Below are 144,179 nucleotides of genomic sequence, written 5' to 3'. Positions count from 1 at the left end.
GTCACAGAAAAGTAATAAGCTACAAATTATGGTCATCAGTGACATCAGGTAAGAGGTGGATGGTTTCGGCTTCAAGCTGAAAAGGCAGGATGATAAGGAAGGAACGACAGGAATTCGGCGGAGCCCTCTCCTAAGAGCAGAAGCAGGGTTGTGGGGGCAGGGGAGCAGGGCAGAGGGAGGAGAGAGGCTGGTGTCAGCTGCTGACAGTGGTCCGGGGGGAGGGCAGAGGAGAGTCAGGGCCTGCTCTGGAGAGCCTGGCAGGGAGGACACGGGGTATGTAGGGCAGGGAGTGGAATGGAGGGGCCCCACGGTCACTGCAGTGTGCAAAAGTCAGCAACAGGAGACAACTGTAGATGCTTTGCTGTATGCCCCACACCCACCTGTAAGGAGCCCATAAGAATTTCAGGTGCTGGCTCCGGGACTGGGGCTTCTGTGGACTCCACGCTCCGGGAAACTGGTACAGGGGCTGAGCTGTGAACAGAGGCGCACTCAGGCCTGAGACACCAACATGCACTGTGCAGGCAATGATTTTCACATCACAGGTTTGCGAACAGGAAGGACACCTTGACCAATATTTCCCAAAATATACCCCCCACCACCACCATCACCACAAAAAGGGGGTTTTGTGGTCAAAAGGTGAGGGAAATGCTCACTGAACATCCTAACCAGTTTTCTTCCTGTAGGTATTTGCAGATCCTGTCATGTGCTGATGAGTCTTGTAACTGAAAGAATGTGGAGAGGCAGTGTTTTCCAGACACGCTGGACCAAGGAACCTTCCCAGTGAGACATCTTCAAGCATCCGGAATACATTTCACTGTGCCTCATTTTAAACAAGAAGAAAGAGAAGGTAGAAGGTTGAAGGACTTGCCCTAGATCACATGACCAACTCGCCATGAAATCAGAGGCAGCTCCAGACCTTCTGTCTGCTCCCTTCATATGTACCTGGTCTGGGACACCTGCCCATCCAGGTAACCTCCCAACACTCCACCAAGTTCGCCTCGTGCAACCTTCTTTCCATATCACCCCAAAATGCAATGCTATGAAGGTAAATTAGGTAACTGAACCTTAAACCACGTGTCCCAATGCCAAATATACATACTGATCACATATTGTTTGGAATTACACTGCAGCTCACTTCAGCATTGACTTACGTGTAGTTCAATCCAAGAGGAACTGACAGAACAAGAGAATCTAACCAAAACAGCAGACTTTTAAAACCATTGTGGAATCACCCCCTCAGGAAACCCTGCCTCGCTCACCTTCAATGGTTCACAGTAAGGTTACAGCAGATGAACACCCTCCTCTGTGGTCCAGGACCAAGGGCGAGCCCTGGAAGAAAGTGTTTCATTATCACCCTCACAGAAGGCTGGTTGCTGTGAATTTTTTTTTCCAAACTTGTCTGGGAGTCGTCTGGTGATTTAGTCAGTTAAGCACTTGACTCTTGTTTCAGCCCAGGTCATGATCTCACGTTTTGTGAGATAACGCCCTGTGTCAGGTTCTGTGCTGACAGTGCAGAACCTGCTTGGGTTTCTGTCTCCCTCTCTCCCTGCACCTCCCCCCATGTGTGCACACGCTCTCTGTCTCAAAATAAATAAATAAACTTTAATAAAATAACATAAAAAATAAAACTCATCTGGTTATAATTAAAGTACCATGTAACCTGTCCCCTCCCCAGGACCAGAAAACAAAAGGATCATGGTCTTTTCTTGTTGGGAAGAAATAAACTTCTGAGCTTGTTGTTGCTTCCATGGTGACCCTCGGAGTTAGAATCACCAGCCACTGAGATGAAGGGCACAAAGGAGGAAAAAGGAAAGGATTTGTAAGATTGCAGGACTGAAGTCAAGAAGAGATAAGGGAAGAGGCGCCAGGCTGACTCAGGTGGTAGAGTACGGTGACTCTTGATATTGGGACTGTGAGTTTGAGCCCCATGTTGGGTGTAGACATTACTTAAATAAAATCTTTAGAAGGAGAAAGAGGAGGAGGAGGAGGAGGAGGAAGGGAAGGGGAAGGGGAAAAAGGAGAAGGAGAAGAAGAAGGAAGAAAAAAGAAGAAGAAGAAAGAAGAAAGAAGAAGGGGAGGAAGAGGAGGAGGAAGGGAAGGGGAAAGGGAAGAAGAAGAAGAAAGAAGAAAGAAGAAAGAAGAAGAAGAAGAAGAAGAAGAAGGGGAGGAGGAGGAGGGGGAGGAGGAAGAACAGGGCCAAGAAGAGCTCACTACCCAAGATGCTCAGGTACAACATACACCATCAGCACCCCTTGCCTAGCACACATGCCCCAACCCACCCCAGTGAAAGCAATGAAGGGCAAGATTAGGATGCCTAGAGAAGGCCATCCAGCTGTCACCTGCAGCCAAGAATAGCCTCTCCCACAAATGCCCCATTGTATGTGGTACAAATGCTCTTTTATTTATGGACCAGGAATAACGGAGGTTGGTGCAGCCTTACAAGGAGAATGCTCTCCACCCCCTGCCATATTGGGCTAAATGCCCTTCTTCAGTATCACCATGGATAGAAATCTTGAGCTGACTCCTACCCAACAGCCTTTACTGTGCTGCTGTGTATGTTTGCATGAGTAAGAGCTGCTGGAACCTTTATTCCCCACATTCCCAGGGCTTACACATTAATATACAGTCAATATAACTCTCATTAAGTGTTTGCCACATGCCAGGCACTGCTGAAAACACAATCGAGGAGGCAGTTCAAGATGGCAGCATAAAAATGTCTTGAACCTGCCTCCTCCCATAGACACACCAAATCTATAGCTATTGATGAAACAATTCCCTCTAAAAAAAAGACCTGAAAAACAGGGGAACATATCTCCCACAACAGAGGATAATAGGGCCACATAGAGACAGAAGAGGAAGAGACGCGGTCTCACCCAAAGCCCTGCCACCGGCTCTGTGACCCACAGTTGGTTCTCACAGTTGGAAGGAATCTCGTGAGGAATCTTGGTGCATCACGTCAGGCACCCCAACCCTCGGGGCCTGCACTAGGAAGATGAGCCCCCAAAACAGCTGGCTTTGAAAACCAACGGCGCTTACTTCCAGGAGACCCAATTCTGTAGGGAACTGAGATTCTGCTCTTAAAGGGCTCATGTGCAGACTCACCCACCACAAAGGCTGCAGTTTGGAAAGAGCCAGACCACGTGTGAAGGAGATTCATTTGCTAATCTTTCAGTGCCCACTGGAGGAGCAGGGGCCTTTAGGACTCTCTCCAGGGGTGGAGGCACTAGCAGGCACCATTTTTTACCCCTTCCTCTACCTTGCCAGTGCCAATAGGCACAACATCCCTCCATGTTCTCCCACGCCCTGCTAAAGCCCCCATGCATGGGGTGCATCTGCCCCCATGCACTTCCAGAGTTCCATGACAGCCAGCAGTGCAGAGTCCACAGAGGGGCCACCCCTGGATCGCCTGGCTCTGGTGGCCAGGGCACTCGCTTTTCTGAGTCCCTCAGGACTTATCCCATCAGAGAGACAGAGGTTGGCAAGCTATTACTGCCAGGGCACAGCACAGACCGCAGACTGAAACACACCCAACTCTTCCTGTGAAAAAAGGCCTATTTCCTTGTCTGGAGCTTTAGCCTAAGGGGCACACTTCAGGTTCACCACACATGGAGAGGCTACGGAGGCTCTCTGGGAATATGGGCTGCTATCTTTGTTCGCTCACTTGCCTCACTCCAGCTCACTGGTACCTTCTACAAAGAAGCTATCAGTTCAGCTGGAGCTCTGATTTTTGCAACTTTAATTTGGGGGATACCTCTAGATCGCCTGGTTGGGAGGCCAGCAGGGTTTACAAGCATGGTCCCACAGGAGTAGGTCTGCATACCTGGAGGTTCGGCTTCCAATCAGGCTGAAACTAGGGGCAGACTGAGACCCCTCCCTTTGGAGCACCCACAGGCCTCGGCATTGGTACCTTTCAAGGATAAATCAGCCCGCTTAGAGCATCACAAAGGTTCGAGAGACAATCAAGCCCCAGGGCGATGTTATACAACAAGGTTCATCTCCTACACAAAGCCACTCCTTCAAGACTGGCAGAGGTAGTTATTTAACCTAATACATAGACACAAACACAGAGAGCCAAGCAACATGAGGAAGCAGAGAAATATATTCCAAATGAAAGAACAAGATAAGACCCCAGGAAAGAAACCTTAATGAAACAGAGTCAAGTAAAACTCCTAGAAGAAAACATAGGGAGTCAGCTCTTTGACATTAGTCTTGGCAATGATTTTTTGGATCCAATTCTAAAGGCAAAGGTGACAAAAGCAAAAATAAACAAGTGGGATCACATCAAACTAAAAAGCTTCTGCACAGCAAAAGAAACCATCAACAAAACAAAAAGGCAGCCTACTGAATGAGAGAAGATATTTGCAAATCATATATCTGATAAGGGGTTAACATCCAAAATACATAAAGGACTCAAAAAACTCAATAACAACAACAGTAAAAAAAAAAAAAAAGAATCTGATTAAAATATGGGCAGAGGATCTAAGTAAACATTTATCCAGAGAAGACATACGGATGGCCAACAAGCACACGAAAAGATGTCCAACATGACTCATTATCAGGGAAATGTAAATCAAAACCATGAGGAGATATCACCTCACACCTGCCAGAATGGCTAAAATCAAAACAAGAAACAACAAGTGTGGGTGAGGATGTGGAGAAAAGGAAACCCTTGTGTACTGTTGGTGGGAATGCAAACTGGTGTAGCCACTATGGAAAACAGTATGGAGTTTTCTAAAAAAAAATTAAAAATAGAAAATAGAAAAAATTAAAAATTAAAAATAGAAATACCATATGATCCAGTAATGCCACCGCTGGGTATTTATCTAAAGAAAACATAAACACTAATTCATAAAGATATATGCACCCTATGTTATTGCAGATAATGCAGTATTATCTTGGCCAAGAGCCAAGATGTGGAAACAACCTCTTTATGGGTAAGTAGATAAAGAAGATGTGCCATATATATATATATATATATATATATATACACACACATATATGTGTATGTATGGCACACACATGTATATACACATGTATATATATATATACACACATACATACATACATACACACACACACACACACACACACACACACACACACACACTACTCAACCATAAAAAGAATAAAAGAATGAGGTCTTGCTATTTGGGACAGCATGAATAGACCTTGAGAGTATTATGCTAAGTGAAATAAGTCAGAGAAAGACAAATATCATATGATTTCACTCATATGTAGAATTTAAGAAACAAAACAAAGAAACAAAAGAGAGAAGCAAAAAAAACCAGACCCTTGGGGCGCCTGGGTGGCGCAGTCGGTTAAGCGTCTGACTTCAGCCAGGTCACGATCTCCCGGTCCGTGAGTTCGAGCCCCGCGTCGGGCTCTGGGCTGATGGCTCAGAGCCTGGAGCCTGTTTCCGAATCTGTGTCTCCCTCTCTCTCTGCCCCTCCCCCGTTCATGCTCTGTCTCTCTCTGTCCCAAAAATAAATAAACGTTGAAAAAAAAAAAAAAAAAAAAAAAAAAACAGACCCTTAAATACAGAGAACAACCTGGTGGTTGTCAGAGGGGAGATGGGTGGGGGATGAGTGAAACAGGTGAAGGGGTGAAGAGCACATTTATCCTGATGAGCACTGAGAAATGTATAGAATTATCGGATCACTGTATTGTCCACCTGAAACTAATGTAGCACTGTATGTGAATTATTCTTGAATGTAAAGAAACAAACCAACAAAATAAAACTAACAGACACAGAGAACAGACTGGTGGCTGCCAGAGGTGAGTGAAGGTTGGGGAGGGACAGGGTAGGCAAAATGGGAAGGGGGTCAAGAGGTACAAGCTTCCAGTTATAAAAGAAGCACATCATGAGAATGTGCTATACAGCATGATGACTACAGTAATAATATTGTAGTGTGTATCTGAAGGTTGCTAAGAGAGCAAAATCCTGAATAAGAAAAAAAATGTGTAACTTTAGTGAAAAATGGTAACCAGACTTACTGTGATGACCATTTCACAGTATATACAAATATCGAATCATGTTGTACATCTGAAACTAGTATAATGCCATGTATCGGTTATACCTCAATTTAAAAAAATAATAATAAAAAAACATAATCAAGCACCAACACAAATGTATGAGGTAGGCACTATTATTCATCCCCATTATAGAGATGAGGGAACTGAGGCACAGAGAGTTTATATGACTTGTCCAGGGGCAGGCAGGTATACTCAGGGTCCAAACCCTGGCAGTTTAGCTACGGAGTGTGTTCCTAACCACTCACCCATTCTGCCTCTCATGAAAAGCGTGTTGAACAATCAGCCCCGGCCATCAATTAAGACCCTTTAGAAACCAACTTCTTACAAAACATTAGAGTAGATGTTGGGTCAGGAGGAGGAAGAAGTAGGAAAGCAATGGTAAAGAAGTGTGGTGCTGGCTGGTTTCCACACCAGCAATGGCTAGTGTGAGCCCATTTGTGTAACACCATGCAAACACCAGCTGGAACCAGTATAGAGAGAACTAACCAGAAGGATGTTACAGCAAATACAGTCAGTGGTTGTCTCTAGGTAGCTGGATCTCAACCCAAATTGACTTTCTCCCTTGCACTTTCCTGTGTTTGAATTATTTTCATTTACAGTGACTACAATTTGCTTTTACAGCAATTTTTTAAAAATTTTTTAAATGTTTATTTATCTGAGAGAGAGTGAGAGAGAGCGGAGGAGGGGCAGAGAGAGAGGGGGATACACAGAATCCGAAGCAGGCTCCAGGCTCTGAGCTGTCAGCACAGAGCCCGACGTGGGGCTCAAACTCACAAACCGTGAGATCATGACCTGAGCCGAAGTCGGACACTCAACCGACTGAGCCACCCAGGTGCCCCGACAGGAATTTTTTTGGAAAGGTCAGGGTATAACCCCTGTCATCAGGGGTTCACCATCAAGTTGGGGCAATCTGCTGTAAACTAATAAAGAGGAAAGGGTAAAATGCCCACGCTGAGCAGTGGGAAAGAAAGCGCCGTGGCAGGGCAGCCTGGGGAGGAGTCAGAGAGCAGGCAAGAATGTCCGAGAAGGGTGTGAGCAGGGTTTGCGCTGGCAGAGGCCAGAAGTGGGACGGTGACCGCTGAGTTCAAGAGGGCAGGAGGCATTTCTAAAAGGTGAGTTAAGTGGAAGGTTGGTTTTGGCGTGTTGTTTTTACTGAACTAAAAACGTTCAAAATGATGCAGAACAGCATATCACTCTCCATTTCTTTTCTCGGCCACTCAAAAACTGCTCACCGCACACCCAGAAGCTTTCCTTGGAAGGTCGTGGTGTGGGAAGGGGTGAGGCAGGGCTCGGCTCAGCTGTGGGAGAAGCAAGGCACACACACGGCTCCCCCCAAACCGAAACACAGCAGAACAAGTTCTGGGAACGAAAACCACAGGTGACTCAGCAAGGGGGGGAAATGTGTAAACAGTCTTCATTCCACTTCTAAGACTTGAACTTTCCAGGGAAAGGAAGAGCTCCCCCCCCCCCCCCCCAGCAAGGGTGACGGCTCAGATCACACGAGTCCTAAACGAGTCAGAACACCGCCCTACCTCAGGTGGCCACCTCCCAGCCCCTGCCCAGGGCCCATGAGGTCAAGCGCCCCTCCCCGCTGGAAGGAGCTACAGCCTCAGGCCGGCTGCACCGAGGGCTCTTCGTAGGGCCTGGTCCCCCACGTGCCAAGCGTGGAGACAGAGGGCCAGCCAGCAGTGTGCAGTTGCTGGGGAAGGGATCGGCGAATGAACGAATAGCCACCACACCGTTGCTGTCATCGCTCTGCTTAGTAAAGAATTGTTGATTCATCAGACTGATTTCCTAACGGCACAAAACAGACTTGAGAGTTTTAGAGGAAAACTATGTGTAGAGCCACGTGAGAAGCGAGCAGAGGTAGAGATGTGGGTGAGAAATGCAGCCGTCCCCATCCCGCACCACAGCTGATGACGCCTAGTCCTTCCGTGTGCCCAGTGCTGAGCTCGACTCTATAAACATGATCTCATTTCATGCTGCGACTCCACAAGGCAATTACATAATTATTACCCCTAATGTATTATGTCATTACCCCCACTTAACCAACAAGGAACCCGAGTGCCAGGGAGGATGGGAAATCGCCCGCAGTCGTCCTGCAGGTAAATGGCAGGACTGGAACTTGAGCGCAGGCCAGGCTGACTCCAAAACCAGGCTCTTGGCGGCCCCACTGCCCTGAGACATCGCGGCGACGGCCTCACCCTCGGTGGAGTGAATACGGGAATGGGCCAGACGCACAGGCTCAGCACAGAGTGAAGCCAAGCCGAGTGGCAGCTCACCGAAGGGTTTTGTCACTCCAGAATGCTGGGGGCGGGGCCAGGAATGGAGGTCCACCTGACCGTGCAAGGTGTATTCCAGGCCCTTTTTGCTAAAACCCTTGCAGACTTTGTTAAGTGCAAATCCAGTGGTTCCTACAACTCCTGTAAGGCAAAAGCAACCTAGAGGGGAGGGAGAGAAAGGAGGAGAAGAGGCAGGGTGACCATGCTGGGGCAGACAGTCTCCGGGAGTCCGGTCCCACCTGTAAAGTGTCCTCCACAAGCTCGCTAGTTGCCATAGACAGGCTGTGACTAGTGTATGGTAGGAAGGGCCTTGGGTCCTTCATCAGTCTTGGCTGGGACTCTGCAGTCTCCTGGAGCAACCCCACTGCAGCCCAAGCCACTTTTGGGGACCAAGACCGTCCCCACCTCCACCCTGAGCATAACCACCACCCGCCCCCTTTCTCTGGCTGGCTCGCAGCTCCAAGTCCCTGGGTGAAGGAGGGCAGAGGGCAGACCTCATGGCTCAAGGGGCAGACACTTCACTATGACACAAGCTCTTAACCCAGGCCGCGGGCTCTAAGATGTCACGCAAGCTGTGCTGTACCAGCGCATTTAAGCTCACTTATTTTTCCCTTAAGTTTACTTATTTACTTTGAGAGAAAGAGAGAGAAAGAGGGACAGAGAGAGAGAGAGAATTTCAAGCAGGCTCCGTGCTGTCCATGCAGAGCCCCACGCAGGGCTCAATCCCACCAACTGTGAGATTGAGCTGAAATCAAGGGTCGGATGCCCAACTGACTGAGCCACCCAGGCGCCCCATGTACCAGTGCATTTTCATGGACGGCAGGTCCAGCCTTCCCTTGGGTCCTCAGAGGGGCCACCCTGGTTGGGTGGATGAGTCTGAGAAGTGAGGAAGAATGCCTTAGGGAGCAGCCCCTCTCTGCTCCTCAGCCAGGCTCCGGGGGACCCTGGACAACAGCTGGCACAGCAGACAGTGAGCACCAGATTCTCAGCAGCTGCGGGCCCCGTGTCTCCAGCAGTGAGCTGAGGTAGAGAGGCCTCCCCAGATGGGAGAAGGCCAGGCTCTGGAAGGGGACTCGCCCCGGGGGAACACAACCTTCTGATGGCCCTGCCACGTGCTCTCTCTCTCTTCATTCTTGTGCTATTGTTTTCGTCCTATGTAGTCGATAAATATTCAAGTAATACCCAAGTCCTTACTTGGGCAAACCCTACCAAGTCTGTGCTAAGGCACATGCACACCCACAATTCACACCGCCCTCTTATTCCAGTTATTCTGGGAGAGGCCAGGCACACCCTGAGGTCCAAACTGCCTGCAGACCGCGATGTCCAGCAGGCACAAGGAGGCAGAGGGAGGTGGGAGTCTGCACAAAGCAGCCTGAGGGGGGCCAATGGCAGAGGCAGGGAAGGCCTGATGGCCAGAGGAAGAGGGTACCGAGAACATACCCAGGCCCGGGCCCCTGAACTGCCCAGACCTGGCTGCATGCTGGATCTTAGCCTCCATCACCCACTTAGCATCTTAGGAATTAATTACCTGATTGCTCCGGGCAGAAGCCAGAAGCTGGAAGGAGGCCGCAGGCGATCTGCAGAGGCCTGGAGAGAGGGGGAAGCAGCGTTTGATGCCAAATATCAGCAGAATCCTCAGAAGACGGATTGTGATATTGTAACATTTCCTACAGCTCTGACTGCATCTGAACTCACCAACCCTCTGATAGAAGCAAACTTGGTTGTGATAAGTTTATCAACAGAGCATAGTGAAGAGATGTCAAGAGAGCACTCGGGACACCCTTCCGTCAGCCTGGTAGCTTGATTTCTTAAAGAAATCAAAGGGTAGGAGAATAAGGCAGAGCACAGTTGAAAACAAAGGAGGCTTATCATGAAAAAGCATCAGGGAAGAAATGGAAGAAAAAATCGAAAGCATTGCGAGGCTCTTCTAACAGTAACTAAGTATGTATTGATCCAGATTCTTTTCCCCTGAGCGGTGGAAAATGTTTCCCAAAAATTGCTTCCCTAACATGTAAAGGATGGTTTTGTGAACTTGAATCCTGATGAAGAAAAACTGCCAATGATAAAAGCCCATGATTACCAAGGAAATCAGCAGATGACGGTAGCAACAAGGACTCATAGCTGAGTTATTGGGACCTGGGTCACTAGGACTGGAAGCGCTCGGAGAGAACTAGAAGTCGCAGAATGTGTGCAGAGGAGACGGAAGGTTTTCCACGGAAGCTTTTAAGGTAGAACTGGTTTTCTGTTTCCTGCGGGATTTCAGGTGTCAAGGAAAGCATACAGTGTATGTATTATATGATAAGTCATGCTTTCAAGAATATCTGAAATTTCTGGGGGAAGAAAAAAAAAAGGCCTCTAATGTAAAAAACCTAAAGTTCTTTTCTCTCAATCTTAGCCAGTGGTTTGGGGCACAGCCTCCTAGAACTTTTATAGTCACATACATTTGTAATAAAAACTTGCTGCATGTATCCTTCGACCACTTGCATTCTTTATTTAACAATTTGTCATAAAGGTCTTTGCATCTGCTTTTTTAATAGTATATCACAAATTAAGCCATGTCGGTGGCTTCATTTAACTGCCGGCCACCTCTACGGTACTGCTTACCCAGAACCCTAGGAGGAAATCACCATTTGCAGATGTACGGGACTGGGGGGTGGGGGGTCACACCTGAGGGCTGGGGCCAGGTTTTAGTTCAGAAATGACCAGGGGAAGATGAGAGGAAGCCAGATCACCCAGCCACCCCTTTTCTTGCCAGATTCTCTGTAACTCCCTTCAGGGCTGAGTTACAGGCAGAGGTTTCCAGTAAGAATGCAGGCATCTCAGCTTTGTGTATCCCACAGGGACACCAGAGTGGGCAAGTCTGAGAGCATGGCTATGGGCCAGAGCCCATCCAGAACTAAAATCTCTCACCCCTTACCTCTTGCCCTGCTCCGAATACTGAATGAGGCTTCGTAATGAGTCTGAGGTAGACTTCAGATGTGTTTTGTTAGAAGACTGTGACACTCACAAAATCTAAGAGTCGGTTGAGGCGAGAGAGGCAGGGCTGGCTTTCTAAGACCACCATGTAGGCCTATAGAGTCAAATGACACATCTCAAAATAAGTAGTTCACCCACTGATTTCAAAACCCAGTCCTTCGCATGAGGATCTGTGTTTTCCTCTTGCTCCTTTTGTCATTCCTGGCAATGGGGGCCCATTGTGTCTGCCTGGGGCCACTCCCCAAGTCCTCATCTGCCGCTGAGTCCTCGCTCAATCGGGGGTAGATAACCAATCCGGAATAAGGAGGCAGAGCTCCCAGGATGCCCCAGTCCCACAATCTTCCTGGTTTAGCCAGTGGGGGGCTCACTCCTGCTCTCACGTAGAGGCTGAGATTGGGGACATTCTTTTCTCCATTAAGGCTCCATCCAGGTCCTCCTCCAATGGTGCACTGTTCCATCTCAGCCCGCCTACGACAGTACATTCCCCAACAGCAGTGATAATAATGACCCTCAGTTACTAGGACTCCCACCCAGGAGCCGGACGCAGGCTCAGTGCTTTCCACATAATCCCTACGACAGCCTTGTGGAGCAGACACAGTCATTTCCAATTTCCAAAGGAGGCAACTGAGGGCCACAGGCACAGCCACCATCCCAGCCCATGCCTATCCAATGTCCATGCCTGGCGCTCAGCCATGTGGCTGTGAAGGCCTCCCTAAAATCTACGGCTTTGACCACAGAAGTTACAAGTCCCACTAGCTCCCATCGGACGATTATTTCATCCCTTCTAAAAAGTGAGAAAGATCACCAAAACACAGGCCTCTGCCTTATTCACTGAATCCACAGTTTCCAAAACAGAGCCTCATGGGACTCATGTATCAAATGTCTAATTTAATGAATTGCTAGATGGCGAGTAGGTGGTAGCAGACAGGAAACTAGGTAGGGGAGGAGAAATGTGTTAGAGTAAGGTCAGAGAAATGCTTCCTGTCCACGATGCTATTTGGTAGAAGTGTATCCAGCTGGCAAGCAATGTCACCAAGCACCCTGCCTTCGACGGTAGGTGGGGGTGCGTAACAGTCCATTTCCAAATGGTTTGCTGATAGCTGGCCAGACACACTCGGAGTCCAGATGGATGAGCAGAACCGTCCTCTACTTCCCCCACAGAATCCACAGGGACAGGGGCTGGGAACAGTCACCCCCCTCCTAAGACTTTCAAGCGAGGCTCCCGTGGTCACCGTCTCATGGGGGATGGGGAAAAGTTCTTGTGTTCCCCATGGCCCCTTCCCCCACTCTGGTGTGGTTGGGTGGGGACAGGGGAGGCCCTCACTGTGGTCTGGCCTCAGGGTAGAGTAACCACAAGACAATCAGACTGCCAAATTGAACTCACCATAGCAGAGTTCCTGTGTGCTCTTATGCTAAAAGGTCCTCTTTGTAGTGTTGAGTCGTATTTCAAACAATCCTCAGTGTGCATGCACGTGTGTGTGGATGTGTGTTACGGATACATACATACAAGCCTGAGGAAAGAGTGGAGAACGCGAGAGAAATCAGCCCCACTGTATATATCACACTATGTGTAAAATTTCAAGATCAATTTGTGCTTAATATGAGAAGCTGCCTCCTACCTGAATAGGTGAACCTATGTAGGTATTTCAAAATGGCAGCCTCAGTCTCCATCCCCACCAGGGTGATACTTTCCACCCAGCTGAGTCGGTAATGTAAAGCAAGCCATTTTCCCTTGAGGTAAACAACAACACATCGGATTAGAAATACAACATCCGGGGCGCCTGGGTGGCGCAGTCAGTTAAGCGTCCGACTTCAGCCAGGTCACGATCTCGCGGCCCCTGAGTTCGAGCCCCGCATCAGGCTCTGGGCTGATGGCTCAGAGCCTGGAGCCTGTTTCCGATTCTGTGTCTCCCTCTCTCTCTGCCCCTCCCCCGTTCATGCTCTGTCTCTCTCTGTCCCAAAAATAAATAAACGTTGAAAAAAAAAATTAAAAAAAAAAAAAAAAGAAATACAACATCCATGGACATCACTCCTAGTAAAGCCATCTTGTAAAAAGAAGCATTTTTTTTAAACCTTTATTTATTTTTGAGACAGAGAGAGACAGAGCATGAATGGGGGAGGGTCAGAGAGAGGGAGACACAGAATCTGAAACAGGCTCCAGGCTCTGAGCTGTCAGCACAGAGCCCGACGCGGGGCTCGAACTCACGGACCGTGAGATCGTGACCTGAGCCGAAGTCAGACGCTTAACCGACTGAGCCACCCAGATGCCCCAAAAAGAAGCATTTTAAATGAGACCCAGGAGGCAAGTACCTTTAAGTATCACAATACTGAGAAAAAGAAGGCATCTAACACATAGCATGTTCCCCAATTCTCCCTAGTTTCAGGACAGACCGGCTCTCAGATCAGAACCTGTCTGTGAACTCACAGAGTAACTTGAACCCACCCCCTGGTCCAGCTCTGTCAGCACTCAGTGGCAGGCCTTCCCCACCAGGAAAATCGACCTCCGGCTACACGTGGAACACCAACCCCACCTACCCCGAACCACTTTCAGGCATAGCGGCTCACTCTGGAGCCATTGAAACAGGCTCACTGACCTGGAATATAGCCTGATACCCTCAGTTTAGTTTTTCTCACCAGTGATTTTTTTGTTTAATTTATGGTTATTGTTTTCAGAAAAATAAGAGCCACTTTCTGGGGTGCATGGGTGGCTCAGTCGGTTGAGCATCAGACTTTCAGCTCAGGTCATAACCTCGTGGTTTGTGGGTTCAAGCCCCACATCAGGCTCTGTGCTGACAGCTCGGAGCCTGGAACCAGCTTCTGAATCTGTGTCTCCCTCTCTCTCTGCTCCTCCCCCACTCCTACTCTGTCTCCCTCTCAAAAATAAATAAGCACTTTTTTTTTAATTTTAAAGAAAAATAAGAACCACTTTCAAAGATTCTTAGAGCAGAAAGCTGTTTCAAGTTTGGACCTGAGGAAATGCAAAATGAGGCAATTTCTGGAATGCTGTAACCCCCTGTCCTCCCCACTCCCACCCACCTCAAAGATAAAAAGGATGGCATTAAGTGATGTGGACCCCACGCCCAAAGCACTCACAATTTCTGCTGTTCGGAAAAACGATAGTGCACAAAGCAGTGTTTTCTGGGGTGACATTGAAAGGCCAGGGGGTCATCTTTTACCCACTTTCCCAACTTTGGGGTAACGCTTTTCCATTTTTTTCCACACAGGTTTTCTTTCTCTCATTTGTCTCCACACCTCCAGGAGGTGGATTGGGAGGTGAGCTTCCCATACAGGCCCCCAAGCCCCAAAGGGCAACCTCAGTGTGAATTATACACACAGCTAGAGCTGGGGCAGAACCGGGACGCCTCCAGGGGTGCCAATGCCAGAAGAGGCAAGGCCGTGGGGAATCTAGGGTCAACCCAGCCTCTGCACCGCCTGGCACAGCAGCTCTGCTGAGGCCTTCCATCTCCTAATGCACAGAAGATGCAAGACCATACATCTAACCCCCAGTCCAACCCCCTGCCCCACAAGCAAACTGCAAGGCCTAGTTTAGAGCCCCTCAGATGATGGTGGAGAAGGTGCTTTGCAGAGCATACCCCTTGATCTTAATTATAGACTTGGCAGTAACAGGCCAGGACTTGTTGCTGGATCATGTTCTTTACGAGGATTTTTTTAGTTTTTGGGTTTTGCGGTTTTTTGAGGCAGGGGAGGGGCAGAGAGAGAGAGAGAGAGAAAAAAAACATCTTAAGCCCACACAGGGCTCGATCCCATGATCCTGGGATCATGACCTGAGCCAAAATCAAGAGTTGGACACTCAACCAACTGAGCCACCCGGGTGCCCCTCTTTATGTTTTTAAAGACAATTTATTAAAAGAAAACAGGAAGTGAATGAGCAGAGAAAAATGGCTGGTCTAGCTTGAACTAACAGAGTTACGTTCTCTCCCTACCTTTTGACCAGTGCTCCGTGAGAAACTCATGCTCAGAAGTAGAAATAAGATGGGAGGGGGTGGGGGGCAGTGGAAAGTAGGTTAAGTCCTTCGTATTCTGAAACACTGACATCATTTTCTAGGTTTGGGTTTTTACAGCTAGCACATGAGACATTTTACCTCCTCTGTCAAAGCGTCATTTTCAAAATATTAGAAAGGTGTCCTCATACTGTCAAATATATATTAAGCAATTTCTGGAATGCTGTAGCCCCCTGTTCATCTATGCAGCTCATCAGTGAGGGAGCCAAGGGGACGGTAAAGCTGGTTCACAGCATTAGAGAAAAGACATGGGCAGTCAGGGGGGATAACACTGCAATAAATAGTGTCTTTGTCCAGTTGCGTTGCTGTAACAGAATCCCATAGACTGAGTAGCTTATAAGCAAGAAAAATTCATTTCTTACAGTTCTGGAGTCTGGGAAATCCAAGATCAAGGTGCCAGCAGATGAGGTGCCTGGTGAGGACCCGCTTCCCAGATGTTAGCTACCCAGCTCCTCACTGTGTCCTCACGTGGCAAAAGGGGACAGGGGATCTCCCTGGGGTCCCTTTCATAAAAACACCAGTCCCATTCGTCCCCTAGTCATCTCTCAAGGGCCCCACCCCCTAAAACCATCACTTTGGGAACTAGGATTTCAACACGAATTTGAGGGGGACACAAACATTCAGTTCATGGCACTAAGTTACATATAAAACTAGTTCATATTCGATGGTACAATAAACCTGTAACATCTGTGGTTATCTTTTCAACCAGACAGAAATCGTTTGCATTTTTATCAGGTTGAAAACTATATGTGACTTACCCTCTGTAAGTTAACGTGTAACTTCACAGAGTCTGAGTCCTAATAACTAGTAAATAGTACATAATTCCGTGTCTCCTTCTCTCTCTCTGCCCATCCCCTGCTCCTGCTCTCTCTCTCTCAAAAATAAATAAACACTTTGGGGCTCCTGAGTGGCTCAGTCGGTTGGGCGTCTGACTTTGGCTCAGGTCACAGTCTCATGGTTCGTGAGTTTGAGCCCTGCGTTGGGCTCTGTGCTGTAGCTCAGAGCCTGGAGCCTGATTCGGATTCTGTGTCTCTCTCTCTCTCTCTGCCCCTCCCCCACTCACACGCTGTCTTTCTCAAAAATAAACATTAAAAAAAATTAGAAAATAAATACATAAATGTTTTTTAAAAAGTGTTATGGGTGGGGGGATGGGCTAAATGTGCAAAGGGCATTAAGGAAGACACTTGTTGGGATGAACACTGGGTGTTATACATAGGGGATGAATCACTGGAATCTACTCCTGAAATCATTATTGCACTATGTGCTAACTTGAATGTAAATTAAATAATTAATTAATTAATTAATTAATTAAAAAGAAAGAAAAGTGTTATTAGTAAATAGTACATGAAACAAAGATACATCCCCCTAGAGATTGAATAACCCTTCAGTGGACCTATTAGACATGCTCAGGTACAACACCGAAAACGCACGACGAAGGGATCCTTTTTCCTCATCTCCAAGTTTGGGGTAATTTTTCTTAACACCTCCTAGGCCCCTTGCCAGCCATTTGGGCAGCTTCCAGCAAGTCAGTGATGATGGCTGAGTGACAGCCTCATGACCAAAGCAGGGTCTTAGGCAGCTCCACTCCTCTCTGAAAATGAACTGCATGCTAAAAATGAAGCATAATATTAAATAACACATTTCAAATGGCCATGTACAAAATTTTTTTAAAGGTTTTATTTTTAAGTAATCTCTACACCCAGTATGGAGCTGGAACTCAGATCAAGAGCCGGGTGCCCCAAATGGCCATATACAAAATTCAGGGAAATTCAAGCACACAGGGATAACCTGGTACCTTTACACATCTTTACATTTTCTCATCACAGATCAACTTATTTTAACCTTTCCCATTTAGCTTGGAAGAGACACTTGAACTTGTCCTCTAAATGTCAGTCTGCAACCTCAGGCTTAGCCACTTGGGTTACGGTTATGGAGTAAGAGCTGAGGGATTGGGGAGGGGCAGGGCCCAGGATCACAGAACAAGGGGCTGGCAGGAGGGTAGACCAGACACCAGGGAGCATCTAAAAACCAATGGTTAACTCATATCTTGAGTCAGATACACAGCCCTTATAGTCATCCGGGTGATTCAGTCAGTTGAGAATCCGACTTGAGCTCAGGTCATGATCTCACAGTTCATGAGTTCGAGACTCACATCAGGCTCTGTGCTGGCAGCTCCGGGCCTGGAGCCTGCTTCAGATTCTGTGTCTCCCTCTCTCTCTGCCCCTCCCTTGTTAGCACTCTGTCTCTCTCGCTCGCTCTCTCAAAAATCAATAAACATTAAAAAAAAATTTTTTTAAGTAAATTAATACCAAGTGGCGATAAGCAACACAGAAACAAGCAGGGTTAGTTAAAGGATAAAAAGAATGAAGGAGGGTTATTTTATTGCAGGTGCTCGTGAAATTTCTTGGGTCACACCTGGCCTCTTAACATCCTCACCACAACCAGTGTATCCACAAAAGCAGATGAAATCCTTCTGTAAACTCAAGTGAACTAGAAAAACTATTTTTAATACTTGGGCAAGTCCCTGGAATAGAAACGTTTTGTTAAAAGTTTTCCGATGTTTTGGTATTTTAATAAAGACCACATGATATGAGGCTTATTTCCTGGTTATTAAAAAAAAGAAGAAGAAGAAAAAGAATGATGACAAGGGGAAGCCTCTAAGATAGGGGACCTGAAGGGAATGGAAGAGCTGGCCATGTGCATATCAGAAGGAAACTATTCCAGGCAGAGAAAACAGCTAGCGCAAATGTCCTGGGGCAGGTGCACACTTGCATATTAAGCGACTTCAAGGAGTCTGGTAAAGAGAATTTGAAGTGAAGAGAACTGAGTCAGAGGTAAAGATACAGAGGTACCACACCCCAAACCATGGAGAGCTTTGTGGGCCGAGAAAAGGCCTTAGAATGTTTTTCTGAGGGAAATGGAACTGAGCCGGAGAGTGGAATGATATGACTTGTTTTCACAGGCTGCAGAGAATAGCCTGCAGTGAGGCAAGGGGAGAAAGGAGTCTAGCCGGGCAGCACCATCAGTGTCAGATGGGGCATGATGGCAGCTGTGAGTGCCGGCGTCGGGAGAAGTCAATGGATTCTGGACATATTTCCGAGGAGAACGGACAGGATCCCTCATGGCTCAGGCATCAGGTGTGAGAGAAAAAAAAAGAAGTCAAAGACGACTCCAGGGTTTTTGCCCTGTGTAGCTGGGAGAAAGGAGTGGACCTTTGCAGAGACTGGGAGGGTGGGGACCTGGAGAAAGGACAGGCTAGAAAGGGAGTGCAGATAAGGGGTTCAGTTCAGGATGTGCCAAGTTCAAGACCCCTACGAGACATCCAGGTGGAGACATGAAGTGGGCGGTTGGCTGTACACGTCTGGGGTTCAAGGAAAATTGAGACCCGAGACTTACACTGAACGGCAGGGACCGTGTGGTTGGTATGTGACATGTTTGTACGTGCACACGCACCCACGCACCCACTGCAGGTAGTAGTGCGTGTGGCTGACATCAGTTTGGTCATAGATGTTTGGTGGCAGATACACAAAAATCCAAAGCCAGACACAGCTACTCACTTGGAGAGTGTGGAGAGAAGGCGAGAAAACCCCGCAAATGAGCCTGGGGCCCTCTAGCATGTTTGTCTGAAACAGGCTTCATGTGGTCACCCTCCAGAAGCATCCAAGACACCCACCGTCCAAACACTTTGGGCTCATCTCCTCGGGGACAGGGTCTGCATCCCAAACCCACTTCCGTTCCTCCTCCACCTGAGCCTTCCCTACGGCCTCCCGCCTCACTGGCCATACACACACCACACCCACTCCCTGGAAACCCAAGTTCACACCACTGGCCTTTGTAGGGCAGTCTCCCCAGCCGCTCCCTTCTCTGATTCGTTCCTACTATGCCATCCAAGACCATTCGACCCCCGTCTTTCCCACAAGCCCTGCTCCGTGCCCCATGGAGGGAGCTCCCCATGAAATCCCCTCCCTGGCCAGGCCTAGGCTCCTGATCTTTACCATTAACCTGGCACCAATCATTGTCGTCCTGTACCAGGGCGCTTTCTCTCTCCTGGTGAGGGAGACGCCTCCATATCTAGTGTCCTAACTTCCCGAGTGCTTGGCATTGTACCCATCACAGAGATGCATTCAGCAGACGTCCGTTCATAACGCTGATGCAAATGTGTGGGCAGAGAAGTGCAACTATCCTGGCACCCTATGTGACCGGTGCCCCTGCATGGCCCCCAGCCAGGCCCACGGGCAGGCTTTCACCTGTGCCATCAGGGTGAGCTTTGTCCTTCTGATCATCCGTGCTCAGCCCAGCACCCTCCTGCTTCTTATGAGAGAAAAAACACAGGGCTTTTTCCTCCCACACTATGACTTTCCACTCTGGCCGCACTGAAGCTGGAAGAGAACAGGACGGGGGTCCCCTGGGACCCCTTGCCACAGCCCCCGTGACCACCCTCTCCAACCAAGTGCCCCCCCTCAGATGAAAGAGCCCTCCTCCATGTGTAAATTATTTCTAAATTGAATATACTGTTTAATGTGTTTCAAAACTGAAAGAAAATACTTCTCCCAAAATTATAGCCGTTTTGTAACTAAACCCCACAGTTTCCCAGCTCCTTCCAAACCTACCTATTTTAAAACAGAAAAATGCTGCTGTTTCCCAACGTGTTCTTTATTGAGTAAGCCAGGGTGTGTTCAACAGAGCACTTTCCCCTCCAGGATCCTCCTAGGACTATCAGATTAAAAACAAATTAGGTAACAGGGCATGCTGCTCTCTTCCAGAGAGATTTTGAAAGCCTGGTTTTAAGGGAGGTGAGGGAACACCAGAGCACGCACCGAGGGGAGGCAGGGAGGTCCCTGTCACCGAGACCGGCCACAAGGAGAAGCGGACCCCCAGGGAAGACACGGTGTCTGGACGTCAGAGGGCTGTGGGCCAGAGACGGTCTCCCACCGCCCACCGGGCTGGCGGGGTGGGCCTCCCAGAGTCTCCCAACACTGAAACAGGACCCCTACACCTGTTGAAAAAAACAAGCTATGGTCCAGAAGTTCATGGCGTGACATTTTCTAGTGCGTAGTCACTGCTCTCAGTGAAAAGATCAAGACACACACCCTCCTTAACCAAGGCTTTAGATGGAGTGAACTTCAGCCAGGTTTGACCCTGGGCCTTAACCTCCATGTGTGTCATCAACTGATGCCTGGACTCCCACCACTGAACCATACATAAACCAGGGTTTATGCAGTAACCACAGCCTCAGAAACTGGTAATTAATCAACCAATCAATACATACATACATACATACATACATAAATGAGAGAGAGAGAGAGAGTCTTCTTTTCCAGAAGCCAAATTTTACTTTGTAATAAATAAATGACCCTGTCTAAATGCCACAGATCACATGATCTGGAGCTACAACGGGGCCCACAGACAGCGGCAGGTGTCTGCCGTGAAATATGCAGGCTCACACTGACAAAACCCACTCCCTGGGAGAGGGTCGAAGGACTCTGAGCGAAGCAGCCATTTTGCACTCAGAAGGTTCAGAGGCACCGTGAGCAAGGAGCCTTCTAAAGGAAAACACTGTCACTCAGGTGCTGTCAGAAACCAGGATGCCTCCAACAGATGCAAAGGGCACGTCAGTCGTGAAAACCGTGCACAAAGTTCCAGCCCAAAGCTGAGTCGACATGTGCTTCAGCCCCCATAACTCTTTTTTCAATTGGGAGTCAGTTTTCACCAGGTGTGAGACACAGCGCCACTGACCCCAAGCCAAGCATGCGGCAGCAACCTTCCTTAATCCAGACACTTGTCATCTTGGATTTAAACTTGACCCTGCCTGCCCCTGCTGCACGTGGGATAAAGGTCAATCCAGCGTGCCATAAAAGTCTCCATGATTAATCACTTCCCACCAGATTTGACAGCCGCAGATATTTTTTCCTCTCGCCTTCAGGCACTCTCCCAACTCAGGATGAATTTGGAACTGCCACTTGAGGCACGCACGCAAAATGGACACATGAGGCTCAAAGGACACTCAGGAAATGCGACTCATACCTGTATGGGGTCAGGGTATACCTAGTTTCGTCAGGAGGACAATGCAAGGCTTTCTACGGCACCAGTTCAAACTGGGGTCATCGCATCCATAGATATGGAATCATCTTTTGCCTAAAAGCTACGTACCTTAATTACATGTCCAACAAACTTCTTGAAAATCGTTGCACAGATAGATACCACACGGATGTCAGGAAGGCCAGTTATATGTCCTGGACTAAAAGTGCCCCTTTTGGAAACAAACTGGTGTGGTCACCTTGGAAAACAGGCAGTATCTTACAAAGCGTCCATCCATCCCACGATCCAGCAAACCAGCTCCTGGGTATTTACCCGAGAGAAATGAAAACAGACATCCACACAAAGACCTGCACAAAGCAGCTTTCTTCATAATCACCAAAAGCTAGAAACGGCTCAAATGCCCATCAGCTGGTGAAGTCCAATATGGTGCATCCATGCAGTGCAAAAAACCACTCAGCAATAAAAAGGAACCAACCACGGACATATACAAGGGCATGGACAGGTCTCAAATCGATTATGCTGAGTGAAAGAAGCCAGATACAAATACCAAATGCTGTTTGGTTGCATTTACATGAAATTCTAGAAAAGGCAAAATTATTGTGATAGAAAACAGGTCACCCATTGCTGGGGCCAAAGGGAGGGGGTTATTCCAAAGAAGTTAAAGGGAACTTCTTAGGGTGCTAGAATGTTCTATATATCACTTGTGGTGGTGGTTACATGACTATATATAATTATCAAAATTCATTAAAGGTGCAACAGATTAATCACAATAGACTATTTTTATAATGTAAATTATATCTCAATTTTTTAAGTTTATTTATTTATTTTGAGAGAGCATGAGTGGGAGAGGGGCAGAGAGAGAATCCCAAGCAGGCTCCGTACCGCCAACACAGAGCCTAATGTGGGGCTTGATCTCACAAAACCGTAAGATCATGACCTGAGCCAAAAGCAAGAGTTGGATGATTAACCAACTGAGCCACCCAGGTGCCCCATATCTCAATATTTTTAAAAGATCCCACCTATTGACTCCAAAAAAAAAAAAAAAATCAGTCTACAGGTTCTGTTGCTGTCCTTCTTTACCTTACTTGTTGTCTCAGCCTCTGTTCCTACAGAAAGAAAAGCTGTGGTTACAGTAAAAAAAAGAGGCTGGGAGGGATCCTTTGCGTCCTGTCCCTTTTAAAACAGCGTGGTCTATGTCAGGACAGTGACACACCTTCAGAAAGCCAGAATGGAGTCCACAGCCTGGCCACCAAACGTCCCAGGAAAAGCAGACATGAAGCGTTCCACCCCAGAGATGATGCATTCTGTCACCCCACAAAAGAGGGGTCTCCACCAAGGAGGGTGGTGTCCAAGGTGATTACCCATGCAGGACCAACTGGAGAACAGGCAAGATCGAAGAAGGGTGTTCCAGGTGCCCAGAAAGGAACCCTGGCCTCAAGGATCAACCCTGTGAGCTCCTGGACCACGAGAGAAAGGCCAGCATCATCTTTAGAAATTCGCCAGGAGACAATGTGAAGAATCCCACGGAGTACGTGCCATGAGCATCTGTATAAGACAAGTCTGTAACAGTCAGAGGGAAGGAACACAGCAATGTAAGTACTGAAACATGTCACCCCTGTAAGATCTGGCCAGACTCTAGGGAACCAAAATGCTTCCTTCCTCACTAGGAAAAAACAAAAACAAAAACATGAAGCATCTTCATATTTAGGGGGCAAATGATAAAGGGCAACTAAATTATTTTTGCAAATTTACACATACACCAAGCCTGGGCAAATTCTTGAGCAAGAGTATGAGGCACCCACGGTCAATGTTAGCAGATCAGCAAACTGACCGCATTCCCTTCCCACTGTCTTGCTCTTCTGGAAAGGTGTTGGGCAAAAGCACAGAGAACCAAGGCTACCACATTACATGCCAACCACTGGTACCAATTTCTGTGAAATAACAAAGAAATCATCACAGATTCTATTGAAACCAAAACCCCGAATAACACCAACAATACCACAATAGTCCTCAAATGAAAGGTTGCAGCTGCCAGGCCTGGAAGGACCGTGGGGGCTCCCCCAGCTGTGGACCTCAGTCTCTGTTGAATGCTGCCCCCACATTCCAGATTTCAAAAGCCACAGGAAGGTGCCGGGCCCTTTGCAACCAAACTCCAGGGAATCTGCAAAAACAGAGGAGGCTAGCTAATGCTCTGACTCAGCAAGGAACACACAACCTTCACATTTCCCAGGGCGCCTTGTCGAATGAGCTGGCCCCACTCTCTGCCTCCCCTTCCTCCCAGCGGCTGTGCTCCTCACCATTCTCTGTGTTCTTTAGCCTCCCCAGGAGAAGGAAGGGCTGGGCCTATCCAGTCCTTTTTTAGTTAACAGAAGAAGAGCCAGTGATAAGGGGAAAGATTGAAACCACGAGTGAAACGTCCAGGATCTGGGAGCACGTGAGTGGCCAAGCAGGATCTGCATTCGATCAGCCTTCTCCCCATGTCCACACCCCAGACATAACTAGGTGGTGTTTTAAATCACCTGCCTAAAGCTGAGATACAAACTAAGCTTCTCTCTTGAAAAGGGAGCTTCTCGAATGCCAGCAGATGCATCCCAGAACCATGGCCAAAGAAAAAGGTCAACTGACCGGGGATGCGGGTGCCGTGGGAAGCCATGACCAAGATGAGCACGTCCTGAGATGCCCCAGGTCTGCTCCAGCCACCCCCTCACAGTCTACCTGGGCCCTCAGCCTCGGCCTCTGTTTCCCCTTCTGTAAATGGGGAACTGTGTTGTCACATGAATGTGTCATAAGGAAAGAATGAGATGAAATCTGTGAAAAGCAAACTATAAACTGTTAAGCGAGATGATTACAGGAGCCAGCTCCCAGAAGTTATTAACGTCCATTTAATAAAAAGCCCTTACCCACGAAGAGCCCTTTAATTACCAGCCAACAAATATCTCAAAGCATAAGTTCACTGCTCAGTGGATGATGTGATTTTTTTTTAAAACAATAAAACTAGAGGGGCGCCTGGGTGGCTCAGTCGGTTAAGTGTTCGACTTCACTCAGGTCATGATCTTGCGGTTTGTCAGTTGGAGCCCCACGTGGGGCTCTGTGCTGACCACGGGGAGCCTGGAGCCTGCTTCAGATTCTGTGTCTCTCTCTCTTTCCCTCTCTCCCTCTCTCTCAAAACTAAACAACAACAGTAAGACTGGAATTCTGCACTTCAGTGAGTTGTACCTGCCTCTGGGCAGCTGGGCCCATTGGCTGCAGGGATAAAGCAGAAATCTAGGCCAAGCCTTCACTTGGAAAGCTGATCCCTTCCAAACACGGAACCCCAGTTTAACCGGAAAGTGCTAGCTACTGTGCAAGACCTGATCCCTGGCCACAGTGGGTCAAGGAGTCTCTGAGCTAGAGCTCTTCTCCCTCCAGCTTCCTCTCCCCACTACAGGGACCACGTCTGTCTGTCCATCTGCTGGGCAGCTGTCTACCAAAAAGATTCCTGCTTTCACTCCCTGAACTTCCTCCCCTTTCTGCCTAGACTTGGGCTCAACAACACTCTCCTCTTGTGCTGAGTAGACAGTGACAAGGAAAAGAGTGAGAACACTCACAGTACCACCTCATTCCAGATGCTTCTAAATGCACCATTAGTTCATTTTAAACCTCCGGGCAACTCCAACAGTAGCTATCATTAAGCTCGTATTTTACCAAAGACACAGAACAAAGAAATGCCAATATAGGATTCAGGTACAGGCCCGCCTGCGGGCATCCCACCGGCCCCCCAAAGACCTCAGCCTTCGGACATTCACCCTGAGGCACGGCCAGCCCTCCTCCCGAGTCTGAGCTCTGTGGGGGAAAACTGCCTTTTACTGACTTATATCTACCACAGAACACATCTCTCACCAGATGTACTAGAAAGTTTCATTTTATCAAGTTTCACTTTATTTTTGGAAGGTTTTTAAAATAAAGTGAATCTGTAATTAAGAGGCTGACCCACAACAATATATAGCAGTTGGCCCCAAGAGGATGGTTCAGGCAACTGAAGGGTAGGTGGGCAGACACTTCCTGTGACTCCTGCCCACTTTGGGTCAATGTGCCTGTGGCCTATCTGTGGCAATGCTGTGGGACATTTCACAGGCCATAAAGTCCAGTGGCCAGGATGAGGACTTCAAGCTTCCCAGCCTCCCCAGGCTCATTCCAGGGAGAGTCTTGCTGAGGGAGAGACTCCTGGGACCTTCCACCTGTGGGGCAGGAGAGTGAAACAGTATGGTTAGAAAGTCAGCCTGCCTTGCTCCTGTCCTCAGAGGATCTGAAGCTGTGACCTGGTAACATCTCAGGAAATTCTGGTGACCTAAGATTGGTCCAAATGAAGCTGTCCTCAAGGGAGTCCCTGAGGTGGAGGGGCAAGTCCTAGATGTAGCCACACATGAAGGGGTCTGTGGGCAGGGGTTCTGAGGAGAGGATGGGGGTGAGGAAAACATCTTCTTTCTCATAAGACCACTGTCATAAGAAGATATCATGTTGCCTAGCCCACTCAAGAGAAAGTCCTAGAAAAAACAAACTTAGTGTCCACACACCATCTCATACCCATTAGGATGGCTGCTATCCCAAAACAAACCCAAACAGAAATTACAAGTGCTGACAAGGATGTGGAGAAATTAGAACCCTTGCACTGTTGGTAGGATTATAAAAGCTTCTGTGGAAAACAAGATAGCAGTTCCTCAAAAAATTGAAAATAGAATGACCACACAACCCAGCCATCCACTTCTGGGTACATGCTCAAAAGAGCTGAAAGCAGGTCTCAAAGCAATATTTGCACACCCATGTTTATAGCTGCATTATTCACAATAACTAAATTGTGAAGGCAACCCGAGTGTCTATGGATGGATGAATGATAAACAAAATCGGTACGTGCTCATAATGGAATATCATTCGGCCTTAAAAAGGAAGGAAAATCTGACACGTGCCGCAACATGGATGAATCTTAAGGACATGACGCTCAGTGAAAGAGAGTTGTCAGATTCATAGAGACAGAGAGTCAAATGGCAGTTGCCATTTGTGGGGAGAAGGCAATAGGGAGTTAGTGCTTAATGGGGGCAGTTTCAGTTTCACAAGGGCAGAACTTAGGAGATGGGTGGTGATGATGGTTACACAACATGAATGTGTTAAACACCACGGAACTATATACTTAACAACGGTTAAGGTGGCAGGGTGCCTGGGTGGTTCAGTCAGTTAAGCATCGACTTCGGCTCAGGTCATGATCTCGCGGTTCGTGAGTTCGAGCCCCACGTCAGGCTCTGTGCTGACAGCTCAGAGCCTGGAGCCTGCTTTGGATTCTGTGTCTCCTCTCTCTCTGCCCCTCCTTTGCTCACATTATCTCTCTCTCTCTCTCTTAAAAATAGATGAACATTAAAAAAAATTTTTTTTTAATGGTTAAGATGGCAATTTTTTTATTCTCAAGTTAGTTAACATACAGTGCAGTCTTGGCTTCAGGGGTAGAAGCCAGTGATTCATCTCTTAGATATGACACCCAGGGCTCATCCCAACAAGTACCCTCCGAAATGCCAAGATGGCAATTTTTATGTTATATGTATTTTAGTGCAATTTTTTTAAGTGTCCACATACATTAAAATTAGAAGTGCCCACCCAGTCCTTACTGACCAGATTGCACTTCTTGTTTTGCTGGGATGTGTCTCCTCTTCAGCTTCATATCAAGCCGATGCCAGTTTTATTAACGGTAGGGTGCGATTCAGATCGACTTTCCTCCAGAGAATCTAGGATGGACGCAAGAAGCTGGCAACTTGTCAGTACCAAAGAACAGGAAACTAAGTCACCGACGGTTCAGAAGGTGTTGGCTCTGCCCCTCAGCTAGGCCCCGCAGGACTCTGGGAGGGGGCACCCCTGCCCTCTGGGAGGGGCCTGGGGTCTCTCCTTCTGAAACTGGCCATTTTGGGAAAAGAGGAAAGGGCAGACTAGACCAAGGACCAGGTGGCAGTCCACAAAATGTGTTATCATTGTCCTTCCAGGTTCTAAATGTTTCTTTCTATGACTCACAAAGGTTAACCGGGAGGCTCGTGAATTAAAAACCCGCAGGGTTTTCCTTTTATAGACTGTCCTCAGGAGACCTCTCACTGAGTGTTCCCTCTGTCCTCATCCCCAACTGGCAGCTGCACTTAGCATGTGTGTTTACAGAAATACCAGTAGTTATTGCATGTTCCTCTCCATGTGATTAAGCATTGCCATAAAGCCCAGGCTGGATTAGAAATAGATCTTTTCCTTCTGAGGAAGGCTGAAAAGAGCATAGCTGGCGGCGGTGGCGGCAGTGTGCATCTTGCGCCACCTACTGGCCACTGTTGGGATCGCACAGCAAAAGCCGAAGGCCTGGTCAGGGCTTTGGCACCTGCCAATGAACCGACCAGAAACACTGCCCCACCCACCCTGCAGGGTGGAGGGTGACTGGGAAATCCCACCAATCAACTGCCCCACACCGGAACCTATCTCCAGACTTGTGCTCCCTACTTTGGTAGCTCCAATCACCTGATCTATTATAGAAGGAAACAGTCCGTTGAGTCTCTTGCTCCCAGGAGAGGGCACTTCAGGACAAGACAAGGGGAACTTCTATCGTGGAATTATTATACACGTGTTCAGACTTGAAGATGAGGGGACTACACCTCACTATGGCTTGCAACTTTGTAGTATTTGCCAGGTAGCGTTTGACAGAATGTTTTGATCCTTTGATCCTCGTAACAGCTGTATGAGAGCCATTCTATTATTCTTATTTTAGAGGTGAGGAAACCAAGAGGTTCAATCGCTGGATTAAACAGCTTCCTAACACAGAGGGAAAGGTCAGGGTACCTGTTGGGAAGAGGAACTATAACATAACGGTTCTTTTTTTTTTTTTTTCCTTTGTCTGTCTTCCAAAGCCAACACACCAATATACAGACATCCAAGTACTGCGTTAACAGTGTGGAAGATCCTGTTTGAAAGTTCCACAGGCAAATGAACATCCCCAGTTTGGCACCCACTGCTTCATTTCTTGGTTCATTTCAACAAATATGAATTGACCACCTTCTGGGGCCCAGACTGAGCAGCTGGTGGAAACTACCTCATCACCTAGCTTACGGTAGGGGCCCTCTGGATGCCAGAAAACTAATTTTAACTAATGGAGACCTGCCATCACTGGAGATATTCACGTTCTGAAGCCCATTCACAAAGCGTCTGGAGCCATTATGAGGCCACATACGTAAAATCTCCGAGAGTGACCACTTCAAACAGGATGACATCCATGGAAGTGTGTGGCCTAATGTGTTCATTAAAAAAAATAATAATACTGTCCTGTTTAGAGTCACACATGACATTTTAGGAAAAGAACTCATTGTCAGGACAACCTTCCTAGAAACAGCAGGAGATCCAGCCCTTTAGAAACAGGATTCTAGAAACTGTCTCCCCACCAACCCTAAACCCCACTCCGCTCCCTCCTTCCTATATGGTCCCAGATAACCATCCTGCAACATGCCTAGTCTGTCCTGAAAAGAAAGAAGGAAAATGCAGTATGATCCCACTGCTAACCACTGGCATTTTTAAGAGTATGTCTTACTCTAAAGAAGGAAGGAAGCCTCCAGTTTAATATGAGGTAGAGTGACAATGCCTCCATGTCTTGTAATCCACCTGACTGAGGAAGGGAAGCCTGCTGTACAGTCGCCCTGCAAAAAGAGCCCAGATGACATCAGCAAACAGGACCCAACTTTTAAGAGAAAATCCAGATTACTTGTTTGGGAGCTCCTTACACTCAGTTTTTTAATATCAATTACAAAAAACATGAAAACAAATATTTTTAAACCCTCGTCTATACTTCTCTGTGGTTTTAATTTTTTTTTTTTTTTTTATCTATTTATTTGGAGAGAGACAGAGACAGCATGACCAGGGGAGGCGGGGAGAGAGAATCCCAAGCAGGCTCCGTGATACCAGCACAGAGCCCAGTGTGGGGCTTGAACCCACAAAAGCATGAGATCATGACCTGAGCCAAAACCAAGAGTCAGACACTTAACTGACTGAGCTACACAGGCACCCCCTCTCTGTGGTTTTAGAAAGGACTATTCCTAACTGAGATGACCACACTCTGAAGAAACTGAGCAGTGAATTTTTTCGGCTGGCTTCATATAGTGAAGTCGCCTGAGAATTCAGTCACTCATTTACTAGGCACCTACTATGTGCCAGTAATTGTTCTAGGCAATTAGGATACTTCAATGAATAAAAGAGATAAAGACACTTGCCATTGAGGAGGTTATATTCTAAGAGAGGGAGACAGATCATAAGCTCTAATCAGAAGTTATATCGCATATAGTAAAAGCTGGTACGTGCCACGGAGAAGGAAAGAACGGAGTAAGGACAATCAGGAGAGGAGGGCCAGTCAAGATGGAGGGAGTTATAATTAAATTTCACATAGAGCGGTCAGGGTCGGCCGTTGAGGAAGTGACGTTTGAGCAGAGACTAGGCCTATTTAATGTTGGACCAGGCACTATGCAGACGAAGCATGAGAACAGACGAGTCTGGGAGCAGCCAGAAGATTCCAACAATGCGATTTGCTGAGGATCCACCAACAGGGTTAGGCACAAAATTTAGGAAGAGCGACCGGAAAGCTCTAAGATTGGAGACTTTGCAACAGACCTGATGGTGATGAAATAGGGAACCTGCCCAGAAAGTCCCTAAGGGTCGGGCCTTTGAGTGGCCTTAACCAAAGCTGCAACACGCCGCACATGACCCAGTGACACACTGCAGGTGGCGTCAACACTCACCCCTGTATCCTTTGCGACAATGGAGGAAAACACGTTTGGTGTTAGAAAAATCAGAAAAAACCGTTGCTGCTCACCAGTAAAATCTTTTCCGCGAAGAGACTCCACATGTGCAGCACCATGTCTGGAAGCTCTCCAGGCAATAATCTGGGGCCATCACAGGCCTCACTTCATCTGTTTCCCTTCTCTCAGAGACCACTCATCTGCACTGCCTCACATCCGATGTCTTGAAGTCTGACTTGGTTTTTTCTATTTAGTTATCTCAGGGGGGAGGGTAAATTCTGTCCCTATTACTTCACTTATGTGAAAGCCCAAGTGCGGAGAGCAGTGACTCTTGAAGTTTGAGAACTGGATTCGAGCTGTAGACCCTCTGGTTGTCAACCACTGAGGAGACACTCCCCAGTCAGGAGAGCTCTCGAGCTCCCCAGCGCATGGTTATTCTTCATGTGTGTCATAGATCGATGGTGGGCCCGTTCCTTCCTGCCCGTCGTTACACATCCATGTCCTTGTCATGGCCTCATGGTGGGCGGAGTATATTTCCCCACGCTGGAAATATGGAGCTGGGCTCTGACTTGCAGCCCGACAAAAGCTGAGGTTTGCCATGTGCTCCCCGGCTGGTCTTGAACAATCACAGCAGCCGGAACACCCATCTCCCTGGACTCTGCAGAGTGAGTTTCTCCACTCAGCCCTGAGGGGTGTTTCCTGCAGAAAGTTGTGAGGACTGTCAGCTGGACGAACGGGGGAAATGTCGTTCAGAGCAAGTCTGGGTTAAGATACTGAGTGTGGCTTGGTCTCAAATGCACTGCACTAAGTAGAAGAATTAAAAATAATTTGGTACTTGTCTGAAAGCTCTGGTCACTAGTAGGATTCAACTTGTCTCCCCTAACAAGATAAACTCCCTAAAGCAAAAATAAGGTGCCCCTCGCCAGGAGGATGGGCAGCCTTGATGTAAAGACTCTGTTAAGAGGATGAAAAGACAAACTACAGACTGGTAGAAAACATAGTAAAACCTTGGATTGCGAGTAACTCGTTCTGTGAGTGTTCCTTAAGACGAGCAAACATTTCTAGTAAATTTTAATTTGATAAACGAGAGTGATGTCTTGCAATATGAATAGTACGTGACAGCGAATGTCACATGATCACAACTGAGCCAAAGGTTCTTTTCTCTCTCTCTCTCTTTCTCTCTCTCTCTGCAGGATTGCGGGTGATCATCTCCCATGCTCAGATGCTCCGTCTCAGGCCACAGTGTTCAGCAGAAATCAGTGATTTTTCAGAACGTTGGAAGGTGCCCACAGCTGGCACTAGTGTATTTTTTGTCACTCCAAAGCACCTATGGACAGGCCTTTGCTTTTCCATACAAGAGTGAGCTTAGCAATGCTCTGCTTCATTCTAGGCCATTAGATAGGTTCCTTGTTAAAGTTGCACAAAAAGAAAAAGATTCCATTGAGTCAATAGATAGTAATGATTCTGTTAGTGATAGTGAAAGTCGTCCAACACAATAACCCTCCTCTCTCTTGTCTCCCAGCCACGAAAGTTTTCAAAGGTTTTCAAAGGTGAGTGCAGGTTAATTTGTTTATTTTTCTTTATATTTTGTACTTTCTTTCTTATTTTGTATTATATTACAGTATGTAATCATTTTTATATGAATATTTTTGGGTGCTAGAACGAATCATCTGAGTTTCCATTATTTCTTATGGGGAAATTCACTTTGATATGCAAGTGCTTTGGATTACAAGTATGTTTCCAGAATGAACCATGCTCACAAACCAAGGTTTTACTATATTTGCAAACCATGGATCTTACAAAGGACTTGTATCCAGAATACATAAAAAGCTCTCAAAATGCAATAGTAAAGAAGGAAACAATTCAATTTCACCAGAGGATATACAGATGGCAAATACATGTGAAAAAGATGTTCAAAATGATGCGTGACTATGTGAATTACTTTTATTATGGATGAGGAACTAATCAGCTTTCAAGTTTGTGCTTTCTCAGTTTTTAATATGTGGATGCATTGCTTTCATTGGGAATCATTAATCGATTTGATTAAACACAAGATGAGTTTCAAAGCAGAGAGAATGTTGGGATAAGAGGAGGTTGAGTCCAGTCCTCTGGCTTGGATACTAACTCCCCTCCCCTTGAGGCCCATTGCCTTTTCCTCGAGCACCTTTTATAGACCAAAGAGCAGCTCCTAGTGGAATGGTGTGATGTCATCAGTGACTTGGGGCAAGGGCTCTGGAATCTTAGAAGCCATTTGATCTCAAACACCTGGCTACAGTCAGTGTTCTCACACTGTTCTGAGGCTGTGCTCTGAGTAAGTGTGAGGGGCCTAGATCCTGAGAGAGCCAGGACGTGTGTTCTGGGTGAGTGTTGCTCGTTCCTGTACTAGACTGGTGTGTAAGACCATCCAGCTTGGCCCTCATGGAAAGGTAACTGAGACTCAACTATCACTGCCCCTGGCCATTCTTCCCTTGAGCACTGGTCAGACCACAAGTTCTAATCCCAAATCCAAAGTGCTCTAGCCACGGTCAAGGAACACATCCTAGACAAGTTAAGTCACCATTTTCTCATCTGTAAATCAGGTAAGCTATACATCTCACCTTACAGATCATTATAAGGATTGAATGAGGTCATTCTCTATGTATTATTGATCAATATTGGAAGTTCAACAAGCAATCAATAACTGTTAGCTATTTTTACCATTCTAATTATTATCAGGTTTCACAAGGAGCAGGTTAAGCAAACAGAAATGGCCAGTCAGAATCAGGTTGATCCCTTCCCTCTTTTTGTATGCAGAGAAGACAGGACCCCTCTGGGCTCCACATCGGCTGCCTCAGAGACTGCTCCAAGCCAACAGGACGCAGCAAAGAAGAGTCAGAAGAAAAGGGTGTGCATGGAAGGGAAGGCAGGTGTGCGTGGTCGTCTGGCCTCTAACCCTGGTTTCTGAATGAGTGAAACTGATAGAAGACCATAGCTCCTTTCTCCTTCCTCCTCTCTACTCTCATGTGTTTGGATCTGCATGGGCAGGAGAAAGGGTGTTCAGGGTAAGACAGGGAGGTCACTATCATGTTCACTTTTATACCTATTAAAGACAGCTAGGACTAGAGAACTTCACATCTGTCTCTATAGAGGTATCCCCCAGGCAGAATGATCCATGGAAAGAGGCACAGGAGAGTAGATTTTGCCTGGCAAAGAAAGGGAAATAATAGCTCAATTCCTACCCTCCTTTATAGACAAGGGCAAAGGGGTGATGGTCATTCTCTTATCCCTTCAGATGTCACATGCAAAATTCTCAAGGTGAGTGGGCAAGGAAGGGCCTAGCATTTCCCGAGTGGGCCCCCTATGATGACACAGGGTCCTTCCTTTCTCTCTGCAGCTCCACAGAATAGGAGCCCTCTGGCCTCCAGTTCTGCGTCTTCAGAGGTTGTCCCTGAGCAGAGAGCCAGGACAATGAGAGGCCAGAAGAAGAGGAGATGGACGGATGTGAAGGCAGGTATGTGTCCCTAGGCATCCCTCAGCTTCCCTGCACCAAGTATCAACTAATGCCGAGTAAATCACTTGTTATCTTATCTTCACAAGGCTGGGTCCAGTCTTCAGAGTGAGCTGCAAGGAAAGGACCCCACTTCTCAGGCGGGTCACATCCACACACTCCGAGTGACCGAGTCTGTTGTTCCCGCAGGGACCCAGGAGAGAAGTGCCCCGCCCTCCAATTCCACCCCCTCTGAAGCTCTCTCTGAGCTGAAGTCCTGGAAGAAGAGGGGGCAGAAGAACATATGGACTGTCAATCATGTTGAGGGGACAAAACTCAGGATGAACAAGAGGAGAAGACCCAGTTACCGTCCTGAAGACCAAGAAGCATTCTACCGACTTCTGGGTGTGTGCTCTGGGCTGACGGAGCATTCAGGGCCCTGCTGAGCTGAAAATCATGTGGGAGGCAGTGGCTCTGGGATCGTGCTCAAACCTCCCCCAGGTGCTAAGCTCTAAGGTGTCCAGGTGGTGTGGACACAGAGCGACCCTGCTTCTTCTGTGGAGGTGGCAGGTTCTTCCTCTCTGAGACAAGTTCTTGGAGGGAGAGGATGAAGTGTCACACTAGGGAGTCCTCAACTGTCAAGACATTTCACAACCAACCAAGGGGTCCCTCCTCTACCCACAGAGATAGAGTCATGTATTCCCTGCAAGTAAGATTTTAGAGATTAGTGATGAAAAGGCAACCTAGATCTTGCTGCCTTTGTGTTCAAGGTCGGGGAGACAAAAAACAACCTCATACAGAAATAGGCTGCTCTCAGCCAATGACAAACGCGAAGACATAAATTTTTTCAAAGGCAATGATGCCTGGAGATGGGGCCTGAGCAAGGATAGGGGAGCTTTATGAAATGGAGTACTCAGGGAAGGTCTGTCTGAGAAGGTGGCATCAGGACCAGAGGCAGGACTGAGTGTCACATATTTAGGGACAACACTGAGATCACATTGTCCAATACAGCATTCATTAGCCGCATGGAGCTATTTAAATGTCATTTTAAGTGAATTCAATAAGCTTTTAAAATTCAGTTTCTCGATCTCATGAGCCACATTTCAAGAGTGTGGTAGCCACCCATGCCTAATGGCTGCCATATTGAACAATACAGATATAGAACATTGTCATCATCACAGAACATTCTACTGAAGAGATCCAGACTGACTGGAGAGGGGTCAAGGAGCACGAAATGATCCATGACTCCTCCATCCCCACTGTGCAAATATCATTGTCCCAGGCAAGGAATGAGGGATACACAGCACTGGACATTCTCGGGTCTTCACTGGAAAATGGGGCCTCCAGGGGACACCTCTAATCCCCAACAAGCCTTCTGGGAGCAGGGGAAGCCATATCATTATCTTTGGGAAGCAGGCAGATCCAGGAGAGAAGGGGCAGGTGCCTAGTGCCTCGGGTTGGAGGGTGGGGAGGCTGCAAACTCACCACCACAGGCTCAGGGTGCTCAGTTAATCAGGTGGGGCAGGGAAACTCTGGACAGTCACAGCATGATAAAGTGACAAGGATGTGGTGTCACAGAGACCCATGGCCACATGCAAGCTTCTGGCTTGAGGCAAATTTGTTAAGCTTTGAGAGCCGGGTCACATCTCTGTGATAAAAAAAAAAAAAAAAAAAAAAAAAAAAAGTGCCCCCTGCCATCACATGGAAGATTAAATTATAATAGCAAACTCCATGCCCCACATTTGAAACTCACAATACAGGTGCCAGTGGAAGGAATAGCAGCTATTACTAATGTTAAGGCTCGTAAGCCTCCTGGAAGAAAGGAGGCTGCCCCCACTTCCATGAGACAAAGGAACTTGGAGAGGCTCCGGTTTTCCTCCTTCCCTCTGGGATGTCCCACAGCCCTTCACTCACATCTCCCAGAAGGGTTGCCCCAAGGCCCTCATCACCTTCCCTTCCTTTGCAGAGGATCCTGTTATCCAGAGCTTCTTGGAAGCTGACATTTTCCTCAAAGTGTCTGATAAGGTATCTGCTGCATAATGATGAGGGACCGAGGGGTCTACAGAGTTCCCACCCCATGAGGGCAAGAACAGAGAGCCAGATTTCTGCCCGGGCAGGAGAAGGCCTGGAGAGACCTGCTTTCAGTGCCAGAGAAGGAAAGGACACACTGCCCATGGCCTGCCCTGCCCACTGGAATCTTCTGCTGGCCTTCCCGTCGGCTCCCCTCCACATGCCAAAGGGCCTCAGCACAGCCTCCCTCCTCCACCTCTGCTGAGGGTTTCCCACTATGGCCATTGGATGGGGCAGGACCCATGGCCTGTGCAGGACACTCTCACCCTTCTATTCACCCCTCACCGGCCTTCTACTCCACACAGTACCTGCTTTCCATGGTGGTGGAATATTTTGGCCGTGTCGGGCTGCCTGGACACCTCTACAACAGGATCCACTTCTTCCTGGCCCTGTGAGTGCCTCCCTGGGGGCGTGTTCTCAGTTCTGCCCAAACCCCCCATTCCCACAGCCTCACCAGCCCACCTGGGTGCGTGGCCATGCTATGAGCCAGAGAGTCCCCACTGGTAGTCCCTCTTGGCCGCAGAGCAGACAAAAGATCTTCAGGGGTCAGACGTTCTTGGGGGAGAGGAAGGCAATGAGCAAGGTCCTGTGATAAAGAAGAGTCAGGAAACACCACTGGCTGCTCAGAGACTGCGTGACCCAAGAGAGGAGGCCACAGGGAAATGGCAGACAGCCAGAACCTTGACTCAGGCCAGGCACAGCATGGGTCCTGTAGGCTTAGTGTTGAGGATAGTCCTGCTGTCCCTCTGGACCCAGGCGCCCTGCAGAGAGGGCTTCCCGGACCCTCCCTCCTGGATAGACCGACCCAGGCACCAGGTCCTCTGGTGTGGCCTCCGCAGACTCTCCCCACTGTGCTGCCTGAGGCTGGCTGTGGGCACTGGGGCCTGCCAAGCTTCCCTGCTTTTCCCATGGCAGCTACATTGCCTCCGACATGGAGGAGGACAACCCCACATCCAAACGGAGCATCTTCCAGTTCCTGCTGGGCAGGGAGCACTGGCCAGAACTCTACAAGGAGTTCCTGAAGCTGAAGGTGGAGTTCTTCCATGCAATGGGGCACCAAGCCTGGGTCACCCTGGAGTTGTGTGAGGAGGTCTGTGGGGGACGAGGGCCAGGAGGCACAGCCCAGAGGCGGTGGGGCTGGGCCCTTTCTCCAAGTGCTTACATTGCTGTTTCCCTTTCAGATCCAGGCCCAGAACCCACATCACTGGGTCTGGAGTCGGGCACGCCAGTGCGCCCCCTAGGTCCCCAGGGAACAGAACGGGGGCTGCAGGTGGTCCCGGTGAGTGCCCCGGGGCTCTGCAGGGTTGGACAACCCCACCCTCCATGCCCCTGCGGTCACCTCCTAGGCTGGCGTGAAGAGGAAGCAGTATAGCATCCCTTAATGCATATTAGCATAGTAAGGGCTCTGAGAACTCCTGTGGTAAAGAAAGTAATTACCTGTGCTTATATCAAAATTCTCCAAATGATTTTCATTATGGAATCATGGAAGCAACACAAGATCCAAATTTGCATATCAAAAAAATTTTTTGGAAAGCTCCTGGAAATGCTGATCTAAGTAACGAAAACTTCTGCAGGGTTTTCGATCTGAGTTGAAAATTTTTAAACATAAATAAATGGAAGACACTGAAGTCATCCTTTCTGGAAAAGGGGCTGTTACCCTGGTGGCTCTTGGGAGGAAAGACAGATTATTTTCAGCATGTGATCAAAAGTGGTATTTGTTTTGCTCCCACATGAAGCAAGCCTAGTAGCTGGGTCCCTGAAGGATATGTCAGGGTCTCACCATGTCAAGGACAGAAGGAGTTCCCGGGGCTCCTGGTCTCTGCAGAAATAAAATTGCGGGGGGGGGGGGGGGGCGGGTAGGGAACAAGCCCACAGAACTGTGAGGAAGTACACCATAGATGACACATTTATAGAAAACAATCACTTGACTAGCATCCACTCTTTAGAATATGTTTTCTTTAGTTTAAATTTAGTTTTTATATTTGGGTTTACTTGAAGTCAGGGGAGATCTTCGGTGAAATGCATCAGGAATCCTTTGCCTGGGGACACGGCTATACTAGAATAATCTTGTGAACTGAGCTCCCCCCTCCCCTCTTTGCAGGATGTGATGGAGCCTATTCTCATCCTACGAGAAAGAAGGTCAAGTGTGCTTTGTGATAAACCAAGTTTAGGATAAAGTTTAATTCATCCACAGGCTTTTTCCTTGAGGACAAACAACTATTATATATGTTAGAACCTCAATATGCCAAAGAATGACTGCCACAATAAAAAGGAGACAAATAATGTGTACTGGGGCTGCTCTTGGGTCTGGTCACTTGTAAGAGCAATGAGGGTGGCAGTTGATTTTGCCTGAGCCCCTTTCCAACATGCACCTTGTGGTGAGCTGATGAGAACTTCCTCACTCGAGAGTTTGCCTCTTCCACTCCGATCTCGCTTTCTTTTCTTGTAGCTCCCGCCCAACCCCTGCCTCCCCCTGCCCCGACACCAAGCTGCTGCCTCCTTCGCAGCCTCTGGGAGCTACACAGGGATAGCATCGGGCCTCCAGCTTTCCTCAGACCTGCAGGAAAGAGGGTGCAGGGAGAGCCAGGACCACCGCAGCCTGAATAGCACAGTGACCCTCCAACCTTCCAGTGGGTGTCAGCCAGCAAAGGCCCTGACCCCTGGATAACCTGGAAGGGTACAGTAGTAACATGGAGGGGAGACCAAAAGAGTCAACATGCCAGAGAAGGAGCCTCTGCAGAGACTGAGGCCAGGCAGAGGGAGAAAGGACAGAAAGTCCGGGAAGAGACCTGGACCACTGAGGAGGAAGTGAAGGAAGAGGCCAAAGAAACCGCTAGAAGATGGTGAGGAAAAGAAGAGGAGACAGGAAGGGGAGAAACACATTGGGAGAGAGGATGCAGCGAGGCCGTTGTAGACAATCAGCATCTTGGGGTCAGTTGTCCTTGGAGCCCTTCCTGACAATCTGCTAGAAAACAGCCTTACCCAATGAAGAGACGGTAGGGAACTCCAGAGAGCAGACCAGCAGAGGCACGGAGGGCATTGATGTGTGGATCTAAGGCTGAAACAAGAGTGGGAGTAAGAGGGGGGAGTCCTATGCCATCATACACTCTGACATTATAGAAATAACCCAAATTTCAAAATGAGATAAGGGAGAGAAGGGAGTGGGCTCATGAACAGCTGCCTGGGGGAGAGGTGGGGAGGTCCCAGGGTGCCATTGAGGCCAGAAACAAGGCAGTGGAAGCTGAGGTAAAAAAAAAAAAAGGGAGTCCTATGAAGATATTAGAGTTAAATGTATTCACAAAACAGAAGCCATCCTGAATGCCACATTAATGAATATGACAAATTTTAAGAGAGCAAACAAAACAGATCAAATAATGATACATGATAAATAGAAGAAATACAGTAGAAATATAAAAAATGAGGCTCAACTGAGATCAAATTATTTGTATTAATAAATCTGAATTAATAAACCTGAAGAAAACGATTTTCAGATTGATTCGCAAAGCAAAACCCAGCTCTCTGACATTATCCTTAAATCATTCAGAGGTGCTAACAATAAGGTGAGGGGCAGGGGTATACCATGCAAACGCCCTCAAATGAGAGTAGGGATTGTGATCTTGATACCACGGGAAGGAACACTCAGGTGCAAAACCCTTCAGACACTAAGAAGGATACTTGGGATGGGGATGAGGGGCAGGAACTGGGGGTCGGTGCCCAGCATTACAGGCACTCCACAGGCCTTGGCTGGTCCACTGCAGCTCGATTTGCTCAGTGATGTTCACAGATTTTACAGTCCTCTCGATGGGTGGGTAGGTAGGTAGGTAGGTAGATAAACAGATACATATATTGATACATAGATATGTATAGCTACTTTAGATAGGAAATCTAATTATTAGATAGTAATTACAATTACCAAAAACCATCTACCTCTGTACTGTCTTTTTCCCATGGAAATGACTGATTTTGCCACGAAATTTCTGATAACTACAAGGTTCCCAGGAACTTCACAGTCAAGCCATAAGAAGCTAACTCCTTTCAGGAAGTAATATGGTGGCTGTTCAACCCTCTCTACCCCACGAGCGCTTAGCATTTTCTTCTTGCTAAGAAAAGAAGCATTTGTGGGGTGCCTGGGTGGCTCAGTCAGTTAAGCATCCGATTTCAGCTCAGGTCATGATCTCACGGTTCGTGAGTTCGAGCCCCGCGTCGGGATCTGTGCTGACAGCTCAGAGCCTGGAGCCTGTTTCAGATTCTGTGTCTCCCTCTCTCTCTGACCCTCCCCCGCTCATGCTCTCTCTCTGTCTCAAAAGTAAATAAACGTTAAAAAAAATTTTTTTTAATAAAAAAATAAATGAAAATAAAAAAGAAGCATTTGCCAAGAAAAGCATTTTCTTCTTTCTTCTTGAGTCCTCTGGAACTATCCAGTCGCAAATAATCACAGTACTTACTGTCTGTGACACCCAGTCCTTGCAGCTCCAGAAGGCCAAGGTAGAAATAGTTGGGCTAAGAGGTGGTTTCTCTCCTGACTCATGCATCTAAGTGACTCAGTCCCAGGAAGTTTGGCGCAAAACTCGGTCAACGCAAATCATCTCAGTTACTCAGCTGGAAGACCATACATTCTTCCGTTAGTCCCCTCAGTGTGTTAGGGAGAAACTCAAGGCCCCTCGGCGGGGGGGGGGGGGGGGGGGGGGTCACTGACACTGTGACCCAAAATGGGTACCATCCAGATGAGTTGGTGCATGGATCATAGGATTGCCACGAAATCTTGGGGTTTCAGAGCACACCTGAGGGTTTGGTAATGGAAAAGGAAAGTGAACACCACTGGGAGATAGCCAAGGGGCTGGAAATTCCATGAGCAAAACCAGGGGAGACCAAGTGGTAGTGAGTGGTTTTTATGGGACTCAGGGATGGGGCTGAGTTCACACCTAGGTCACTGTGTCCCACATAGCAGCACAGGGTTTGCTCAGGAACTAAGAAGAAAAGGTGTTGATAAAGGGAAGCAGACAGAGGGTTTGGGGAGCAGAGGACTGAGAAGCCCCTGCAAAACTCCAGAAACTCAGGGGTGGGGGCCCCTGTCATAGCAGATGTCACCATCTGCCCTCATGTCTGCCTGTGACAAGTGCAGAAGACTAAGGGCTTTGCCGCCTCTTCCTCCTCCAGGCCTCACGTGGGCATCCTGGCTCCTCACAGTGGCACCCGCTTACCTGGCCCCACGTGGAAACAGCTGGAGGCTGAGCAAAGAGGAGGTGGTGAGATGCTGAACTGACATCAGTCCACACAGAGGGCACAGTGAGATGACCCACAAATTGGAGCAGAGAGGGAGTTTGGAGCAAGATGACACAAGACAGCACCCATGCCCCCCTGCCCTCTGGGGATCTGCAGAAATTTCAAGTGGGGGTTGGTGCTCATCTCCTCTAGATCTTACCGCACAGGGAGTCTGCAGCTAGAGAGGCTAATTACAATGGGTTTGCTAATGATTCTTCCATTGTTGAAGAGTTGTGGACACTTACCCACATTTCCAGTTGATGAGACTATCTTCTTGGTCTCTGGAATGGCACACAGTGAACAAAATATTCTTGCTTAAATGAAAAATAGGGACAAATGTGAACGCAAGACAAATGAAAAACCACGAGTAACCCTAACTAGATTCCAAATGCCTATGATGTCTCTCCAGTGATGGGATTCCCCAGATCATGATCTAGCACGTCTAGGTTCTGGAAGCCCATGGACTACAGCCCCACAACGCAGTATACCTGAATGTAAGACTAGAGATGGATCCCTTAACTACAGAGACAAGGCAACAGATTTCACACCTCGGTATTGGAGTAAACGCAGGAGGAAATTATGAACGTGCAGTTATTTATAGGCATTCACTGATTTTATTGAACTGAATATAAATTGTTTCTAAATCTCCCATTTCATATTATAATGTGCCACAGAATAGGAAGAAATATTTTCAGCTGAAAGAGAAATTTCAAATTTAAATGGTTGTTACATGAGAAAGAAAGCAACACGTAGACTAACTCAATCTAATTCCAAGAAATTACAAAGGCCTCTGTTCTTTGAAAGATGCAGAGAGAAAAGAAGGGTCCACAAACTGCCTGGTGCAATGTCCTTCTAACTCATGTTTAGTCTGCCTCTTTCTCAGCATCTACTAGGCTACAAAAAAAGGCAGTAATGAACCCGGTTCAGGGGTTAGAAGCAGTGTGATCTGAAAGCCCAGGCTTGTTAGGGTTGTGATGGGGAGCAGTACAGCCTTGGGCCAGCCACCTCCCTCCCTGAGCCTCAGGGGTCTCAGCTCTAGAAAGAGGGGCAGGACCAGAGGCCACCCTAGAGATCTTCCAATGTTGACATTTTATGTAACTGCCTATGGATTGAAGGTCCTGCCCTCTGAACAACCCCTACTCCCCATCCCAGCAGCCCTTTCATTCAAGGACAGAAGATGGAGCAAAGCAAGAGGATGGCGAACAGGCAAGTCCGTCCTTACCCACAGACAAGAATTAACAATACGGTTTTAGGGGCTTTTCTTTCACTTTAGCAAAAAAGACTTTCCCACAGCTTGTGACTAATGAGAAGCGAGCAATGTATTTCTGAGTGGGGGAAACCTGGCTGGCCCTTGGAAGCAGGAAAAGACAGTCACCTGGGAAGTTCTGTAAACCACATGGGTATCTACAGGGTGCTGCTAAGTGCTAACAGAGGCCTCTAGCCTGGGTAAACCCTTTTAGTAGCCACTCCTCCAACTTCCCCTCTGCTTCCTTTCACTGCTGGTTGCAAACTGCAGATAGCTCGGGATACACAGGTGACATAATCCTGTCCTGTCCTCCACAGCTCATTTGGAGAGAGCTTCAATACAGCTAATTTTCTATAAAGTATGCTATGAAGACGAAGGAACCCAGAAGACAAGCTTCCAGCCCTGTATGCAGGAGGCAACAAAGTCTTCTGCATTGGATCTCAAGTTGACCCATGGCCTTCCAACTTCACCCAGCTCCCAGCATCCTCTCCTGACGTTGGCCTTCTCCTGTCCCTCAGATTGAGCTTTGACATGGCTTTCATCAGAATCAGCACATCCATTCCTCTGACAATTCCTGCCTTGGCGCCACACACTCTGGCTTCTATTCAGAATCCCAGCTTCCAAGCTCTGGCCTATCTGCCCAGCAGGCACACTGGCCTCCCACCAAGTGGGTCTGTACGCTGATTATCAAGCTGAGAGATGAGGCCAGCTTCTTCTGGCTTCCTCTGGGATGTCAGAAGATCCTGTGAGCCAGGATCCCTGTAAGCTATGAAGTCAGCTAGTTTCTGGACAAAGGGTGAGAAAGTGGCCTTACTCCAGTAAGATTAGGCTCTGGAGGCCTGAACCCAATGGACGCTCCTGCTAGGGCCTGGCATCCATGCCTCAGAGCTGCCCACAAGTTCGTGCCTTCACTTCTTCACAAGACACTCAAGGGAGAAGCACAGATGTCAGCACCCATCAGGGAGATGATAATCGGTGTTGTGTGCATGTGTGCGTGCACGCATGTCTGTAACTACTGTTTCTTTAATTATGTCTAATTATGGAAGCATTTATATTTGTGTGAATAGAAAAAAATGAATGTGGGGAATTATGAGTAAGTTAGGAACCATACTGTGACAGATATTAAGTAACTAGTACTCACCAGCATCTGGTTCTCGTCCCCTTCATGGACATCCAGAAGAGCAGTCACACGAGGCAGATGGATTTGACTACTTCCTACCAACAAGCCGTAATTGGAATTGACATGTGCCATTCCTGGGCCAAAACCCTTAGGAGCCCAATGCATTTCTCCAGCTCTTCCCTTGACTTAACTCGGAGGAGGCTGAAATAGTCTGGATGGTGAGAGCTACTCTCCACATTTTTCGAGAACCCATATATACATAGAATCCATTTCTTAGATGATCCTAGCATGCCTGCTCAAGAGAAGACTGCCGAGAATACGTTCTCTGCTCCCTCCCACCTATTAGTCCCAAACTATCAAGACAATGCTGTTCCCAGGCGATCTACAATCTTTGATTCTCTTTCTCTGAGAAAGCCCGGTTTTTGTTTTTGTTGACAACATTCTAATGTCTGTTCCCCTCATATAGGAGAATCCATAGTGTGCAAATAAATGCCTCTCAAGTAATTCTTCAATCAGAGAAAAGCATACAAATTATAAACAATTGAGAATAAAGGTGGCAACAGTCGCTCCGATACTGAGTTCTTTAAATGCTGATTCAAATGGAATTTCTGTAATCTACCATTTTAATTTTTTTGTCTTTTATCTTTAATTATAAGAAAAACCAGCTAAGGCTGGCTCACTTGGTGGAGCATGTGACTCTTGATCTAGGGGTCTGTGAGTTCGTACCCCACATGGAGCACAGAGGTTGCTTAAAAAAATAAAATCTTTAAGAAAAGAAAAAAGAAAAACTAGCTAAATGTGAAGGGGAAGCACATTCCACCCTCCTAGTCAGTCACATCTCGTCTATATTGTACATGCAGGAGCAAGTCCTTGGGCAAGCGTTGCAGATGAAATATTGAGAGTCTATAGAGGGAATTAGTCTGCTTCTAGATACGTGCCTTGTAAATGCAGAAGCAAATGCCACATGGGTTTTTGCCAAAATCTCAATGAAAACATTTCTATTTACTTTAATCTTTACATTTAAAGCTGAAGAGCAAAATTCAGGATGTGGAAATGTGAAATCACTGAATGGATCTTGCCAGTGTGGTCCCAATGGCCATTCAGGAAGCAGAGGGCACATGTCAGAATCCGGACAGCAGGGAGTTTTCTTCTTCCTGTATTGGAAACCTGAAGCTGGAGGCAGCTTTGTGTGAATATTTTTCATCAGTACTTAGTCCAGCAACTCTTGATACAGATGTACATTCTCCAAATGCTGGGTGGAAACAGACTTTTATTTCTAAATATAATTTCTGAAGGCCTCTCAATAGTGGGAATTTCATATTTTCTCTATTCAGAGCAGGCTTCATGTTGGGCAGTTCTTCATTAGGGCAGAAATGTCCTCCTGTACAAGGTGACTGCTCATACTGTGAGGATGCCTGGCACTGTCACACCAAGTACAAACTAATTTTAGACAGGAAAACTGTGACATCTTAGGAGATGCTAAAAACCATGTCCTTGCTGCACAGAGTAAAACTTGATGACAGGGCTTCTTTTAAAACCTTGCATTTTTGAGCACAGTCACGTCACCTGAATTGCCACAGGTGAAAGACTTGAAAAACTAATAGCCACTCTAGGGGCGCCTGGGTGGCTCAGTCGGTTAAGCGTCCGACTTCAGCTCAGGTCATGATCTCACAGTCTGTGAGTTTGAGCCCCATGTCAGACTCTGTGCTGACAGCTCAGAGCCTGGAGCCTGCTTCAGATTCCTTGTCTCCCTCTCTCTCTGCCCCTCCCCTGCTCATGCTCGGTCTCTCTCTGTCTCAAAAATAAATAAAAACATCAAAAAATTTTTTGAAAAAAAAAAAACTAAACTAAACTAATAGCCACTCCAGCCCCCACTGCTCTTTTATTCTCTGAAACCCCAAACTAAAGTAAGCATCAAGAGTTAGGAAAACAAACCAAAAAACTTTATTTACAAAAGTAAACTTTAACTCACTTTTATATATCATATAATGTTAATGCCAACAGCAACAGAGCCTCTGGAACACTGAAAACACTTGGATATTAAAATACACTGAGGTTTGTGCAGCTCAATTCCCCCTAGTTATATTATAAAACTTATAAACATTTCATCAACTACGTTGTTTGGTCGTGTTTCTGTGCAGAAGTCACGTTTCAGGGTAGGTTTACCACCAGACGCAATCACATAACCATTGGCTGTGGATTTCCAAGAAGCAAAGGAGCCAATCTTAGCAAAGCTCGCACTGGCATTTTCAGATGTTGAAACTTGAAGAGGAGTTCAGCAAAGCTTGTGCTCCCTAAGGAAATGGAAATGGGGGGAAAGTCACATCTCTAAATAAATTCAGCTGTACACCCTTTTGAGGAAGCTTCAGACACAATCACATTTAAAGCTGACATTCTTCCCTTTGAAAATAATTCCCCAAAGACACTATTTAAGTTCTGAATTTCCCATATCAAAATATAATTTGATGTAAGTTTGAATTTATCCATCCTGTACTTCAGAAAGTGACCTGTAGCTACATCTGAAACTATTACTATTATTTAATTATATATCACTTAAATATAATTAATAAATGTGCTTATCTACTTTCAACAACCATAATCAATGTCTTCAATACGTACCTGAAAAAAGAACACAGGCTTAAAGGGAGTCACAGAGAAGTTTAATTTAATGCCTCAACCTCCAAGAAGCAATGGTTCTCAACCTTGGCCCCACAGAGATCCCAACGTCATTCAGAAGTGGAATACAGCCTGGACACCTGGAGGTTTGAAAGCTGCCCAGGTGATTCTGATGCACAGCCAAGGTTAAGAACCACTGTTCTAAAGGAATTAGGAAGTGTATTACCTAAAAATCCTATTAAGCATCCTCTTCCTTTCTGCCTCTACCCCACCAAATGCAACTGTCCACTACTCTTCTCCTAGCCCCACAACATACATATATATGATCCCTACGCCTCTAGGCCACAGCAAGCATCCTAGCAGACATGCAGACAGCAGAGGGAACAGGATCACAAGATCTCATGAAGATGGACAGAGAAAAGTCTCATGATATGATCAAGAGGCATTCTGATTAAAGGCATGACTAACACAAGAAAGAGTTCCGCTACACAGGATATGAGAAAGGCAAGTACTTCTCCTAAGTATTTCCTTTTATTGATTGGCCTCTGCAATCAGCTGAATTAAATGTGTTTAATAAACCTCAACAGTAATTAAGACAAATTTCCTATTTAATTGTTACTCTATGGTGTTCCCCAGACCTTGCTAAAACCCATGCACAGAGAATAAAAACATACAGGAAGATATGAAACAACCCCAAAATACTGATACACTATGGAATTGAACAGACCATTAACATTTAATGTGATACTGAAATGGTTAGGTTTAAACATATCATCTTGCTATTTGTTTTCTATTTGCTCCATCTGCTCTCTGTTCCCCATTGTCCTCTTCTGGATGGAGTATTTTCTATGTTTTTTTTATGATTCCATTATAGCTCCTTTGTTGCAGTAAGTTCTGACTCTGTTTTCTTACTTCAGTAATTGCTTTGTGACTTACAGCATACACCTTTAAATTATCAAAGATTACCTTCAAGTGAGATTATACCACTTCACCCATCAGTATATGGGTCTTCCAACAGTACGTCCATTTCTCCCTTCCCAGCCTTTGAGCTACTGTTGTCATATTTTTCATGCTTTATAAACCCCATAGTACATTGTTATTATTTTTATTCTGTTGTCTTTAAAAAAGTATTTTTAAAAGAAATAAATCTTGCCTATTTACCCAGGTAGTTACCATTTCCAAAGTTCTGCATTCCTTTGTGTAGACCCCTATTTCCATCTGATACTATTTTCCCTCAGCCCAAAGGACTTACTAGACAACATGTCCAGTAGCGTGGGTCTGCTGGACTCTTTCAGCCTTTGTATGTCTGAAAAAGGCTTTATTCCATGGTCATTTTTTTTGAAAGATATTTTTGCTGGGTATAAAATTCTAATAAGACTTTTTTTTTTCCCCTGAGTCCTTTACTCCACTAAGTTATCACTTACACTGCTTCCTACAAGAAATACACAGTCACTCTTATTTTTATCTGTGTGTAACATGTCTTTTTCCTCTAGCTGTTGTTAAGGCTTTTTATCACCAGTCTTGGGCAATCTGGTTACAATGTGCTTTAGTGTAATTTTATTCATATTTCTCATGCTTGGGATTCACTGAATTTGGAAAATTTCCAGCCATTGTTTCTTCAAATATTTTTTCTGTCACTCCACCCCCTCAATTTCTCCCTTCTTCAGGGACTCCAATCACATGTAAATTAGGTGTTTTAAGTTCCACAGCTTACTTCATATTTAATGCTCTGTTCCTTTGTTTTCCTTTTTTTCTTTTACTTTTGCATTTAATTTTGGACAGTTTCTAGTGCTATGTCTTCAGGCTTGCTAATTTATTATTATGGAATGTCTGATCTGCCCATTAAACCCATTCAATGTACTCTTCATCTCAAAAAGTTCAGTTACAGTCTTTTGTATCTTCTATGTCTCTCAAGGTTCTGAAATACAGAATAGACTTATAAGAACAGTTCTAATGTCCTTGTTTGCTAATTAGAACATCTGTGTCAATTCCAGGTCAGTTGTAATTGACTTTTCATCTGATTATAGGTTCTATTTTCCTGTTTCTTTGTGTATCAGATATCGTGAATTTACCTTGTTGGGTACTGGATATTTTTGTATTTCTATATTCTTGAGCTTTGCTTTAGAATTACATTTCTTGAAAAACAGTTTGATCCTTTTGTGTCACGCTTTTAAGATTTGTTAGGTGGGACCAGAATACGATCAGGTCTATTTAGTCTAGGGCTTCCCATTACTAGAGCAAAACCCTTCTGAGAATCAACTGCCTCTTAAATTATGAAGTTGTGAGAACAGGCACTGTTCCTGAACCTGTGTAAACAACTGGTAATCCATGTAGACAATTCTTCCTCCAGTCTCAAATAATTTCTTCACATGCATGTGCTGACCAGTAAGTACTCTTCTGATAGTTGAGGGTGACCCTCTGCAGGTATCTAGCACTCTCTCTTTGGCATTCCATCTGGTAAACTCTAGCTCCTTGGGTCTTCCTGTACTCTTGGATCTGTCACCTCAAATCAAGAAGTCTTCTAGGCTCGGGGCACCTGGGTGGCTCAGTTGGTTAAGGGTGCAACTCTTGGTGTCAGCCCAGGTCATGATCTCATGATTTGTGAAATCAAACCATGTTGGGACACTGCACTGACAGCATGAAGACTGCTTGCGATCCTCTCTCTCTCTCTCTCTCTGCCCCTCCCCTGCTTGCTTGCTCTCTCTCCCTCTCTCAAAATAAACATTAAAAAAAATTTTTTTAAAAAGAAGGCTTCTAGGCTCCACCTGGGTTCTTGCTCCCTCCCCACAGTCTGAGACCTCTCAAGGCTATAAGCTGGGACAATCATAGGGCTTATTTCATTGTTTCTCATCTCACAGGGATCACTGTTCTTCATTACCTCATGTACAATGTACCAAAAGCCATTGCTTCATATGCATTGTCCAGGTTTTTGGTTCTAGACAGGAGAGTAAATCAGATTCCTGTTATCTCATCCTGGCTGGGAATGAAAATCTATGCTTTAAATTTTTTTTCCTATTTTTAGTATTTTGACTATTCTGTGACTAGGTGTGGTCTTCTTCATATTTATTCTGCCACTGTAAGTTGATGTCCATTACCCATTTTTCAAAACCCTTTGCCTTAGTCTCTGCAAACACTGCATCTCTCTCATCTTCTCTTTCCATTTATTCTGGGGTCCCAACTACATGCATATTTGACTTTTTCACCATGTTCCACATGTCTCCTACACTTTTCTGTATTTTCAATCCATTTTCTCTGTGTACTTTAATCTGCTTACTTTTTTAAAAATTTATTTACTTAATAAGAGAGAGAGAGAAGGAACAGGGAGGGGCACAGAGAAAAGAAGAGAGAGAATCCCAAGCAGGCTCTGCACTGGCAGCACAGAGCCTGATGCAGGACTTGAACCCACAAACCATGAGATCATGACCTGAGCCGAAACCTAGAGTCAGAGGCTTAACCGACTGAGCCACCCAGGTGCCCCTAATCTGTTTACTTTCTACACACCAGCCTTCCGGTTTACTTATCTGCTGTGTCTGATACACTACTTAATCAATCCACTTATACTTTTCAGTTCCAGAATTTCCATTTAACTCTTTCTTATTGATTCCAGATTTCTGGTGAAGTTCTCTATCTTTTCATTTATTTTCTTGGAAATAATATCATAGTTAAATTTTAAGTCCAAGTCTAGTAACTACAATAATCTAGATCATATATAAGTCAGTTTCTCTTACTTTTGTTATATCTTGTAATTTTTAATTCAACACTAGATACTGTGTATTAAAAATTTAAAGGTTCAAGACATATTTTGTTCTTCCTAAGATTAAGGTGATGCTTTCTTCCATAAGGCAGGTAGAATGCAAAGAGATCTCCATTCTGTTTGAGGCTAACATCAGGTCTTGTCTGTTTTAGTTTTCATCTTTATTCCTAGGGCTTGGCTCTGCTGCTGTTTCATCAGAATGGCTGGGATGCTTACAGAGCCACTTCACCTCGGCAGCCCAGGAGCTCTACCCTTTGTCTCCTTGGCACTACGCTGTTGCTGAAATCTCTGTTCACATTTTTAGCCTCCTGCCTTCTTCTAGATTTCTTAAAAGTCTTACCCTGTGCATGTGCAGGTTAAGATTTGGTTAAGTGTCTCAAGAGAAGAGTGTGTCCAGTTTCTGAATTATTATTCCCATTGTTCCCTCCTACCTGGAATTTAGCTCCTCAAGTTCTAGGTTCTCATGCAATTGTTAACTCAACCTCTGTCCTCTGCCCAGCAGCACCACTGCCTTTTGCTGGGACTCTACTTCTGATACCATGAAGTGGCAAATGCCTTTCAGAGAAAGCCAGAGTAAATATGGGGTTTCCTCATTATGCTTCCCTTCTCTCGTGTACTGCGGACCCTCAATCAATTCTGGCCAGAATGGCTGCTACTAGTTCTTTTAAGTAGCTATTTTAGGGGCACCTGGGTGGCTCAGTCGGTTAAGGATCAGGCCACAATCTCACAGTTCATGAGTTTGAGCCCTGCATCAGGCTCCGTGCTGACAGCTCAGAGTCTGGAGCCTGCTTCAGATTCTGTGTCTCCTCTCTCTCTGCCCCTCTGCTGCTCACACTTTGTCTCTCTTTCTCTCAAAAATGAATAACTTCAAAAAAAGTGTTTTTAATAAACAGCTATTTTATATAGTCTGCCAAAGTTTTATATTTGTTTTTGTGGGAAAATCAATCCAATATAAGCAATTCCCTCATGGCTTTAACTAGAAGTCTCCAGATGGTACATTTTTATCTGAGGTTTTCAAAACAGCAATAAGCTAGTTATGTTATTAAATTTTAAATGATTAAATGGAGCACTCTTTGCTCTTCTTAAAAACAATTTTTGGGGTGCCTGGGTGGCTCAGTATAAGTGTCTAACTTCAGCTCAGGTCATGATCTCACAGTTGGTGAGTTCAGACCCCCCCCCATCGGGCCCTGTGCTGACAGCTCAGAGCCTGAAGCCTACTTTGGATTCTGTGTCTCCCTCTCCCTCTCTGCCCCTCCCCTCCTTACACTCTGTCTCTCCCTTTCTCTCTCTCTTTCAAAAATAATAAATAAAACATTAAAAAAATGTTAACAATTTTGAGTCCTCAATTAATAAGCAGAAATTTAAAAGTGATATAAAGGTGCTTAGAATTAATTATATTTTATGATTCAGATTACTGGGCAAACTGTATCTGAATACATATTCTGAAAAATACAGTGAGATGCCAATATTTTAAAACTGTATTATAAAAAAGTTCAAATTCATACAAAACCAGATACCTGGTCATTTTAAAGCTTTATAATATTAGAAATTAAGATTATGTGATTAAAAAGAAACATCCAAACTAAAAACCCAAAATATAAAGAAAAAGAAAAATTACTTTAATAAAAATTAAGAGAGAAAAATAATATATCCTTTTGATTTATTAGTATATAATGGTGTTTGGGGCTCTTTGAAGAAGAATCCATCCTTCTCTAAATAGAAATAAAAGTTTATGCATGTGTAAAGTTCAGATGGTCTTTTTAGAAAAAGTTCTCAACACCTAAACATGAATGAAGACCAAAGCCTAACTAAAGAAAATAACTCACTAGAAATGCCTCCTACCAAGAAACTTAAAAACTAAGTGAGTCAGTAATACAGGTACTGAGCGGATTTAGGTCTGCAATTACCTTCGAGTCCTACAGACGGCAGGTGCCATGGCGCTGGTACCGAGTGGTAGACGAGGAAACAGGCCAGCATGCTCAGCTGAGATTCCTCAAAGGCCTGCCCACTGAGGTAGGCGTGCACACACACATCACCCCCAGCTGTGAGAGAAACACAAATGGAACTGAAGCAACTGATGACAGAACTGAGAGGCATGAGGAGTGCCTTCCTTCTATTATTTTGTCATCCAGAACTCATTAAGCACTTACCATACACTATGCTGGGCATTAAGGCTACAGTGGTAAAGCAGATAGAGTGCATGCCAGCACAGAGTCTGGAGGGTTGTAAGGGACAGTGACGTTTACACAATGATACAAACAAATGTGTAATGAGAAATTGGGATGAGTGCTATAAAGATGTAGTGGTCACTGAAGTTGTCTCTCCAAACATCCATTTTACAACCTTTCCCTCCAGGATACAACATTTGAGGGGACTGACTTCAGCTCCAGAACCGGATCTTGATTAGTACTGGTCAGACTTTCTCAAACTCTAAGATGCATCAGAATCACGTGGAGGGCTGTTTAAAACACAGATAAGTGGGCCTCATCCCCAAAGTTTCTTGGATGGGGTCAGAAAAACCACATTTCTACGAAGTTGTCAGGACACGCTGCTGCTGCTCCAGAGACCACGCTTTGAGAACCAGTGGCCTAGGTCAATCAAGGCAATCCTACTCTCAACACGGTGATTGGCTCAGGGACCAACAGACCTAGGCTTTCCAGCAAGACACATTCTTTTCCACAGTGACTGATTGAGGAATGTGCATGAGTTCCAATTCAAGCTGGAGACATGAGGAGATGCTTGACAACATTCTGCTAGAGGCTTTTGGGAAAGTAATTTCCTCATTGTTACAGCAAAGCTCCTAGAAGAAGGCTATTCTTCTTCTGTGCAAAATGCTGATGACCTTGAGGCAAGGAGCAGCCATTTTATTACTCTAAGAAAAAGCACTCTGAGGATAAAGCCAAGGCACAGAGTGTAAATAATGGAACCTCAGAGAAATGGGGCTTAAGCACTAGCATTAGATGACCCTTAGCCCACCTTACCTGTGGACTTCCAATAATGTAAGCTTATGTGTGTCCTTATTGTTTAAGCCAGGTTGAGTTAGGCCCTCTGTTACTTGTAGACAAAGACATTTTGATATATAAAGAAAAGTCGAGGAGGAAGGGGGAGGGGAAGGGAGGAAGGAATAGGGTATAGGAGGGAGGGAGGGAGGGAGGGAGGGAGGGAGGGAGGGAGGGAGGGAGGAAGGGAGAGAGAAAAAGAGAGAGAGAGAGAGAGAGAGAGAGAAAGATGGCAGGAAAGCTGCCTGAAGTAGTGTGATCTTAAAAGGCCTATGAGAAAGGGGCACTTATATTGAGGCTATAAGAATAAATATAAATTGAGCAGGCACAGAATAAAAGAAAAAGCAGCATATTTAACAGACCTATGCAAGATGGGAGAAAAGAAATTACAACTGCCACCAAAAAAAAAAAAAAAACATAAGAGACTACTATGAACAATGACATGCCAACAAATTAGACAACCTAGAAGAAATGGATAAAGGGTAAAGTCATAGAAACAAAGGTCTTCTAAGACTGAAACAGGAAGAAACAGAAAATCGGAATAGACTGATTACTGGGAAGGAGTATGAACAGGTAATCTAAAACCCCCCAACAAGCAAAAGTCCAGGACCAGATGGCTTCCCTGGTGAATTCTACCAAACATTCAAACAAAATTCAACACATATCATTCTCAAACTCTTCCAAAAAACTGGAGAAGGGAATGTTTCCAAACTCATTTTACAAGGCCAGAATTAAGCTAACACCAAAACCAGACAAGGACACCACAAAAAAAGAAATTTACAGACCAATTATTCCTAATGAATATAGATGCAAAAATCCTCAACAAAATATTAGCCAACTGAAGTCAACAATATATTAAAAGGGTTCCCACCACACCTATGGCCAAGGTTTCAACAAACCTCACCAAAATGCCACCTCATATGGAACATGCCATGGAAACCATGATGTTCAGGTTTCACAGGTTTGCTGGGGACAAAGGCAAAGGAGGACCTGAAAGTATTCATGGAAAAGGAGTTCTCTGGATTTTTAGAAAATCAGAAAGACCCTATGGCCGTAGACAAAATAATGAAGGATGTGGACCAGTGTTGAGATGGCAAAGTAGGCTTCCAGGGCTTCTTTTCACTGACTGCTGGGCTCACCATTGCATGCAATGAATATTTTGTGGTATACATGAAGCAGAAGTGAAAGAAGCAGGCAACACTGAGCAGCCTGATAAGAGTTCTCCTAAAGGATCTCTTAAGGAATCTGTCCCACAGCTTCCCCCTGTATAAAGGATTCCATGACCAGATCAGGACCCTCGGAACTATACAAATAAAATCTAACCCCCATTTGACAAGCAGAGAAAGAAGTCAGTGAAAGCTAGATAAGCTTTTGATTTTTATATTTTTTGCATCCTTTTACCCTCAATAAACAAATTCCTTTTTTAGTTCCTCAAAAACACCACCACCACCAAAAACAAAATACAATACTTTTAGAAGGATCATATATACCACAATCAAGTGGGATTTATTCCAGGAATGCAAGGATGGTCCAACATCTACAAATTAGAGTGATATACCACATTGACAAAATAAAGGATAAAAATCACGTGATCTCAATACAAAAAAAAGCATTTAACAAAATTCAGCATCCATTTATGATAAAAACACTAAACAAAGTGGATATAAAAGAAATGTACCCTCAACATAATAAAGGCCACATATGACAAAACCATAGTTAACATCATACTCAACACAGAGAAAGTAACAGTTTTTCATTTAAAACAAGGAACAAGGCAAGGATGCCCACTCTTGCCTCTTGTATTCAACACAGTAGTGGAAGTCCTAGCCATAGCAATTAGGCAAAAAGAAGAAATAAAAGGCATCCAAACTGGAAAGGAAGATTTCAAACTATACTACAAAACTATACTAATCAAATAGTTGGTATTAAATACATAAAAGCACATAGATCAACAGAACAGAGAGCCCAAAAATAAACACACACATATAAGGTTAATTAATTTACAACAAGGAGTCAAGCATATATAATGAGGAAAGGACAGTCTCTTCAATAAATGGTGAGGGGGAAAATGGACAGCCACATGCAAAAGAATAAAAATGTACCATCTTACACTATAAACAAAAACTAACTCAAAATGGATTAAAGACCTGAATGTGAGGCCTGAAACTATAAAACTCCTAGAAGAAAACATGGTTAGTAAGATCCTTGACATCAGTCTTTGGTGTTGAATTTTTGGAAATGACTCCAAAAACAAAGGCAACAAAAGCAAAAATAAACAAGTGGGACTACCTCCAACTAAAAAACTTCTGCACAGCAAAGGCAACCATCAACAAAATGAAAAGGCAACTTACTAAATGGGAAAAAAATATCTGCAAATCATATATCCAATAAGGGGCTAATACCCAAAAGACACGAAAAAACTCAAAAAACTTAACAGCAAAAAAAAAAAAAAAAAAAAAGAAAAAAAATCCAATTAATGTGCAGGGGACATAAATAGACATTTTTTCCCAAGAACAATACAGATGGCTAACACACTCATGAAAGATGTTCAACCTCACTGTCAGAGATATGCAAATCAAAACCACAATGAGGTATTACCCCCCCCCCACCTGTTGGAATATCACCTGTTGGAATAGCTATTATCAAAAAGGCAGGAAATAATAAGTGTTGGAGAGAATGTGGAAAAAAGGAAACTCTCTTGTACTGTTGGTGGGAATGCAAACTGGCACAGCCACTATGGAAAACAGTATGGAGGTTCCTCAAAACATTAAAAATAGATCTATCACGTGATCCAGCAATCCCACTGCTGGGTATTTATCCAGAGAAAACAAGAACACTAAATCAAAAAGATATTCAGTTTGTTGCAGCATTATTTACCATAGCCAAGATATGGAAACAACCTAAGAGTCCATCAACAGATGAATGGGTACAGATGTGGTATATATACACAATAGAATACTACTCCACCATTCAAAAAAATGAAATCTTGCCATTTGCAACAACATGGATGGACTATGATGGTATTACACTAAGTGAAATAAGTCGGTCAAAGAAGGACAAATGCATATGATTTCATGTATATGTGGAACCTAAAAAACAAAACAAAACTCATATATAAAGAGAACAGAGTGGTGGTTATCACAGGGGAAGGGGGTTGGGAGGTGGGTAAAAAGGATGAAGGGGGTCAACTAGTATGGTGATGGATGATAACTAGACTTACTATGGTGGTCACTTTGCTGTATATACATATATCAGATTATTATGCTGTACACCTGAAATTAATATAATGCATTCTATTGAAACCAATACAAAATTGGAATCAATTTTACCTCAATTTATAAAGTGATGGTTCTCCACTAAAAAATAAATGCACATTTTTGGCAATCATAGTGGCAAGTCAAATTTGGTAGAGAACAGTGTTGTAAACCACCAAATGCCCTAAAAGAGCAATAAGAAAAAAGCGATTCAGGGCACTATTATAGAAAGTGCTCTAGTCACTGCCGAAGTTTCATTACTGATACAAAATGTGCAAATCAGACAATCTGAAAAGGATTAAAGACATACTTCTTATCAAGAGCAAAGGTCTGCTATATATGATCAAATGCTGAACTGAATACAAAATATCAAAACCTATATAATAATCTGTATTTTCCCCAAAAATGAGAACAAAAATGAGATTTTTAAAAAGTTTAAAACTACATGACCTTTTGAATTCAGAGAGAAAATGATAGAACAATGTAGGTATTAAACAAACACTTGGAGTTTGAAACAGTTGTTTTCCATGTATATCCTTCACAATCTGGTTGACAATTTTTTTTTCAGAAATGTATTTCCTAATATTACAGTAGATAATTTTTACTTTAATAATATTCAAGCACGGTTAATATAATAACTGTCAAGATAGTAATCTACTGCTTACCAACAGCTTTAACGCATCAAGAATTGTTACTACTTATGTTACCAGGGTTAGTATTTACCCAAAACTGGTTGCTGTCAGATATATATCAGAAGGTATTTGAATGAACTGAAAAGAGTATAAAGACGAAGGAGTTGACTTAAAATCAATTTCAGACATATTATCACACATCAGACAGATTTCCATAAATCAGAAGGCTCATCACTTGTCTCACATGAGGCATAATTACTTCCACACTATTAGGAGTAACTTTACAATTCCCCTGCAGTCACAAGTCTGTACTTCCAAACCACAGTCACCTGATGTCCCAGGTTCCCACTGACTGACTCACAGAGCTGGTAAAACAAACATTCACTCTAAGCACACATCAAGTTTTCAGTGTAAACAGAGTGGAGACACATGAAAGGGAAGAAAATAGCTACTGGCTTCACAAGTAGGTGACAGGCTACACCCCTAAGAAATAGCCGATAAAGGTGCTAGAAAGGAAACAAGATCTGATGCTAGAAAAGCTAAAACAAGTTCCTAAGTGTCAAGTGGTATTTAAATACCATATATATATACATGTATATATATACATTTAAAATGCCACGTATATACATATACACACACACACACATACGTGTGTGTGTACAATATATATGTGTGTATAACAGATATGTACATGCACACGCACGTATGTGTGTGTATATATAGTTGTATTAAGCAGAGTTAAATATATTTTTAAAGAAGTTGAAGTAAATAATCAGAGTCCAATTCGTTACTGAAAACATTAAATCTATAGCCATTCTAGCTTATACTCAGATTTATCTTATTTACCAACAAAAGAAAATGTCACAACAGAAAAGCCTGAGTCCCAATGTATCTTAAAAGCACAGGGCACGATGCTATTATTACCTTGTAGCCACTGGTCCAGAGTATTATCAATAGTGCATTTGACAACAGGGAGGAACTCAGAGTTCATAAAGAGTCCCCGCTTAGGATGGTTCTGCAGCCGTTCCTGATGGCTCCTGGAGCTGAAAAACTCTAACACCAACTTTATCTGCCAAAGTTCAGATGTCTCAGACATTTCTCTTCTTCCTAGTCTTCTCATAGCCTTGAAGAAACAAAAGGAAAAGCAGTCCACTTCATTAAAGAGTGAAGGGGCCCTAACTGTCTCTTCCTCAGAGTTGCATTATCGATAGAGTATTTTTTAAATACGGCTCATAGATCAATAAAGGGCAGAGGAGAATCCATTCCATGTTTTGATGCCATCTGCCCCACAGAGGAGCCCTCCACTGGGTACAGATACACATCTACTCTTCAATACTCTCTTCAATACGATCCCCACATAAATAGCTTCCGGTAAAAGCAACAGTGGCAAATGAGCTCATTCTTGCCTCAATGGCTCTGAAAAATGAAAACCCACCAGGTCTCCTGCCAGTCAGTCACTTCTGGGAAACCCAAGTGGGGCACAATGATTTGGCTGGGATCGGGCCAGGGATCCCAGGGCTCAGAAGGCAAACACAATACTACTGATAATACTGCTCTTGGGACCCATCTGCAAAGTCACCATGGCTACAACCAGCGGGAATGTTCTTCTGCAGACACCTGTCCACAACTGTGAAGGGATAACGGTTCAGAGCATAAAAAGGGAATACTTCCAGCCAACAAATGAAAAACACAACTCATTACTTGGCTGCTAGATAGAGAGGTGTTATGAGAAAGCAGTCTCAGAGTGGGTATCATATAATCATACTTTCCAATTAAAAAACGTGGATGGATACCAGACAATAATGCCATTCTGGGCCATCTGGTTATATTAGAAGGTGCCTTTTAAGTAAGAATGCTACTTAACAGAATGTGATTTGCAGGTTTTTGGGAATTATCCCCTGCCTAAACATCATTTTCCCACTTTTCAAGAGAGATTATTTTGCCATTACAGATTATTTCCTTTGGCTTTAAACAATGAGTCCCAAATACTTATCTGTGAACTCATCATATCATATTCACTTAAAGAGTTGTTTAAAACCACAGACCTGGGGCGCCTGGGTGGCGCAGTCGGTTGGGCGTCCGACTTCAGCCAGGTCATGATCTCGCGGTCCGTGAGTTCGAGCCCCGCATCGGGCTCAGGGCTGATGGCTAAGAGCCTGGAGCCTGTTTCTGATTCTGTGTCTCCCTCTCTCTCTGCCCCTCCCCCGTTCATGCTCTGTCTCTCTCTGTGCCAAGAATAGATAAACGTTGAAAAAAAAAAAAAATTAAAAAAAAAAAATTAAAAACAAAACAAAACAAAACAAAAAAAAACCCACAGACCTGGACCTCATCCCAGAAATTCTGATTCAGTAGATGATATAGAATAGGATTTGAAGATCTGTATTTTTAAGATTCCTTATATAAATTAAAGCCAAGTTAAAAACCTACTGGCTTAGCTTAATTTTGGGTCTGAAAGTCACATGACATAAGTCATATGTACTACTAATAACCAAAACTGAATAAATTGGTCTCATCCTTTAGAGAAGCTATTAAGCATTATTTTCTACATTACAACTTTCAGGCTCTTTTAAAACAGCAACAACACAAAAATTTTAAAGTGATTTAGTTTCCTAAATCACTACATACTGATACCATAACCTCTTGCAAGCTTAATCACGCAGACATAATTTCACATTACTGCCATCACTAGGGCACTGTTTGTTCATTTACTGCTCATTGGCATATCCTATCCCTGAAGAGGCTTTGTCAGGAAGGATACAAGAGACCACCCAATGATGCTGGGGGAGAAAAGGGAGGGAATGTTCTTTTCCTCTGCTAATCAGGGGAAGAGAAAAAAAGGGAAGAATGGGGACCATAGAGTAAGACAATCCACTAAGAGGCATTCCTGTTATCATAAATTCTAAGCTTTTTTTGTCATATACAGTTTTCAAGTTTTATAGGGTTTCCTTTTTGTGAATTTCTAAAAGTAAATGAGAGACCAAAGAGATGGGACACAGAGGGAACCTTACCTCATGGTTCAGTATGTTACTTAAAATACAGTATAAATCTCATCAGAATTAGAATATGTTTTTTGACCATACCTGATCCATTGCTATGTATGCAGGCAACATCTCTGGGGTCTCCTGAGTGACACATTCATAGAGTACTGAAGAAAACAGATCCAGAATTTCCTGTTTCTGTGAAAAATCAGAAACATTTTGTAGCACATCAATGTATATTCCAAAATCAATTCAAGATTGTATAGCAACTACTATGGCCAATTCTTAAGCTCTGCAGTCAAGGACATAATAGGGTAAAACAGCTACCTCTTTATAAATCATAGTGAATGCAACACTAAACATCAATAAAATATAACAAAGTCCCAAAGGACAGATATGGATGTAAGTGCTGTGAGGAGAGGAAGGATCAGCAGGGGTAAATGAGCAAACAGGACACATAGAGATATGCCCTGGGTTAGGCTGGCAAGAGCAAGATCCAGAAAGAAAACCCAGCATCCACAAAGATGCAGCAGAAAACACTGAGCAGAAGAGGCATGGAGGAGGCAGCACAGCCAAATCCAGCTAGGCTTAAGGAAGGGCACGGACTTTCATCAGAGACCTGTGGCCCTGAGTGCATGCCCAGCCCTTACTAGCTGTGTGATCTTGGGCATGTGAGATCTCTGAGTGGGATTCCTCATCTGTAAACCTGGAATGATAAAGTACCTACCCCCAGAGTCAGAAAAATGAGAAAATTACATAAAGTACTGAGCAAAGTATCTAGTAAATAGTAAAGATTCAATATGTTAAAGGGGTTAAAATTATTTCATTTAACCCTCAAATCAACAATGTAAGGTAGGTTCTACCATAATCCCACTTTTAGAAATGAGGAAACTGCATCTTGGAGCGTTAAAAACTTTCCCAAAGCTACACGCACTTATAGGCAACAGGTGACCAATCCCAGATAGCAAATTCCTACATCCAAGCTTTGCGATCTGCAATGATGGATTAAATAACATATCCACTGGGCACCCTTTGAATCCTGAAGAGAACAACAGTTTTATGACCAACAGAAAAAAGTGTTATAAAACACAGAGGAATAAGATTACGTAAAAGTAAGAGAAAGGTAAGAAACACTGAAAATAGCAATCAGTACAACAATGCACGTTAATATCACCTTATCGAAATTAACGTCTTTTATACACACACACACACACACACACACACACACACACACACACACACACAGGAATATTACTCAGTCATCAAAAAGAATGAAATCTTCCCATTTGCAATGACATGGATGGAGCTACACTGCATTATGCTAAGTGATAGAAGTCCATCCGAGAAGACAAATACCATATGATTTCACTCATATGTGGACTTTAAGAAAGAAGACAGATGAACATATGGGAAGAGGGAGAAAAAAGAAGAAAGCGGAAACAAATCACAAGACACTCTTAACAATAGAGAATAAACTGATGGCTGATGGAGAGAGGTAGGTGGAAGATGGGCTGGGTGGGAGATGGATACTAAGGAGGGCACTTGTGATGAGCACTGGGTATTGTATGTAAGTGACGAATCACCGAATTCTACTCCTGAAACCAGTACTGCAGTGCATGTTAACTAAAAGTTAAATAAAAAAATTTTTTAAATAAAAGAAAATTTAAAAAAAAAAAAAAAACCTTAAGTCGTTTCTTGTATCAAGGTAGGCAGTTATCGAATTTAACAGTTTTAGTCTATGAAAAATGTGCATTTGCCAAGCAAAAATCATCCAACATACCTGAGGTGTATCAGCAATCTCAAAGACAGGTCCAGATGTTACAGAGGTTTATGGTGGTGTCCGCAGGTAGAAATAATAGCAACTTGTAGTCTAATAAGCAAAACATATGACACATACCTGACCCATGTTCACGGTCGGTTTGCAGAAATATTCAGCAAATGACAGAAGTGCTGGATCAGAAGTGAATGCTGAAATTGTTTCTGGCTGAAAAAAATAAACAGCAGCAACAAATATAAGTGAGATATTAGAGGTTATTTTCCTTACTACTCAAACTGTAATATATGCAGTTGTAGGAAATCAACCTCACTGTTTTCACACAATGTTCCCATTAAGCCCAAGGTTGTACAAACTTGCTAGCGCTTCACCAACCTGTTCTGCTAACAAGTTACAAGAAGCTTTTCTGCACAAGCCAAATATGAGCGACTGATTTATTAGAGGCCAATAATTAATAAGTCTTTCTTATACAGCTTGCCCCCAAAAGGCTCTCCCCTCTTCTTCATGAACTAACTGAAAAACAAGTAAGAAAGCAGAACTGGGGCGCCTGGGTGGCTCAGTTGGTTGAGCGTCCGACTTCGGCTCAGGTCATGATCTCACGGTTTGTGGGTTCGAGCCCTGCATCGGACTTTGTGCTGACAGCTCAGAGCCTGGAGCCTGCTTCGGATTCTGTGTCTCCCTCTCTCTGTGCCCCATCCCCACTCATGCTCTGTCTCTCTCTCCCTCAAGAATAAATAAAACATTAAAAAAAAAAAAAAAAGAAAGAAAGAAAGTAGAACTGTTACTGAAAAGATAAGGACAAAAGCCTATGTACCACTCAAGCCACTCACAAATAGGTAAAGACCGGATGATTCCACTTATATGAGGATCCTAGAGTAATCAAATTCAGAGACAGAAAGCAGAATGGCAGGTGCCTGGGACTGGGAGGAAGAAGGAACGGGGAGCTGCTGTTCAATGGGTACGGAGGTTCAGTTTTACACGATCAAAGAGTCCTGCAGATGGATGGTGGCGGAGACTGCACAACAGAGTGAATGGACTGAATACTACTGAACTGTACACTCAAAAAAAGGGCTAGGACAGCAAATTTTATGTGTATTTAGACACACACACACAAAAAAAATCACTCACAGTTCAAGACCGAAAATGGAATATAAAAGTATTAAAAAGTATTACCATTTTCCACTGAGGTTTATATTTTACTTCTGAATTCCCAACAAGCAGGAAATTGAGATGTCTTTCAATCTTTATGTAATTTTCCAATTCAAAATCAAGTGTAAACTTACCTATTTTCTTTACAAATTAGATTAGGGTGTTTAAGATGGGCTCTAATTTATATAAACAACAGTGTTTAAGTTAAGCAGTATCCAAAAGTCCTCCAAGACTATTTCATAGACAACCTATCAAATACTGCCGAACCAATACGCTGATGCCAACTACATCTATTTAAACCCTGGGAACTATCATAAAGGCTCAGTCATAAGTAACTGACTCAAAATGAAATGTGTGTTCAATTAAAATAAACACTATCTCCTTATGAGGGAACACAAAGAATGCTAATCCAGTCCTCGGGCCACCACTCAGCCAGTCCGCCAGCCACATTTTTGCCTCCACAACTACCCTCCAGGGGTCCTGACTGCTTTAAACAGCCACTCAATATATCTTCTGCAGAACACATTTGCTCGGGGAATTCCTGAAAACTGCAGTTAAGCTGAGACATTTCACTGTTAGACTGAGGAACACATTTCTAGCATGGGGAACTTATTTGAGTTCTGGAATGTAGAGTAAAATATGTACTGACCACAGTGGGCACCACCGTGTCTCACACACTCTTACTTCAACGACTTTTTCATTCTAAATACTCTTGCATTAGCAGTCAAGTACTATGAGAATCATAAAGCAAATTGATAAAGCTGTCCTCACTTTATCCTCACCAAGATTAGAGCAACAAACAGGGAATGGGGGTTAAGAATGAAACTAATTAGTGCTACCTTACAAAAAATTTTCTCTATTTCTGCCATGAATTAGGCAAATCTTAACGTGAAGATTAATAAGTAAAACTATTAAACTATACATTTTTATAGTGTTAAGATACATTGTCCCTGCTGCTAAATGTAAAGCATCCTTAGACGCTGGGTAGGCGGTCCACACTGTATTGTGGTTGCTACATGAAACAACAGACCGACCCACGGCCATTCAGCCTTTACAGTTTGCAGCAACGGGACAGAGCAGATTCGCCTAAACGGTACCGTAACTGTCAACACACAAGTACATGCTTTGGGTGGGACAGTGGGATTTGTAATCATTCCCTCTCATCCTTGAGTTTTTAGCCAATCAATACTACCTTGAAAGCCCGAGCTTCAGAGTTCCTGTTAGCAACAGTCTGGGCCAACAAACTTTGCCACCCCATCGGATCTTCCTTGTAGGAGAGCTGACCCGCTCTGAGCTTAACATATAGAACCCCATCCTTAGAAAGGATTGATCTGAAAGAAAACAAGAATGATTCTATAGGAGGTATTATTTGCAGTTCTCAGCTGGAAACAGAGTGTCTCTCCACACCATGTTCACGTGAAATGACGTCTTTATTATTTTCCAGTAAGGCATATGATTATTTACTGAGTCTAATTCAATCAGTCCCTATGAGAAAGCCAAAATGAAGTTCTACTTTTCTTTGGTGTCTGGGTTCATGGAACTTGTTCATGGAACTTGTAAGAAGGGGCTCTGCTCAAGTGTGAGCGTCAAAGGCAGTATTTCATCTGACACTTCTTCATATTCCCTTTATCCTCTAGCACTATGAGTGGGACACTGGAAGTACTAAGTACCTGCTGATTGGTGTGCAGCAGAAAAAAAAAATGCTGCAAATCTAAAAAGGACAATATAGAAAACAGCTAACATATACTTTAAGGGAAAAATAAATTGGGACCAAACCATAACAATTTTTATGGGCTTGTTAAACCTTTTGGAAATTTAAACACTTACGCACTACTTAATGCATAAAATTAACACTCTGTTCATTAAAGCGACTACTGGCATATGACTATTTCCACCCAAAAGCAATCTATCATGATTTTAATTTTATGAGAACAATCCAACAAAAGAATGACAAAAAGATGCAAAAGATGTGGTCTGACAAACATCAATGGTTATAAAGTTCCTTTAGTAGATGGACACATATGCTAGCCTTACTTTTTTTTTTTCCAGCCTTACTTTCTTACACTGATTACCTCTCATTACTGCTACAACAGACAATTCCATTATTGTACAAACTTATGTCACTTCAAGTTTCTCACTGAATAAATGTAACTGTTTTCTAAACTGAATCTCATAATTCAAACTGTGTTTCAAAGTTATAAACCACTTTATTCAAAATATACTCTACATATTGTCCTGAATGAGATCAAAGGGTAACAAGGACCATTCCAGTGAAGAATCTGCAATTTCTACCTTCCCATATACTTTATTCACTTCACAGATACATCTAAGAAATTCAATATACTTACTTCAAGTGTTGTGTTCCCTTGCTTAAATCTATGAGCAGTTCCCAGTATCGTGGCCCTTTTACTTTAATCTGCCAAGATAAATGTGAACACAGTCAATCCAATGCTAAAAAGCGCTGGTTTGAAAAATGAAACCCATGTTTCTCAGAGGAAATAAAAACAACGGGGCCAGAAAGAGACACTGAAAAGTTAACAAGCTCCATTTCCAGACACATATGTCTGTGAATCAAGTTCTGAGGCCATCTAACCTATCAGTAAAGACCTCCAAGTAAAGACTTTCTCTGTTCCTCCTGACAACTCCTCCTGGGGCTGCTTTCTGATTTCCTACAGAACACCGAGAAAGCAGAGGCTTTTATTTAGCTATCTCTGATGCTATACTGTTCTAGTTGAACTGATCCCTTGTGTGCATCTCCCTAAATCACATCCCACTTACCTGCTTTAAAAGGTGGAGTTCTGGAAGAAGGGTAGGGGCCATCAATTCTTCTTTGGTTTGTTCATACCATTGAGTACCCTTCACAAATGTAAAAGAACAGCCACAATTCACTATGTAGTTAGGGGAAGCTACAAAGAAGAAACATCATTCTGTACTTCTTCCCCACACTTTCTACACAGATTGTCAAATGGCATACAATGCTCCCTGACATCAAGTCTTAAAGGGCTAAGCCTACAATCCTTTGCTGGACCTGTATCACCTTACACCAACCACTTCGAGCCTTGCACTTCACATGCTAGCAGTGCACTTCTGAGGCCTCTGGGTTTCTGTACACGCTGTCTTTGCTACTGGAAACGTGCCCCTGCTCAGCTGGCAAATCTCAGCCCAAACCCTGTGTCCACCGCGACGACCTCCCCGATCCTCAACAGCTAGATGGAGCATTTCCCCTCTACGCCCCCTGCATTCTACACATACTCCCAATTACCACTCTATTCTTACTGCACCCATGCCTGACCACCCAGTGGACAGAAGTCCCTTAAGGAATACAACAGTTTAATTTTTGAACCCCAGAGCCTAGCATAGTTTTGATACACAGAAAGTACTTAATAATATTCTGAATGAAGGAAGGATAGACACATGACTTATTTATATAATCTGTACATCTAAATCAAAGATCTCTCATCAAATACATGATCTTGGGCTTTAAAGCACCCTGCAAACAAATCTAAGAATAGTTCTAATTTAACTCTTCTTTAGAACACGGTCATTTTCAAACATGGACGTTTTCAAACTATAGGCTCCACGGACAAAAGAGCAGCTGATGACCTCTAAAATATTGCTCTCATAGACTATAAACGAGCCCAAATGGCCTGGCAGGATGTACACAAATTTTAGAAGCTTCAATTTTTATAAGAGGTTAATTTACCACTGCCTTCTTTTAAAGGACAACATTTTTGAAATATTTGAGCTGCAAACAGGTATGAGTGGTAACAAAATTACAAATAAATGGAAGGAGGAAAGAATTACCTTATAGGTAACTTCTAAAAGGGCATAGCAGGGCATGTTTGTATCCACGTCCACAGGCACCAGGAGCCTCGGTTCTGCAGCCAGCACATATAGGTGCCGCAGAGCCTGGAGATGATACCTATCCACAGAAAACACAGGGAGGAGGTAACAAACAGGGGACAACAGTGTGAGCTCTACAACCTGCTGCTGCTGACACCCTGAACCACAACAGAAGCGGGGGTTGCTATCTTCCCATGACAGCAATCCTGACGGAGGACGACAAGATTCAGTTAAAAAGCAATGGACAGATTCTCTTTAAAAAATTACAGGGACGCCTCAGTGGCTCAGTTGGTTAGGCCACTGACTTCGGCTCAGGTCATGATCTCACAGTTCGTGAGTTCGAGCCCTGCATCAGGCTCTGTGCTGACAGCTTGGAGCCTGGAGCCTGCTTCAGATTCTGTGTCTCCCTCTCTCTCTCTACCCCTCCCCTGCTCACACTCTCTGTCTCTCTCTCAATAATAAATAAACATTAAAAAATAATAAAATAAAATAAAATAAAATAAAATAAAATAAAATAAAATAAAATAAAATAAAATAAAATAAAATAAAAATAAAATAAAATAAAAATAAAATAAATTACAGACACACGATCCTCGACCCAAGAATTCCTTACACGCATTTTCACAGTTAAGAGGTTTTAAAGGAGGTAAAAATTATCTTAACGTGAAAATAATTCATCCCTTATAAAATTTCTCAAAGATTATTCCTTTTCTGCCCCACACATGCATTTTTTACCTTCCTAGGGACTTATTTCTAGTTATTTGGTTTTTGGCTTCAGGGTTGACAGTAGAGGGAGAAGGAAAGCTCTTCTACATACACACACTTCTCTACACAAATGCATACACACACCTGGAATCTAGGACACCAAAAACTAATGGGTAAGATTACAGTAATATTTTTCTTTCTGTGTGCTTTTCTGTTTTCCAAAAAAATTTTTAAACTTTAAAATTTGTATTTCAGCATTTCGACACGAAAAAATTTTTTAAGATGGCATTTTAAGATGTCATAAAAGGATGAGAGTTAAAATTTTTCTTTTTAAACTTTAGTTACAGCAATAGCCTTCCTCTTCTCACCCAAACCTACCCTTTCCTATAAACTGATTAGAATTGAAAGCAACTTGGGGCGCCTGGGTGGCTCAGTCGGTTAAGCGGCCGACTTCGGCTCAGGTCATGATCTCGCGGTCCGTGAGTTCGAGCCCCACGTCGGGCTCTGTGCTGATAGCTCAGAGCCTGGAGCCTGTTTCGGATTCTGTGTCCCACTCTGTCTCTCTGACCCTCCCCCGTTCATGCTCTGTCTCAAAAATAAATAAACGTTAAAAAAAAAAAAAAAAAGAATTGAAAGCAACTCAAAGCCAGAAAAAAAATGATATTTATCAGTTACATAAAAGTTCCTGGTGCTGATCACTAACTTGCTTTGTTCAAAATAGCCACACCAAATGATTCTCTGACCAGCAATATAGGAGTGCGGCTCTCTGTTGTACCCTAACCAATAATTGGCTTTAACAGTTCAAAAAGTCTTTCCTAAGTTGACCAGAGACCACTTGTCAGAGTTGTATTATTTTAACAAGAATATTCTTGTGCTCCACCTATCATCAGAGTTTGGACATCAGATTAGGCAGCTTTTACAAAACAGCTTACTTTCATTTATCACTTTAAACTACATTATGCTATAGTTTGACAGCTTAGTTACTACAATTAATGCTCCATCTCTTGAGGCTTTTCTTAGCAGATGAGCTGAATGCACTGGTCACTGCAGATGTCTCTGGAATATAAGGAGCTATTTTCTTCCCTTCCTCTGGATCCAGTGGAAACCAACGATGCCTGAAACTTCTGGGGAAAACTGAAGAGCTGCTGATGGTTCTTTGTGCTCTAAAATGCAGAACTTCTGTATTATCAGACCTTTTCTACATGTGTGAGGTCTTATGGCTCAATGCCACTTCTAATTTGTCTCTGATTCTTTGCTGCATTTTGCTTTTCATGTCCCTTCCATTTCATTTATACAAAACTTCTCAGCATGCAGGATGCCTAGACAGACCAGTCAGTTAAGTGTCTGACCCCTGATTTCAGCTCAGGCCATGATCTCACATTTCATGAGAATGAGCCGAGTCAGGCTCTGCACTGACAGCACAGAGCCTGCTTGGGATTCTCTCTCTCTCTCTCTCTCTCTCTCTCTCTCTCTCTCTCTCTCTCTGCCCTTCCCCTATTCCCACTCTTTCTCTCTCAAAACAAATAAAATTAAAAAAAAAAAAGTTCTTGGCATTCATGTAAAAGATGGAAAAAAAAAGGAATTCATATAGACAGTGGATAGTGCCACTAAATCAAACCAATTTCTCTCTTGGAATTAAACAATTATAGTACAAAACATATCATCTGCAGCTTCTGTTGGCTACTATCTTTTGCTTAATGAATTTTTCCCTAAAGTTAACTTTGTTTGGCCCACATTTGGGGTTTACAGCAGTTCTAACGACTGAAGAATGGTGGAAAACTGATGGATCAGTCCAACAGCTATCCGAAGTTATTTTTAGGTCTGATATTTAGAGAAACTTTTTAAAAGATTTAGCCACGAAGGTAACTAAGTTCAAGAAGAGAATAAACTAGTTTGGAAATGAGTCCATGGAACCAAAGCACAATCATCCCTTGGAGAACTTAAGAAAGATCACATTGAGGACAGAATCACTAGACTCACCGGTTGTCAGTGCTGTGAGCTGGGAAGTGTGGGTAAAGGGCACAGAGGAGAGCAGCAATGGAAGAGTTTGATGTACTCAAAGAGTACCTGCAAAACAAAGGCCGGAGTGAAAGAGGTTATTGATTATACTGTGCAAACTCCCAAGGCCTTCTTGAGAATCAGTTCAGTGGAGTGCCATGGCAAGGCATACTGACAACTTGCCTTGATGAATGCAAATGTGTCAATGCTGTGAATGTCTCACTTTTCAGTTAGTCTTTAAGCCATTTCAAGACCATCTACTATTGAAAGCAAAAGCAACAACTCACAAATATTAAATCCAAAATCTGAATTAATAAGCATGGTTTTTGAACCTAAAATATCACCATACTGAGGACCATTAATGTAATCCTAGAGATTATAGACACTGAAAAAGACACGAATGAAGGACACCACTTCTTCTCTGGTTCTACATATACCTACTTACAGAATAATAAACTTGACTTCTAAGAATACAGGGTTTTTAACTGGGTATTCTCAAACTATTTTTTCTGTTTCTGTAAAGTCTGAGCATCTCCTTAGAATGAAAGACAAAATGAAAAAGGCAAAAGTTATCAAAAGAAGTTACAATGAATGTATAAACAACAATTCCTCTACAAACAGCTTTTTTTCTTATCAATACTATAAACTTACTTTTATCAGGGCCACATAGTCTTCATAAAATCTTCTTAAATTTTCCTTATATTATTTTACTCTTGCTCAAACTCCGCATGGTAATCAGGCAGATCAATCTAAAGTTCTAGAGTTTTTCTTACAAATATTTTGAAATAAAGATGGTTCACTGGGCATCATATAAAACCACTGTTGGGGCACCTGCATGGCTCAGTTGGCTAAGCATCAGACTTCGGCTCAGGTCATGATCTCGCAGTCCAAGAGTTCAAGCCCCACGTGAGGCTCCGTGCTAACAGCTCAGAGCCTGAAGCCCACTTCAAATTTGTGTCTCCCTCTCTCTCTGCTCCTCCCCCAATCATGCTATGTCTCTCTCTCTCTCAAAAATAAACTTTAAAAAAAAAAAACACTGTTGCAGATAATATACATATATATTTTATTATGTGGCTCAGTCGGTTAAGCATCCAACTTCAGCTCAGATCATGATCTCACAGTTTGCGAGTTTGAGTCCCGCACTGGGCTCTGCACTGTCGGCACAGAGTCTGCTTAGAGCTTACTTAAGATGCTCTGTCTCCCTCTCTCTCTCTGCCCCTCCCCTGGTAGTACAAGCATGTGTGTGTGCGTGTGTGCGCTCTCGCGCTATCTCTCCCTCTCTCAAAAATAAACGTTAAAAAAAAAAGAACAAGAGAGATGCAGGAGTTTACTTTGGAAGAAAAAGAAGTTTACAAAAATCATAAAATAAAAAGAATTTTCATAGTAATATGGGGGAAGGAGGAAACAGAGCTGTTGTTTAAAGGGGACAGAGCTTCAGTTCTGCAAGGTGAAAAAGTTCTGGAGATTGGCTATACAACAATGTGAATATGCTGACTACTACTAAACTGCCCATTCAGAAATGGTTAAGAAGATAAATCTTATGTGTATTTTACCACAAATAAAATTTTTTAAATAAATATATAACCCAATATGAAAATGAGTAGAGGAGACTCGGACATCACAAAAGATTTCCAGTTAGCCATTAAAGATATAAAGGGGGCTAAATATCATTATTCAGAGAAACGGAAATTAAAACCACAACTGCTACCAGATGGCTAAAATTAAAAAGACTAACATTACCCAAGTGTTGGAAAGGATGGGGAGCTGGAACATCACACAACACTGATGGGTATATAAAATGGTACAACCACTTTGGAGCACTGACGGCATTACCTACCAAAGTTAAGCACACACATACACTCGTAGATCTACTCACAGATCTATATACAACAAAATCAAAGACATGTAAAACAATATTCATAACAGCCCCAAGCCAGAAACAACACATCCATCAAGAGCAGAGTAGATCAATAACCGTGGAATAATCATACAATGGAATTCAACAGCACAGAAACATGAATAAACCATCGCTACATACAACATGGATTAATCTCACAATGTTGAGCTAAAGAAATACAGTTGATCCTTGAACGATGTGAGGATTAGGGGTACCAACCCCCCCACATAGTCAAAAATCCGTGAATAACTTATAACTTCCCCAAAGCTTAACTAACTGCCTACTATTGACTAGAAACCTTACGGATAACATAAACAGGTAATTGACACATTTTATATGTTATGTGTACTGTATGCTGTAATCTTATAATAAAATAAGCTACAGAAAAGAAAACATTAGGAAAACCATAAGGAAGAGAAAATACATCTATAGTACTGTACTATATCCAATAAATTTTGAATTTAAAAATTTTGCATTTCAAAAACAGGCAAAGCCAGTCTAAGGTGTTATAAGACTAAATAGTGATTATCTTTGGCTAGAAGTAAAGTAATAATTAACATAAAAGGGGGACGCCTGGGTGGCTCAATCGGTTAAGCGTTCGACTTCGGCTCAGGTCATGATCTCGCGGTCTAGCCCCGCGTCGGGCTCTGTGCTGACAGCTCAGAGCCTGGAGCCTATTTTAGATTCTGTGTCTCCCTCCCTCTCTGACCCTCCCCTGTTCATGCTCTGTCTCTCTCTGTCTCAAAAATAAAAAATAAGTGTTAAAAAAAAATAAACAGAAAAGGAATAGCAGGGTAGAAACAGGTATTCTGAGTTCTATCTTGATCTACATGGTAGTCTACAGGGAGAAGTCTTATAAAAAGATGAGGAGGTCAGGAATCACAGATGCTGGAAAGAGAGCAAGGAAGGTAGAAACTAAGAAAAAGAAACTCTCATAGGACTTGGTGACTGAAGTGTTCCTGAACTTTCAGTTCAGTAGAAGGGTAAAGTCATTAAACAGTGGGGAACGGGAGGTGGCGCACTGAAGAACTGAGTACCGACTCTTCTAAGAATGTAGAGTGACCATGGTCACTACTAAGTAGGGCATAAATTGATGGTTAAACTACAGAAGGGCCCTTTTAAAGTGTAATTATACCCCAGGATAAGCTAACAGCTAGTCAGGATCAAAAACTTTCATGGATCTTCAAATCCAAGATAAGTCACTCCAATAGATCTTGCTCAAGAGATCTTTTCATTACAGGGCGCCTGGGTGGCTCAGTCAGTTAAGCATCCAACTCTTGGTTTCAGCTCAGGTCATGATCTCACGATTTCATGAGTTCAAGCCCCACATCGGGCTCCAAGCTGACAGTGCGGAGCCTGCTTAGGATTCTCTGTCTCCCTCTCTCTGCCCCTCCCCCGCTTGTGCTATATCTCTCTCAAAATAAACAAACTTTAAAAAAAGTTAAAAAAAAAAGAGATCTTCTCACTGAGGAAAAAATACATATTCATTTACCTTCCTCCTCCCAGAAAGAGAAGTCCAAGGGCCATGTGATGGGCTAAGTGGAAGCCATAGTTCATTTCACCACCTGTTTTCATGTGCAAGAAGCGACAGAGCTGCAAAACCTTTAGGTTCCCCGAGCCAGCCATCACCATGGCGAGAGACAGAAGCACCACACTCAGGCAGGTCTCCAGGTTGTACGGCCCTGTCTGGAAATGCAAAAAGACAGCATACTACAATTGTTGTGTTACAGTTCTTTATTATCAAACTAAATTGGCCATCGTTAGACTACAGATATTTATTAGTTTAAAAAATCTGCAAAAAAACAAATATTTTCTCTATAAAATTCAACTTCGGTGTAGAAAATTCAAAAAATAAAGTATCAAAAAGGAAATAATAATCCCTTGGAATACTAATACCCAATGACAACAGCCATAAATATTTTGGCCTTTTCCCCAAATCTTTTTCTATACCCATGGTTTTTTTCTTTTTTTCAAATGAAACTGAGGTATTACTATACATGATATTTTTATCTCTTTAAATCTATGACATATGAGCAATCTTCACTCATAAAAAATTCTTAGAGAACATGAGTTTGATAGCTCCATGGTACAACAATGTACAGATACACGACAGTGAAATTTACCTAATTACTTTTAGACTTTTTGACTTTCAAGTTTTCTCATATTATACATAAGGTTGTATAAATCTGTGTGGTGTTGATCAGAATAAAATCTTACTCTCTCCTGTCACTAGAGGGGCAATGTCTCAAAACTGAATTTTTACTAAGTGCTAATTTTTTTAAAAACCAGTTAACAATATTCAGTCCTGAGACAGGATGGCGTAAGGTACAATAATCCATGAAGGATATGGTTTTTGCTCTCACAAGAATTCAATACCATGTACATCCTTCAAGGATCACACTTGCCCTTAATTAATATCCCAAAACACAAATATAAAGATGGGCCAAAACTTCAAATCCTCCATTCTAAACTCAAATAAACTGCAGAGACACTTGACAACACACAGGTAACTGAATTATCAGTGAATTTTCTTCAAATTCAATTTAATTCCCAAGAAGAATGATCATTTATGATAAAAAAAAAAAAAGACTTACTACAGAAGCATTAGGTGCAGACAAATATGTCATAAAATCTTTTGCAAATTTATGCTGGAAAAAAAAAGAAAAAATCTGAAGTTAAAAGAAGTGTATCAACACGTTGTTAAAAAAGAAAACAGAACAAAGTAAACTAAGTTATTTCTTACCAAACAGTTAAACGCTGATAAGTTTTCTGAGCCCGCAAATCGAAAACCCAGAGACAAGCAGGCTCCTGCAATTATGTAGACATGTGCCTGCCTGAAAACAGATTACAAGAAATTTAATACTACCTTTATTTTGCTTTAAAATTCATTATAAGTATTATCTTGGGGTAAAAACAATAAATATTCCTGCTCTCTAGTTTTTATTCTCCTGGGAATGCTCAATTGTGCCTCTACTCAATCAGCATGATTGATAAAGTGTGCCTCTTGCCTACGTGCTTCACACACAGCAAAGAAGATCATTTTTGAGAACTGCCAATTTTTTTTTAATGGAAAGGATAAAAGGAATACGTACAAGTTAAATCTCTGATATTGTTTTTTGAGGGCAAGAGCTCTATACTTGAGAGAGCTAAACAAATAACTAAGAAAAAATCAACTCTGAACATCTGATAAGTGATGGTTAGAAACACGGGGGATTCAGAATTACTCAAATCAAGGAGAGCACTTCTCCTACACAGTGTATTTCTATTTATTTATGAGAGATGCTAGGGTAGCTCGTTTGATTTACACATTTCATGACTTACGATAAAGTTTCCAAATTCAAATCCTCTGAGCAAGGCAATTCAATTTCACTGAGAGAGATGCTATTTTCTCTTATAATCTGTCAAAATAAAAAGCAAGAATACCTGGACATTAATATTCAAGTTACAAATATTAAATGATTTGAAAAATAACATACTGGCACCTAGGTGGCTTAGTCGGTTAAGCGTCCAACTTCGGCTTAGGTCTGATCTCACAATTTGTGAGTTCAAGCCCCACATCAGGCCCTGTGGTGACAGCTCAGAGCCTGGAGCCTGCTTCAGATTGTATGTCTCCCTCTATCTCTGCCCCTCCCCTGCTGACACTGTGTGTCTCTCTCTCAAAAATAAACATTAAAAAAAATTTTTTAATCTTCTGCTTATCAAAAGTAACTAAGAAAATGAATAGACCGCCACAGACTGGGAGGAATATCTGGAAAACATAAATCTGGGAAAAAAAGAAAGAAAGAAAGGTTTGCAGAAAAAAATTCTAGCTGCTCAAAAAGACCAGCATCACAAATTTTAAACAGGCAAAAGATATGAAAAGACACTTCAAAAAAAAAAAGATACATGAAGGAGCAATAAACAAATGAAAAGGTCCTATTCTTATTAGCCAGGAGGGAAATGCAAAATGAGATAACAAGAAGATATCATCACATACTTATCAAAACACCTAAAATTAAGAAAACGAATACCACCAAATACTGACAAGATACACAGCACCTAGATTTTTATAAATTGTTGGACAAAGTGTAAAATGGTATACTCTCTAGAAAAAAGATTTATCAGTTATCAAACTAAATATATAATCTACTCCATATCTCAATAATTCCAAAAGAAATTAAACCATAAACCCACAAAAATATCTGTGTACGAATATTTACAGTAGTTTGAAATTTTTTTTTTCAACGTTTATTTATTTTTGGGACAGAGAGAGACAGAGCATGAACGGGGGAGGGTCAGAGAGAGAGGGAGACACAGAATCGGAAACTGGCTCCAGGCTCTGAGCCATCAGCCCAGAGCCTGACGCGGGGCTCAAACTCCCGGACCGGGAGATCGTGACCTGGCTGAAGTCGGATGCTTAACCGACTGCGCCACCCAGGCGCCCCTACAGTAGTTTGATTCATAATAGCTAAAACCAGAACCCAACCCAGGTATCCAACAAAAGAGAACAGAAAAAGAAACAAAGGACTACTCACAGAATGCAACACTTACTAACTATAGAAAGGATGAGCTACTGATATACTTAACATCTCAAAATCAGGCTGAAAGAAGTCTTATATGAAAGGATATATACTGTATGTGATTCCATTAACACAAAGTTCTACATCAGGCAACCTAATTTATTTTGGGAAAATGTGAGAAAATTAGCTGCCTTGGGGGTAGGAGGTGAGTATAGATTGAAGGGGCAGGGAATGAGGGCACTTCTGGTCATTTTGACAGAGGTTTGTTTCCATGAGCTTATGCATAGTCAAACCTAGAATATTTGAGATCTGTGGATTTCATCATATAAAATTTTATCTTAAAAGGAAGAAAATGTAAACAAATACTGAATTCTAGTTAATGATACATATGCTGAAATATGTAAGGAAAAGTATACTACTGTCTGCAACCAACTTTGAAATTCACCAAAAAATGATGGATTGGATAAACGATAAATGGGATAGGTGATTAAACAAGTTTATGAAGTAAAATACTAACTGTAATATCCAACTAGTCATATGGACGTTGTACAAAGTTTTCAACCCATATTTTGAAATTTTTCTTATTAAAATACTGCAAGAAATACTATAATGTTCTCAAAGATAAACAGATTTATTTTATAAGTAAAAAAAAAAAAAAACAACCGGGGCACCTGCATGGCTCAGTCAGTTAAGCATCCAACTTTGACCCACGGTTCATGAGTTAGAGCCCCCCGTCGGGCTCTGTGCTGACAGCTCAGAGCCTCAAGCCTACTTCGGATTCTGGGTCTCCCTCTCTCTCTCTACCCCTCCCTCACTCGTGCTCTGTCTCTCACAGAAAAATAAACAAAGAGTAAAAAATTTTGAATTAAAAAAAAAAAGGAACGGAGACTATCAGACATGGACAGTTGATTAAAGGGCAATATTTAGTTTACAATATTTGGCTTACAATTTTTTTTTAACTTAATGTTTATTTTTGAGAGAGAGAGAGAGAACGTGAGTGGGGGAGCGACAGAGAGAGAGAGACACACAGAATCGGAAGCAGGCTCCAGGCTCTGAGCTGTCAGCACAGAGTCTGACGTGGGGCTCAAACTCAGAAACTGTGAGATCATGACCTGAGCCGAAATAGGACCTTCAACCGACTGAGCCATGCAGGCACCCCTGATTTGGAATTCAAAAAAGAGTCTGCTTATTTCTAACTATTTGGCTTATTAAATAAATATGCTATAAAGTAATTAAAACAGGTTATTATATAGGAGATCTAAACTTGCCACAAAGTAAAATAGCATCTTAAATCAATGTGTGCTTAATTAGGCTAAAAATGTCAAAAATACTTTTTGAGGGTTCTTTGGTGTATTTCATTTTTAATACCATAATTTCTTGGAATCTGGGGCCACAGCTGCAGTCTAGGGTCAGCACATAATCTTAAACTGCAAAGTTCCTATGTTTTCAAAAGATACTATAAATAATCATCAATATTGCTTTTATTCTAAAAAGTATTTTATAGGGTTTTAGAAAATCCCACAAGAAATCGTAATTTATGCTATTAACAATCTAACAATATTTATTATACATACTTACTTGAGGAACATTGCTATCAACCCACTTGGAATTTGGTAAAATATCATCCCACAGAATCAGGCATCGAGCAAGTGTCTTAAAAATGTAACAGATAAAACTAATCAGAGTAGGCAAAGTTCATACATTAAATAACAATGATAATATTAAATAATGCAAAAATCAGTTCCCAACTGATGGCAATTTTGAAAAAAGACAGTACATAATATCAACCTGAGGCTAATCTCGTTAAAATAAATTGAAGATTTAGATTTTAACACAGAAAAAACTAAAATTGAGTTGATTATTATCAAAGTTTAGAGGACTTTTTTTAAAAGCAAGTTTTAACTTGCTTCATTAAAGAAAAATCAGAATCTTAGCACTGTCTATAGAACTTAAAGGCTTTCATATGCTAAAAACATACATGTTTAAACACTAAAGAATCAAGGGAAAAATGTAGGCAATTAATGTCAAACAGTTACAGTCATTAGTTATACTCTTAATAGTAATGCTGCATCTTAATAATTAAAGAATAAAGAATATAAAATAAAGCAGTAATGAAGCCCCAGGCACTTACTGCTTATTGAATAATGTAATAAGTTGAAATGTCAACTCCTAGTATTACATATCAACATGGCTGTGTTTCCTGGCACTCCTACAAGTTACATTTGGGAAATTTCAAAAGAATACTACCAATTACATACAGGATGGATTAATAGTAAAAGGTCTCCCTTGTAGAAACATCTATAGTCACAAGCTAAACTTGAGAACCCTAAAGACTCCTCATGTTAGCAGAAATAACAAACTACAAAGTACCATACCCTAAGCAAGAGAAATTCCGGTTTCACAAAGTCCAGCAAATACATGGTGTCAGGAGCTCGAAGCCAATCTGCAATAGATCTGGTGGTGGTGGAGATCAGTAAGCATTACTGCTCAAGTAGAGGGCAAAATAATGGGAATCCCAGGATGGATTTCAGACCCTTCTCCCCACTCCATCCACCACCCTGTTTTCCACAGTACTCGATACCTTCTAACACAGTATTTGTTATGTATGACTGTCTGTCCCACTATGACATAAGCTTTATGAGCACATATTTTTAGTTTTGTTTTGTTTGTATCTTCAGTACCAAGAAAGCACTGACATACATTATTCATCCAAACAGATGAGTAAGTATCTGTTTTTAGCCACTTTGTTAATTCTGCATACATTCACTTTTTCTAACAGGAAAAATTTACAGCATTGAAAATTCTCTTGAATCTTAGAATATTTTTTAACTTTATTAAAAGACTTAAAATTTAGGGGCGCCTGGGTGGCGCAGTCGGTTAGGCGTCCGACTTCAGCCAGGTCACGATCTCATGGTCCGTGAGTTCGAGCCCCGAGTCGGGCTCTGGGCTGATGGCTCAGAGCCTGGAGCCTGTTTCCGATTCTGTGTCTCCCTCTCTCTCTGCCCCTCGCCCGTTCATGCTCTGTCTCTCTCTGTCCCAAAAATAAATAAACGTTGAAAAAAAAAAAAAAAAAAGACTTAAAATTTAAACTATGGTTTAATGTCTCCTACCCACCTTTTCTAAGTAAAATGTAAAAGAATAAATGCCAACCGTACACTTTCAAGAGTCAGCACTAATTATTGGGCTTGGAAAGGTAGATGGTGTGATTATTACAATAGTTCTTGAAATAAACAGAAATCAGTTTTACAAATGGTAACCAAGAATAGAATAATGCTAAATTTTTCTGATTTGACCAATCCTCAAACAACATGCAAAATTAATAAAAAGGAATTTGGGCATCTTTTACTGTCACTGATATCAACTATAAAACAAAAATAAAAATTGGGAATTAAATAAAAATAAAAATAAAAACTGCCCCAAGATTATATTGTTTCTAGATAAAAATCTATGTAACTTGTAGTACTGGAGAGAATTAAAATCAGGCTAATCGATACAAGGAAAATAAACTCATTAATCTGGTTTTACTACTGAGGTCAGAAAGGAAGCCACACTATCATGGCAAGGGGTGGAGTCAGGGAATGCGATACCTGTTATTGGTTTTTAAGTAGATCATGGCCAAAGCTAGAGTGGCACCTGGACAAGTTACATCAACATTTATGGTATCTCCTTCCTATCAAAAACAAAAAAAATATTCATGTTAAAGAGTTCTGAAATATTACAAATTCTTCTGAATATAAATTCTTCTTCCGGCCTATGCTTAAAATTAACAGATATACAAATGTTGTTAAGAAACATACTATTTGCAAATTCACTTCTTAGCTTCCAAAATTTTGATCTGTTGCTTTACTATGGACTTACTTTGATTTGATAACTTGGGGATTTATGCTTCTCCCTGTGCATTCCTGCTTGAAAGCGCCTATGACCTCCAACCATGTACTGATACAGCTGCTCAGGCACATTGAGATCAGACATACCTATCAAATTACTGCCATGCTGGAAAAGGAAATAACAAACACGTGAAAGGAAATCTTATGGAATAAGATCCATAACACATACAAATTGACAAATAAAAGAATGAACTAACTTGAAAGCAGTGTATTTTGTGGGGTTTTTTTAATTAAAATAACGACTACTCATAACTACTTAATATTCAAACAAGCTCTTAATTATTCACATTAAGAATTATAACACTTAATATATTTAATACTTTCATTTCACAAAATAAAGGCTTTATAATACAGTTAATGATACTAACAAAAGCAATTATTAGATATATAAATGAGACTTGAACTATGAGCACCTGAGTCCTTTCATTACTATGCCTATGACCTCTTTCAGCAACAATAACTATAAATTTTTTTTTATGTTTATTTTTGACAGAGACAGAGACAGAGCATGAGCGGGGAAGGGGCAGAGAGAGAGGGAGACACAGAATCTGAAACAGGCTCCAGGCTCTGAGCTGTCAGCACAGAGCCCGACGCAGGGCTCGAACTCACAGACCACGAGATCACGACCTGAGCCGAAGTCGGATGCTCAACTGACTGAGCCACCCAGGTGCCCCATCAGCAACAATAACTATAATAATAAACTTACTGAACACTTTCTCTGTTCCAGGTACTATTCTGTATGTTTAACATGGATTAACTTACTTAATATAACAATTCTACCAAATAGCTACCATTTTATAGATGAGGAAAGTGAGGCACCAAGATATTAAGCCCAAGGCTACATAGCTAGTAACTGGCAGGGGTGGATATAAACAAGGATATAAAACAATCCATGGAGTTGCTTAATCAACCGACAATACTGTAGTTAAATGACATAACTCACTGGTCAGGACCAAATCAAGATCCCAATTACCAGTATGCTGCTTCTCCATTGCACCATCTGCCTCTTTAATCACGTGTCAAATGTGAAGAATCAAAAACCTAATAGACAGTGAACTTTCCTTATATAATTTAGTTTCAGTATAACACTGTACTAGTGGTTAAGGAACCCACATTCTAGGTGACAGTCATTTAATGAAACGTTTCTGATAATTCTACACTATGTATCATGGATGTGGTTAAAGATGGATCAAAGTGATACTACATTGCCACAAAGCAAATACTATGGTGGCAACATTCTGAGATCCCAGTGAATACCAGGGTGCCAAACGAAGGTCATGGTTTATCTCTAGCAACTACTATAGACTCTTAAAGCTCCCCATCATATACACATTTCCACAATTTTCTTTTTTTTTTTTTTTTTTTTTTTTTTTTTTGTCTGAGGGGGCTACCACTTCATCTTATGTCCTAGATTCTTGGAGATATTTTATTCCCTTAGTTCATTCATGAGCATTTACATCTAAGCCAGGGGGATAGAAACCTTAAAGCCCACTTTTCAATACAATTTCTCTCCATTTCCAAATCTAGCACTTTGAAAAATATGCAGAAAGAAGAAAGAGCTGAGAATCAGGTTAAGTCAGAGTAAGACAGAGTGGTATCCAGAGTTAAGTACTAAGATCATTTGTCTCAACATGCAGATAATTATTACTGAAGCATCTGAAGGCAGAGAGAGGGCTTACCCCCAAGCAAACCATGCCCAGGGCCAAGCCAGCAGCTAAGGAGTAGGACTCTCTGTCAGTGCAGTATTCCATTTCGGGACCTGGGGGCCGTCCTGTAAAAGAAAATAACACAGTTCAAGCTGGCCTCTTAAAATTCTATCATAAGTCTTAGAATTAACTTTCTAGTAAGTTGCGTAAGAACCATGAATTCAATATAACCTCACTCAGAAAGATACATTACTACAAATGGTATCCACAATTGTCAGTTTACTACAAAATAAAGCCCAAAACGGTTCTTTTCATGTACCAATTTGAAAGCAATGACTTTCAGACACTGTGAAACATTGGGTTTTATTAAGAAAAAAAAAAAAGTTATCAATAAGTAGAAAAAAATTCTTGAAGGGTGCTCATAAACATTTTAATTTTTAATCTCTTGCATTTTGTTTTTGTTTTGCTATTTCCAATCCACTCATTAGAGGGGGTAAAAAACATGTTCAAATGATAATGATGGACAAGAAGGATGCTATGTTTTTAAGCTAAATACGGGTGGCTAAATAAACGAGGGTGGCTCAGCTGGTTGACTTAGGCTCAGGTCATGATCAAGCAGTTTGTGAGTTCGAGCCCCACATCGGGCTCTGTACTGACAGCTCAAAGCCTGAAGTCTGCTTCAGATTCTGTGTCTCCCTCTCTCTGCCCCTCCCCTGCACATGCACGCATGCTCGCACTCTCTCAAAAATAAACATTAAAAAAAATTTCTTAATGTTTTTAAGCTAAATGTTATATTTCTAGGTGCTTATTTTGAATCTACATAATAGTGAACCCTACTGTGCCAGAAGTTCTGTGTATGGATCCTAAAAGTTTGGCTGGATACTAAATTTATACTTTTAGGGGCGCCCGGGTGGCTCAGTTGGTTAAGCATCCAGCTCTTGATTTCCGCTCAGGTCACAATCTTGTGATTCGTCGGTTTGATCCCCACATCAGGCTCTGCGCTGACAGTGTAGAGCCTGCTTGGGATTCTCTCTCCCACTCTCTCTGTCCCTCACTGACTCGTGCGAGCACATGCATGCACGCTCTCTCTCAAAATAACTAAAACTTAAAAAAAAAAAAAAAAAAAAGGTACTGAGAGAAAAAAAAAAGACCAAAGGTTACCTCATTAAATATGATCTGGAGCTCAAAAATGGGCTCACCAAATAAACATGCAAATTAATAATCTGCACATTAATATCAGTCTCAGAAAATATTACTTTTTTTTTAATTAGCATGAGAATATTCTAACAAAAGCTACTATTTTTCCCTTAATTTTTATGATTTTTACTATCATTTTTACTTTGGCTCCCGCAGAGTGGAAAATGTATGCTTATGAAGACACAGCACTATTAATACCATACCTATCTCAGCCAACAGGACTTCCGCAGTGTGCCTGTGAGCTGTTCCCTGATATACAAGGCCAATGCCAACCACTGCAGCCACCTGGACATTATGAGGAACATCAAGCTCTGTGGACGTTGGGGGTAAGAGGGCAGGAATGTGAATGCTAAGAAGCCGAGTAATTGACATATCCATGGTGCCCAGTTTAGCAGCAGAAACACCAAGGAGCAGTCCAATGCTTGTCATTTCATGACCCTAAGGTAGAAAGTAGAATGAAATGTAAATCACTACCAAAACAAATATGTAGTCTTAAATACAGTACTGCCTGCCAGTACTTTCAGTAAGCAATTTTACTGACAGGCAGAGTGAGAAGTGACAATACAACAGCAAACTAAACAGACGTAGTTCTTTTCTCTCACAATGCTAGTGCCTTAATGGAGGAAAAAAGTGTTGGATTAAAATATACAAATATATTATTTAAAAGGCAGTATACTGAGAAGGCACAAAATAATATGAAATAGTATTTTTAAAAAGCCTAATTTAGATTAGGAGGAGCTGGAGAATTATTAAGAATCTCTGAAGAAGTAAAATGTACAATAGGACCAGAAGGATTAGTACAAATTAGCCAAGAAAAGTAGTGGAAAGGGAGGAAATTAGCTTTAGAAAGTAAGAGAAAATGAGGTCAGGTGAGAGAACAACATGTAAATGGCTCTGATGTGATTCAGAAAGTAAACCTTCACATTAATGGTTAAGTGACCACAAGATGCCATGACAACTCAATGAGAAACGAATAGTCTTTTCAGAAAATGGTGCTGTGATCATTGTAGACCACATGCAAAAGAATAAAGTTGGACCCCTTCCTTACATCATTCACAAAAATTAACTCTAAAATGGATCACAGAACTAAATGTAAGAGCTAAAACTATAAAACTCCTGGAAGAAAGCACAGGTATAAATGCAACAGGACCATGAAATGAAATATGATACCAAAGCACAGCAATTAAAAAAAATAGATGAGGTGCGCCTGGATGGCTCAGTCGGTTGGGTGTCTGACTTCAGCTCAGGTCATGATCTCATAGTGTGTGAGTTTGAGCCCTGGGTTGGGCTCTGTGCCGACAGCTCAGAGCCTGGAGCCTGCTTTGGATTCTGTGTCTCCCTCTCTCTCTGCCCCTCCCCTGCTCACACGCTGTCTCTCTCTCTCTCTCTCAAAAATAAATTTAAAAAAAATTTTTAATAAAAAAATTAAAAAGTAGATGAACTGGACTTCATTAAAATTAAAAACTTTTGTGCTTCGAGGATACCATCAGAAAGTGAAAAGTCTGCCCACAGAATAGGAGAAAATTTTTGCAAATCACTTATCTGTTAATGAACTTAGTATCTAGAATATATAAAGAATACAACTTGGTTAAGACAACCCAATTTTAAAATAAAGGATCTGAACACATTTCTCCAAAGAAGACTTACAAATGGTATATGAACACATGAAAAGATGCTCAACATCATTAGCCATCAGGGAAATGCAAACCAAAACAAGAAGATATTACTTCACACCTACTAGGATGACTACAATTAAAAAGACAGACAAGTGTTGGCAAGAATGCGGAGAAACTAGAATCCTGATGTATTGCCGGTGGGACCGTAAAAAGGTACAGCCACTCTGGGAACAGTTTGGTAGTTCCTCAAATTTAAACAAACATTTACCACATGACCCAGCAATTCTACTCCTAGGAATATATCCAAGAGAAATGAAAACATACATCCACACAAAAACATGCATGTGTTTACAGCATCACTAATCATAACAGTTAGAAAGTAGAAATAACCCATATATCCACTAACTGATGAATGGATAAATACAGTATATCCATACAATGGAGTATCTACTGAGCAATAAAAAAGAATGAAGTGCTAATACATGATACAACATGAACAAACCTTGAAAACATTATGGTAAGACAAAGAAGCCAGTCATAAAAGACCACCTATTTTATGATTCCATTTATATGAAAGGTCCAGAATCAGTAAATCCATAGAGACAGAAAGTAGACCTGTGGTTGCCAGAGGCTAGAGGGAAAAGGGAATGGAGTTACTGCTATTGACTATGAGATTCCTTTATGGACTGATGAACATGTTCCAAAATTAACAACAGTAATGGATACACAATTCTTTGAATACACTAAAAACCACGGAATTGTAGACTTTAAATGGGTGAATTTTTATGACATAAAAATGGAAGAGTTCACACCAAGAGAAAGAGTTTGGTTTGCCAAGCTCTGATGTGAAAAAATGTGGTTTACCAAGAAGCTCAAATGGCCAGTCCCTATGGTTGGAATGTGGAGAGCAAGGGGATGAGAGATACAAAGCAAAGTTGGACGAGTGGGATCAATAGGCTCCTGGAATGTGTATCAAGAGCAATGCAAAATCTTTGAAAAGTTTTGACACGGGAAGTCTTTAGAAAGATCACTCTGCCTGCTGTGAGAACAATGGATTTAGAAGAACAAAAATAAAGAAGAGCAAACAGAACGATTAGGAGCTACTGCAGTGGCCCAGGTGAGGCACAATGCCAGGAGCTGAGAGTCTCACCTTGGTCAAGTAGTCATGGATATTGAGAGTAGCCAGCTTGGTAAGGTGCCCATTCAGACCCAGGGCCATGAGAAAGCCAGCATATTCATTGGCTAACTCAGCATGCTTAGGCTTATTATAAACAATCCAAGCTGAGTCGATCTGGGAGGCAGGGGCTATCTTCAGGCCAGCAGCCACACCATTGTGGAAGCTAGCCCAGCTTGTCATGTTGGGAGGCACATCGATGTTTCCACTGTTAAGGTCTACTGTTGTGTTCCGAGGAGGGGCCCGTCCTATTCAGGCAAACGAATTTAAAATTGAGAGAGTAATAATTCATAAATCTGTAATTATTCAATTTAGATTTTTGAAAACGAGATTACCTTTTCTACGTTTGAAACCCTTAACCCCATAATAGTTGGAATGATATTAGGTTACTGTGAGTACTTAAACTTTTATACATGTACGTCAAACCTGATTCAAGGTGGAAAAATACTACTTGTTTAAAATAATTCATTATCTGAAACTGGACCACTTTTTTACATCATATATAAAAACAGACTCCAAAGGATTAAAGATCTAAATGTAAGAAGTGAAACCAAAAAACTCCGAGAAGAGAACATAGGCAGTAATTTCTCTGATATCAGCCAAAGCAACATTATTCTAACTATGTCACCTAAAGCAAGGGAAACAAAAGCAAAAATAAACTAGTGGGATGACATCAAAATAAAATGCTTTGGTACAGCAAAGGAAACCATCAACAAAACAAAAAGGCAACCTACTGAATGGGAGAGGATATTTGAAAATCATATATCTGATAAGGGGTTAATATTCAACTTCTACAAGTCAACATCAAAAAAAAATCTAATTAAAAATGGGCAGAGATTCTGAATAGACATCTTTCCAAAGAAGACATACAGATGGCTAACATATATGAGAAGACATTCAACATCACCAATCATCTGGGAAATGCAAATCAAACCCACAGTGAAATATCACTTTACACCTATCAGAATGGTTAGAATCAAAAAGACAAGAATTAACAAATGTTAACAAGGATGTGGAGAAAAAGGAACCCTTGTGCATTGTTAGTGAGAATGTAAATGTGGAAAACACTATGGAAATTCCTCAAAAATTTAAAAACAGAAATACCATTTAATCCAGTAATTCCACTACTGGGTATTCACTACCCCTCAAAAACAAAAGCATTAATTTGAAAAGATACATTCACCCCTATGCTTACTATAGTATTATGTACAATAGCCAAAATATGAAAGCAGCCCAAGCATCCATCAACAAATGAATAAAGATGTAGCGTGGGCACGCACATACACACAAACACACACACACACACACACACACACACACACACACACACACACACACACACAGGAATTTTGCCCAGCCATTAAAAGGTATGAGATCGTGCCATTTACAACAACATGAATGAACCTAGAAGGTATTACGCTAAGTGAAGTCAAACAGATAAAGACAAATACTATATAATCTCACTTATATGTGGAATCTAAAAAACAAAAGAAATGAATAAACAAAGAGCAGAATCAGACCTATAAATACAGAGAATAAAGTGATGATTACTAGAAAGGAGGGGAATAGGGCAATGGCCAAAATGGGTGAAGGAGAGTGGGAAGGAGATACAGGCTTCCAGTTATATAATGAGTAAGTCACAGAAATAAAAGGTGCAGCATTGGGAATATAGTCAATGGTATTATAACAACATTCTATGGTGACAGATGGTACCTATACTTGTGGTGAGGATAACATACAGTTATTGAATCACTACGCTGTACACCTGAAACTAATGTAACATTATGTGTCAACTCTACCCCCCAAAAATAATAATAATAATTTTAAAAACAAAATAATTCATCATCCTTTTGCTAAAATACATGGGGCTAGAATCAGATAACTGATGCCAATTTAATTTTAATCAGATCTGATTAGGATACCTACTGCTTTGAAATTTTTCTTTCAAACAGAAAAAAGCTTATTAAAAAAAAAAAAATGAAGAGGCACCTGGGTGGCTTAAGGGTCCGACTCTTGATTTCAGCTCAGGTCACAATCTCATAGTTCGTGAGTTTGAGGCCCACATTGGGCTCCACGCTGACAACGCAGATTCAGCTCAGGATTGTCTCCCTCTCCCTCTGCCCCTTCACAACATGCTCACACATACACATTCTCTTTCTCTCTCTCAAAATAAATAAATGAAAAAAAAAAAAAAGTTCTAGGGGGTCTCTGGATGGCTCAGTTGGTTAAGCATTTGACTTCAGATCAGGTCATAATCTTGCAGTTTGTGAGTCAGCCCCACATCCGGCTCTGTGCTGACAGCTGAGAGCCTCGAGTCTGTTTCGGATTCTGTGTCTCCCTTTCTTTCTCTGCCCCTCCTCCGCTCACTCTCCGTCTCTCTCAAAAATAAACAAACATTAAAAAAAAAAAACAGGTCTAAAAAATAATAAAATGGGGCGCCTGGGTGGCTCAGTCAGTTAAGAATCCATATGACTTTGGCTCAGGTCATGATCTCACAGTTCGTGAGTTTGGGCCCTGCGTCTGGCTCTGTGCTGACAGCTCAGAGCCTGGAGCCTGCTTCCAATTCTGTGTCTCCCTCTCTCTACACCTCCCCTGCTCACCCTCTGCCTCTCTCTCAAAAATAAATAAACATTAAAACAAATAAATTTTAAAAAGTGTTCATGATGCTCTCTTAGAATTCCTTGAGTCTTTTGGTTTTGATCTACACTGTGTACTGGCAAATACAAATTCTTTTTATATCTTTAATGTTCTGTATTAATTAAGTCACGCCATGGATGAATGTTTAAGTATTCCAAATATTGCACAAAATTGCACAGTTCACTACACGTTTGAAAATATGGTTTTAAAGGAGTTCTGAAGTTATGTAAAATAAATTTCAAATAGATGCATAATGTCTTAATTGGAGTTGGTATACATATACATACACACAAAGTAAAATATGTTTGTTTTACTTTGTGTACCTAAGAGCTAACTCAAATGCTGGTGCATGACAGCACCACACAGGGTGACAAGTTCATGAAGTATACTTTTACTTTCTCAAAAGGCAGAAAGATTAATAATGAAAAAACTCACTTTCTAAGACAATTCATCATAAGCATAGGACAGAATATTTACACACAAGAGAAAATGACAGGCAAAGGCTAAAACAAATTTTCTTCAATAAGAATAACAACATACAAAAGTACAAATAGGGTGTAACAGTGTGAGTTAAAGAGCTGTTTATTCTAAGAAAGTATCTTTTCCTAAATTAACTTACTATTAAAACAAGATAATAGGTTTTTGGGGGGGGGAAGAGCTTGCCAAAATGGCTAAATAAAAGTTTGGATGAGTGTCAGAACATGCAAATTTGAATATACAAATTTAATTAAATGTATTCAGAAAACAAAAAAGACGATTCATGTATTTATATTTTAACACCCACCCAAGCATCACTGACAGATTTAATACATTTTAACATTTGCCAACCTTGCATGAGATTATTTTCTTTTTAACCCAAATTCTTTATATGAAAACCTTCAAACAGTTGAAAGACTAATAGAATGAACACCTATATACCCTGTTCTCTAAGATTCAGTAATTAGTCAAATTTTGCCATACTGCTTCATCTCTAAGAGGGATAACAATTCAAATACTGAAGGTAATTCTGCTTGCTGTATCTCTAAATAAGATTAGGGCTCCAGAACAGATATAGTAAGATGAAAATGTGTTCTTCTCTCATTTTCCATATGCTACTAAATGTGTAAGATCTCCACATATCTAAGTGGGACCCTGGATTTTATTAAATTGTGCGACTTAAAACACTGTGGAATTATATTTCCATATATTATATATATTACTGCATGTATAATATATATATTTTGTAGAGGTCTCATGAAACCACACATATTATAGTTCAGGAATTTTCAATGATAATTTCAATGTACCCAACCGGCACCTTGAGAACATATTCAAACTAGCATTAGGTGAGCATGCACTATAAAACCCACTGTAACCCATAATATTGAGAAATGAACACACTTCCATCTCACAGAAATAAAGATCCACACAACCAATCAGAAAGGTAATTTAACAATATATCAAAGCCTTAAAATCTTGCTGTCCTAGGAATTCCACTTTTAAAGCAATTAAACTAAATGATTACACCCTCCTGACAACATGTTTATAATAGCAAAAAAATGGTAACTTCCAACAAAACCAGGTTGTTTACATAAACTATATTCCATTAAATAAAATACTCTGGAGCAAACAAAAAATCAAGTTGTTGATTAAAAACGTGTATACAAATACCTACCTACCTACACATATACACAATATAATTGTACACCTATGTTTGGTAGGTATGAAAGGATTCTCCCTCTACAGTAAATTTTAGAACAATTTCTAAAACAGATTCAAATTTGCTGATAATTAAGCACATATAAAATTATAAAATAGAAAAAACTGAGAACCATATATACCAAAATGTTAACACCTACCAAGTGAGACTACTGTACTTGAGCATTTACATATTCTACTTTAAGATTATTTAAAGTTCAATAACCCACCATTATCAGTATCTTTCTAAACTTTCCCAAGTGCCTTTTTATATCATGAAATGGTTTCATTAAAAGCAAAACTTAGTAACAGGCTCCATGCTACGTCCCTCAATGTTACTGTGCTTTGCTATTTGAGCTTTGACAACTACTAGAATAGCTATTAATAATATATGAAATCACTGGGGATAGAAAGAACACTTCTTTGGTTTTAACTAAAACAATTCAACAACGCCACTAAAAATAATACTTAATCATTTTCCTTTCTTGCTGAGCACAGAATTTAACATACCAGTCAAATTCAATTTAGGAATAGGCAGTGGTTCCGTTGGAACAGGATGGTATGAAAACAAGGTAAACATTCCTCGTCCTACAGGAAGGGCCATAGTTCGCTGACACAACTGGAGCAATCTATAATTAAAATCAAAACCAACATGTGAAAAACCTTTAAGCAAAAAGAAACTGGAATATAATCTGTAGGAAAGTATTCCAAAAGAAGTGCTGGTAAAATGAAATCACATCAAAGTAAATCCAAACAAAGATGTGATCCAAACGTGGTTATTCTCATTTTAATACTCTGTTCCCCTTAGAAATTCTAAGAGAGAGATACATTTCCTTTCTTTTCATATTTGCTTTGAGTGAAAACCAGACGGGCTATCAATCAAGCCAACCCTCCCTGGACATCCACAAAGAGAAATGTAAAATTCCACTCTGATGCTAACCTGCTCAAAGGAAAATGTTGCATGTTTTGGGTTTCCTCGTTTTGTTATTTTCAGACTAACTGCATCCACTACATCTCTGGGATCCTCCTCCCATCCTTTCTGCCACCAAAGCCTGAGTAGTGCTACCTCTGTGGCCTGTACATAGGAAAGGAAAGAAACTCCCTATATTGGAAGCCAGTGGATTTCTAGCGTCTCCAGGGAAAAAATAATTAGTTTCACTTACATGATGGCCAAGATTTATAGGATTAATAGCATTATAAATCAGTTACATTCAAGGTTAAAATGGCTTCAGTGGGCTCTAGTTTGAAACTAATATACCACTCTTGTTTCTATATTAAATCCTGTTCCATGTAGCCCCTTAAAAAGAAAAATCAAACAGAAATTGTGGAAGTAGGGGCATTTATAACCAGGAAACAAACACTTAACACAAGTTATATCTGAAGACACAAAAAAATCCCTTCAGAGGCTTTTTCTCTGCAGACAAAGCTATTCATAAGCACGTTCTCTAACTGTATACACATACAGCTTTTCTAATTTTTTGGTGAGGAAAATTTGCTATCCTAAGATTCTTTAGGAACAATGCCCCACGTTAATTTAGAATCAGAAAAATTCAAGGCAATCCCATAGAATGTTTTTAGCAGAAACCTTAAATATAATCCACAAAACTGTGATAACGGAAACAATACTGTAATCCTTTCTATTTAAGATGTCACTGATTATAAGACGCATCACTATTTCATGAGGCACTAAAAAAATATTGCCAATTAAACTATAATACCTATTGACTGAAAAACATATTCTGATTTCAGAGATATTAAAAGGTAAAAAAAAAAAAACAAAACTAGCATCGTATCAATGAACTCAGTTAATAATCATGGCTAACTGCATTCAGCTTTACTACATACTGGACAGTGTTCTAACCACTACGTAGAAATAACTCACTGTACACACAGAGCAACCTTGTGATGTACGAATGCTACAATTATGCCTATTCTTATAGTTGAGGCAACAAGAAGTTAAGTAATTCATCCAAAGATACCCAGCGGATAGTGGCCAACCTGGGCTTTCACACAACTTCTCTGTCACTCAATCTCCTCTATTACCTAGGTATATATGGAGAGGAAAGTGTAAGAGGAAGATTATGACTAATTCAGATCTTCAGCACCCTGAGGCTAAGTGTGGATGGTCCTTCCCCTTAAAGCAGTACCACAGTAAGCAAAGTTAAGGAGAACCAGAAAATCATAGTGGAAAAATTACAGAGGATAGATACAAGGCAGGTTAACAGGACAGGAAAGAATTTTAAAATATAAGTGGAATTGTCCCAAGGCAACAACCCTGAAATGTCACAGAATGGGTACTACTGAGTCTTACAATTACCAACAGAAATAATGTATGTTAGAGAATGGCAGCAGAGAAGTTTCAGAGAGTATTACTGATCAGATCAGAAAAAAAACTTACTGGTATAAGTTTAAACTACACTAAAAACTTTATATTAAGCAAAATGGTCTTAGAGTCACCTTTTCTAAATAGCACATAGCTATATTTCGAGAGGAGGGTCACTTATGTCATCAGATCCTCTTACGTTTCAAATACTTTGAAAAAATGTTATGGTTTACCAAGTTTGAACAAAAACTTAAAATACATGGTACTTTTAACTCCGAAGTATCTTTTTAGGGTTTTAAAGCACAAAAAAACATTGACAAGAGGGGCGCCTGGGTGGTTTAGTCCATTAAGTGTCTGACTCCTGATCTCAGCTCAGGTCATGATTTCATGATTCGTGGGATTGAGCCCCGCGTCACGCTCTGCTCTGACAGTGCAACCCCTGCTTGGGATTCTCTCTCTGCCTCTCCCCTATGTGCGCACTTTCTCTCTCTCTCTCAAAATAAATACATAAACGTTAAAAAAAAACAAAAAAAAAACAAAAAAAAAAAAAAAAAAACACACCGACAAGAGATAATGACATGTTTCCTTTACCTGTTTTCTTTTTCCTCAATAAACTCATGGTCACTGAGTTCTGGATACTGTACTACATTGACACGGACAGGATGTGCACTTTGAAGAAGTCTTCGCACGTCCTGCACCCTTAAATCTTCACTCCATATTAATGACATAACTTCCTGATTCATGTCATTCATGCCATCATCTTCCTCCTCAGTTTCTGTTCCTGAAGGAACATCTGATGAGAGCACCTGAGTAACAGACTTGGTTGTAATAATTTAAAAACCAACCACCATGCACTCACTGAACACAAAGATATATAGGATATATATATATATAGACGTACTATGACTCTATCAGTACAGAGAACAAAGCACAGAGTACATCAGTACAGAGTACTATATATAGACGTACTATGACTCTATCAGTACAGAGAACAAAGCTGGTTTGGGTACCCAGTGTATACTGGGACTTAGATCTAGAAGTCTTTTTTAAAAGTACAATCATATTGCTCACTTGGGAAAATTCTTTATTGAGCTAAGGGAAAAAACATTAGATTTAGGACAATAGTCAGCTGACTCCATTAGAGAAACATTCTAAATAAATAATAAAAATATAACTATATCCTAAATGTTCTAAAAAGGAAACAAATTACTAGAAGCCCACTCACTATTACTGAAGAACCCAGGCTAACTTAAATAATATCTTTGATTAATATAAGCAGAAGAAAACAACCTGGAAGGGTATATACCAAAGACTGGAGGAAGTTAACAGCACTTTCTTACTTTAGTACTTTAAAATGGATCATAATTGATTTTCACTTTTTTATAAGGATGTTTCTTAATTGGATTTCTTAATCAGACTGCAGCAAAACAAGCGAGAAGGGTTAATCCCTTGATTATCATTCTTTCTCAGAAGCTCAGCATGTGCTTTCATATGAGCCTTCCCCATCCAAATAATTCAACCGCACTTCAACCTAGATATGAATAGCATGAAATCTTCTCATTTTCTCTCAAGGATTTTATACTCCTTTAACAAAAAATTAATTCCATTTAAAATGCTAATGTTTTATGACATTTAATGTGGAAGCAACATTAGCTGGAAAAAAAATAATAGATATGATTAACCAACCCTTCTTACTTAGTTCATAAATATTCATTATGGTTCCTATGGAATATCTAATTTAGAAAAAAACTATATTCTAATGGGTGAGTTTGCTATAAAGTATAGACCCAAATAGCCAATGCACTGAAAATAGAAGTTATAAAAGGTAGTCTCAAATAACTGAACAAATTGAATTTAGACAGAATTACTTAAAATCACACCTAAATACAAATCAAAGATTATCAATATCATTTGGTTTTAGTGCTAATGATGCTAAACTGCTCTCATAATAGTAACAAAACAAGTCTAAATACTAAAATTTATCTTGGTAAAGAAAAGGATCATCATATTATTAGCAAAAAAAAAAAAAAATGGTTTTCTGTTTAGAACAAGACAAATAGTAATTCAACTAAGAGCTGTTATACAAGTATAGACAAAAAGCAAGATATGCTGGGCCAACGCTACTGGAGATGGGATCCACGGCAACAGCTTCTGTCACAGACCCAGCAGGCAAATTGTGATACAGACTCGGAAGGTCTGAAGAAGCATTAACAGCCTAAGACCTAATGTGGATTATAAATAGTTACATTTTGATTAATATGTTCAAAAGCTAGTAAGCGATGAGGCAAATGTGTGCTATTCTCTTAGGGATATAAACAAAGTTGAAGAGTCACCTGGAGTGGAAAAACCATCCCAGAATCCTCTCTGATCCTCAGGGTAACGCAATACTACCATTTTTTTTTTTTTTAAGCTAAATAGAGTTCTAAAAGAAGTACCAGAAATTCCATTTTTAAGTTTTAAAAGAGACTGATTTTAAAAGAGAGATCATTAGAGAGTAATGATGTATTTGATTTTCTATTGGTAGTTTTCTCAGAACCCATTCTTTATAAAAGCAGACTGGGGGGGGGGGGGGGGGCGGTGCCTGGGTGGCTCAGCTGGTTAAGCATCCAACTCGGTTTTGGCTCAGGTCATGATCTCACAGTTAAGTTGGTGAGTTTGAGCCCCACGTTGAGATCCACACTAACAGCACGGAGCCTGCTTAGGATTCTTTGTCTCTCCCGCTCTCTCTGCCCCTCCCCCATGTGCAGGCACACGTGCGTACACTTTCTCTCTAAAAATAAATAAATAAACTTTTAAAAAACGAAGTAAAAGCGTAGGAATGCAAACTGGTGCTGCCACTCTGGAAAATAGTATGACGGTTCCTCAAAAAATTAAAAATAGAACTACCCTATGACCCAGCAACTGAACTAACCAGGTTTTCATCCAAGGGATACAGGTATGCTGTTTCAAAAGGGTACATGCACCCCAATGTTTACAGTAGCGCTATCAACAATAGCCAAAGTATGGAAAGAGCCCAATGTCCACTGATGGATGAATGGATAAAGAAGATGTGATACATACATACACACACACACACACACACACACACACACACACACACACACGGAGTATTACACGGCAATCAAAAAGAATGAAATCTTGCCATTTGCAACTATGTGGATGGAACTAGAGGGTATTATGCTAAGCGAAATTAGTCAGAGAAAGACAAATGTCATATGACTTCACTCATATGAGGACTTTAAGGCACAGAACAGATGAACATAAGGGAAGGGAAGCAAAAATAATATTGAAACAGGGAGGCAGACAAAACATAAGAGACTCTTAAATATGGAGAACAAAGAGGGTTGCTGGAGGGGTTGTGGGAGGGGGAATGGGCTAAATGGATAAGGGCCATTAAGGAATCTACTCCTGAAATCACTGTTGCACCATATGCTGACTTGGATGTTAAGTTAAAAAATAATTAAAAATAATAATAGTAATAATAATAATAATAATAATAAAAAGAGTAAAAGCAGATTGGAAGACTGACAAAGGACAGAATTTCAGGAGGGATAATCTTAGACATCTTCTAAACAACTTTAGTGTCTCTTATCCCAGCTCCCAAAGAACTTTTTCCTGCGGCTTCAGTTTTATGTGATTAAACAGATGTATTTACATCTACTTCAAAGGTTAAAATTGAGAAATTCACATCAAAAAAAGTAGGAAAGAGAAAACAGTTACACATTCAAAATTGAGAAATTCACATCAAAAAAAGTAGGAAAGAGAAAACAGTTACACATTCAAAATGAGGCTATTAACTACGAAAGTAGTTACTTACCAATTTCACTACCAACAAGTAAAGAAAGAGTCATGGTACTGGATGTATACACTCAGCACTTGTCCTAACTCAAAAGCAAAGTCTAGGCAAAACAGAGCCTTCACAAAATCTCTGTTCCCATGTCAATTCATACATAAGAGTATCTGCCCAATTATAAACCCCATGGCATAAAACATAAAAGACAAACTGATATATACACTGGGAAAAAGACTTAAGAGAAAAATGAAGATTTCTACTTTGATTTTGAGACTAAACCTGAACTTTGAACTTTCAGTGTTAATACTCACAGATTTCCCTTTGGGCAAGTTTCCTTCGCAGGCCTGTTTGGACAGATCCTGCCGTCCGATCAGGAGACAGACAGCTTCTGGCCAGTCTGAAGCAGGCTGTTCACGACAGTGGTAAATTGCATCTCTGATGGGAAGAGCAATTCCAAAGGGAAGAGTTTCCAAGTCTCTTAAAGTGAAACCTTGTGATGAAAGAAAAGGAGAACATTTTTCATTCAGACCTGCTATTGTCCCAATTATCCTCTGTCTGAAATTAATCAATATCTATCCTGACAAATAAAAAGAGAAATCGATTCCGTTCACCTTACTACCAGACTAATGTCTCAACATCAGGGATTAGTATAAAAGGTCTCTTTAAAAGAACTAAAAACCTTCAGAAAAAGAGAAACAACCCAACAGGAAAGACAGGAAGGACAAAAAGGCATTTCCCAAAAAAGAAACACAAATGGTCAATAAACATATGAAACGATGGTTTATTTCCTGAGTGATCAGGAAAGCTCAAATTAAAAACTACTAAATATATAATTTCATTAATTTGACAGACAAATATTAAAGTAAACCAACACCGAGTGTTGGCAACTATGTAGAAAAATAGTAATTCCCATCCACAGTTGGTAGTGGTACAATCACTTTGGAAAACACGCAGCATGTACACAAAGGTCCACCCCTTACGGTCCATTAACAGCCATACAGAAATTTGTGTACATGTGCACCAGTCACAAGTATTAACATACTGATTAGCAACGCTATTCACTCACTATGACAAAAAAAAGGGTAGGGAGGAAACAGCCCAACTGCTATCATCAACAGAATAAACTGGAATATATTCAAACCATAGAGTATAGAGCAGTGAAAATGATCTCCTGCTACATGAGTTAATACGGATGAATTGAGTGAAAACAATAATTTATATCTACATTCATTTATATGAAGTTCAAAGACCTACAACACCAAGCAACAGATAAAGATGATAAAACTATGGGGGCACCTGGGTGGCTCAGTTGGTTAATGATCCAACTTCAGCTCAGGTCATGATCTCACAGTCCGGCTCTGTGCTGACGGCTCAGAGCCTAGAGCCTGCTTCAGATTCTGTGTCTCCCTCTCTCTCTGCCCTTCCCCCGTTCATGCTCTATCTCTCCTTCTCTCTTAAAAATACACATTTAAAAAAAAAAAAAGATGATAAAACTATGAAAGTAATGAGGGAGCCTGGTGGCTCAGTTAAGCGAACAACTGGCTTGGGTCATGATCTCGCGGTTCGTGGGTTCGAGCCCCACATCAGGCTTGTGCGGACAGCTCAGGGCCTGGAGCCTGCTTCAGTTGCTGTGTCTCCCTCTCTCTCTGCCCCTCCCTTGCTCGCTCGCTCTCTCTCTCTCTCTCTCTCTCTGAAAAATAAGCATTTAAAAAAAAGAAAAAAGAAAAAAGAATGAGGGAAGGTAATAAAAAACCTCAGTAGGGCCGTGGTTACCTGCAGCAGTAGGCTGTGTGAGAGGAAAATATCACACGGAATGGACATGCAAGGGCCTTCTAGTACACTAACAATGTTCTACTTATAATGGTAGGTGACCTCTAAACATACACATTTTATGCATTCTTTTATATTATACCATACTTCATATTTAAAATTTTCAAGACCTTAGGTAAATTAAAATTTATTTTTCCTATAACGAATTTCTCAATTTTATACTATTACATATTATTTATTAATATTGGAAGTTGATTAATTATTGAGGTAAAAATGTTCCCTTCTACGAGAATAACACTTTTATTAAATATCATATGATATACAAATGGACAGAACTAACTCATCTAATATTTTTCAGCACAGGTATCTTATCTGTAATACTATACAATAATATTGTAATTTTCATGAGAGCATATTTAAAACAACAGTGAAAAACTAAGTCGTTTAGAATATTCTTTAAATAAGAACTCAGACATCCTGTAATATTCATTACACCATTATTTTATAACAGACTATACTATAACATTGTCATTTTTTATATCTTCATATCCATAATTTAAAATTTTTAGTTATTTTCAAAAAAAAAAAAAAAAGGTCTTTAGTATTTTACTCCATTTAAATCCTAAGAGCACTGGCTTCGAGAAAAGAGAACAGGGAACTCCTTTCCTCCCTTTCCCTCTTTCCAGCTATATCCTCATCTTGGAGCCTAAACCACTAGCCTATATTCTTCAAAAGCACACCCTGAAGTGTTTGTACAATTACTTTTACAATTAGCCAGAAATACTTTCTGATATCTGAGTATTACAACGGCTTCAAGTCTGTACGTGTAGTGATTACAGTTCTCCATTCTAAGGCCAGTCCACATAGCTACAGCTTTAACTGGCCTAAGGTGAAGCAAATAAACATTTCTGACCCATCGAGAGATAAAAGCTGGTATACTAGGTATTATAATACGGAAGGTATGACATGGTCAGGGAAAGGAAGTGAGGCTTGAAGCGCCATAACACTGGTCCTGCAGGATCCTTTCATAGAACGAGAGTCCTTCTCTTCTCCTGCTTCCCAGTTCTAGCTCGCTGTGAAGAAGCACGGCCTACTGAACAAGGAGGTGTCCAGGGAAAGCAGGGGGTTCTCACCAGTATCTCAAAGACACATAAAAAGTAACAAAGACTACCTTACCTACATCAGTCATCCAGACGACTAATCGTTCAGCTAGACTAGAAACTGATGTAGAATGCCTGAAACTAAACCTGTAAGAGAATAAAACACAAAAATATTAAAAAGAATAGTAAAATGCAATAATGTTTTATATTTTTAATATAAAAGCATTATCTGAATAAAAATCACCTGTTTTCTTCTTGTTCTGCTTGTGACTTCTGGGGGGCTAAAAGGCAATGAACAGGAAATTTTATTTTGATAGTTATCCTGATAAAGAGAACATATAACAGAAGACACTTGGAAATGAAAATTCAAACAACTCCTAAAAAAAAAGTAAGCAGTCCTCTGGCAGGCTGGAAAGTATAATAATTTCCCTGAGGCCAAAATAGTCCTTTTTTGATAGCCATCTGCACACCAGGAATCTGTGTTCTCACCAGAAAATGACCGCGCTGGCACTCTGATCTTGGGTTTCATTACCTCCAGAACTGTGAGAAATAGTTTGCTGTTTAAGCCACTTAACTTATGGTACATTTAGTACAGAGGCTCGCACCGACTAAAACAGAACCTGAATAGAGAAACTTATAAAAATAATTGACTTAAACTCAATTATGTCAATAATTTCATTAAATGTAAGTTAATACTCTGTGGTAGGCCAAATAATAGTCCTCAGAGATGTCTATGCCTGGTTCCTGGAATCTCTGAATATGTTACCGTACTTTGCAAAGGGGATACTGAAGACAGTAAGATTATGGACAAAAAATAAAATTAAAATAAAATAAAATAAAATAAGTCCTTTTTACATACATTGAAAATATGTAAAATTTGTTAGATCTGAAGTACTCCTGGTCTCTGAAAATTAGCTATAAACCACAGACAAGAACAGTGCAAAAGGCCACCACTAAAATGAGGCAAGACATGGCCTCTAGAACACTTAGGAAATCTTTAATTTTTTAATCTCAATTCTGATATTAACATTTGTAAAACTGTGTTTTGGTGGAAAAAAATTCATTTTGGGAAGTCTAACATTACACTGACTTACCTATAGTTATCCTGGATAAATACTGTGAAGATTCATCAGAAACAGAGCTCTCATTACCAAGTATGTAGAGTGCAATACTCTGCATAAGGAGAAAATTTACATTATTTTTCAAACGAATGACGTATAATTACACAGAGGAAAATTCATCTATTTTAGGTGTACAGCTTTGAGTGTTGACAACATACAATAATACAATCACTACTACAATCATGATGTGGAACACTTCTATCACACCAAAAAGCTCCCTGCACCCTTCGTAATCAATCTACTCCTCCTACACCCAGCACAGGAAACAACTCCTGTTTTCTTTCCCTATGGTTTTGCCTATTCAACAATATTACATAAATGGAATCTTAGATTATATAAGCTTCTGTGTCCTACTTCTTCAACTTAGCATCCCTCTGAGATTCATTCACATTACTGCGTGCGTCTGTAGTTGGTTTCTTTTTATTGCTAAGTAGTATTCCATTACACAGATGTACCAAACTTTCTCCATTCATAAACTGACAAACACTTGGGTTGTTTCTGGTTAGGTGAACCCTAACCCACACCCTTCACCTTGGCCTCCAAAGTTCTCATTTGAATATTTGCTACCACCAATATCTGTACCTGCACTAAGCTTTTTTTTCTTTTCAAAGAAAGCAGCACGATTCCATTAAAATTTTACTATAACGCAGGAGAATCTTAAAAACCCTATATTCTAAACCAATACAAGCACTGCAAATGACATAGTCCTGAACCTAACTGACATCATATCTCACAAAGAAAAGTTGTAATACAAGTATCTACAAGTTGACTAACATAATTTAAGTTGGAGGCTGACCAACTTGGTATATTCTTATTTCTCTGCTCCCCTTTGTGGCTAGCTACACATCAAGTCTCCCCCCATCCAGCAGAGTTGGACAGTACCGACATATTTGGTGGTTTCACTTAAATGTTTCCACATAAGCATCAAGGATGTAAAAGTTCTGGAATTAACCTGCTCTTAATATTTCAGAAGTTTTTTTTTCACGTATGTATTTTGAGAGGAGGGGGAGGCGAGAGAGAGAGAGGGAGAGAATCCCAAATAGGCCATCCTGTCAGCATGGACTCCAATGTGGAGCTTGATCTTATGAACTGTGAGATCATGACCTGAGCTGAAATCAAGAGTCAGACGCTTTATGTATCGAACCACCCTGGCGCCCCTAAACCTGCTCTTAATATTTTATAAATATATTTAATGCCACTGAATTAATTGTACACTTAAGAAGAGTTAAAATATTATAAATACATATAAATACATATATAAATATGTTATGTATATTTGACTACCATTTTTTTTTTAAAAAGCAGAATTACTCTCCTGCATGTCTGTTTCAGAGTCATGGGGGCTCTGAAGCCTTTCTCAACAGGAAGAAAAGTAGGATGTGGAATAAAAGAAAAGACGAGCAGGGTACATAGACATTTATAGTGCAGTGATATCTGTGGAGGAAACAAAAGCATGAAATTCTCCAATAAGCCTGGGAAGGCCCCGTCTCTGGAAAGGTCCACAAAGGACCCAGGCTGCTCCAGCGAGAAGGGGATGGGAACGTGAAGGAACTCACCTTTACCAAAGTCCTTTGTTTGTATCTGAAGGTTTGAACTCAGACATGAACTAACTGAATAAGGGATGCTGGATGGGAGGTGGGCAGGGGAATGAGTTAAATGGGTGATGGGTATTAAGAAGGGCACTTGTTATGATGAGCACTGGGTGTTGTATGTAAGTGTTAAATCATTGAATTCTACTCCTGAAACCAATATTATACTGTATGTTAACTAGAATTTAAATAAAAACTTGAAACATACATACATTATATATATGTATGTATATATATATATGTATGTATATATATGTATGTATATGTATATATATGTGTATATATGTATATATGTGTGTGTATATGTGTATATGTGTGTATATACGTGTATATATATGTATATATGTATATGTGTGTATATATGTGTGTATATATATGTATATATGTGTATATATGTGTATATATATGTATATATGTATATATATATGTATACTGTATATACATACAGTATATAATAAAACAATTCTGAAAAAGAAGAATAATGAAAGGAGGAATCACACAAAGCAATTTTAAGACTTACTATACAGCTACGGTAACCAAGACTGTGGACAGCAACACAGATCAACAAACTACAACAGACAGCCCAGAAACAGACCCACAAAAATGCGGCAAACTAATTTTTGATAAAAGTGCTAAAGCAATACAGAAAGGATAGTCTTGGGGCGCCTGGGTGGCGCAGTCGGTTAGGCGTCCGACTTCAGCCAGGTCACGATCTCGCGGTCCGTGAGTTCGGGCCCCGCGTCAGGCTCTGGGCTGATGGCTCAGAGCCTGGAGCCTGTTTCCGATTCTGTGTCTCCCTGTCTCTCTGCCCCTCCCCCGTTCATGCTCTGTCTCTCTCTGTCCCAAAAATAAATAAACGTTGAAAAAAAAATTTAAAAAAAAAAAAAAAAGGATAGTCTTCTCAACAAATGGTGTTAAAAATAACTGGACATCCAAATGGAATAAAAACCTCAACCTAAATCTCACATCTTATTAAAAAAAAAAATTATCAGAATGGATTCTAGATCTAAGTGTAAAGCAGAAAACTATAAAACTTCTGGGAGAAATTAATTGTGAACTGAAGTTAAACAATGAAATCTTAGACACCAAAAGTACTATCCATAAAAGAAAAACTGGGTAAACTGGATGCAACAAAATTAAACATTTTGGTCTGCAAAAGAAACATTAAGAAAATGATGAGACAGGACAGCTGCAAACCAGACAACATTTACAATCCATATAGCTGACAAAACCTCCCATGTAGAACTCTCAAAACATCCTTAGCCATCAGGGAAATACAAATTAAAACTACAATGAGATACTCCTACACATCTGTCAGAATGGCAAAAATTAAAAATCATGATCGGGGCGCCTGGGCAGCTCAGTCAGTTAAGCATCCAACTCTGGATTTCAACTCAGGTCATGATCTCATTGTTCGTGAGTTCGAGCCCCACATCAGCATCTGCACCGACAGTGTGGATGGAGCCTGTTTGGGATTCCCTTTCTCTCTCTCTTTCTCTGCCCCTTCCCTGTTCGCATGCATGCTCACGCTCATGATTTCTCAAAAAAAAAAAATGCACAAACTCAAGAAAAACTAAAATAAAATAAATAAAAATCATGACCATACCAATCACTGACATGTAGAGAAAATGAAACCCTCACAATTGATGGTGAGAATGGAAAATGGTACGGCTACTCTGAAAACTACTATATGATCATTGATCTCACCCCTGGGTATCTATCCTTAAGAAATGAAAATTTATGTTCACGCTAAAACCTAGACATGAATGTTTACTGGAGCTGTATTCATAACTGCCAAAGACTGGAACCAACTCAAATATCTTCAACGGGTGAATGGGTAACCCATGTGAAACATTCACACAATGGACTAGTACTTAGCAATTAAATGCAATGAACTGCTGACACTGGCAACACCTTGGATGAATCTTAAAAGTATGTGGGAATTTTGCAGGGTGATGAAACCATTCTGTGTCCTAATTATGGTGGTGATTACATGAATCTATACATTTGCTGAAGTTCACAGAAATGTACACAAAATGAAAAAGTTAAATTTTTTGTGTAATTTTATTTTTTTTTAATTTTTTTTTTTAACGTTTATTTATTTTTGAGACAGAGAGAGACAGAGCATGAATGGGCGAGGGGCAGAGAGAGAGGGAGACACAGAATCGGAAGCAGGCTCCAGGCTCTGAGCCATCAGCCCAGAGCCCGACGCGGGGCTTGAACTCGCGGACCGCGAGATCGTGACCTGAGCTGAAGTCGGACGCTTAACTGACTGAGCCACCCAGGCGCCCCTTTTGTGTAATTTTAAAAATTAAGTTTAAAAAAAAAATAAACAAGTTAGGCAATACATACCAAGACTACAAGTCTACTTCTTTCACAGATTCCCGGGAGGTAAGGATAGGGCGGCATTCCTTCACCCTTCAGACAAGAACTCACCCACTGATAAATGCTTGGTGGCTCAGAAGTAAAAAATGATGGATGATGCATAAATCCTGTTTGACCTTTAGAATTAAACAAATGTTTATAAAGACACAAGACTACATGAAGACAATACCATTTTATTCCACAGGGAAACTGATCAACAGAATCTATCATTTGGAAACAATCAGAATAACGTTTTCCCATATTCTCCAAAATGCTTCATGTTTTCTGCCACAGTAAATAACGGACTATATTATAATATGTACAATCTAAATGACTACTATTTTATCCCATCCCGCATTGAAATTTAGCAAATCCTTGTACTCAAGGCATATAAAGAATCTAACTAAAATTTCTGCCCTAATCCTTATGGTGAGAAAACAAGAGATACCGAGGAGTCCACTCTAACAAGTGGGCCCCAATCTTGAGTCTCTATAACTCAAGGTTTAGGATAAAAGAGCGGTAATGGAAATATTCTATACTTACACTATCCAATATGGCAGCCACTAGTCTGATGTAGCTACTGAAATGTGGCTAGTGCAACTGAGGAACTGAGTTTTCAGTATGAATTAATTTAAATAACATGGTTGGTGGCTACTAATTGGACAGATCTAGGGCAAAGCCTCTTTAGCACTTAGGGATGGGTAAAAATTTTCCCACACATGAAAATTAATGTTATCTCTTACTACCAGTCAGAGATCAAACAGTACAAACTGAAACCTACTTAGTGGAAAGATACCACCTCTGACTTAAGAGACTAATGGTAAAAAATATATCTTCGGCTATTCCCCCAGAAAGATACAAGCAAAGTCACTCACTGTTTAGAAAAACTTTAATGGCACAAACACTTACCTTGATCAATTGTGCATACTTGTCCAGTAGTTCTGACAAGTGTTGGGTAATCTCTATAGTAATGATCTACATAAGGCTCCAATTTTAAATCCCTAAAATAATAACACCATATAAAAAAGAAATCACAAGAAAGGTATTAAAGTATTTTCCCCCATAGAGTTAGGATTCACCAGTTCAACCTTTCAGTTTAAAAACTTATGACAGGGGCGCCTGGGTGGCGCAGTCGGTTAAGCGTCCGACTTCAGCCAGGTCACGATCTCGCGGTCCGTGAATTTGAGCCCCGCGTCGGGCTCTGGGCTGATGGCTCAGAGCCTGGAGCCTGTTTCTGATTCTGTGTCTCACTCTCTCTCTGCCCCTCGCCCGTTCATGCGTTCATGCTCTGTCTCTCTCTGTCCCAAAAATAAATAAACGTTGAAAAAAAAAAAATTTTTTTTTTAAATAAAAATAAAAACTTATGACAAAGAAGATCATCAAATCTAGAGTCTTTTTATTCTATTTCTGGACCTGAAAGTGCCCAGTATGACATATGCAACCCAAACTCCTTTTGCTAGATACATTTCATGGGGGTAAAACTAGTTTCTCCTCTATTATTCATTAGTTTTGTAATCTTCGGCAAGTTATCTCTATGAACCTCAGTATTTTCTTCTAGAAAGTAGGGAAATTCCCACTCAGAAGTTTTAAAGATCAAATAATATATATATGTAAAAAACACCTTTTATAAAATGTAAGACACTATAAAACATTATTTATTTCAGAAAGTCATGATTATGGTTTGGAAATCATTTCATTATAAAAAGAATTTCCCATGACAGTAATGATTTGTCATAAGAGAAAGCGACCATCAATTAAAACTGCCACATCTCAGAAAACAATCTCGGAATCTTGAGGAAGATCAGAGAAATTAGAAAATGTACTATAATCTTAACTCAGAGGTTGACATTTCAATTAAAATTCAACTTTCTATATCACCAAGGGTTACAAAGGCTGAAACAACACCTAAATGTGACCTTTAGAATCCAGTGCCAAAAACAATATTATGGATACACTACAAGAGTCTCAAAGACAGGGATGATGACAGACTGAGACAACAAAAACACAGCAAAAAGAGCCCACACAAGCAAACAACATTCATGTTCTTAGAGACAATTCTGAACAAGTTTCCTTATCAAATCATAACACCTACAATTTACATATGTTAACTGCAATCGTGTTAACTGTATCTCCAATTTGATTCTCGGTATTATTACAAAACAGCCAGGTGTTATTATAGAACTTCCACCACAGTGTAGCCAGTCATCTTGTCAAAACGAAGAGCTGAGCACATCACATCTGCTGTTTAACATAACTTTTGTGACCTCCCACTAATCTTAGGACAAAAACGAGGAACCCCATTAACGGCCCACAAGGTTTTTTCACAGCCAGTACCTTCAAACGTTTCTGTGGTCTATAGAAAAAGCTCTGGTTTCCCAAAAAGGTAGACTTCAGAAATTTATTTTCAAGGTTCCTCTATGATATTCATGGCTGAGATCAAATCCTCTAAGGACCTCTTGGCATTTTCTAAGCTACAAACAATATTTACCTTGCCAACTGAACAAGAAGGCCAACAAGTGAACGGATTCCTTCTCCCATCAGAGTATTCAACTTCAGCTCCTCGTAAACAAGGTGAAGAACAAAAAAAATCGCAGGTATATGAGTAAACAGAAGTGTAGAGGAATCCAGAATGAGATTCTGTGAAAAATCTTCATCCTTCATCTGTGAAACTTCCAAAGGATTCAAACATAAAGATCTATTCAAAAGATGAGACTCAACATTCTGGTGGTAGTCTGAATTCAGTAAATACTCCCAGTCCTGAGAAAAATGAAGAAGATGTTAATTTTTTAAATAACACCTCCTCGTAAGGCCATCATTAAAACAATTCAAGTTCCATTTTTACATTAAGTTGAAAAAAAACTCAGAATACTTAAAAATTAGGGTCCACATCAAAATAAGCTAAGCAACTTCCAGATGCCAGTAACAGACATTAAGACAAGCCACTTCAAAACCCATTTGAAAAAATTTAGTCGTGCCCTTTGAGGAAAGGGACTATGGAGGAAGAATCCCCCTACTTATATAGAGACTGACAAAGATCAGGTGATTAGGTGATTTCCTATGAAGCAAAAAGTAAAGAATGAAAGGCAGGAAGTGCAGACAGGCAAGTTTAGTGACCACTACACTTACTGTGTTTTGAGGGGAGAAGTCTACTTATATCCAGTTAGTGTATTTTTCTATGTTTATAAAATGCTGGGGCTAGCATTACAACCTAATAAACTTAATCTTATATTCAGACTGATTGTGCTACATTTTCCAAGTACTGAGTCTGTTTTGGTTTCTACTTTGATTTATTGTACTGCATTGACAGAATATAGTTTATGCTATTTTCAGGTCTTAGAATTTCCTGATGCTTCTCCAAGGCTTAATACAGTGTGTTATTCTAATTTAAAAACTCTTGAACCAGGGTACCTGGGTGGTTTAGTCATCAAGCATCTGACTTCAGCTCAAGTCATGATCTCAACAGTTCACGAGTTTAAGCCCCACATCAGGTGAGCTCAAGTCCCACTTTGGGTGAGTACAAGCCCTGCTTTGGGTAAAAGCACAAGCCCCAGATGAGCCCCACTTCCCTCTCTCTCTCTGCCCCTCACACACTTGTACTCTCTCTGAAAAAACAAAACTAAACGCTTGGACCAGATAGAGAAAGAACAAACCATAAAAGTAAAACATGGAGGGGCGCCTAGGTGGCTCAGTTAAGCGTCTGACTTCGGCTCAGTTCATGATCTTGCGGCTTGCGGTTCGAGCCCCACATCAGGCTCTGTGCTGACAGCTTGGAGCCTGGAGCCTGCTTTGGAGCCTGCATCTCCCTCTCTCTCTCTCTGCAACCCCCCCCCCCCCACCAACTCAAGCTCTTTCAAAAATAAACAAACATTAAAGAAAAAACATTTTTTTTTAAAGTAAAAAAATTGATAAAATGAGTAAGATTTTTTTAAATCTGCTCATCCAAAGACATTATGAAGCCACAAATTCAGAGAAAATATTCCCCAAACGTACACAAGTAACTCACATCCAGAATATATAAAGAACTTCTATAACTCAATAAATATTTTTAAAAATCCAATTAAAAATATATAATAGATTTGAGCAGAAACTTGGCAAAGAGATGTGTTGGTCACTAATAAGCACATAAAGAAGTGTTTAAGGGACGCCTGGGTGGCTCAAGTCAGTTGAGCGTCCGACTTCGGCTCAGGTCATGATTTCGTGGTCTGTTGAGTTCGAGCCCCGCGTCAGGCTCTGTGATCACAGCTCAGAGCCTGGAGCCTGGTTCAGATTCTGTGTCCCCCTCTCTCTCTGCCCCTCCCCCACTCATGCTCTGTCTCTGTCTCAGAAATAAATATTTTTTTAAAAAAATTAAAGGGGCGCCTGGGTGGCGCAGTCGGTTAAGCGTCCGACTTCAGCCAGGTCATGATCTCGCGGTCCGAGAGTTCGAGCCCCGCGTCGGGCTCTGGGCTGATGATGGCTCAGAGCCTGGAGCCTGTTTCCGATTCTGTGTCTCCCTCTCTCTCTGCCCCTCCCCCGTTCATGCTCTGTCTCTCTCTGTCCCAAAAATAAATAAATGTCGAAAAAAAAAATTTAAAAAAAAAAAAAAAAAAAAATTAAAAAGAAGTGTTTAACATCATTAGTCATCAAGAAAAGGCAAAAATTAAAACCTAAGAGAAACAACTTTATACACAATCAAATGGTTAAAATTAAAAAGACAAATGTTGGCCAAGATAAAGAACAAGAGGAACTCTCATATGTAGGAATGTAGGAACGTAGGACAACGAATTTGGGAACCAGCAATGACCCAACAATTTCACTATGGTATTCACCCATAAGAAATGAAAATATGTGTCCACAAACACTTGTCACTGAATGCTGGTGGCAGCTTTATTCGTAATAGTCAAATCACGGAAATAGCCTAGGTACCCATCAGCAGGAAAACAGATAAACAAGCCACAGTATGTGCATGCTATTCAGCAATAAAAAGGCACAAACCGCTGAGCTCTGCAACAACAGGAACGAATCTCAAAAACACCATGCTGAATGAAAGAAACCTTATACCAAAGATTATGTACCACATTACTTCACTTATATCAAGTTCTAGAACAGGCAAAAATAGCATATACTAGAATTCAAATCAGTGGTTGTTTCTAGAGTAAGGGAATGATTAAAAATGGCCCATGGAAACTTTATGGAATAATGGAAATGTTTTAAGTTTTGAAAGGCGAGTGGGTTACATGAGTACGCATTTGTCAAAGTTGATCAAACTGTAATAAGATCTGAGCTTTTCATTTATGTAAATTATACCTCAATTAAAAAAATTTTTTTGAACCACTAAGAATACATGGAATCTAATATGACTGAGAACCTAAATTAGAGGATTAATGAGCAAGCAGTAAAACATCTACAAATGCAAACTCAAATCATGGACCATTATGCATGCTCAGTAATTTTTAGATGATCATTAATGACAAAAGTACATGAATAACCACAGAAAACAGAACATATCCTGCCCTTCAAAATAAATGTTATTCAGTATTAAAATAAAGCAAAAGGTGTGAGAAATGTAAATCAGTAAGAATACCACTTCTATAGACTATAGTACAAATACCCACAAATTAATTTTTATTAGCAAATAATAACAATAATGCTTACATCATCAGATCCTGTCTCAGAAGGCCTTGCTTTTTTGGGTGCAATGACTGGGGAAAGTGATCCTTCAAAGTCAAACTGAAAGATAACCCCAAAAGAGAAGCAAATTCATATAAATGTATCATTGTCAACTGGTCAACTTAAAGAATTTAGAAATCAGTTTCACCAACTACGGAAACTAATTTTGCATAATGAATGAGAATAGATACTTGGGCTAAAGCCCTCTAACTCGCCCTCAAATCAAACCTTCCCCCCCACAGACCAAGCAATTTGTGTGTGAAAACAATCTGGGCTACAGAGAACAAAAATAAGCCACGAATCAGAAGACACAGTCTAGACCCAGTTTTGAGCAAATCACAAGTCTGTGATTTCTTTGTGATTCAGTTTCTACATTAATAAAACCAAGATGATTACTACTAATCCTAGCATAACTTGTAGTCGTTTTATAAAGATGAAATGAGAAATTATAGTCAAACATGCTTTACCATGTTATAAAAACTCAATAATTACCAGTAAAATGTTATCATTAAATATTAAATGACATTTGATTTACCATATAGTAGACACGATAAGCGTTAGTAGTATTCCGTTTTGTTAAATAAAGTATACTTATTAGTAAATTGATCTATGTACTCTAAATATTGTATTACCAATTATACAAAAATTACATTAGTAATAACAGAATAACTCAGGAAAAAAAACCAATTATGTATACTTACGTTTCGGGTCCATGCTAAGCGGTCTGTGTTATAACCCATCATGTTCATGAGACAAGTCACAAATAAATTCCACTCGGAGTGATAACTGGGTCCTCCCGGAGCACTGTGGACACTGTACCACTTGACAAGCATCTGAACAGCTATTTCTTTTGGTAGGATGAACTTAATTGCTTGCAAACATGTTTGCACTATTAAAAGTAAAGAATAATTTTAGTATGCTTCCCATGCGGGCATTTCTTTTTTTTTTTTTAAATTTTTTTTTTTTCAACGTTTATTTATTTTGGGGACAGAGAGAGACAGAGCATGAACGGGGGAGGGTCAGAGAGAGAGGGAGACACAGAATCGGAAACAGGCTCTAGGCTCCGAGCCATCAGCCCAGAGCCCGACGCGGGGCTCGAACTCACGGACCGCGAGATCGTGACCTGGCTGAAGTCGGACGCTTAACCGACTGCGCCACCCAGGCGCCCCCCATGCGGGCATTTCTTTTTCCCTTTGAGTAAGAAAGTTTTCTAACTACTTCTGTGTAAGGGCCAATTACTCTGAAAAGGGAACTGTCACTAAAGACCAAGAGGGAGCAAACATTACCTTGCCGATCATCTGAAATTTAAAACAACTACTAGGGGCGCCTGGGTGGCGCAGTCGGTTAAGTGTCCGACTTCAGCCAGGTCACGATCTTGCGGTCCGTGAGTTCGAGCCCCGCGTCGGGCTCTGGGCTGATGGCTCAGAGCCTGGAACCTGTTTCCGATTCTGTGTCTCCCTCTCTCTCTGCCCCTCCCCCGTTCATGCTCTGTCTCTCTCTGTCCCAAAAATAAATAAACGCTGAAAAAAAAAAAATTTTTTTTTAAAAAAAATAAAACAACTACTAAATTCAACAGGACTTCCAAGAGGTCTCAGGGCACCTTTCCGCTTGCTAATTGTGGACCAGAAATAGAAAACCAACAGTCCAGCTTACCTGAGACAAACTGATTTATATTCACTGCCCGGGCAATTATTAATAGCTCCCCATTTTGATCTCAAAAGATTCCAGTTTGGGGCACCTTGGTGGCTCAATCAGTTAAGCGTCCCAAATTTTGCCCAGGTCATGATCTTAGGGTTCATGAGTTCGAGCCCTGCATCAAGCTCTCGGCTGTCAGCACAGAGCTCTCTTTGGATCCTCAATCTCCCCCTCTCTCTGCCCCTCCCCCACTCATGCTCACTTGTGCTCTCTCTCTCAAAAATAATACATACATTTTTTAAAAAATATATTCTAGTTTGGACAATAAAGATCATTCTATCAAAAACACAATTTCTACATAAGTTCAGATAAAATACTGCTTAAATATGTATGTAATATTCAATAAATATGTAATATTCAATATATGCCACCTCAAATAGCAATGCTTACCTACCGTTAAACAGTGTTCTGCATGAGTTAACATTCCTGTTAACCAAAACTTTGTAACTTTTAATTATTTCTGACACCATTCAATTTATAAACATTCTACATGTTTTTGTCTTAAATAGATCAGTTAATACTACATAATTTCTACCTTTCTTATGGACTCCACACCATTGGATAAATATCAGTTACAGTGCTCTGCTGTCCTACTACTGCTGTGAAGAGACCTGGGTCTGCTTTTCGTACCAAGTGCCCCCAAACTACAATGTTTTTGCATTCTCACATCAAAAGAGGATCGTTTTCTTCCTTTCCCATTGTCACCAGGCCCATCCTCAGCAGCATATCCTTTTTCTCATCAAATTTACTATGTGTGTATACATACAGCAAAAATTAGAGTCAAATAGAATAAATGTTAGAAAACCAAATAACCACGTTTGTCATGGTTGAATCCAAAGTAAGTGTAAACCAGATACTGCCTGAGGAGCTGAGGACACTTAAAAGTACAGAAACTTATTGACTTCTGCTTGGCTATAAGAGTAAGATTTTACTCTGTTTTCATTTATTTTATTTAATCCGTTATTTGTTTTTATATACTTTGTTTAGGCTTACACTTTCAAGGCACATAACCTTGAAATTACTGGCTAAATACCTGTTAGAAAAGCAAGGTATCTCTACACCTATTCATAGTATCATTTTACCACACCAATGACAGATATTTACTAAAATGAAAAAGTCATCCTAACCTACTTACCAAATTCCAGAAATCACACACAATCTGCCAATGCTTTGCTTTGGCACTTAGATTTTGAAACCAATAGATGTTGTGAATTTTCTTATACGTTCTTTTCTTAACTTACAATTATTGACAAATCCTTTCAATCCTGAGGTTTTCTTTACTATTCTATCTTCAGAAATATTCTCCACCTAGTATTTTCCAAATTGTATTTCAGTAATAATTTAAGCAGACTCCAATTTTATTAAAATATGTCTGACTGTATTTTGACAATATTAAGTCTTATTCAATTAAGGCAATTACGTTAATTTCTCAATTTATGTAACAACTGATTTATTTTGTGATTAAAAGCCATCACCTAGGACAAAAACTATTTTAGTTGCCTAGGTTTCCCTGTTTCTCAGATTTTCTTGCAAGAGGCATGTCCATATATTATAATCTCACCGCATGGCATTCTTCCACCTAAAAATCTCAAGAGAAAAAGAACCAGTGTACCCCACACAGAGTGGACACTGAAAAATGCTCCCCAGCTCTTCACAGCCTCTCTGCAAAGTGAAAAATTCAATCCCATAATTTCAAAAACAGCAAAATTTTTAAAATCCCAATTACTATTATAAATCAGCAAATACTACAAATCTCACCAATCAAACTGAGAATACATGGAAGTGAGGTCTGACCTCAAACATACCTAATTCAGAGGTGGCAATTTCAGGAATAGTAATCCTAACCATGGAACCGTTACTCAATTCCTAAGGGGAAAAATGGAAATAAACAGGAGCAAGTAAATAGAATTTGTGCATTCTAAGTCTTTGAATGTCTTAAAAATGCTATGCTTTGTAAGACTGTTTGCCTATCAAAACAAAATTCAAAAAATAATTGAAAAACAAATATTTTTCGAAAAAAAAGAAAAAAAAAGAAAAACAAATATTTTTTCAAACAGAACTGAATACTTCCAAATTTCAGAAACTATAAATGTGCTTATTTAAAAAATATTTCCAGGGCTCCTGGGTGGCTCAGTTAGTTGAGCTTCTGACTTCAGCTCAGGTCACAATCTCTCAGTTCATGAGTTTGAGCCCTATTACATAGGGCTCGCTGCTGTCAGCGCAGAGCCCGCTTCAGATCCTCTGTCCCCCTCTCTCTCCTTCCCCCCACCTCTCTCTCTCAAAAAAAAAAAAAAAAAAAACTTAAAAAACATTTCCAAAAGTTCTTGTTTTAATGAAATGTCTAATTTTTATATGCTGAGTCACTATCACTGCAAATTAATTTTTAATGAAAAGACAAATGTCAATAGAAAATTCAACTGTTTGAACAAGATCCATTTTCAATAATTTTTTAATAAGAAACTTTAGAAAAACTGAGAATTACTTTAAAGTAAAAAGGTACAAAAAATAACACACTGCAAGAGAGTTTAAAAATCATGAAAAAATGCTTTCATTTTTCAGATAAAATTCTGCATTCTGACAAATTTGAAAGGAAAGTCATATTTCTTTTTAATTTTTTAAACATAATTTATTGTCAAATTGGCTGACATACAACACCCAGTCCTCATCCCAAGTGCCCTCTTCGATGCCCATCACCCATTTTCCCCTCTCCCCCATGCCCCATCCACCCTCTTTAAGAGTCTCTTGTGGTTTGCCTCCCTCCGTTTGTAACTATTTTTTTCCCCTTCCCTTCCCCCATGGACCGTTAAGTTTCTCAAGATCCACATATGAGTGAAAACATGTATCTGTCTTTCTTTGACAGACTTATTTCACTTAGCATAATACTCTCCAGTTTGATCCACGCTGTTGCAAATGGCAGGATTTCATTCTTTCTCATTGTCAAGTAGTATTCCATTGTATATATAAACCATATCTTCTTTATCCATTCCTCAGTTGATGGACATTTAGGCTCTTTCCATGATTTGGCTATTGTTGAAAGCACTGCTATAAACATTGGGTACATATGCCCCTTCGAAACAGCATACCTGTATCCCTTGGATAAATACCTAGTAGTGCAACTGCTGGGTCGTAGGGTAGTTCTATTTTTAATTTTTTGAGGAACCTCCACACTGTTTTCCAGAGCGGATGCACCAGTTTGCATTCCCACCAAAAGTGCAAGAGGGTTCCCTTTTCTCCACAAGGGATAGTCATATTTCTTAAAGAGCTACCTACTCTTTTTAATACAAATATACTTACCAGAGTTACTCTGTTACGGACAGGGTCTCTTATAGAATGAATGTAAGTTCCAAGCTGCTGGAAAGTACAATCCTCATTATAGAGAGAGTCATGAAGTTTTGAAGAATCCCTCAGTTCTGCAACTGGGGAGAATAGAACAACCTGTAAAAAGTCATAAATACAACACATATGAAGTATTTTTGTAGGAATTAAGGATAAAGAAACCTTTTTTTACACATGGTCTACCCAACAATTTTACGTAATGATTTAAAATCATTCTGCTCTAGATACGATGAAGTGCCTCTCAGCTGGCAAAGATCCTCACCCAAAGCAACTAGAAAAAGTCAGCAAAATAGCAAAACATCTGATAAACAGGACTGGAGAGCTATGGAAACAACCCAGACCTGAGGGGCCAAGATGCAGGAGAGAAAGAAGCGAGTCACAGGGAGGTAGCCTGAAATTCTTACACTGTTCTTATATATACACTGCTCTTCCCAGTCTTGGCATTTGCAGTATCTAGCGAGGATTTGGTAGGGAGTACGGATATGCTGAGTGTGCACTGAAGGGCACCGCTAAGAGGAAGAAGAGGCAGCAGCACTTCCGGCAATCTTACAGGGCTAGACATGTAGACTGTAACTTGGGAAGCCAAGACAGAGAGGACTTGAGGATCTAAGACCCCAGAGAGAAAGGAGAACAATGAGAAAGCAAAGAAACAAGACAGGTACAAAGTGGTATTTCCTCTACAAATATTTGTTCTGAAAATATGAGAACATTTACTTGCTCGATTGTAGGTATTCAAACAAAGAACTTAATTGATCTTAGTTACTCATTACATGCAGTCCTAACTACTGACCCTTTCTATGTCCCTATAATTCAAATTACAGGATATCTCTAAATGAATATCTTGTCAACACTGACAGCCAATCAAGTATATTTATTAAATACAAGCTTCTACTCCCACAGCTGCCACAAAAACTGAGTTCCGCTGGTCCTGAATCTAAGTCTGGTGCACAGTCAACCAGAGATGTGGAAAGCCATTGGCCAATGTGTAATACTGTGATCTTGTCACCTCATGGCTACCACAAAGACACTAACCATCACAGCTTAATGGAATTCTAAGAAAATTGGGAACAATTTTACATTATAAAAGACAAAAATTCTTCCAAATCACACAAAACCCTGACACTTCTCCTGCTCCCTTTTGAATGTTCCACAAATGTCCTGGCTTAAAGGGAAAAAGCTCCACACTACACATATTTAGAAAATAAAACCAGGACCTAGACATTAACTGACACAATTAACTGCTGGTACCACACTTCATTTTGAACTTCCCCTACACATCTGCACCCAATGTCTCTCAAATACAGACCTCCTTTCTCCAGGCTTCTAGGTAAGCATGGGTATACACCTAGCTTGCTCAGAGAACTCTGACCCTTGTTCCCCAGCACGTCTCCCCAGCACAGCACAAAAGCAATCTCTGACAGACTCTGCCATTTCCACTTCTCCAGATCTCTTATGTCACTCTCCTCCTTTCCAATATGCTGCCATAACTCCAACCCTCTTCCCACCTCCTGAATGAACACAGAAAACACTCAGAATTTCACCGGTCTATCTTCAGTTCAAAGACAAACATCTAAAACACAGATCCTGGGGTGCCTGGGTGACTCAGTCGGTTAAGCGTCCAACTTCAGCACAGGTCATGATCTCATGGTTTGTGAGTTCGAGCCCCACACTGGCACTCTGCGGTCAGCACAGAGCCCGCTTTGGATCCTCTGTCCCCCCGGAACTCTCTTGCGCGCGCCCTCTCTCAAAAATAAACAAACATCCAATTAATTAATTAACTAAATTAAATTAAACACAGATCCTAACATTTATAATTCCATCCTCAAAAACCTCAAAAAATCTTCTGGCGACAGCATTCAGAATAAAAACCTTTTCATCCTCTCTGCCTTTAAGAGCGTGTTAGTAAGAGTATAAACAAGCTCTAACATTTACTAGCTATGTGAGTTTAGACATGTAACCTTCTTATCCCTCTATGTACCCATTTGTAAAATGGGGACCAGTATCTTCCCAACAAACCCATTCTGAGGGATTAAATGAGTTTATACATAAAAAACACTTAGAACAGTGCCTAGCACATAGACTCAAAAACAATTTATTATTACCCCCTCCCTACCCTCCCCCACCCAACAGGCTACTTGTATGTTTTTGTTTTTTTGTTTTTGTTTTTTTTTTTTTTAAACCCTTTTTTTTTTTTTTAATTTTTTTTTTCAACGTTTTTTATTTATTTTTGGGACAGAGGGAGACAGAGCATGAACGGGGGAGGGGCAGAGAGAGCGGGAGACACAGAATCGGAAACAGGCTCCAGGCTCTGAGCCATCAGCCCAGAGCCCGACGTGGGGCTCGAACTCCCGGACTGCGAGATCGTGACCTGGCTGAAGTCGGACACTTAACCGACTGCGCCACCCAGGCGCCCCTGTTTTTGTTTTATAAATGAACTGTTTATGGGGTGCCTAGGTGGCTCAGTCGGTTAAGTGTCCGACTTCAGCTAAGGTCATGATCTCACAATTCGTGGGTTCGAGCCCCACATCAGGCTATCTGCTGTCAGCACAGAGCCTGCTTCAGCTCTTCTCTCTCTCTCAAAAATAAACATTAAAAAAATAATAATAAAATAAACTATTTTTGAGAGAGGGAGAGTGAGAGTGGGAGAGGGGCAGAGACAGAGGGAGACAAGGGAGCCAAAGCAAGCTCTGCACTGACAACACAGAGCCCAATGCGGCGCTCAAACTCACAAAATCAAGAGTCAGATGCTTAACCGACTGAGCCACCCAGGCTACTTGTACTTTTATAAGCATTCATTCATTCCACAGACTTGAGTCTTGCATGCTATAAGATAGAAATATGATTATGAAAAAAAAAAAGAAATATGAATATGCATAAAAAAACATTCAGCACTTACCTGCCTCCACACCCATGTCTATATGATTCCTCTTTACCCCAAATACCCCTTTCCATCCACAGATATCCTACTTATCCTCAAGGTCCAAACCAAGTCAGACACACCTCTCAGAAGCCTCTGGTTCTGCCACATCAACCCATCAGGATATAACTCCCTATCGGCAAACCTGCTGTGCTACTCTCTCTTCCTCATTTGTAAGTCTCAATACTCTACCTTAAACTATCATCTCTCATGCAGACAGTACGTCTGTTCCACCCAAATCAATTTATGAGGTTCCTAGATGAAAAAGAATGTATTATTTTCATCTCTGTAGTACCTTCCACATCACAAAGGAGGTCAGTATGTGCATTGAACCATCTGTGTTTGAAAACATATATATTCTACAAGTATTAGATAAACTTCCAATTCTGTCATTTTTAAAACAGAAAAAAACCGTGGGAAGAACTAATATTTTTGACCAAACTTCTTTAACATTTCTTTTCTTTAAACATTTATTTAGTAAATAGACCTACCCTATAACCCAGCAGTAGCACTGCTAGGAATTTACCCAAGGGATACAGGAGTACTGATGCATAGGGGCACTTGTACCCCAATGTTTATAGCAGCACTCTCAACAATAGCCAAATTGTGGAAAAAGCCTAAATGTCCATCAACTGATGAATGGATAAAGAAATTGTGGTTTATATACATAATGGAGTACTACGTGGCAACGAGAAAGAATGAAATATGGCCCTTTGTAGCAACGTGGATGGAACTGGAGAGTGTGATGCTAAGTGAAATAAGCCACACAGAGAAAGACAGATACCATATGTTTTCACTCTTATGTGGATCCTGAGAAACTTAACAGAAACCCTTGGGGGAGGGGAAGGGGGAAAAAAAAAAAAAAAAGAGGTTAGAGTGGGAGAGAGCCAAAGCATAAGAGACTCTTAAAAACTGAGAACAAACTGAGGGTTGATGGGGGGTGGGAGGGAGGGGAGGGTGGGTGATGGGCACTGAAGAGGGCATCTTTTGGGATGAGCACTGGGTGTTGTATGGAAACTAATTTGACAATAAATTTCATATAATAAAAAAATTAAAAAAAAAATAAAGTTTATGAATTAAAAACCAAAAAAAAAAAAATTAAAAAAAAATAAACATTTATTTAGTTTTGAGAGACAGCGAGACAGAGCATGAGTAGGGGAGAGGCAGAGACGGGGAGACATAAGATGTAAAGCAGGCTCCAGGCTCTGAGCTGTCAGTACAGAGCCCGATGCGGGGCTCAAACTCACAGACTGTGAGATCATGACCCGAGCCGAAGTCGGACACTTAACCGATTGAGCCACCCAGGCGCCCCTGACCAAACTTCCTTAAAACACTATTAATTTGGGGGGCGCCTCGACAGCTCAGTCAGTTAAGCATCTGACATCAGCTCCGTTCATGATCTGGCGATTCGCGAGTTTGATCCATGCTGACAGCTCAGAGCCTGGAGCCTGCTTCGGACTCTGTGTCTCCCTCTCTCTCTGCTCCTCCCCTGCTCACTCCCTGTCTCTTGAAAATTAATAAAAACGTTAAAAATAAATTTAAAATAATAAAATAAAATAAAACACTATTAATTTTTGACGATACCTAGTTAGTTACTTACCTCATCCAAGGATCCAAGTAGTTTACTGAGAGGCTTAGGAGTACTGACACTGTCAAGTGGAGTGCTGGGCCGAGGCATTGTGTTAGACATTGTCAGGGAAGGAGCTGGCAGCCCCGGAATGAAAACCTTTCCCACCTGTAAGCAATGAAAAGATGTGGACAAAAATACTGGCTTTAAGGTATCGTACCCTTAAATAAAGTGTTATGGCACACAAGCATATATTTCTTTTGACATACCAAATTTTACACACCAAACACGACTAAAAAACAAAAAGAATTAAAATTTTAGTAATGTATTAAATTCCACCATCCAACTACAAATATCTTGGTATCATTTCTCTTGATCTGATTCCTTCTCTTCATTACTGATGACTTCCTTCTGGCAGGAAGGAAGGTGAATGCTAATACAGTCACAACGTTGTACAAAATTCCATATACTATGCATTTTCCTACCATATTGGTGGTAGAGACAGCAGGGACAGTAAGCTTTCAGAGACTATAAGCAGTAATCTTGTTAACTACATCTCCAGGAAGAGAATGTACATCAATTACTTTCAAGGGGCTAAAAAAGTGGGCTGAGTGTTGCTCCAGAAATTAAATCCAACATAATCCAAACTGTGCTCTCGAGCTCATAATGTGCCTTCCTTCATAAACTCTCAAATATTTCTTCTTCAAAAAACTTTATCTTAGCTATCCATGGGGTTCTCAGGAAAAACACAACAGAAATTCACATCCACACAGGCTGAAAACTCCCAACAAGCCTCAAAGGAAATATTCAGAATTTAAATGAAATTCTAACAATATCCATATATGTCAATATACTACTCAAAAGCTAATAAAATTATAAACGTCACCCAAGCAAAATCTTCAGGATTAAAAACCCAAATGAGAGAACCAGTATATATAAAGTTTTTAAAAAGCTATGGGGGGGGGGGGGGCATGCCTGGGTGGCTCAGTCAGTTGAGCCTACAGCTCTTGATTTTGGCTCAGGTCATGATCTCGCGGTTTGTAGGTTTGAGCCCCACTTTGGGCTCCAAGCTGACAGTGCAGAGCCTGCTTGGGATTCTCACTCTCTCTCCCTCTCTGCCCCTCCCCTGTTCATGCTCTCTCTCTCTTAAAATAAATAAACATTTTTAAGAAAACTTTTAAAATGTTATAAGAGACCTCACGTTAATGAAAATACAGAGTAAGCACGTTCCATGCTATTCCTCCCACTAGTTACAACAGAATCTGCACAAAATTGTTAATACAATAGAATACATTGGCTAGGGGCCAAAGAAACAGGAAAAAACGTAGGATGATTCCCTAGACATTTTTGTTTCTTCCACTCTTTCCATAAGCAGATCTTAAGCTCTCAAGGGGCCTGCAACCCAGAAATGGCCACAGGTGCAAACCAAGAGGCCCCAGGTAAACCTTGCTCTTTTTAGACAAAGTGTCAAGAAAACAGTGACCAAGCAAGACAGAAACATCTTCACCATGCCTGCTCCACTCCAGGAAAACACTAGGAAAAAAAACCATGGCCCTCAGGCTCCTCCTTATCAGCAGCTGTGGTCTGGAGACTAAGAGCAGAGTTCTACTGTTCCCTCTGCAGGTGGCGTCCCTCCCCCAGCATAGGGACAGTGAGCCAAGCCTATCTTGCACGGCTGCCCTGCATAACTAGGTGGTATCTCCTCCCCTCCTCATCAGGCACTGTAGGGGCAGAGACTGTGGACAGAGTGCTGCTTTCACTGCCAAGAGGCAGCCCGTCTGCACCTCCCCAAGGTGTGCAAAAGCTATGAAGGGGGAGGAGCACTGGCTTTCATCCTTATTCTACAATAAGGCAGCATACCTCTCCCTTTCCATCGTCCACAGAAATTGTGGGTGAGGCACTATGTTCCATCCCCACCCTGCAATAACACGGCAGTAACTCCTCTCTGTCCCAACTAGGAAATGAGAGGAAAAATGGAAAGAATCAGAGAAAAGGATTTCTTAAATACGTGTATGAAATCCTGTGCAGGCCTCTGAGTGAGCCATGTGTGAAACTGACCAACAATGACACCGTAAAAGATGTGAGAACTAAACACTGATCTGTAACACCACTCAGTTCTCAGGCTGTCCTCTGGGTAGCACAGAAGTTGGTGCGACCACAATCTCATTAAGACAACTGACAAAAGAAAAAAATACAGGCCCCAGAAATACTGCTCTCCCTGGCCCAAGAATCAGGAAAGAAGTAGCCTAACAAGATCGAAAACTTTTAGACAATAACCAACCTACTCCAGACAAACACCATGGGAAAAACTGTGCCCCACCTCTCATCCCTGTCAGCAATGGCCAAGAAGGGTACCTAGACTTCCATTCTAACCAGCTGTAACAAGGCACAAATTTGGAGACAAATTTAAAAAAAGAAGAAGAAGAAATACAAACAGAACTACGGATTCACAAGAATGTAAAGCAGCGTTCAGAACGCTCACACACCACTGGAGGGAAGGAGTAAAGGGAGACGTTGTAGACCAGTACAACCGGTACAACTTAAACCTCGGATGACAATTTGGTACCACATGGCCAAGATGAATACGCATAGACTCAGAAGGTTAAGAGATGTGTGTAAGAATTTTTTTAAAGCATTATCAGAGGAAACAACCAAAGTAACACAAATACTAGTGCCGGTAAAATGGTAAAAGTTTTGGTAAAACCAAAGGACTACTATGTAACAGTGAATGAGTAAACAGCTACACATTGACATAGATAAACCTAAAAATTATAATAATGTTGAACAAAAGAATGAAGTCATATATGGTATGATTTCCTTTATATAAAAATTCCAATTTGGGGCGCCTGGGTGGCGCAGTCGGTTAAGCGTCCGACTTCAGCCAGGTCACGATCTCACGGTCCGTGAGTTCGAGCCCCGCGTCAGGCTCTGGGCTGATGGCTCGGAGCCTGGAGCCTGTTTCCGATTCTGTGTCTCCCTGTCTCTCTGCCCCTCCCCCGTTCATGCTCTGTCTCTCTCTGTCCCAAAAATAAAAATAAAAACATTGAAAAAAAAATTTTTTTTTAATTCCAATTTAAGGAAAACTAAACAACTTACTCCTTAGTGGCATGTAGATAACTGCAAAAAAGCTAGTAATAAAAATAAGGAACTGACTTATTACAAAAGCCTGGATGGTGTCTGTCCAGAGGGAGGCAGGGAACACCCTGCAGACTATAAAGATACTGGCAGCATTCTAGTTCTTAACCCGGTAGTGGTTACATGAAGGGTCACTTCATTACTCTTCAAATTATATACACGTATTTAAATTTCATAATTTAAATTTGTGAAATTTATATTATTCTGTATGTAAATGTCACAACTGTTAAAAAATATATATATGGCCAACATATTATACATTTAATGAAACTTTACAAAAACTTTGAGACTTAACAAAGCTACCCATACATCAGTTTCAAAACTACATTCTTTTTTTTTAACATTTATTCATTTTTTTCTTTCAATATATGAAATTTATTGTCAAATTGGTTTCCATACAACACCCAGTGCTCATCCCAAAAGGTGCCCTCCTCAATACCCATCACCCTCCCTCCCACCCCCCATCAACCCTTAGTTTGTTCTCAGTTTTTAAGAGTCTCTTATAACATTTATTCATTTTTGAGAGTGAGAGAGACAGAGCATGAGCAGGGGACGGGCAGAGAGAGAGGGAAACACAGAATCCGAAGCAGGCTCCAGGCTCCGAGCTGTCAGCACAGGGGCCGATGAGGGGCTCGAACTCACTGACTACAAGATCATGACCTGAGCTGAAGTCGGACGCTTAACCGAACGAGCTACCCAGGCGCCCCTCAGAACTACATCCTTTATAAAACTTCAGGTTAACTTTTTTTTTAATAATCCATCTATACTCATTAAAGGTTCCCCATCTGTGCCAGGTTCATAGCACCAATCCATCTAATGGCAGTGAGTCCTAGGCCTCCAAACTGGAACCAACCTAAACTGGAGACCATGTTTTCAACTCTTAGAAAAATCTTCTGCCAAATCCTACAGCCAGGGGGTAACTCATATTAAATATTAAACAAATGAACATTAAAAAATAATAATCAAGGAGGTTGTCGTACAAAAGGATGAAATGCTATATTACTTACCCGAACCACTCCTGTGTACAGCACCAGGTTTCCGCTGCCTTCAAGGACCAGCATGGTATCTATCTTCTGCAAAAAAAAAAAAAAAAAAGACAAAAATTTTATTTTCCAATCTGGGCAATTATAAAACATAAAGATTTTCAACTTCTCAAGAAATGTGTCTGCATTTACCTCCACTGGAGCTGCATCCTTCGCGTGTATGTTGGTGATGGAGCCAAAGATGAGCTGAGTTTTATCATTACTCTCTTGAAACTTTACACAGCTAAATATTAAAATAAAAAGAGAAACAAACTACTGATATGTGCAACAAGCTGTACCAAGCTCAAAGGTATTCTAATGACTGGAAAAAGCCAATTTCTAATGGTTACATATTGTATGATTCCATTTATGTAACATTTTCAAATGACAAAATTATAGAGGCGGAGAACAGATTAGTGGTCACCAGGGGTCAGGGACGGGGGTGGGTGGGTATGCTGTATGGGACTATAAAAGAGCAGCATGACGGACATCTTTGAAGTAATAAAAAAGCTCTGTATTCTCACTATGGTGTTTGCACAAACCAACATGTGGGAAAACTTCATGGAATCATACAAACACACACAAATGAGTACATGTAAAACTGACAAGGTTTACAATAAGGTCTGCGGATTGTACTAACGTCAGTTTCCTTGTTTTGATATTGTACTATAGTTATAGAAGAGGTTACCTTTGGCGAATAGAGTGCAGGGTATGCAGGACCCCCCCTACTATTTTACAACTGCCTATGTTTTATAATTATTTCAAAATAAAAAGGTAAATAAGTGGACAAAAGATCTGAATACACATTTTACCTAAGAAGATAAATGAATGGCTAATAAGCAAATGAGAAGATGCTCAACATCATAAGTCATTAGGGAAATACAAATTAAAAACACTCACACCCACTAGAATGGCTACAAAGAGACTGACAATATCTGATGTTGTCCACAATAAAGAGACTGGGACTCTCATAGATTGCCGGTGGGAATACAAAAGGGCACAGCCTATTTGGAAAGCAGTTTGGCGGTATCTTAAAAATTTAACATGAATTTACTATTCAACCCAACAATTTCACTCCTTTTTCAAGAAAAAAGAAATCATAGATGTCCACACAAAGATTTCTGCTCCAATGTTCATCGGGGCATAATTCACAATGGTCAAAAAGTGGAAACAAACCAAATGTCCATCAACCAATGAATGGATAAACATAATGTGGTGTATCTACACAAAGGACTACTGCACAGCAAGAGGAATAAAGAACTCATACATGTTACAACATGGTAGATCCTAAAAATCATTATGCTAAGTGAAAGAAGTCAGCCACAAAAAAAATACATTTTGTATGATTCTATAAAATCTCCAGAAAAGGCAGATCTACTAGACAGAAAGCCTATAAGTGGTTATTTGAGGTTGGGAGTGAGCAGACTGCAAATCAAACACAAGGGATATTTTTAAGGGGACAGAAATGTTATAAAACTGGATTACAGTGATGGCTACGTTAGCCCTGTACGTTTACTAAAAATCACTGAAGTGTACACTTAAAACATGTTAATTCTTTTGGTATGTAAAATATTTCAGTAAAGCTACTTAAGTCAAAAAAAAGAAAAGAAGAACAAGTAGCCCTAAGTTTACTTACACAGAATCAATGGGAAATCTACGCACTTACCGTAACTGGAGCTCGGACTCCACTAAAAAGCACAAGAACTTCTGCCCACATAGGTCAGACGTAATAAACACTTTTGAGGCCTGTGAATTTTTCTCTCTGTAGTAGATATGGTAATAAAGTGACTGTCAATGCTGGTTCCAAAATCTACCATGGTAACTATTAATGAAAATATTCTGCAAGAAATCTTAAAACCACTCGGGCCAAGCAGTTACAGTGAAGACCCAAAAAACACTTCTAAGATTAGAACTTCATGATCTCTAGGATTCTTTTCAGCTCTCTGATTGAGTCCATTCCACAGCTTTTTGGGGGAATAAATTATAATAAATTTAATCATTATCAGTGACCTTTTTAATTCCATATTATTACAGTTATCTACTGCTAAGCAATGCAAACTTGAATTCCTATCCCTTGTAAGGTATAAGGGGTCAGACTTCTTATAACATGACCTCTCCTATCTATCCTTTCTTCCTCTCAGATTAGGCTCTACTTCATCCCTCTTTTTAAAACCATACCTCTAATTCCCAATGATTTCTTTCTGGAGTGGTACAGAAAACCATAATTCTGTAAAATAAGGATCTGCAATATTTTCAATTTGCCAATCGATATGTAAAGACAATGATTTTTAAATGTAGGAAATTTTTATTTGTAAGAAACAAAAACAGAGAAGCTACTTCAACATTGTATTCACAGCCTTACCTTTCTCCAGCTATACCCATTCCCTAACCCCTAAGAAAATGCATTTGCCTTCCGTTTCACAGAGAAGATGCGGCTGTAAGGCTTGAGCCCAATCTCCTGCCCTATGTATCTGATAACCATCCCCATCTTTCATCTCTACCCGCCCACCTCCCCCCAACACCCCCCCCCTAAAGCCTAATCTCTCCACTTGTGCTCCTTTCTGGTTCCTCATTCCATTCATCATTTCCTCTCTCCTGTATTTTTTTAATGCTTTCCCTACTTTGGGTATATTCCTTACAGCCTACTCTTTCATATTAAGATAAAAATCTTGAAACATGAGGATGGACTGAATATTAAATCATATAAAGGACTTACTGTTAATTGGCTGGGTATAAAAATGGCACTGTGGTTAGGTAAGATGTCCTTACATTTTAGGGATATGCAGAGAGATATTTAGTCACGAAGACTAATTTTCTCTAATGTAATTCAGCAACAACAAAATTCTCCCTTGACCCTGACACTCCCTCTTTTGCTTCCTCATCCCCAAAGGCAATCCTTAAAATAATCTGTATGTCAACGTTCACTCCCCCAGTCCATATTTACTTCTTCCACTGCATTCCACTCCACAATCCCTCTCCAAGGGCTCTGGCCAAGGTCACCAGTGAACTCTCTGCCATGCAGGTACCTCCTCTCTGAGCTCATCTCTTAGTGCCACACCTCACCAGCACCTGACAATACTGGCAGCTTTCTTTCTGAAAGGCTGTCTCTTCTTATTTCCCATGACAACTCTGCTGCTTCTCCCACCTGCGCTCTCCCACTTTGTCTCTCTGTAGCAGTTTTGTCTCTTTTCTGTTTTCACTTCCAAAAACTTAAGTTTCCAACATTTCAGTCCCTAGCCCTCTGACTCTATACCACCTGATCAACTATTTGGAAGTCTGAGACCCCTTATGAGCATATACTGAGTATTTAAACCTTCTCCTTAGGAAGAGGCCTATACACATGTGCACAGGATTACTGCATGATGCCAGCTTCCAGAACCTCTGCAACTGCAAGCTCATCCACAGGCCCTCCAGGAACCCAACTTCCACACACTCCGTAACTTCCAATCCACCTCCTTGCTTCAATCATCACTTAGAAGCCAACAACTTCCTTCCACATTTATTGCTCTGCTCTTTCCCCTGAGTTTATGACCCACACATAAAGCACCTCCTTAACAGCCCTCATTAAACAGACCATCTGTAAAGGGTAATCTCTCTCTCTCTCTCTCTCTCTCTCTCTCTCTCTCTCTCTCTCTCAAGCCGCCCCTTTCTCAGCACTTGCCCTTCCTTCCTACACAAGCAAAGCGAGAGTATTTACACATACCACACACTCATACTTCTGAACTTCTGATCCCCCTGCCTATGTGCCCTTCTTCCCTTTCCCACCTGGCAAATACCTATTCATCTTTCCAAAGCCCTACCAAAGAGTAGGCACTTGCCTCTGTGTCACCATCCTTTAGCTGTCTCTTTTTGAACAGGGACAGTGACCAATTTGCCTGTGAACCCACAGCCAGTAGCACACACACTGGAGTGGGCTGAATTAATAAATGATTAAAGAGAACATAAAAGGAGACCACACAGAACAGAGGTCTGAGTTGTGTTTCCCAAAAACAACAGCTGACACTCAACCAACATAAAGAGAAAACTTTAAAAAAAGTGCTATAAAATCCCAGGTTTCTTAATCTACAGAAACATCATTAATCTCTCTAAAACATCAAACACCTCAAATCTGAGAGATTATTACTACTAAGGAAGAAATAGGAAATGATAAAAGAATATTTTTATAATCACTTTAATCTCACTAATATCCTCTATTGAAACTGATGTAGCCTTAACATTTATCTCTGTATTTTTATAAATATTAACAACTGATTATATTAAAAAATTAAAAGGAGGGGCGCCTGGGTGGCTCAGTCGGTTGGGCGGCCGACTTAGGCTCAGGTCATGATCTCGCAGTCCGTGAGTTCGAGCCCCGCGTCGGGCTCTGTGCTGACAGCTCAGAGCCTGGAGCCTGTTTCGGATTCTGTGTCTCCCTCTCTCTGACCCTCCCCCATTCATGCTTTGTCTCTCTCTGTCTCAAAAATAAATAAACGTTAAAAAAAAAAAATTAAAAGGAAACTTCAGGCAAAATACCAAGTAATTTCTAAGACTTATATCAACATTTTTCTTTGGATATAAAAATATATACTCCAAACCTTATATTAGTAATCGTTTCTGTCCATAAATGGTCAATACAAAGTTCAGGAACAATTGGCTCTGTTTCTGGTGCAAGGAAGGAGCCATTAGAATTACTATTCGGAGAATGAGAAATACTATGTCTCTTTGGAGACTGATTATGGCTTGAAAGGTTGAACCTCTGCACCCCTGAAAAAGAGTGCACTCCTAAGGCAGGAGAATGAGCACGACTGCAAAATAAACAGAGAGAGGGCATCACAGTTAATAAGGCAGGCTGACAGAACACGGTTTCCAATCATACTTTCCAAAACTATGTACCGAGTGCATTCATGGCTTAATCCCAATCAGAAAAACATTTTTTTAAGGGAATAATTAAATGGTTCACATTAACATATTCTAAAGATTTAAAATTCTTGTTAGAATTCATCCTTTTAAAAACTGAAGTTTGAGTTCATTTTCTGTCTTAGAAAATGAACTGTTTATATTCAAAAAAGGTCCAAACTACATTCCTATATATTCAGACGTGTACATACCAACAAAACTATGCCCGTCTATTACCAGATAGATATTAACAAAAACAAAAATGCTAATGCAAATTAAGACCAAAAAAATACATACATATATTTATTTGCAACTAATATTCATCAAATTGCTGTCACTCAGTGGAAGAAATGAGGCAACCAATCTGATGAGAATAGGCAGCTTCTAAATAGGACTTATTTTATAAAACTGCCAGGAGACCTAGATGTCTTAGCAAAAGTAAAACAACTGGGATAATAGCTATTTTCCCTAAAAAATACCCCAAGAGTTGTCAACAGAAATTTTAAATCCTTCAAAACATTAAGAGAAAGTTTGAGAAGAAAGTATCTCTTTCTTGGGATATCTTGTTTAAAACAAGGAAACACTTCCACACTTAATTCCCACCTTAGAGCTGCCATGTTGGAAATAGAAGGTGAACGAGAGTGGAGACTGGGTGAGGAGGTCGAGCGACTCTGACTGTGAATGGAGGAGTAATTCTGGAAAGGTGAAGCCACGGGGGAATCTCCTTTGGAGAGGCTTCTGAGGTGTGCTGTGAGGGAGCTACTAGTGGCCACATTCTGTGGGGTTCCCCCCTGTTCAGAGAACTTTAAGACAACATTCTCTTCCTTAAGTCAAAATGATGAGAAGGGGGGGAAAAAAAAGGCAATAATTAGATCAAAAGGGTTATTTCCTGGTGAGAATTCAGGGTAGAAGCCAGTTATTAAAGACACAATATTTTTTTTTCCTAAGAAGCTCAATCCATTTCACAAATGATTCTTCCAAATACATGTGGAAGTTCTCAGTGTTAAAATCCTTTCATATTGACAAGTGACTTGCCTCTATCCTTACCTCTGGTTTGACTCTCCGGAGAGCCCACACAGAATGCAAACTTTGAACAGTGTCATAGGTCATTATAATGGAAGGGTCAGTGTTGAGAAAAACAATTTTCATTGCATGATCTACAACATATTGCACTCTTGATGAACCAAAAAGACCTTAAAGATAAAACAGAAATGACCAAGGAATTTCATAAGACAGTTCTTTATGAAGAAACTTCATGCAACTCCTAAAGAGAAACCAAGCCAGTTAAGACACAAAATCTGTGATTATATGTATTTTACATAAAATATATATTTGTGTGTATTTATTACATATAATTATATATCTTGTATATAATTATATACAATTATATAACCACCCTGAATTTTTAATAAATTTACTTTGGGTACCAACTCCCTCAAAATACATTAAAGATAAGAGTGTTACCAGTTTCAATTCCACATACATGCAATCCAATGATGAAAATCTGTGCCTACTCACCATTAAATCAGCCACAGGTAGAAGGTCTGTGACTACTCAACAGCTGACTGATTTGAAAATTGCAATCAAATATTCTGCCAAGTTTCACTGCTTTACTGTTCTTCTTCTGTATGAAATCTGTCCTTTATAATAACTATTCTAACAGAGTTGAACAGTACACTACTATTTACTGAGTATATATGCAAAAAAAAAAAATATATATATATATACACACACACACACACACTGAGTATATATGCAAAATGACTTTTTCCTAGTGAGTTTAGCTTTTACTTCTATAGTAGCCTGAATTGATTTCTATAACCTTATTAGCCAGCTTCCTCAATGATTCCCTCTCAGTTAAAATATTTTTTAAGTTTTAAATAATTATTTTATAAAAATAAGAAGTATTTCATAAAGAAATGAATAAAACCACTCAAAATTTCACCATCTCAAAATATCTACTATTAACATATTAGGGAGTATTCCTCCTAGTGTTTTCTCCTATATATGTAAGAACTTTTTATGCTTTTACAAAATTAGAATCATACTGTATTCAGTTTTATATTCTATTTAACATTATGAGTAAGCAATTCCTGAAATCATTAAATATTATTCAAAAATATGATCAATAATGGCTTCACACCATTCAGTCACAGACTCTAACATATTTATTTAGGTTGTAACTGTTACCAATATAATATAGAATTACTAACACGCTTTTCTCTAAAAAACAAACAAACAAACAAACAAACAAACAAACAAAAAACAGAGAATAAATAGCTTAGGCTTTGTGGACCCGTACTGATTTCTGCATGTTTTCTTCTACAACCCTTTAAAAACATAAAAACTTGAAAAACATAAAAACATAAGCCTTACAAAAACAAGCTAGTGGCTGGATTTAGCCCATGCGCTGTAGTCTGCCAAGCCCTGATACAAAAGATTAAAACTTCAATGAAATTTCATATTGTGTGCTTTGGATAAAGTCCCAAATCGGTCAAAAAATATAAACATTTTGGGGTGCCTGAGTGGCTCAGTCAATTAAGCACTGACTTCAGCTCAGGTCATGATCTCACGGCTCGTGAGTTCGAGGCCCATGTCAGGCTCCATGCTGACAGCTCAGAGCCTGGAGCCTCCTTCAGATTCTGTGCCTTCCTCTCTCTCTGCCCCTCCCCTGCTTGTGCTCTGTCTCTCTGTCTCTCGAAAATAAATGAAAAACGTTTAAAAAAAATTTTTTTTAATATACATATATAAACATTGTTTCAGTTTTCAAGTCCTCATTATTTACAATTATTTATCACAGTTGGTCACATTTAAATTATTAAAATAAGCATCTAGAAATACCTGTAAGAAGGATTAAAAGTTCTGCATCTCAGCAAATTATTTCATTATGCACAGAGAAAGTGAATCACTAAAATTATACAGTACATACAGGCTGAATAAACTACAATTTTTTCCTCAACAACAACAAAAAACTTAAGTTTATCAAAGTATTATTTATTTACTTATTAATTACTGAGGAACAGAGTCCAGAGCCATCTACAGGTAGGTTAGCAAGTATATCAATATTGCTGATTGATTACAGGTCCTATTTTTTTTCTTAATGTTTATTTATTTTTGAGACAGAGAGAGACAGCACGAATGGGGGAGGGTCAGAAAGAAAGGGAGACACAGAATCTGAAACAGGCTCCAGGCTCTGAACTGTCAGCACAGAGCCCAACACAAGGCTCAAACCCACAAACATGAGATCATGACCTGTGCCAAAGTCAGACGCTTAACCAACTGAGCCACCCAGGCGCCCCATACAGGTCCTATTTTTAATAAAAGAATAACTGTTAAAACATGGTATTCAAGAAGATCTTGCTTTAGTATAAATTTCATAATAAAAATGTTTAAACTATATTATTTCTATAAAACAAGCCCAATTTTCATATAAAGTTCCTTCAATTTCCTATCCCCCAAACTCAAAAAAAAAAAAGCTCTATGAAAGAACTTATAAAAATACACTTACTTCCAGATTTACAAACAAGTGGGGTTATTTCATCTAGTGGATGCAGCATGCTGAACATAGTGGGTAAAGGTTCTCTAGTAATAAACAGATATAAATCAATCACCAACACAAAATGATTCCATTTGTATGCAAATTTTACACTTTGCCTGCAAAAAAGTACCTTCTCCAGATTCCACAAGCAACTAGAAACCTGTCGCCTCAAAAAGCAACCCTCTAAATTTTTCCCAGTATCTTCTATTTCATTCCTAGAAATCCCTCCTCTTATACATGGTAATTCTGTGCATACACACACACACACACACACACACACACACACACTCCCTCCCTCCCTTTCTCTCTCTCTCTCATGGAAATCAGTACAGCCCAGGGAATATCTCCAAACAGCAGCCATCACATTACAGAACAGAGTAATGAATAAGCATAAGGCAGTCTTTTTTTTTTTTAACCTCTCTTAGTGGCAGTGTGTCTTTGACAACTAAGAAAGAAATTTAGTGTCTTATACCAACTTACAAAGAAGTACAAACAAAACAAAAAGGGAAGGAAAACTTCAAGTAAATAAAAAGGTGGCATTGTTTTAAGGAGTGACTTTTAAGAAGAGAAAAAAAACAGACCTCCTATCTAAACACAGCAAGATTAAAATCTTTAAGCAAGTTTTTAAAAACCGTTAATAAACTTTTAAAAAAGAGTGGGGGGGGGGGGCCTGGGTGGCTCAGTCGGGTAAGCATCCGACTTCCGCTCAGTTCATGATCATCTCACAGTTGGTGGATTCAAGCCCCATGTCAGGCTCTGCGCTGTAAGGATTAAAGCTGTTAGCACAGAGCTTACTTCAGATCCTCTGTCCATCTCTCTCTCAAAAATACACATTTAAAAATACATACAAACATACATACAAGTGTCCACTACTTGTACCAGGCTATGACAGGTACTGTATGCTCATGCCCTTCAGTAAGCTCACAATTTATTAGGGAAACAAGGTAAAGATGCTACTAATAAGCACCTACCATTTACTGCACACCTAATATGTACTAAGTCCTATTTCAAGATTACATACATTAGCTCATTTAATCTTTGCATAAATCCTAAGAGTAAATGATCATACTTCTGTAACAGCTAAGGAAACTAAAGCTAAGAAAGCTCTAATGACCTGCCCAAAGTAACACAATGAAAAAATGACAGCGCTAAGAACTGAGTCTTTTTATCTATAGTATGTGGTTGTTTAATTTTACTATGAGGTGAAGTGGATGGGAGGAAGCAGAAATAATTCAGTGCCAAGTCAGAAATAGAGCTCATGGAAATTATCATCATCCCAAACTTTTAGGTGAAAAATTTTACCTCAAAACATCAAAAAAGCCTGAACAATAATATACTGAACTGAGTAAGCTGAATACCTGGGTGGACCTGGAGGTAACTCATGTGTAGAACTGCTTCGTTCAAACAACAACCCATATTTGGTGGGCCAAACATTTGCAACCTATCAGGTAAAAGGATAGGAAAAAACAGAAGTAAAAGAAACTACTCTTCATAACATGTGCTTAAGAAACTATAGAGCATTAGATTTTCTTCCAATTTAATAAAAGCTTTTCCAAACATGATCATTAACGATATATATATGTGTGTATACGTATATATGTGTACATATATATGTGTACACACACACACACACACACACACATATATATACATTTTTTTTTTTTTTTTAAGTCCAAGACAAAATCAAATCTAAGCAAGAGCTCAATCAGAAATCCCTGCCACTGGCTAATACTAGTACCAAAATGACAATGTGATAAAATTTTAACAATAGCACTAGGTATGAAAAAGATGATGAGAAACAGGAAAAAGACTACTATTGCTTATGTGCTTTAATATTCCAAAATGATTTCTTTTTAAAATTTAAACTGAAAAAAATCTCTCAGGAGAAAAAACCCATAATTCAATTTACTTCAGTAAATAATTTATTTTTTGTGCAAAGGATGGAAAAATAGTAATATTAAAGCTATTAAAATTTGGTTACTTTAAATTAATAAAAATAACATTCTTGATTACTACAAGATATAAGAACAGCAATACTTCTACAACCAATTAATTCAAGAATATTCTCCAACAAAATACAAAAACAGTGAAACACTCAACTTACCTGGAAAGGTAAAGAAGCTATATAATCCTTTCCTTCTATGCTATGCATGTTAATACATGAGCTTTGCAATATACATATGCATTTTTCTACTTCATCACTACCTGAAAAAAAAGATTTTTTTTTTGAACAAGATTTATTCATTAAAAAAAAAAATCCCAACAATCAGAAACTGCTAATTCCCAACAGCACAAATTCTTTAATGTACCATATAAAAATGCATGGGTTGAACCACTATTATTAGTGACTACATATTTTGAACAACAACAGCAACAAAAAAAAACAAGCAGAGAAACATTTAGAGTAAGATGAAATGAAATTTCAAAAAGAAACTTACTGTAGGCCTTCTCAGATTTATCCTGTGATATGATGAAGTCACACCACAATGCCTAAAATCAAAACAAAATGCTTACCTGAGAAAACTGTATCTAAATGAAAACCTATTCACTAATGGCATCTGACTAATAGCAATGACACCTGCATCATACCTGTCCCTCCTCATCAGCTCAATATAATACACCATGGGAACAAAAAAGATGATAAAATTAGACTTAATTAATGATAAATATTATAAGGAAAGACAAATTATGTTTGCAAATAAGTTTTAGGAAAAGAGAAGGGAAGACGAAAATCCAAAAACCTACTGGACAGAAGCCCTGCAGCAAAAGTCAATTCCAATAATGGCCCACCCTCTATTATAGGTGATTACATTAGTAAAGCTTACTATACAAAGCCAAAAGGTTATCGTAAGAGTTCAAAATTGCCAACCTATTTTATAATCTCCAGACTTACATAACGATCTCATCATTCTTAGACTGTCCTAGACTCACTTTAGAAAAAATCTTTAGGGGCGCCTGGGTGGCTCAGTCGGTTAAGCGTCCAACTGCAGCTCAGGTCATGATCTCATGCTTGTGGGTTCGAGCCCTGTGTCAGGCTCTGTGCCAACAGTTCAGAGCCTGGAGCCTGCTTCAGATTCTGTGTCTCCCTCTCTCCGCCCCTGCCCACTCTCACTCTGTCTCTCTCAAGAATAAATAATAAACATTAAAAAAAAAAAAAAAGAAAGAAAAAAGAAAAAATCTTTAGAAAAATTAACATTTTCCTTAAAGGCCTCGCTTGTAAAATTCAAACTAGGAAAAGCCATTAGATTTCAACAGGCATGCTTAACAATCACTTATTGAAATTGTTTAACGGCATTTTGTATGTTTTTGTAATTGTAGTAAGATATAAATTTACCACTTTAACCATCTGTAAGTGTACAAATTCAGTGGCATTAAACACATTCACAATGTTGTACAACCTCATCACTATCTACTTCTGGAACTTTCTCATCACCCCAATCAGAAACTGTACCCATTAAAAACTGACTCCCCATTTCTCCCTCCTCCCTGCCCCTAGTAACCTTTATACTACTTTCTGCCTCTATGAATTTGCCTCTTCTAAGAGCCTCATGAAACTGCAATCACACAGGATTTGTCCTTTTGTGTCTACCTTACCATACTTTCAATGTTTTGCCATGTTGGAGTATCAGAATTTCCTGCATTTTTTAAGGCTGAATAATAATCCTCTGTACGTATACAGCACACATTGCTTATCCATTCATCTGTTTTTGGACACCTGGACTGGTTCCACCTCCCGGCTACTGTGAAGGGCACTGCCATGAATATTGGTATACAAGTATTGGTCTGAGTCCCTGCTTTCAATTCTTTTTAGTTAATTTATTTATTTTGAGAGAGAGAGAGAGAGAGAGAGAGAGAGAATGAATATCCCAAGCAGGGTCTTCACTGTCAGCACAGAATCCGACACAGGGCTCGAACCCATGAACCACGGGATGACCTGAACCGAAATCAAGAGTCAGACAAACAACTGAGCCACCCAGGCGCCCCTCCCCTCCCGGCTTTAAACTCTTTTGAGGATATACCTACAAGTGGAATTCCTAGATCGTATGGTAATCCTATATTTACCTTTTGGAGGAACCACCAAACTGTTTTCCACAGTGGTTACTTTCCATTCCCACCAGCAATGCACAGCGTTCCAATTTCTCAACATCCTCACCAACACTTGTCATCTTTGGTTTTTTTAATAATTATCATCCTAGTAGGTGTGAAGTGGTATCTCACCGTGGTTTTGATTTGCATTTGCCTGATAACTAATGATGTTGAGCGTCTTTTCATGCGCTTATTGGCCATTTGTAGATCTTTAGAGAAATGTCTACTTAAGTTCTGTGCCCATTTTTTAATTGGACTGCTTGCTCTGCTGTTGCTGAGTTGTAGGGGTTTTTAATGACATTTTAGCAAATACAAGTTCAGAGAAAAACAGGCACCAGAGCTGCACTCCAATCTGAAATGTCCAAAGTCTGCACTGTACCTCAGTCTCAACTTCCTCTTATGAAACTCTACCCTCCCAGGCTGTAAAACTAGACACTTCAGTCTCCTTTACCCCTAATATCTAAGAAGTCGCTTGCCCCCTCTCTACCTATTTCCCTCAGCCTTGTCTCTCGCCTCCATCTCCCCATTGTCTTCAGGCGCCGATCTCTTTCGGCTGAACCACCACCAAACAGTATTCCAGGCAACAGTCTCTCCAGTCAGTCCTATATGCTCCCACCAAACTAATCACTTCTCAAAATACAAAACTGATCGTGTACTTTCCATTTGCAAAGTAGGGGATAAGCTGCCTTCTGCATACAGTTTAAAATACAAATTCCTGGGGTGCCTGGGTGGCTCAGTCAGTTAAGCGTCCGACTTCAGCTCAGGTCATGATCTCGTGGTCCGTGAGTTCGAGCCCCACGTAGGGCTCTGGGCTGATGGCTCAGAACCTGGAGCCTGCTTCTGATTCTGTGTCTTCCTCTCTCTCTGCCCCTCCCCTGTTCATGCTCTGTCTCTGTCTCAAAAATAAATAAACGTTAAAAAATAAAATAAAATAAAATACAAATTCCTTGGTTCACATACGAGTTTAAGTTCGGATCTATCCAATACCTGCCAGCATCTACCCTTGGCCACACCCTGAGTACAGCCATTCTGAATTTAGACAAAGTCATGTTCTTCCATCACTCTCTTTACACTGAACATCTGTCTCACCTAAATCTAAGTTATTAATAGTTTGCCATATCTGTTTATATACATACATTTGTGTTCACGTGGGATTGAGGGGACACTATTTGAATTACACATCATGACACTTTACCCCTAAACACTTCATCATGCACTTCCTATAAATAAACATGGTTTCCTATATAGCCACAAAGCCATTATCCTGCCTAAAAAAAAAATGATTTTTGAACATCACTTAATATCCATTCCATTTGCAACTTTTTCAAATTTTCAAATTTTCCCAAAACTGTCTTTTTTAGCTGATTTTCTAGAACCAGGATTTAAAGTTCACTTAACAAGTTTCAAAAAATATTGCATTTGGTGATGTCCCTTTAGTCTCCTTTTAATCTAGACAAGTCTCCACCTTCTTTTCTTTCTCCCTGACTTTCTAAAGAGACCAGAATCTAGACTGTGCCCCCAATTGTTTTCTCATGGTGTTTTTTCTTTAAATTTTCTATTATGGGAAATTTTAAACATATTATCAAGTAAACAGAGTAACATAAGTCCCATCAGCCAGCTTCAATAATTACCAACCTTTGGCCATTCTTGTTTCATCTACACCTCCAACCCACTTCTCATCTCATGATAGTTTACAAATTGATCCTCTAGTCCCCATTATTTCCTATAATTGAAAATTAGGTCTAGATATTCAAGTTAAGTATTTGAGAAGAAAAGGTAGTAGGTTGATATCACCATACCCCGTGCTGCATTACAGCTGGAGGCGCGTATCACTCCTCTGTCCCACTATCATTGATGATAAACTCAATCAATCTGGTTGAGGTGGAGAATAACAGATACCTCCAAAGTAGAGATATATTGTCCCTCCACATTACAAACAATCCAGAGGGCAACACTTTGGTGCCATGGTCATATCCTTTTACCCAAAAGTGTTAGTGTCCATTTACGATCTTTGTCTGAATCAGTTATTACCTTGGATGCTAAAAAATGGTGATTTTCAGATGAATGGATAAAGAAAAGGTGGTGTATATATATATACAATGGAGTATTACTTGGCAATCAAAAAGAATGATTTGCAACTACGTGGATGGAACTGGAGGGTAATATGCTAAACGAGATTAGTCAGAGAAAGACAAATATCATATGACTTCACTCATGAGGACTTTAAGAGACAAAACAGATGAACATAAGGGAAGGGAAACAAAAATAATATAAAAACAGGGAAGGGGACAAAACAGAAGAGACTCATAGATATGGAGAACAAACTGAGGGTTGCTGGAGGAGGTGTGGGAAGGGGGATGGGCTAAATGGGTAAGGGGCATTAAGGAATCTACTCCTGAAATCATTGTTGCACTATATGCTAACTAATTTGGATGTCAATTAAAAGAAAAAAAAAAAAAAAAAAAGAGTAGACCCATGTTCCAAGTGTGATCAGGCCAGCCAATATCAATGGATTTGTTTGCTGCTTTTATGTCTGTCCAGCAAAGGCCACAGTTCATAGCGACATGCAGTCAACTAAAACTTTTTCAGAGAATTTCTATGTGAGAAACTATTAAAGGCCATCTTCTCCAATTTGAATTAATTCAATTAATTCTTTGAATTCAAAAAAGGATCTCTACAGCTATAACAATCTCTGATTCAGCTTCCGGCCTTTCTATTAATCCTAACCATATCTAAGCCTTATTTCATTTGTTTTACTCTATATCCAAGTCTGTCAAACTCATTTTGAATCTTGATTCTGTCCAGGAATATATTCAGGGGTTTTTTTCCATTTATTTCCTTCCCATATTGATAAGTAAGCCTTCTCTATCTTTACCTACCTCTGAAAACCATCTTTGAGGGTAAGGACTAGAAAACGTCTTAAGGTTGGGGCGCCTGTATGGCTCAGTTGGTTGAGCGTCCGACTTCGGCCCAGGTCATGATCTCACGGCTTGTGAGTTTGAGCCCCACGTCGGGCTCTGTGCTGACAGCTCAGAGCCTGGAGCCTGCTTCAGATTCTGTTGTCTCCCTCTCTCTCTGCCCCTCCCCCACTCATGCTCTGTCTCTCTTTCTCTGTCAAAAGTAAACATTAAAAAAATTGTTTTAAAAAAAAAAGAAAGAAAACGTCTTAAGGCATTAAGGAATCTACTCCTGAAATCATTGTTCCACTATATGCTAACTAACTTGGATGTAAATTAAAAAACACATTAAATAAATTCTTATTTTAAAACAATGGTGATTTTCTAATTCTACCATTCCCTTATTTATTCACTGGTCTACTATAAATATGGGTTTTCCTTCATTAATTGGAGATGAATTGCATGTCTTCCAAAAAGGCAGGGCAAATGTTTAATTCTTTCCTTTTAATTACCAATTTCAGAATAGAATTGGTTTTAATAGCCAACTACAATGATAGCAAACTAGGGATTTCCTTTCCCTTACTCTTTTAGTATTACTATGAGCCCAATCTTTTTTATTCGATATTCTGCAATCATAGTCATCATGTGTTAAAATATTTTTGTATCCTGAATGTCTTATAAGTTTTTATTTATAATAAATCAAATTAATCAAGGACAATGTTTAAAGATTATCCTTAAACTGACAAAAGATAGCATAAAAAAGGTGATGATATAGAAAACAAATGAAATTTTTATTTTCCTATCATCTTTACTACATGTTAAAATATACATCCAGTTGCTGGGATCGTTATGCTATGTTTTTATCATTTCTGTTAAATTAAAAAAAAAAAAATTTTTTTTTTTTTTAATTTTTTTTTAATATTTATTTATTTTTGAGAGACAGAGAGAGACAGCATGAGCAGGGGAGGGGCAGAGAGAGAGGGAGACATAGAACATGAAGCAGGCTCCAGGCTCTGGGCTGTCAGCACAGAGCCCAACACGGGACTCGAACTCACAAACCATGAGATCATGACCTAAGCTGAAGTTGGACGCTTAACCGACTGAGCCACCCAGGCACCCCATCATTTCTGTTACATTTTAATACAAAAGTTTGTTGTATTTAAGTGTTAAATAATCAACCAAACGCTAAAATTCAAATCAACTCACCTGCTGAACAGGACTATCAACTGTAAATGCTTTATAAACAGCTAATGCCTGGCTTTTACTTCCTTTGCTCCAGATCACCATATTTCCAGCCACGTAGAGTTCCTCATCATAATCCACTTCTTCTCCAATTTCGCTGACACCTTTCCTTAACTGCCAGCTTTCCTTAAAAATTAATACATGTAAGACAGGTTAATAAAGCACTTTCTCAATTGTAGACAAGACATTAAATCAAACGGTCATCCTAATAGAAGTCTCTTACTCTCTCTCTGGAGTAAGACACAATCCAAACCCAGCTCTTAGAAGGTTTGATGCCACCGATTAACATAGTGGGTGTGTAAATCTTACAGGATTTTATGAACAAGAATTTACTCAAAAATTCTATTAACTGCCTTATACTAATATATTATTCTGCCAAAAATGTTACGCCTTATCAACAAATCTTATACCTTATCTATAGATCCTAAAATGAAACCGACATACTCGGGACACAAAAAAGGTATATTAAGCATATACGGGGGTGATGCAAGGGAGCAGTGAAGTACACGTGGGAATCACTGGTGGAATTTATACACAATGCTTATTTCCCAGTTTCACAACAACATATACACTCACCTTCCTCCCCTTGTCATACCCATCAAAATGAATGGGAGTGAGAAAGGTTTAGATTTCTAACTACATAAGCCTCCCCTCCCTGAGATTTTGTTATCCCAAAGGGATAAGAAAATGGAAGGCAGGAAAGACTGATTTTCTGACACACACTTGTATCTCACTCCCCTATTTAAGAATTACTACACTATCTATTTGTATGGCATTTGTTTCCTCCTCTAGAAACGTTCAGGTTTTGGGGTGCCTGGGTGGCTCAGTGAGTTGAGTGTCCAACCCTGGATGTCGCCTCAGGTTGTGATCCCAGGGTCATGGGATCTAGCCCCGTGTCAGGCTCCACACTGAACATGGAGCCTGCTTAAGATTCTCTCCCTCTCTCCCTCTGCCCCTCTCCCCGACTCAAGTGCACACTCTCTCGCTCACTCTCTCTCTAATTAAATTAAATTAAATTTAACTTAATTTAAAAAAAAGAAGAAACACCCAGGTCTTTTGCGGCAGGGACCATTTCTAACTCTACCATCTACTCATCAAATAACATGAAATCTGGTCTCCACACACTAAGCAAAGAGAAAGAGGTTCAAAATAGACCATAATCAAGCCTGGTGGCTCAGTCGGTTGAGCATCCAACTCTTGATTTCAGCTCAGGTCATGATCTCACGGTTTGTGAGTTCGAGCCCTGCATTGAGCATCAGGCTCTGCACAGCACAGGATTTCCACTTGGGATTCTCTTTCTCTCTCTTTCTCTGTCTCTCTCTCTCTCTCTCTTTCTCTCCCTCTCCTCTGCCACCCCCACCCCCACCCCACTGGCAGGCACACTCTCCCAAAATAAATACATAAACTTTATAAAAAATAAAAACAAAATAGACCATAACCATACGACTGAATTTGACTTCCATTATGAAATCATGAGTTATACATGTCTAAACAGCTATGACACCATAATACAATAATGTAATTATTCTAGCTTTTACTGTAATTACCAAATCTGAATCTCTACCCCCCAAGTAGCATTATATTCATTCCTCAGTTGCATCCGAGTAACCTTAAATTATAAATAGATCACATAACTCTAATTTCAAAAATATAATGGGAAACTTAATGGAACCTTCTGTTTCTCGTGGATTGTAACCTCCTGAAGGGATCCCACCAAGCCAGCAGCACCATCAGAAGACCATAACTCAGAGGCTGGCTGCAGCTGGCGAAGCTGAAGGTTCAAAGCATTAGGGTGGTGCTTGCAGTGGTCTCGACCAAAAGGAACAAATTCCTGCAAATCCCCGGCTGCAATCATTGTTGCCCTTTCTTCATAGAAGTTCGACATCGGTTCCAAATATCAACATTATTTCTGCATGAATTCAAACACATTCTGGTCAGCTTCTAGAGTCAAAACCAGAATATAAAGATCATAAAAGTAAACAAAAGAGTCATTAATCCTATCATATTATATAGATGTACGTGTAATCATTAATATCAAAGGGCGTTCCAGATTCCATGAAAGGCATACCTAAAGGATCACTGGCATATTGGAATGAAACAAACAAAAACACGTTACCTCTAACTCATCAGAAGTTGAAATACGGCTTTTAGTAGACCAGTCCACAAAAGACCTAACAAACTATCAAATCAAATGTCATCAGCAGTTTTGACATGCCAATTCACTTAAACATATAACTACAACCAATTCCAATTTTTGGTGAAACCAGAACCAAGGCATGAATAACCCTGGCCATGGAAAAGTCATGCTTATAGCAAATTTAAGAGTGCTAGCTTTTAATTAACACAATCTATTACAGTACAGCTCATTACTGCAAAGATGTAGATGAGCTCTAGATGGAAAAACGCTCCTTTACCTCCAAAACACTGCTACATACAGTAATTGACAACTAATAAAATTCCAATATTCTATAAGGTGGTATATCAGGTGGATGCCAGTTCTGTCTCTGAGACAACACCTACATTAGAAATAGGTTTTGCAGCATCACATTTAAACTGCAATCCTTGAACACAGAAATCAGAACAAACGTATAGATAACCTTTAGCGTCTGAAAACCACTACAGATAACCTTTAGCGTCTGAAAAACACTCACAATTAAGAATGCAATTAAATTTGACACAGATTTCTCATCTGAGGTTTTTTTGCCATCAGTAGTTTTCATTGCTGCACTATCTCAAAGCCTCTGTAGTTTCTATGCAGCAGAGTTGCAAAGCTATTTTGCTGTGAATCAACATTCCTTAGATAACTGTATGTCACAATCGTGGCACTTATTTCCTCCTGCTAAAATTCAGAATTGAGAACACTTGAACTTAGGACACTACTAATAACGTGCCTTACAAAACTTACAAGAAAACAACAAAACTCAGCTGGTCTTCCTATTTCCTAGTCAACAGGATGGCCAGCATTAACCTTGTGACTTTGTCCAACTTCAGTTGTGCAATTTCAAAATGTTATTCTATCAAATCTTCAAGAAAATTACATTATTACAGAATTAATTTAACAGTACAATATCTTTTTGTACGATTAGAACATCTTTAATACTTTTAAAGTACCCCAAATTTTTACGTTTACTCATTAGAGCAACAAAGCTACAAATAAAAGTACTATGTTACATTAATAAGATAAATCAAGATATGAACATTGGTTAGTAGGAACAAAAACTACCCTGCCAGAGGTAACCACAAAACTGCCCTAAGAGGAGACCCAAACACAGGAAACGCATCTTGCGTAGAGTCTCCGCAAAAAGGCAACGCTTCCTCGGCCTCCTTAGGGTTAGGTGAAACCAAAAAGCTAAGCCCCTGGGCCTCAGAAAATTCTGTCCGAGAAGCAAGGAGCCGTAGAGAAGCTGAGGCCCACATGGGACACCGCGTCCAGCTCAGGAAGGAAGTCAACGAGGAGTGGAGCGGGGAGGTGCACCCCGGAAAGCCCAGCCCGCAGGCCGAGGACCCCTTGGCGCAAACGGGCGCCTAGGGCCTGCCCCTGGACTCCCAGCCCTCCGGTCACCGGATGCAGGTCAACCTCGGGGCGGGTGCGAGGTCGTAAGACATGTGGTGAATCACCGGACGCTGCGGGCCCGAGCCCGCACCTGTGTAACTCGGGACGCGTCAGGCGCGGCGAGCCCCGGCTGCTCCCCGGAGGCGCGGGGGCCGAGGGGGCCCGAGGGCAGCGGTGGGGTCGGTCACGGTGACTCCTCGGCCGCTGCCACTTCTCATTCCCTCTCCCTCCCCTATTCCGGAGGAAGAATGGGCAGCAGCTACGGACGCGACTGCGAACGACAAGCAGGCGTGCAGGAAAGCCACTCAGGCGAGATGTTCAAATGGACGCTTCCATCTTTGCTTTCCCGTCCTGCCTCGCGCAGGGGCGGGGCGCGGTGGGCGTCGCGGGAGGCGCGCGGCGGGACTTTGGTCCTAGCGCCTGCGCAGTTGCAGGAAGAAAGGAGTTGTGTTTTTCAACCTCTCTTGGGAGCCTAGCGAAGGTGTCGAAACCCTGGGCGCCTTTGCCAGAACCTGTGCCGTGATGGGCCTCCTCCTGGCGTCCAGATCTTCTCCAGGTTATGTCATAACAAGCTTGAACTGCTCTTAACTCTGAATTAGGAAATATTCTGGCCAGTTTCACTCCAATCTCCAGACCCCCAAATGGGAGGTATTGTACTCCAGGCTTGGGGCAGAAAGGGAGGGACATGCGGATTTTCTCTCTTTGCCAGTGCACTTTAACTTTTTGGGGTCTGGACCCTTTAAAAAGTTGATGAACGCTATGGAGGCCCCGACAAAAACGTAGCGTGCAATTTCTGAGCTTCACAGACACTTCTATGCGATTCATAGACCCAGATTAAGAACCCTAGTTTTTATTACCCCCCCCCCCCCGGTGTGGATTCAACTGTACAATACCACATTTACAGAAACTAGAAAACTTTCTTGAGCTCTGATCTCCCATTGCATGATATCTCTAGGTTAAAAGTATTGATAGGCGTCCTATTGCCTAAAAAATAGTTCAAGTTCTTTATCCAGAAATGTAAAGTTGGCTGAAACTTTATGTACACTAGGGTTTCCCCAAACACACTTTGCACTTCGTGGTCTGGTATCACGGCTTTTTATTTAGAATGTTAGCCTTCAGGGTTTGGCTCAAATGCCTTTTCTCAGAAGTCTTCACTCCAACAGGAAAGCGGCTACTGAGGACTGAATGTTTGTCCTGCCAAAATTCCTACGTTCAAACCTAATGCCCCATGTGATGGCATTAGGAAATGAGACCTTTAGGAGGTGCCTAGATCATAAGGATGGAGCCCTCATGAATGGGATTAGTGTACTTTTTTTTTTAATTTTTTTAATGTTTATTTATTTTTGAGAGAGCGACAGAGCACAAGTAGGGGAGGGACAGAGAGAGAG

General features: G+C 40.9%; 2 protein-coding genes and 1 pseudogene across 9 annotated transcripts; 2 read left to right on the top strand and 1 right to left on the bottom strand.

Moving 5' to 3' along the window:
• The first annotated feature begins 32,403 nt into the window (after positions 1-32,403).
• On the top strand, positions 32,404-37,928 carry LOC125162452 (speedy protein E5-like). Of its 4 annotated transcripts, none has more exons than XM_047853491.1 (9): positions 32,404-32,702; positions 32,917-33,029; positions 33,497-33,613; positions 33,800-33,994; positions 35,556-35,614; positions 35,965-36,050; positions 36,575-36,689; positions 36,841-36,938; positions 37,761-37,928. In XM_047853491.1, the coding sequence occupies exons 2-8, from the start codon at positions 33,014-33,016 to the stop codon at positions 36,898-36,900; spliced, it is 648 nt and encodes a 215-aa protein (XP_047709447.1). In that variant the 5' UTR covers positions 32,404-32,702; positions 32,917-33,013; the 3' UTR covers positions 36,901-36,938; positions 37,761-37,928. The 4 variants fall into 4 exon arrangements, with proteins under 4 accessions (XP_047709447.1, XP_047709444.1, XP_047709448.1 ...); XM_047853488.1 differs by having other exon boundaries at positions 36,575-36,749; XM_047853489.1 differs by having other exon boundaries at positions 32,411-32,483; positions 36,575-36,749.
• A 7,280-nt stretch (positions 37,929-45,208) lies between these two features.
• Positions 45,209-143,137, bottom strand: ANAPC1 (anaphase promoting complex subunit 1). 5 transcript variants are annotated; one of them, XM_047852848.1, is made up of 48 exons: positions 142,883-143,137; positions 140,911-141,147; positions 139,203-139,364; positions 133,452-133,503; positions 133,118-133,218; positions 132,372-132,454; positions 130,984-131,057; positions 128,523-128,668; positions 128,079-128,299; positions 127,175-127,384; positions 124,267-124,362; positions 122,754-122,844; positions 122,586-122,651; positions 118,477-118,611; positions 113,918-114,058; positions 112,429-112,489; positions 109,630-109,817; positions 108,914-108,988; positions 105,768-106,036; positions 104,189-104,280; positions 103,268-103,416; positions 99,300-99,378; positions 98,450-98,486; positions 98,282-98,352; positions 95,647-95,825; positions 92,134-92,360; positions 89,730-89,848; positions 84,882-85,153; positions 82,319-82,553; positions 80,952-81,043; positions 79,244-79,378; positions 78,973-79,055; positions 77,761-77,839; positions 76,964-77,038; positions 74,208-74,284; positions 73,630-73,720; positions 73,481-73,534; positions 72,379-72,596; positions 68,972-69,058; positions 66,248-66,365; positions 65,222-65,299; positions 64,792-64,859; positions 63,636-63,774; positions 61,418-61,504; positions 59,623-59,718; positions 57,467-57,665; positions 51,565-51,699; positions 45,209-45,581 (listed from the first exon to the last, which is right to left on the bottom strand). In XM_047852848.1, exons 2-48 carry the CDS (start codon positions 141,121-141,123, stop codon positions 45,466-45,468), a joined length of 5,871 nt encoding a protein of 1,956 aa, XP_047708804.1. In that variant the 5' UTR covers positions 141,124-141,147; positions 142,883-143,137; the 3' UTR covers positions 45,209-45,465. The 5 variants fall into 5 exon arrangements, with proteins under 5 accessions (XP_047708804.1, XP_047708807.1, XP_047708806.1 ...); XM_047852851.1 differs by having other exon boundaries at positions 72,379-72,572; XM_047852850.1 differs by having other exon boundaries at positions 92,134-92,348.
• Positions 53,428-54,012, top strand: LOC125162047 (protein S100-A10-like; annotated as a pseudogene).
• Positions 143,138-144,179: the final 1,042 nt, after the last annotated feature.

This window comes from Prionailurus viverrinus, chromosome A3 (assembly GCF_022837055.1).
Source record: "Prionailurus viverrinus isolate Anna chromosome A3, UM_Priviv_1.0, whole genome shotgun sequence".
Classification (NCBI taxonomy): Eukaryota; Metazoa; Chordata; class Mammalia; order Carnivora; family Felidae; genus Prionailurus; species Prionailurus viverrinus.
The sequence above is the reverse complement of the archived record's forward strand: the minus strand, read 5'-3'. Positions and strand labels throughout refer to the sequence as shown.

What these genes read in the sequence shown, in the direction of transcription:
- LOC125162452 (XM_047853488.1), top strand. An exon ending in ATGGACGGATGTGAAGGCAG is followed by an intron (nt 33,614 to 33,799) that starts GTATGTGTCCCT and finishes TTGTTCCCGCAG; the next exon opens with GGACCCAGGAGAGAAGTGCC. An exon ending in ATCCACTTCTTCCTGGCCCT is followed by an intron (nt 36,051 to 36,574) that starts GTGAGTGCCTCC and finishes TTCCCATGGCAG; the next exon opens with CTACATTGCCTCCGACATGG.
- ANAPC1 (XM_047852848.1), bottom strand. Translation starts at nt 141,123, where the DNA reads ATGTCGAACTTCTATGAAGAAAGGGCAACAATGATTGCAGCCGGGGAT. An exon ending in ACTTGTTTGTAAATCTGGAA is followed by an intron (nt 128,669 to 130,983) that starts GTAAGTGTATTT and finishes TTTATCTTTAAG; the next exon opens with GTCTTTTTGGTTCATCAAGA. An exon ending in ATTGAGGAAAAAGAAAACAG is followed by an intron (nt 89,849 to 92,133) that starts GTAAAGGAAACA and finishes TTTTAATTATAG; the next exon opens with ATTGCTCCAGTTGTGTCAGC.